Source organism: Helianthus annuus, chromosome 8 (genome assembly GCF_002127325.2).
Source record: "Helianthus annuus cultivar XRQ/B chromosome 8, HanXRQr2.0-SUNRISE, whole genome shotgun sequence".
Classification (NCBI taxonomy): Eukaryota; Viridiplantae; Streptophyta; class Magnoliopsida; order Asterales; family Asteraceae; genus Helianthus; species Helianthus annuus.
In genome coordinates this window covers 63404405-63548583 of record NC_035440.2, presented here as the reverse complement: position 1 = coordinate 63548583, position 144179 = coordinate 63404405, and the positions used below count along the sequence as shown (strand labels likewise).

Below are 144179 nucleotides of genomic sequence, written 5' to 3'. Positions count from 1 at the left end.
GTAAGTCCCTCATCGGGTATTAGTTAGTAGCGCTACTTAGGTTTGGCACCCTCACCCCGTGCCTGTAGAGGACGGAGGTGAACTAATGACCCAGTCTGGCCCAGTACTAGATAGGAGTACGTGGGAAGGGCAGTCCGTGAGCCGTCCGTGTTTGGAAATGAGATATTAACAATATTACTTGCATTGGGTATTAAACTGTTTTACATACACCGGGTAACAAACGTTTTCTAAAACTGTGAACTCGCCAGCTTTGTCTGATACGTGTGTTACATGCTCGCAGGTCCTTAGGTGCTTTGAAAGCAGGAACTTGCTGGCTGGAGGGCGCGAGTGGTCATGGTTGCTCGAGGGATATATTATCAGACTTTTATTTACTATGTTTGTTTGGATAACGTTTATATTACGCTACATTAACGCTTCCGCTAAACGTATGGATTTGAATAACGTATGTTGGGATTTTAGTATCCTTAAATAACGAAGTTTTATTTCAAACTTGTGATTCAATGTAATTGGTGGCTCATTGCTAGTCGTCACACGCCTAACAGGGGCACTCCCTAGGTGGTAATTTTGGGGGTGTGACAGTTTGGTATCAGAGCCACTGGTTATAGTGAATTGGTTTTAAAAATGTTTTATAAAATCAGACTATAACTGAACTGATACGACATACCGATACGACATGGACCATGACACTCAGCTCCAGGCAGCAAGGTTCGTCTCTTGTTTACTATTGTAGGGCATAGTTAGTATATACTCATGATTGGTATCACACTCGAACGCACATATGATGTTACGATATGAATTGCTATGCTACCTGTCTATACTACGTGTTTTAAGAGTAGGACTCTACTTGTGTTTGCATGCGCTATGTTGTGATATCGACGGTCGTACTGTATGAATTAGGGGAAACCTTCTAACATGAGTAGGGAGGAACTGAGATAAGCATGCAAATCAGGTTATTATTATGGGTGCACACATAATAACAACGTGAGGTGCATGTGAGTCCCAGTAAATCTCGACTAGTGTGAAAAAGGAATCCCGCGTTGTTAGTCAATGTTGTATTAGAACCTCGAAAACTGTGAATGCTATAGCAATACTTGACACTCGCCTGCAATGGTCTGTTAATTTGTTACCTCTTTCCATACTTATAGAATCATGAACGGACGTGGTGGGGGTCGTCGTGGTGGACGCGGTGGACGTGGTGGAGGCCGTGGTGACGGACAAGGCGAAATTCATATGACTCAAGCTGAGCTAGAGGCATTACTCAATGCCCAGGTGGCTGCAGCCTTGGCAGCTTATCAGGCTGGTATGACATGTACCAGACATTCTTCCCTTTGAATCGTGAACTTGAGTCTTACTTGTTGGTTTATTTTCTTTCGTTAATAGGTCAGCCGGCGCCACAAAACCAGCCTCACCCACCGGTCTGCACTTTTAAAACTTTCATGGATTGCAAGCCACAGACCTTCAGTGGCACTGAAGGGGCTGTAGGACTTATACGCTGGTTCGAAAAGGCGGAATCAGTGTTTGCGATATGTAACTGCCCAGTTGGGGATAGGGTAAAGTTTGCAGCAGGCACGCTTCAGGATGGTGCCTTGACCTGGTGGAATGCCCAGGTCCAACTGCTAGGTATTGAGGCGGCGAACGCCACTACGTGGGATGACTTCAAGGAACTGATGAGAGAGGAATACTGTCCTCGAGATGAAATAGCGAAGTTAGAGAATGAGTACTATCATCTGACAATGGTGGGATCTGAAATCGAGGCGTATGTGAAGCGGTCGTATGAGTTAGCTGATTTGTGTCCGAACTTGTCCCGACCCATGCCTCGAAGAATCGAGTTGTTTATTAAGGGGTTACCTCCACGGGTGAAGGGTTTAGTTACAGCAGCGAACCTCAATAACCTAACCCAGATTGTTAGATTGGCACATAAAATCGTTGACCAGGAGGTGGAGAGCGACTCATTGCCACCTCGTATTTCTAGCACTACCACAGCTGCCACTACTTCCACTGTATCTGCTGCAGATGGCAAACGTAAGTGGAACGATACGGACAAGGGGTCCAACTCTACACAGCCTCAGAAGAAGACGGATACTGGCAGCACCCGCAGTTTCAGCCAGACAGCATCAGTAAATCAGAACTCGAGTAACAGATCAGGGCAGGGATCATATGCGGGGAAGCTACCCTTGTGCAGCAAGTGTGATCTTCATCACAAGGGGCAGTGTACTCGAGTTTGTTATCGGTGTAATCGACCGGGGCACAAGGCCAGAGATTGTAGGACCACACTTCCAGCTCAGCAGCAGCCAGTGCAGCAGGCGGGTAGGCAACAGCCTCAGCAAACTCAGGGTAATCAGAAAGGGTGTTATCAGTGTGGGGCCGAGGGGCACTTCAAGCGAGACTGCCCTCAGCTGAGACAGAACACAGGGGGTGGTAACGGGAACAACAATACGGGGAACAATGCGGGTAATGTCGCGCGTGGGCGCGGGTTTGTGTTGGGGGCTGGTGAAGCGCGGAACGACGGCAACGTGGTTACTGGTACGTTTTCAGTGAACGGTGTTATTGCTTCTATTTATTTGATTCTGGTGCCGACTGGAGTTACGTGTCTTTGGAATTTAGTTCTCAGTTAGGGCTAAGTCCTACACTTCTTGTAATGAAACACATAGTAGAAATCGCAAATGGTAAAACAATCGAAGCTACACATGTTCTACTTGGGTGTAAAATCGATCTTCTGGGTCAAGTATTCGACATTGACTTAATACCTATTACTCTTGGAAGTTTCGACGTGATCGTTGGAATGGACTGGTTGTCCAAGTATCAAGCGGAGATTCTCTGTAAGGAGAAGATCATACGTGTTCCCCTTCCTAGTGGGGAATTTTTATCAGTTCAGGGTCATCGCAGTGGGACCCCGGTTAGCATTGTCTCAGCAATGAAGGCCCAGAAGTATTTGCGTAAGGGCTATCCTGCTATATTAGCTCTTGTTACCGATTCATCGTCTGATGAAAGGAAGATCGAGGATCTTCCAGTTGTTCGGGAATATCCTGATGTATTTCCTGAGGAACTCCCTGGGTTACCTCCACATCGTCAGGTGGAATTCCAGATTGATCTCGCCCCAGCGGCAGCCCCAGTTGCTCGTGCTCCTTATCGTCTAGCGCCAGGAGAACTGCAGGAACTATCAAACCAACTCCAAGAGCTGTTGGATAGGGGTTTCATCCGACCTAGCTCTTCCCCCTGGGGAGCCCCAGTCTTATTTGTGAAGAAGAAGGATGGGTCTTTCCGAATGTGTATAGATTATCGCGAGCTCAACAAGATGACGATCAAAAACCGATATCCTTTGCCTCGTATTGACGACCTGTTTGATCAGTTACAAGGGTCGAGCTTTTACTCTAAGATCGACTTAAGGTCTGGTTATCATCAAGTGCGAGTCAGAGAGGAAGACGTTCCCAAAACCGCGTTTCGGACGCGATACGGTCACTATGAGTTCTTGGTTATGCCATTCGGGTTAACCAACGCACCAGCAGTCTTCATGGACCTCATGAACCGCGTGTGCAAGCCATACCTTGATGACTTCGTTATCGTTTTTATCGACGACATTCTAATTTATTCCAAGAGCAAGGAGGATCATGAGCGGCATCTGCGCCTCATCTTAGAACTCCTGAGGAGGGAGCAACTGTACGCGAAATTTTCGAAGTGTGATTTTTGGATACGGGAGGTGCATTTTCTGGGGCATATAGTTAATGAGTTGGGCATACATGTGGATCCTGCCAAGATCGACGCCATCAGAAATTGGGCGGCACCAAAGAATCCTTCGGAGGTGCGGCAATTTCTCGGTCTAGCAGGGTACTATCGTCGTTTTATTCAGAATTTCTCGAAGATTGCTCAGCCACTCACCTCATTAACACAGAAGAAGGTAGTTTACTCATGGGGAACGAAACAGGAGGATGCTTTCCAGCTCTTGAAACAAAAGTTATGCAGCGCGCCAATTTTATCTCTACCAGAGGGTACCGAAGATTTTGTGGTTTACTGTGATGCTTCGATTCAGGGTCTCGGTTGCGTGTTGATGCAACGCGAGAAGGTGATAGCTTATGCTTCTCGTCAGTTGAAAGTACACGAGAAAAACTACACGACACACGACTTGGAGCTAGGAGCAGTGGTCTTTGCACTGAAGATTTGGAGACATTATCTCTACGGCACGAAATGCACCATCTATACGGATCACAAAAGCCTTCAGCATATCTTCGACCAGAAAGAATTGAATATGCGTCAGCGTCGCTGGGTAGAGTTGTTCAATGATTATGAATGTGCTATCAAGTATCACCCGGGTAAAGCTAACGTGGTGGCGGATGCTCTTAGCCGCAAAGAACCAAAACCGAAGCGTATTCGTGCCCTACAGCTTACTATTCACTCTGATCTACCTGCTCGGATCCGTTCAGCTCAGATTGAGGCATTAAAGGAAGAAAATATCGAGGCTGAAGGATTACGAGGTCTACACAAGAAGAAGTTCGAGCAACGGTCTGACGGTATCTACTACTTCATGGAACGAATATGGGTTCCTTTATTTGGTGATCTTCGAGAGCTTGTGATGGACGAAGCACACAAGTCACGATATTCCATCCACCCAGGGTCCGATAAGATGTACCAGGACCTCAAGGTTTTGTATTGGTGGCCGAATACGAAAGCTCTCATCGCAACATACGTGAGTAAGTGCTTGACTTGCGCTAGGGTCAAAGCAGAGTACCAGAAACCTTCGGGTCTACTTCAACAGCCGGAGATACCCATGTGGAAATGGGAACAGATTGCTATGGATTTTGTTACGGGGTTACCGAGAACGCAAGCTGGGAACGATACTATATGGGTGATTGTCGACCGTCTCACCAAGTCAGCACACTTCTTAGCGATCAAGGAGACAGATAAGTATTCGCAACTCGCAGCGGTGTACCTTAAAGAGGTGGTTTCTAGGCACGGAGTGCCGACTTCTATTATTTCTGATCGAGATCCTCGTTTTACTTCGGAGTTATGGCAGGCTATGCATAAGTCGTTCGGCTCGCGTCTCGATATGAGCACGGCCTATCACCCACAAACGGATGGTCAGAGTGAACGCACCATTCAGACGCTAGAGGATATGTTACGGGCATGCGCTATTGATTTTGGAAAGGGGTGGGAGAAGCACTTGCCGTTAGTCGAGTTTTCCTACAATAACAGCTACCACACCAGTATCAAGGCGGCACCATTTGAGGCACTGTACGGGAGGAAGTGTCGTTCACCTCTTTGCTGGGCTGAAGTGGGTGATAGTCAGATCACGGGTCCTGAGATAGTACTCGAAACTTCAGATAAGATCGTGAAAATCAGAGAACGTATGGCAGCTGCTCGTGATCGTCAGAAAGCCTATGCAGACAAGCGTGCCAAGGAGGTAGTGTTTGAAGTGAATGACCGAGTTATGTTGAAAGTCTCACCGTGGAAAGGGGTTGTGCGCTTTGGGAAGCGTGGCAAGCTGAATCCACGATATGTTGGGCCGTTTAAGGTTCTGGAGTGTATCGGTAAGGTGGCTTATAGATTGGAGTTACCTACTGAACTGGGTAATGTTCACGATGTATTTCATGTGTCGCAGTTGAAGAAGTGCTATGCTGACGACCCATTAACGGTACCTTTACAAGAGTTAAAGATCGACGACAAGCTGCAGTTTGTAGAAGAACCCATCGAGATTATGGACCGTGAGGTCAAAGTGCGTAAACACAGTCGTATTCCTATTGTGAGGGTTCGTTGGAACTCAAGGCGTGGGCCGGAGTTCACGTGGGAGCGCGAGGACCAGATGAAATTGAAGTACCCTCATCTCTTTCCCAAAGACATGGCAGAATCAAGCAAAACTGGTGAATCTCGGGGCGAGATTCCCTTTCAAGTTGGGGATGATGTCACACCTGAGCAAAATCTGCAACAACCCTGATTATCACGTCGCGCCTTGGGCTTACTTGTCAAATTTCGGGGCGAAATTTCTTTCAAGATGGGGATGATGTGGCAACCCGAACTCCCAAGGTTTGTGCTTTTCAGTTTTGTGATCCTCACTCCTTTTCTCGTTATTATTTTTTGTCACGCTCTTGTATTCTAGTTATTTAGCGTTGTAATAAATAACGAGTAAACCTAGATGTAGGCGAGAATAAAACATTGTTTCTAAACCCTTCGGCCTACACGCGCATGTATCATGGGCCGAAGTATTCGAGCTCAATCAAATCTTAGATGTTGGGCCGGCTTGTGATCTCGGTTCATACACCCGCTCACCCAGTGAGAAATGGGCTATTATGTTGGGCCGTTGGGTGGTCACATACTAGAGGGTTATAAGTAATCGTATAAGTTACATCACAAAGCATGAAGCGAATACAAACCCTACTTTCCTCTCATTAGTTCATACGGCGGCAAGAGGCCCCATCTCCTTTGAAACATCATTCCGATTGGATCGAGTTGCGGTTAGTGGTTTGTTTACGTAATACATCTTTTTATTCATTGACCTTGCTATACCAACTTGCATATGAATTGCTAATGGAATGCGGTCCAATAGTGTTAGGCCTAGGGGTAAAGTTGTCGGCCATAATATGTAGAATATATATGATGATGAGTATGAATCTTGTGAATTAGGGATATGTTGGTAGTATATGGGAATGACATGTCTACGTGAATGTTTAATTATGATTTTGGTTCACATGCATGAGATATTGTTATAGCTTCCATGTGATTGATAAATTAGGAATAATGTTGTCAGATCCACTATAATGGAGGTCCAATGAGCATCAAGTGTATATGTAATCTAGGATTATATTGAATCTATACTTTGTGGGGATAAACTGTTATGCTGGTAAATTGTATGTGACAATTGATATTGAAGTGATTTAATGAATCTGACAACATATGCTCTTATTCTTCATGTGCACAAGTATTGATGTTGAAATGAATTTGATACAACAGTAGACATCCTTTGATTTTGATACCACTTTACGGTGGTAAAGTCGGTTGGCTGCTAACATGGGATTGCCTTTTACTTGTGCATGTGATTTTTAATTCGGTCCAATGATATTAAAGGAAAAGACATGGTGGTCGGCCAACATAGGAGTAAATATTAATAATATTAGGGAATGAACATTATGGGTGGGTGTAATCGGTAGTAGGGTGGGATTGGTGGAATTATTGGCATGATCTAATTGGTGCAAGGGGGCGGCATATTGTTTTTAATGTGTGTGTTGATGTATGAGGGGCTGTATGCTTAAATAGATCATTTGTCTTACAAGCAATTAAATGGGTCACACATGCTTACCCTACTGTTGGGCCGCATCAAGGGTGGGATTGGGCTTGAAGTCCAACCGAGTTGTTATGGCAGAACCTTTATATGAATGTTGCTGTGATGCTTTTGTATGACAACAAATGCTTTTGTAAGACTTAAATTATGTCAACTAACTAATACAATTTGCACTACTTGTTTAATGTGTAAGCACTGTTGTGTGACATGATTAAATGAATGCGAAACTGATCGATTTTGGTAACTGCCTTAGGAGCTAATTGATTGACTGGGAACTAGTGTCTTAAATTTACCGAGCAACCTAAGGTGAGTTCACTACATTCGAGCATGTGTCCCAGTGGTTGGGGACAGTCAGTGGGTATCCCATAGGGGGATAAGTCTTTGGGTAAAAACGGGTATATTGGTTAATATTCTCACCTATCATCTTTTGTAAGTCCCTCATCGGGTATTAGTTAGTAGCGCTACTTAGGTTTGGCACCCTCACCCCGTGCCTGTAGAGGACGGAGGTGAACTAATGACCCAGTCTGGCCCAGTACTAGATAGGAGTACGTGGGAAGGGCAGTCCGTGAGCCGTCCGTGTTTGGAAATGAGATATTAACAATATTACTTGCATTGGGTATTAAACTGTTTTACATACACCGGGTAACAAACGTTTTCTAAAACTGTGAACTCGCCAGCTTTGTCTGATACGTGTGTTACATGCTCGCAGGTCCTTAGGTGCTTTGAAAGCAGGAACTTGCTGGCTGGAGGGCGCGAGTGGTCATGGTTGCTCGAGGGATATATTATCAGACTTTTATTTACTATGTTTGTTTGGATAACGTTTATATTACGCTACATTAACGCTTCCGCTAAACGTATGGATTTGAATAACGTATGTTGGGATTTTAGTATCCTTAAATAACGAAGTTTTATTTCAAACTTGTGATTCAATGTAATTGGTGGCTCATTGCTAGTCGTCACACGCCTAACAGGGGCACTCCCTAGGTGGTAATTTTGGGGGTGTGACACCAAAAAGCAAGTCAACTCAGTGTCACGACCTTCGGAGAGACTTCACATGGACTTATTTGGTCCTGTGAATGTCAAAAGCATTACTGGAGATTACTATTGCTTGGTTGTCACTGATGATTACTCCAGATTTTCTTGGGTATCTTTCTTGAAAACAAAAGATGAGACATTTGATAGTCTGATGGCACTTTTCAGAAAGATAGAGAACTTATACCAGAGGCGCATTCGAAGAATAAGAAGCGACAATGGTACTGAGTTTAAAAATTACAAGATGGAGGAATTCTGTGAAGAAAGGGGTATTCTGCATGAATTTAGTGCTCCTTATACTCCGCAACAGAATGGAGTAGCAGAATGGAAAAATAGAACACTGATCGAGACAGCCAGAACAATACTAGCAGATTCGAAACTTCCAATCAATTTCTGGGCTGAAGCTGTTTCTGCTGCATGTTATACTCTCAACAGAGTTCTTACTTTGAAGAAATTCAACAAGACATGCTTTGAATTGATCAATAATCGCAAGCCTAACCTGAAATATCTAGAACCGTTTGGGTCTCCCTGTACGGTGATAGAACCTTTTGGAAAGTTTGGACCAAAATGCATCGAAGGGATATTTGTTGGATACGCAAGCCCTTTGAGACGTGTCTTCGTGCCAAAAGAAAGGCGAATTATTGAAGCAGCTAATGTTGAATGTCAAGGCCATACAATGTCGCCTCAAAATCCAGGAGACTCATGGCGTTACCACTATGACACTCTGTGGGATTCATTTGATATTATGGAAGAACCCGAAGATAAAGAAGACTTCTTTGACGAGTTGGATATTTTAAGAGATTATGAGTCTTCAGGAGAAAGATTTCCAGACAAGTATTCTAGGCAGTCTAAACAAACTTCAAATGACAATGAAGCAGGTCCTTGTAATATTGGAGATCAAGATGATACTGTATTTTCTCACGACAATCAGACGGAAACCAATAATGATACAACATCTGATGTCGGTCCAACCTTTGATCATGGAGATTCTGAATCTGAGGGGGAGCAAATCCAGAATTTAGATCAAGCAGTTCCAATCAGTGAAGAAGGTGCAAATCAAAATGTCACGAATCTGGAAGGCAATATGGATGTTCCTAGTGAAGTTATGCCCAGAACTCTTTCATATCATCCAGAAGAGTTGATCATAGGAGAGCTTCAATCAGGAGTTCGCACCAGACATCAAATTGACCAGGGGCTTTCAAGTTTTTATTCATCAGTAACACCTTTACAAGATGAATTTTCACTATGTTGTTTTATTTCGCAGATAGAACCTCGAACGTACAAAGAGGCGCTTACTGAAGATTCTTGGGTCAACGCGATGCAAGAAGAGCTGAACCAATTTGAAAAGTTGGGAGTCTGGAAGCTGGTGGATCTACCTAATGGTCATAGGAAAATCAACACCAAATGGGTGTTTAAGTGTAAGAGAGACGACAGAGGAGTAGTAGTTAGAAACAAAGCTCGGCTCGTCGTTCAAGGTTTCAGTCAACAAGAGGGGATTGATTTTACTGAGGTATACGCTCCTGTGGCAAGACTTGAAGTAATCAGGATCTTCCTAGCATTTGCCTCATGGAAGAATTTTAAAGTTTATCAGCTCGATGTAAAGTCGGCCTTTCTCTATGGCAAAGTGAAAGAGGAAGTATATGTGGGACAGCCACCAGGTTTTGTCGATCCACATCATTCAAACAAAGTGTATCTCTTGGATAAAGCATTATATGGCTTGCATCAGGCACCGAGAGCCTGGTATGAGACATTATCTCAGCATTTGTTAGCCAATCACTTCATCCGGGGAACAATTGATGCTACACTCTTCACAAAAATAGTCGACGGTCACTTGCTGATAGTACAAATTTATGTGGATGACATAATTTTCGGGTCTACAAATGAGAACTTGTGCAAAGATTTTGAGCAAGTGATGAAGCAAAAGTTTGAAATGTCATCAATGGGGGAAATGAAATTCTTCTTGGGATTGCAAGTTGATCAGCTTCCTGAAGGGATTTTCATACACCGACGAAGTATGTCCATGATATTCTAGAGAAATTTGGAATGTCAAACTCTTCTCCTGCTGCAACCCCTTTAGCAACAAATCATGGGATTCACCCCGATCTCACCGGAGAAAGGGCAGACGAAAGATTATATCGATCCATGATTGGTTCTTTGATGTATCTAACCGCTTCACGGCCCGACATTATGTATCCAACGTGCCTCGCAGCTAGATTTCAATCTAACCCAAGAGCATCGCACTTGATCATTGTAAAAAGGATATTGCACTACTTGAAAGGAACTCCATCGTTGGGGTTGTGGTATCCAAGGAAAGGCGATTTCACGCTCGAAGGGTATTCCGACTCGGATTTCGGATGCTGCAAAGTTAATGCCAAATCAACAACGGCAGGATCTCAGTTCTTTGGACCCCGCTTGGTCACCTGGCAATGTAAGAAACAAACATCTGTGGCGCTATCCACATGTGAAGCAGAATACGTATCTGCAAGCAGCTGCTGTTCTCAGATCCTGTGGATACAGCAACAGATGCGCGACTACGGTTTGCAGTTTCTTAACACTCCTATTTTGGTTGATAATGAGGCCGCAATAAACATAACTAAAATTCCGGTACATCACGCTAAAACGAAACATATAGAAATTCGTCATCACTTTATTCGCGATTGTTTCGAGAAAAAGTTGATACGAATCGAGAAAATCCACACTGATGAGCAAAAAGCTGATCTTCATACCAAAGCTTTTGACATAACACGTTTTAAATATCTCTTAAAACTAAACGGTATGATGCTCTTTTCAGTGTCGGATGGAATTGTTAGCGTTGATGCAGAAACCACTGTAGATGATGATGATAAACAATCTGCAATGGTTTGTCGATTTTTTACATGTTTTGGTCTTTAGGGGGAGATAGGTATATTTGTATATATATACTTTTAGAAAATCCAAAAACATTAAAAAATCAAAAAGCCAAAAACATGATAAAATCTCAAAAGTTTAAAAACAATAGAAAATGAAAAAGAGCTTGTGTAAAAAGGGAAAATGATAGTACATTAGTTTGACAGTTATCGTATGCTAAAGATTTGTAACGTATAAAGATTTAAATAGCTTACTAATGATATGAGGATAAATTTTCACACATTTAGTAGATTTATTTGGGATATAAACCTAAAAACTTAAACTTGCAAAATCTGTGGGGAACACTACTTGGATATATAGGTAACCCCTGAAATCTCGTTTGAATGATTTCATATTCTAATATACTAGGTGTTTCTACTAAAATAATGTCTGGGGTATTATTCCGGGACTTCTGCTGAACGGAAGTTCTGACCTAGTCCCTGGATAATGCTTTGCATTAAATGCTTGAAACATAGCATTCTAGCCCTCAGTGATTAGACAATAAAATTGATAATCATCTGTTGTAGCTAAAAGATCCTCTAAAGGGGACACTCCTGCAAAGTCGAAACTGATATCTCTCTGCGCATACGGAAGTATCGACCTGAGATCCCTCAGTCTTCGCAATACCTAAATTATATACAGACATCATCTTAGTATATTCATCTATAAATTAGAAATTTGAAATACTAGATACGGGAGTATATTCAAGAGGTGGGACACATGATTGCGCTGAGTTCTTAAAACAACTAAATCATATCCTGAATATCTTGAAAATTGTGTTGAAAATTTAAAATCTATCTAGGTAAGATGTTTAAGTCTGAATATGAATTAAAGCTTAACGGTACTGATAACTTGTCTGATAATCTAATATGATTCCCTGACACGCTCACCAAAATTTGTTTGTAAATAGATTATCTTTCATTTCTTTTAGTATTTCAGTTTACTTTTTAGAGTAACACCTGCATTGAAAATACAAAAATATTTTACATTTCTGCTTTATTTTTAGACAAACCAAAGTAGAAAGTTTATCTTCAGATTCACAGTCTGGTGCAAATGCAGGAAGATGATTCTGAGCTGAAAAGACGGGTTGGGAGCTAATCTTAACACAAACAGAGAGTTTGGAAAGCCAAAATACAAGTTCATTAAGTTGTATCTTGTAAATTTTCAGAAAAATGATAAATCAAATCATCAGTGTGTTTTGCTTCAGGTCAACCAAGGTCATTAAATTGAACTTGGTAGACAAATTAAGCTCCTAGGGTCATTAATTTGGACCTAGATGCTTAAGTGGACTTCTCGATCACTGATAAAGAAAAAGGGTCAAACAATGTGAAAAGGTTCAAAAGTTAATCGGTTGGAAAAGGTCAAGTGCCTTGGATCGAACAGGCCAGCCGGTCGGCTAGCCCAGCCGATCGAATAGGCTGTTCGATCAAGGTCATCCTATAAATAAGAGGTTAAGCTTCTAGAATTTCTTTTCTTCCTCGTTCGAACTGACCTGTCCTATTCGATTCATTTCTTCCACTAAGATCTTTGATTCCCTCTGCGTTTAGATTTGATTTGTTGGTTTGCACATCATCTCAAATGGCAAAGGTATGTATTTCTAACTTCAAATCTTTGAATTTGTTCATGATTCATAGCAGTTTCTTAGTGTTTTTCGTTAGTCGGACCTTAAAATCAAGATTTAGAAAGATTTAGGAAGTGTTAGAAAAATCTGAAAACATGGTTTTGATCGCGATAACAAGATCTATAAGTTTACCGTTTCAATTTGTGAAAAATCTTGTTAAAATTTGATAGATCTGAAGTGTTTAGGATAAGAATGTCGGAACTTTGAACATGAAATTGATGATGTTTTAGGGTGTTTTTGACATAGATGAACATAGGGTTTTAATCGCGACAACATGTAGATTATAGATCTATGTTCAATTTGTTTAAATCTGATAAAAAGTTTTTCATGTTCTTGAATGTTCATGTTCTTGAAGATGATGCTAGCCGTTCGGCTAGCCCAGCCGAGCGAAGAGCATCATGTTTCATAGAAAGTGTTTTTGATTAACTTTGATTATCTGCCTTGAAGTTTGTGCCTATAATATGATAAGAAATATTTGGGTGTTAGTGAATTCTGATGAATGTTTAATGATCAGAAAGCTTTGCCAGCCGATCGGCTAGCCCAGCCGATCGAATAGCAATTGCTAACCTATCGAATAGCACTTCATCATATCATAGTTCTTGATATAGTTTGCTAATCGATCGAACAGCATTTTGCTAGCCGTTCGAACAACATCTTGCTAGCCGTTCGAACAGCATCTTGCTAACCGAACGAACAGCATCTTGCTAACCGAACGAACAACATCCTACTAATCGAACGAACAGCATCCTGCTAACCGATCGAACAGCATCATGCTAGCCGATCGAACAGCAGTTTGTTAACCGATCGAATAGCATTGTCCTAATCGATCGAGTAGCATTATTTGATGATAGAATTATATTCACTACTCACTTAGATTTTTGTGCATAACTTCTTGCTAACCGATCGAAGAGCTTTTGCTAGCCGATCGGACATCATAAGTTGCTAGCCGATCGAACAGACCATTCGATCGAACAGCAAGTTGCTCTCATTACATCATTCCTAACCGATCGAACAGCAAATGTTCCTCGATCGAACAGGCCATTCGATTCCCAGTGTTATCACATTGAGAACTTCCAGTGTTAGAAAATTTTTCAATCTATGTCATCCTTAAGTCTCTATATTTAATGTTATATACTGAATAATCTGCAGGGACGTGGAAAGGACACTGACAAGGGTCACAATGTACCGTGTTCGATTGATGCTGAGTCTATAACAGGGACTGTGGTAGAGAAGATGGCTACATTCTTAAGAGATAGCAGAATTGCAAAAGCAATATCTGATAGAACAGTGGTTTACGAATCACATGTTAGAGCTTTCTGGAATATTGCAAGATATGATGCCACAGATAAATCAATACATGTTGTTGTGAAAAAGAAAGATGAGAATGAAAAAGACATAGATATTGAGGTTGTGTTTGGAGTTGGAGATGTGAGAAGGGTTTTAGAGCTACAAGATTCTGATAATGATCCGACAATCATGTCAGAACGTCTTGCAAAAGGATTGTGGTGTAGAATGGGATTCACAGGACATATCAATGGAAAGATGTACAAAAGGAGTTTTTCAAAAGCGTATATATACCTGATGCATTGTTTGGTGCATTCCTTGTCTCATAGGAGAGGAGCTTATGATGAAGTTTCGGACTATATCATGAATATAGTTGTAAGTCTGGTGCTGAACAGGAGATACAATATATCTCAAGTGATTTTTGAATTCATGAAAGAAAATTGTGAAGCTGGAATAGACAAGTATATCATGTATCCAAGATTCATCATGATGATCTTGAATGACAAAATCAAGGATTTGCCAAAAGACAGCAATGATGTGATGGAGCTAAGTATAGTGAACAAGGCTACAATGCTAAGAATCACCAAAGATAAGGATGCAAAGACAAAGGAGTTAATTTGTGCAATGAAAGACAAAGCTTATGTAGCTCCAGAAGATGACAAATGGAGACATGATAATAGTAACTCGGAAAATGAAGACAATGTGATGAATGAGATGGTTGAGAAAAAGACAAGATGGTGGTGTATTAGAGATGGTAAAAGGAAAAGAACACCGAAGTCGACCCCTGTGGTTGTTACAAAGGAAACATAAAAGGGTATAGTGAAAGGGGGAGCACTATGACACTTAGATCTTTTTCTTAAAAATATTTCTAATCTTGTTTTTCCATGATTGTCTTGCAGGATCTTCTGGAGAGCCACAAAGAAGGTTAATTGATGAAACAGTTGTTGAACCATCAGTGGTGATTGAGCAAGGTGATGAGACGTTAAAGCAAACTTTGGAGAGCTACTTCAAAAAGAATGAAGAAATTGATGCTAAACAAGCTCAGAAGTCAATTGCTAAGGAGGATGAAACTCTAAAGAGTTCCAGTGATGAAGATTCAGAAGCCACACAATCTGAATCTGAACTGGTTGCTGAAACTGTAGGAAAAGGCAAAGTTCAGTTGAAGAAAAAGCCTTCAAAGAAGAGAAAGGATTCGGATGAAGAAGATTCTCCATACGATCCTGATCTATCAAAGAAAAACAGAAAGAAACGTAAAGCTGCTCCTGCGGGTGTTATCCCAAGGAATGTTAGAGCCAGAAAGTTGAGTGCTGAATCTCAAAAGGAGATTGAAGGGAAAAAGAAACAGGATGACGTTGAAAAGAGTCATACTGTTGAAACTCCAAAAGAAATTCCAACTGTTGAATCCAAAAAGCTGAACGAAGATGATGATTATGTGGAGATTACAGGAGTCAAATTTGCAAGTCCAAAACCTGTTCTTCAAGACATTCCTGAATCATCACAACCAAAGGCAGAAGATTTCAATCTAGACTTTGATAGTTTTGGTGGTGCAACTGGTAATTTTTTTGATGACATGCCTGAGGGTGAAAGTGATATATTTAACGATCAGGTAGTTAAATATTTGGTTCAAAGAGTTAAAGCTTTGGAGAAAGAGAAAGCAGAAGCTGAAGCAGAGCGCAATAAACTGAAGAAAAAGATTGATGAGTTGATAGATTCAAACAACAACTTTGTTGATGCATTGGTTGTGAAAGAAAACATAATGAAAAAGATGAAGGAGGATATTGAAGATAATGCTCAAGTAGTTGATACCTTGACAAGTGAGATAGCCTCGTTGAACGCCAAGGTAAAAGATCTGCAAAATATCAACCAAACGCTGAACCAACTTCTTAATGAAATGAATGAAGCATCTGCAAATGAAATGAAAGCGATGAAGTTAGAAATGGAAGCAATGAAAGCAGACAAAGTGATGAAAGATCAACAACTTCAGATGCTGACTGCTGTAGTTGAAACACATTTAAAGCTGAATATTCATGAGGCGTTTGATCAAATTGATATAATAAAGGCTAACGAGAGAAGACAAGAACGTGAGCGTCAAATTGCTGAAGAAGCTAACCTCAGAAACAAAGGAATAGCTGAAGAGGTTGAAGTAGTTGATGCTTCTCAGAATCAACCTGACATGGGTGGATCGTCTTCTCAACCAGATGCCGAAATGGTTGATACACAAGAAATTGTTGAGAATGATGAGGAGATGGTAGAAGTTGAAGATGAAGAAGTTCATGAGCCAGAGTTTTTAATGGTTGGTGAACCCATTGAGTCTATTATTCCTGAAAATGTTCTTAGAGATGTTCAGATAATTCAAAGAAGAAGAAGAGCAAGAGAGATACTACTTCTGGAGTACACCACTGACAAATTTGTGTTAGTTGGTGATGCCTATCCAGTTCCTTACAATGGAAAAGAAGTAGCAAAGCTGACGAGATTTTACGAGTTGAAAAGAAAAGGTAGAATTGCTCGGGGAGAGATTGTTGATGATGAGTCTGATAGTGATCTGTTTGGAGATGAAAAAGAAGAAGAGGAAGATGATGATAAAGATGATAAAGCAGATGATAAGTCTGACAAAGATGATAAACCTGATGATGATGATGATCAAGGCACATCCGGTTTATTAATCAATAAACCTTCAGTACAAGACAAGGTAAATGAATTGATGAACAATGAAGTGAATGAACAAGATGATGATGTAGAGTTTGAAGAGTCATCATCTGGGAATCAATCGGTTGATCAGGTACTTCTTTCTAATCCTACTATTATTTCTTTATCTGGAAATCAACAAGGAGAGGTAGAGGTTAGAAGAACTAGAGCTGAAATGTTAGAAGAATTGGGGTTGGAAGACGGGAAATTCAAGTTTGATATAGAAGATGAAATTCCACAGTCTCCAGCAAAAGATTTTGAACCCCGATTTCCCCATGAAGCTGATCATTATGATAATGTGATAATTGAAACCGATTCTGATTCTGAAGAAGAAAGAGTGGATTTTCACTATGAAGGGGAAGATGTGGCATTCCCAATATTCACTGAAATGTTTCAAGAAATGAATGAAGATGACCTCAGAAGGAAGATTGAAGAAAGAATCGCTACAGCAGATATGCCTGAGCCAGTACCTAGAGAGATATCAGCTGAAGAAAAGAAAAGATGGTTCAAAGTTATGCCAAAAGAAAGAAAAACTCTCAGGGCTCTACAATACTTTACTCATGACAAAGATTTGTCTTGGGGCGATATTCTATCTTGGGGTTATCTGGAGGATCTAAAGGTTTATGCAATTCGAAGAGAACAGGGTGTACAGTATTTTAGATGCTTATCAGATATTGCTACTTTACCGTGGTGGGATGTAGATGAGTTGGTAGTGACCAAGAACATCAAGCAATACTACTACGGTCCTGAAGTCAAAGAAAGAGGTCAGAAATTGTGGAACTACGTCAAGTTTCAAGCGAAAAACAATTACCCAGATTGGAAACCACAATTTCCTAAACAGATTGTGAAGTATACGGAGAAAGGAGAAAAGGATATTACTTTGGATGTGAAGCCTCCAAAATGCTTGAAGAGCATGCCACTAAGAGCTATTGAACAAGACTTCTTCGATCTATTCCAAGCTTGGCTATATAATCCTTCAACAGCTGAAGCCATTATTTCCTTGTATGACAAATCCACAGGAGAAGCAAGAAGAATCAGTATCTTAGATCCAATGTGGTTAGTCAACTTCTCAAAGAAAGATATAGATTGTCTGTTCGTCAACAAGATAATCTATGATAAGAAAGACAAGGTGATAGCTCAGCAATATCAGAGTGTGGTGGATGTGTGCTTTGCAAAAGAAATAAACTCGGGAAAGAATTGGAAGACATCATGGAGAGAGCTTGAAATTGATGAATTTCTGAAGGAATATCAGAGAAGCCTGAGATCAAAAGAGATTGCAAGAAAGGCTGTAGAAAGAGGAAGAAGAAATCTTGGGTTTGTGCCTCCTACTGATCAAACACCGATTGAATCTGAAGAGAACAAGATCCCAAAGTGGGACAGGAAGCGTGATGGTGATCCTGAATATAGAAAATGGTGGATGACAGAAGGAAGACATAAGAGAAAAAGAATGCTAGCAGAACCAGAAGAAAAGAGAAGACAAAAAGCTCGTGAAAGGAGACTTAACAGAAAAAGATAAAGACTTTGATGGAAGGAACTACAGCTACATCCGAGGGGGAGTCTGTTAGTGCACAACGTCTGTAGCTTCCGTCAGCATGAAGTCACTTTTTGTCTAGTTGTATAGTTTATATGTATAGGAGATCAGGATATGGGATTGTATAGTTAAAGTGCTTTGTTACAAGCCGATCGGTAGGATCAACGGATCGGATAGCCCAACCGATCGAACAGGCTGTTCGATCGAATGGCCCAACCGATCGGTTAGCCCAACCGATCGGTCAGCAATCCTGATGCCTATAAATAGCTGCTCATTTAGTTTATTTAGAACCTTTTGCAACTTTGAGAGCTGAGCTAGGAGATTGTCTGTGTTCTTGTGGTTTTGTACATTTTCATATTAATCAAGAGAATATCAGACAGAGTTTAATGGAATTGCTGTGTCTTTGTGTATCATCTACGTGATCATTTGGATTCCGCACTGTGATCACATCTTTCGATTCATCTACAATTACAGGAAGATCCCATTCGCATAGGGACCATCAACCTTTAGGGATGATAGGAAGAATTTGTCTAAAATCACCACCAAATAGAATGACCTTTCCCCCAAACGGCTTCGATTGCATGTTTGGTTGTCTGGAACGTGATATGTCTCTCATTGTTCTATCAGGAGCCTCGAAACAATGCTTGTGAGTCATAGGTGCTTCATCCCAAATAATCAATGTTGCTCTTTTAATTAAATCACCTAACTCAGTATTAGGCTCTATCGAACATATTGAATTCTCATTAATGTTGATTGGAATTACAAACCTTGAATGAGCAGTTCTACCACCATCCAGCAAAAGTGAATCAATTCCACTGGATGCAACATTCAATACAACTTCACCTTTTGATCGTAATGCAGCTGAGAATGTCTTCCAAAGAAACGTCTTTCCAGTTCCACCATAATCATATACAAAAAACACACCTCCATCACCTTTTTCAATCGCTTCCATAACAATTTTATATATCTTTTCCTGTTCGGCAGTTAAACACTTTACATAACGATCATGTTCCATTTGAAGAGCTAGTCTGTCATACGATAATTCATTCATTATCAATCGATTGTTCGATGATGAAACATAATTGTCCGGAAAACTTGGCATATCATCAAAATTTCTCACTGTACTTCCATTGGTAAGTAGCAACTTTTCAATTTCAGATAGACAGATATTTTCAAGTTCTTCTTGTTGAAGATCCAAATCTAAAAAAAAATGATGAAAAAAGTATTAGTTTTTTTCCGAATAACAGAGCTATTGCATAATTTTAATGTAATTGGATATAACTTTAATAAAATAATAACATTACCTGCAATACCAGTTATCTTTCGTTGTTGATACAGAATCTCTTCACATAACAGGGACTTCGTTTCCGACCAAAAAACACCAGGACGAGATATCGAATTTGACAGCAACAACATTAAAAAAAAGGTCCCCAAGAAATCTCCAGTTGACCATGTGCTAGCTTCTTTGACAGCATTAACATATTCTTTATCATCATCCAACTGCCCCCGTGCAAAACATTCATCTTTAAATGTTTGAGGCCCATCAACTGTTTTTATATCTTCAAAAACAGGTTGGTCCCTTAATATGATTCAGTAAAATCCTTAGGTAATAACAATCACCAAGTGATGGTGGGACATAATGTACCCTCCCAATTGATCCATACGGATGCTTTCTTCGATTCCATTTGCGATTTTTAGCATTCCATACATAATATCCCGGAAACTGAACATACCTCAATGTCCTGGCAAATTCATCAACATTATTACAATTCATCCACTCTGTAAACATTGTCATTTTCACAGTTGGATCAGTAACAATATCACACAAATTATCACGATCGTTATACATAATACTCTGACCATCTTCACAATGAAAAGGTAATACTTCAACAGCTGGATATCTATAATGTATATCATACATGAATATTCTCCAAGCAGCTTCACAAGCAGAGATATATCTACAATCAAGGTATGCTTTTATCTCATCTACAGCTACATTCTGTTCCGTATTATTCTTGGTATATTGGCTTGAAAAACAGAAACAGTGACTCTATCAGGCCCCTTATTATTGGTGCATAATGTCTATAGCCTACGTCTAAAGTCTAGGTCATGTCGATAGCTTGTAACAGGGGTCAAAAGTGTCAAAATGTTAATTTATGTTGTTTAGAAGTCATTTCGCACGAAATGACGAAATCAACAATGGTCATTTCGTATGAAATGGCACATGGTCATTTCGTGCGAAATCAAATGCCTATATATAGGCTTGTGTTGTTTCTCATTTGGGATAGAATCAATTGAAGTGCAACGAAGTGCTGCCCAATTTTCACCGTGTAAACAAGTCAATTATCAATGAGAAACTTGTTTTAAGTATCATACTCTGTTTCTACACCTTTCTTTCACTAATTCTAGGTTGTTTGACTGTTTCAGCCTTTCAAACAACTTTTTGTTGACTCTGAACGACTCATTAGGCCGCAAAACGATCCTACAAGTGGTATCAGAGCTCAGGATGAGTCAATACACTTGAATCAGTGCCTTTTTCTACTCATTTTTGGACTTCTAGACAAATTCATGGACAAAATGGACCGATCTTTTGATATAACGTGTAAATACAGTTTTAACAAACCCTTGAAAGAATCTGACCTAATTCAGACTAAAAGTGATAAAAATGTGCCAAAAACTTGATTTCGTTTGAACGAGCCACTATTTCGTTTGAAAAATTGAGTTCATTTCGCACGAAATGACTCATTTCATTTGAAACTGTCTTTCCGTTTGGCTATTTCGTTTGAAAAAGTTGATTTCGCTTGAAATTCTGTTTTCGCTTGAAGTCCATTTCGTTTGTGGTATTTTGTACGAAAGTCCATTTCGTGTGTAGAAATTGATTTCGCTTGAAAGTGTCAGTGTTTCAAAAGTTGAAAAATTTTTCCGTAAACTGTTTTCGTAAAATGGATAACCAAGAGTTTTATAACTTGTTTGCCGGTGGGGGGATGACGGCAGTACAAACCCCAGCTAGTATCGTGCAAAATGTGAACATGGAGAATGAACTCGGTACGATGCAGAAACCGCCGAAGTTGATGAACATTGACAAGTATGCTGGTTGGTCAGGAAGGTTTAAGACATGGGTGCAAGCAAACCATTTCGAATGTTGGATGAAAATCGAATCAAAATATGTTCCTCCAAAGAATGGTTCCAGAATTGAGAAAACAATTGGCAGTTTGTCTCCACTTGAACAAGAAGATTTCAAGGCAGAAAAGAAGATGATGAGTATTCTACAATAAGCTATCAAAGAGGATATCTTAGTGTTACTGCAACATCAAGATACTGGACAATCCGTTTGGAATGCTTTGAAAGTAAAGTTTCTTGGGAGTGTTTCTATGATTAAAAGCAAAACTGCTTTGCTAAAGAAAGAGTTTGATATCTTCATCGGAATTAAGGGAGAGACAACTAAGGAATTGACTGAGAGATATTGCCATCTAGTTGTTGAGATGAAGCGGTTGAGCATTGAGAAAACTGATGAAGAATGAGTCGATAAGCTAGCGGATGCGTTACCGTACGATGAATGGGGTACTTATCTGTTGGTGTTGAAAAACAATTTGGAGTATGCTGGATTCAACCTTAGCACATTCATTGAGAAGATTGAAGCATATGAACTTGAGTTGAAAAAGATCAGAAAGATGAATTCTTCCAGTGTTCAACAAGACATTTCATTATAATACAAAGGAAGTTCTTCGGCAACAACGAATCTAATCCCGAAGATCCAGACAACTTTCAGTGCAGATTCAACATCCGGTGCTTCATCAAGTACATCAAGCAACAACAATCATTCACCGTTTGCAAGTTATGAGCCAAATCCCAAAGTTCCAGAACAAGTGTCTCCACAAAGCTCTTCAAGTTCAAACAATCAGGGTTATGTTTCTCGGATACAGTGTAATATTGCTGTAAACATAAAAAAATGGACAAGAGTTTACAGAAGCTGCTGCAAAGCAATGTATATCACTGTTAGCTTCCGTTCTTGAGTCATATGAAAGTTTAGTAGCTGGAAGGATTGATAATCCAGACATGACAAAGGAGGATTACGATCAGATTGATCCAGAGGAGCTAGAGTTGATCGACATCAAATGGGGAATGACAAGTTTGGTGAGGAGAGCACAAAGATTTATGGAAATAACCGGTCGTAACAGTCTTTCAGGACCAGATAGCAAGCTTGGTTTTGATAAATCAAAAGTCACATGTTTCAAATGTAAAGTGAGGGGACATTTCAAGCGTGAGTGTCCGAATAAATAGGTCAACAACCATCAAAATCTGTTCTCAAACGACTACTACAGACAAGCTATCTATCACAAGACAAGTCAGCAACCATTCACTCAAGGACCTCAGATCGAAAACAAGCCTGAAAAAGCTCTTCTAGTGAATCAGGATGATGAGAAGGTTGCTGAAGGTTTTAGCTGGGATAAATATATCCCTGGCAGTGAGGGTATGTGACGTGCAGTCGCGGTACATGCAAATTTAATCCAAATAACAACTATAGCTAGTGGTAAATGGGTATCAAACTCAAGGAGTATGTGGAAAAGGTGTTGATGTTATAGCTTTGCACTTTAACCGAAATTAACCTAAATTGCAGAAATAAAATCAAGAGTTTAGTTTGTTTGTTTTTAAGAACTAAATTACTAACTATTGGCAAATCAAAATTGGTTGTTTAACAAATTAAGGAAGAATGACCATCTTAGGATTCAGTTTCTTTAAACTCTTGTGCAAAATTCCAACTAGAAAGAGTTACATAGACATAACTCGTGTATAAACAAATGTTGTGATAAAAGGGAACAAAGTACTCGGATTATATAAATGCGAGGCTGTTTCCCGATGATCAATCAATCAATATCCAACCCTAACCCTTCCCATGATATCTCGATTGCCGACGGCACCAAGAACGTACGAATTAGACTAGAATTGCAATACCAATTAAAAAGTTACAATCAATTACTCATACACCATGAGAATCAAAGCAACACAATGTTATCATTCTAGAAATTCAGAAATAAACACACAAAAGTTCAAGAGAAACCTTCACCTAAGATGATCACCGAAAGTTTAGCCGGACATAGCTTGGTGAATCATATAACAACAAGTTTAGTGTTCATACCAATCAAAAACATAAACCGAATGTTAGAAATTGTTTGAACCAAGTACAATCAGCCAAAATCGCCCCCAGAACTCCAGAGAAACGTCCAATGATGAGATAATGTGAAAAGACACCCAAAAACGGTTTTAATGAAGGCAGTTACGCAATTCCTCGCAGCCTCCACCGTAACTTACGGTGCCACCGTAAGTTACGATGGACTTCATGTTGTTACAGTAGAAAGAGACTGAGTTACGGTAGGCATGCAGGATTTTCAGGGCCACCGTAAATTACGGTACCACAGTAAGTTACGGTGGAGCCCTGACTTGTGTGTTTCGTTTCTTCATTCCTCCCACGCACGACCCGTTCATCTCTAAACCTTCCAAAGCTGCATTTTGTCCCTTTTTTAGCTCCCGAATCGCACCTGAATTAATAGCAACCGTTGTCATCTAATTCAAGATAATTACACGATTAAGTGAAAGATTAATTCGTCTTTTAACATGATTAAGGGTTGTCCAAAGGACCACCCGTCACATCCCCACACTTAACCGTTGCTTGTCCCAAGCAACTCATCAAACCGTTTCAAAACAAGTGATCAATGTAAACCAAGCATAAACATGTAGTCCTATTACTAACACTTTTCTAACACCCAAAATAATGCACCCCTCGCTATGTCTCTCCTCTCGGTAACAAGTAAGCACTAGCAATATGAGCTAGACACACAAAGGCTAACGGGCGGTTGCACAACTATAGGCTTGAACCTAAATCAATCCTTCTCCTAAAACGTGTCAAACATGAATGCAAATCAAAGGGACTTTTAAGGTTGTAACGTAGCTAGGTGTACGGGTAGGAAACGAAATACATATGAAGTAGCAAAAATTTGACCCGGTCTTTTATTACACAACGAAGCAAACAAACAACTACCAAACTAACTACTATATACACGATAACTCAACATCAGTTTTTTTCTTTTTCATTGCTTTTTCTATTTTTTCTTTTCTTTCTTTTTTTTTTCTGATTTTGTTTTAACAAAGACAAACATCAATTCATACTAAACAACTACTAACACTATAAGACCGAGTCAAATTGGGTAATTTTTAGGTAACTAGCTAGGGGTAACAAACGATAGGCTTTTAAGCACAAAATTGGGCAACTAAATGTCCAAACCCCCACCCCTCTCACTACCATGCTCATATATATAATTTATGAGGTCCAACCCCCCAAATCCCACACTCACACACATTAATGACAAGGCTACCTAAATGCCCTTATCCTTTTCGCATTCACGCCCAACTAAGGACTCAAACCGTATCAAGGCATAAGATCTAATGCACCCCCACCCGTTGCCACTCTCATCAAAGACAAGCATTATTTATGTACAAGTGTGGCTTCAACTCTCACCAAGAATGAAAGGGGTATCAAGGGTTGCCAGTGCATCAATTGGGGTTAATCTAGGGGGTTCAAATTCTCACATTATTTTGCTTGACTTAAAAATTTTCAAAATCTCCAAAAATTTCCCCCCATCCCCACACTTGGGATACATTAACCCCAATGAATGGTTTTAGGAGGGTTTGATCACTAAACCTCTTTCACATCATCCAAAAGCTCAACACTCAAACCACAAATTTCTTTTTGGTATTTTAATTTTATATTTTTTTTATGTTTTTCTTTTTTTTTTTAAAACATCACACCGCCAACTAGCACCAACCCAAACATAACATCACAAACTAACACCACCCAACCACCCGACCATAAGCAAAACAAGCTAACAAATATTCACAAAATATATACAAGGAAGGAACACAACCTAACTAGTAATAGTGTGGCTGTGGAGGCCCAAAAATGGAAGACATCATGTCATTCCATTCTCCAAATGCAAATGAACCGCTACAACTCCCACCTTGTTGCGGAGCTCCTTCTTGTTGGCGCGGGTCGATCCATTGTGAATGATGAAGCTGCGGGGTCGGATACGACACACTACCATCGTAAGGTGGTAGAGACGCATAATCCACATGTTGTGGATCCACAACCACCGACCGCCCGGCGTGCCCATCTGCATGCAATCTTCTTGCTTGGTCATCATGGTATTGGTTGTTCATTTCCAATTCATGGGAATACGCATGTGTGCAATTCCACGTCTCTTGATGATCAAAGCTATATTTCAAAGACCGCTCTATGCTGGCACTCATCATCATGTTTTGATCAAATAACGTCCACTCCGAACCTGACCATGATTCAAAAACGGAAGCCGGAGGACGTTGACTCTCTATAACCTCTTGCATAGTGCCCTCATAAGCCCACCCGGGCTCATAAGAACGCTCTGTGTAATCATAGAAAGCACCACCATAACCTCCACCCGGGCCCCCTTGCCCTACATTCACATTCACACCACCTTGCGGTTCCTCTACATGATCCTCATCCCCACTCGGGACTTCCGTATCACTTTCGGGTTCTTCCTCTTCACCCGGTAGAAGATCTCTTGCACCCACCTTTAATGCTCTCCATCTCTGCCCCTCCGACTTGAGCTTATGGTACCGTTCCGATTGCGTGTAAGTCCAACGAATCCCCAACTTGTCTAAAGTAAAAGGCTGATGCCTTTTTGTTGCCCCCCTATCCTCTGACGTGATTGTCTTTTGCTGCTTCATCAATCCCGTGATAATTCGGCAATACGGGATAATATCTCTTCCCAACTTATTTCGGCAAATCTAGAGGTGGTTCATGATCAGATATCGGATTGGAAAACGCGGAGACCTAGTGAGTAGCGAATAGAGGACGGGTACTTCAGGGTACCTCACTTGCTCCTTGTCCCCCCTTCGCGGTATGACATTTAAGAGGCAGATCGCCAACAACAACTTTGCTTCGATTCTCAAATTCTTCCGATACAAAACTCCATGATAAGTACCGGGCAAAAACAACATCGCTAACATATCATTCCAACGAGGGTGCCTCTTTGGCTTTATCAAAAGGTTATCAAGGTCAGGAATCATGTAGTCGCGAGCATTTAAACTGTCATACTTCCCCAATTTCTTTAGCGTGTCAAAAGACATCTCCACCGGAATCCCATGCACTTCACCCGTTAACTTCATTTGTGACGGCCTATCATATTTATTACATTTTAGGGTTGCCATCCATTTTTGAATTTCGGTTATGAACAAGTTGTTTTTATCCTTATCATAACAACTAAGTGCCGACTCCCATCATAGAGTGCAAAATTTGGCAAACACACCAAACGGGCCAAATTCAACTTCTCTCACCTCCCTTTCACAGATGAATGCAGCTGCCTTATTTTTCATCGGTTCATACTGTCGTGAAAGAGTGTCGGTTGCCAATGCTCCGGTTGCTCAATGGACCCGACTCCCATTTTGGCTTTTCAGCCGGGTCCAACACCATTTCTTCCTCGCTTTCACTCTCATCAACTCGACCCAAATATTGCCTCTTCTTTGGTTTCACTTGTTGGATCGTTGTTGACCCTGAATGAGTCGATCAGAAGAGTTGTTTATCTAATTCAAAGGCGGAATCAATGAATTAGACGCTCAAACTAAATATAATGCTTTTCTTTATTGATCTGACAACGTTTACATCCTGAAAGCAAACTGGCAGCACTTCGTTACAATTTTCAGAACCGTGCCAAATGAACCAACATGTGCACCTATTTATAGTGGTGATGGTTCGCTCATAGAGACACCTCATGACCGGACCTATGTAATTGATGGTGGTTCGCTTATCTGGTCTACCATATGAGCGGACCTATGTGTTAAACAGGTTCGCTCTTATGGACCATGTCCATATAAGCGGACCTTCATTCTATTCCACCAACTTTCGTTTCTCGAACCTCGTGCACTGGATATTCTATCCTATCCTATTACATTACATAATACAAGACGAAGTCAATAGACGTATTGCACTAACAGACTCCCCCTCGGATATTGACGAAGTCTTCAGTGACCATTCTCTGTTATACCACCTCTTCAGTCTTGATCATCTTGCCATCTCGTTCAGATTGTAACAATGTAAGTATCCTTCAATCTTTCTCTTTGATCATCTTCTCTCTTTGACTTTTTCACCAAGATCTCATCATTAGCTCTATCATCAACTTTTCCTTTGTCAGCTGGCTCCCCCTCTCGTCAAGCTATCGTGCTTTTAGGGATCGACACCTAGCTTTCCGGTTACAAGCTCTTCCTCACTTTCAGCTTGTCCTCAGACTCCCCCTTAGACTCGGCTCTCGGGATCGTAGTCTGGATCTTTCCTGCAATCACTCATACAAATGATAAGTAACAACATTTTGAAACCATTAATCAAATTCTCTAATCTACTCCCCCTATCAACCAACTCAACAGATATGGCAACATTAAAGAATCCAACTCCCTCACAGTTTATCATCCATGTCCAAATTAATGACCTTGGAGATATCAAAAACTGTTTTTTTTTAACTTTTCTAGAAATTTCAAGTTTCAAATTAATGAACTTGTTTTATTTTCAGAAACCCAATCAGCTTACTTAGATTTTGAAACTCAGCAACTCAGACATCGGTTTATCGAAAATAAAGCAGAAATCAAAATCTTTTTGTATTTTCTGAAAATATAAAGCAGTAAGGAAATATGTACAAACATATTTACAGATAATATTTTTGTTTGAGTATGCGTCAGAGAATCATATCAGTTTTTAACAAGTCACAAGTACCATTGAGCTTAATTTCACTTTAAGAATTAAACAATTCACTTAGATTGTCGATATACTGTTCCACTTAAATTTTCATACAAATTTCAACTGATTCTGGATACAGATTAGATGTTTTAAGAACTTAAACTCATTCATGTGTCCCACCTCTTGAATATACTCCCGTATCCAGAATCCCAGTTATTCAGTCTTACAGGTGAGTATACCACAGATGATATCTGTAAGGGGTTAGATGCGAGGGCCGTGAGAGCTCAGGTCGATACTTCTGTATACGCAGAGAGATGACGGCTTCGACTTTCTGGTGTGTCCCCTTTAGAGGATCTTTTTGTTACAACAGCAGCGACTATCAATTTTATTGTTTCATCAGCTTGCTGAGGGCGATGTTGTGTTTAAAGCATTTGCAGAAAGTATTATTCGGGGAGTAGGTCAGTACTTCGATACATCAGAAGTCCCGGAATAATACCCCAGATATCACTGAGTATAAAGACCTAGTATCTCAGAATATGGGACCTTTCAAACGAGATTTCAGGGGTTACCTATATATTCAAGTAGTGTTCCCCACGAAATAAGCAAGTTTGAATTTTAGGTTTATATCCCAAAAAAGTTTACTAAATGTATAAAAACCTATCGACATATCATCAGTGAGACTGTTTAACGCTATTTAATCATTATAATTCTTTAGCATACTGTGACTGTCTACTGATGTACTATCATTTCCTCTTTTTACGCACAACTCAATTTTTTTTGAATTTTATCATGTTTTTGTATTTTTCAAATTTTCTAATGTTTTTGTATTTTCTAACAATTTTTCTCCCCCTAAAATGCAAAATCATTAAAAAATTTGACAACCCGATACTGATAGCTTTGTCCCGCCATCCATTTTCTGCTTAAAGTGCTCTAATTTGCAGAAAATCTATTATCAAGTACCCCCACGATTTACAACCCATTGATTTTGACAGTTAGAAAACCGTTTTTCAATCTGTGACAGTAATCATGTTTGTTCAGTCGTGAGGGTTTCGGCGTATTCAGTCAATACTTATTCAAACAGAAATAACATCAAACATCACACAGTTACACAAAACAACAAACAAACTCCCTGTCTGACCAAAACCAAGGTTCTTCAACCTCTTCCTGTGCCAGGCTGCTCCAACTAACAATCTCACAGTCTTCAGCACCATTGAGCACCTGCACAAACAACAATTTGATCATTTGAACAAAGCAACCCAAGCCTGTTTAGACTCAGGTAATTGAACATGAATTCATCCATGTAAAACCGGATAATTCCTGTCATTTTTCTCAAAAACATCATCAATTATAACCTCAACTTTTTCTTCTTTTATCGAATTGATATGTCTCTTTTGTAAAAATTTGTTCCTTTCTGAACCTTTTGATTTTGAACAACATTTTTAGATTTCCAAAACTCTTGAGGTTTTGTCATATCAACAGATGTTCTCCAACTCTGTGTCGTTCTCAATCTGGGTGTGTGAGAATTCCAGGTCTGTCTTGACTTAAACTTGTTTGGGTTTGATTTCCAATTTTGATTTGAAGCAAACTTGTTTGTATTATACCTCCAAGTTTGTCTCGAATCAAATCTGGTTAACCTTGGTTTCACACTCTCAGATTTCTGTTTTTCAACATCAACAGGTTTTGGATTTCGACACTTTCGTGCAACATGTCCAATTTGATCACACTTAAAACACACTTTCTTTGAAACATCCTTGGCCTGTTGTTGTTTCTTTTTCATAGCCTCAAACTCTGCATTAGACTGTTGTCCAATTTTGAGTTTTTCTTCTTCTGTGAAGCTTTTTCCTTGAACAAAACTCATTTTTGTCTGAAAATTTGGCATTTCAGTTTTGTTTCGATTTTGTTTCGTCTTATAACCCAAACCAGCCTTTATGTTTTTCTTCTTAGAACCAGGTTTGTTATACGAATCTTTGTAACCTTTACCAGCAAACTTCGACATTTCAGATTTCTCAATTTCAACCATCTTGAAAACTTTGTCAATTTTCTCTGAAATCACATTCTGAATCGGGAAAACAACATCTAAGAATAGTTTGTCTGATCCAATCATGGTATAAACCAATCCTTTTGAATCATCATTCAAATTCTTCTCGGATTTTGTGTCTTTCAGATATCCATCATAAAGATTTCCTTCATCTTCATCCTGTGATTCAGACTTACCTTTTGTAGACTCATCTTTCAAAACACTATCAACCACCTTACTTACCACCTCTGAATCATCAGCATCATCAGATTTGGTGTAACTCACATCGATACTTTAAGGTAATTGGTCAACTATGTTCAAACCCTTTGCCACCTTTTCCTCATCATAAAAAGTATAATTGTTTCTCAATGGTGGTGGTACCTGATGAAATTCTAAACCAATACCCTTTTTTGCAATTATCAGTATCTTTATCATCCGGTGTGATATTGAAAATGCGTTCGAGAATGTACGAAGAGTTATGATAACTTTGAAGTTTTGTAACAATCTTTTCTTTTTCAGCCAAGACTTGTTTAAGATTAGCAATTTCATCAACACACTTGTTCAATTCAATTTGCTTTTCTTTAAACTTTCTTTCATACATTTCTTTGGTTGTTAAAGTTTCAGACAGTCTTTGATCAAAACTTTTGACTTGGCTCTTCAAAGTATCATAAGCTTCTTGTACTCTCTGACTCGACCATTTTAAAGAATCATATTGTTTTTGTAACTCAAGAAATTTAGATTCTTTCTCAACACAATCAACACATTTTGCGGCACATTTTTCTTTCAAAATCTTATTTTCTTCTTCAAAATCATGACATTTCTGTGTTAACTTCTCAACTTTTAATTTTAAACTTTCTTATGTTTCAATTCTTTCTTTACATTTCATTTTTAAAACATTTTCAAGTTTGTTCATTTCATTATGTGTTGTTTTTATCAGTTCATCTTTATCAATACAAGCTCTACATGTTTCCATGCATTTCTTGCATTGTTCAATTGATTTTAAGATTTTAGAATCAGAATTTACCTCAGTGATTGACACCTCGGCGTGCTCAGCTGCTTTTGTCTGTTTCATCTCTTGTATCTTCTCGTTATCAGCACCATCATCACGGACAATCTTCACCTTATCATTCTTTTCTTCAATCTCTTTCAGCACCATTCCTTCATTCCTTTTCTATTCTTCCTCAGCTTTTTGATCCTCTTCAACAGCAAGCTTTGCAACAGTCTTTACATCTTCAATCATTTTTTTTTTAATTCTTCTTCTTTTCTCTTCTTCATTTCTACCACCTTCGGTAGACTTGCTTCAAAAACCTCCTTTAACTTGTTCATCAAATCTGGCAGATAACCTTTATCAGAAAGCCTTCTTGTGTTGAAAGTTCCCTCACTTGGAAACAAATTGGTTACAGCATCAAAATCCACTTTTGACGGATCAACTACTGGATTACCCTGTGGATCCATGTAACACTCCAACTCTTCATTCCATCTCTTGGCTCTTTGTGCTTCTCGAAATGGTTCATTCAATTTTCTAATCTCCCATCTCGCACTGTCTATTCGCCACCAGGCATCATGATCATCATTTGCAAAAAATCCATATCCAACTGCATCTTTTTCTGGTAGAACCTCTTTGCTCCAATCATAACCTTCATCATCATATATAACTGCAAGAGCCCTTGATTTTTCTTCCGGCTGTTTCAATCTTGGTGGCTCAGACTTGTTCTGATGGTAAATCGCTTTCTTGTAATAATCTTCGTTGAACGGGTTCTCAGAATCATCAGCAGCATATGCATTTCTACACTCGCGCTTGAAGTGACCTTTTTGTTTGCATTTGAAACATGTCACTTTGGTTTTATCAAATCCCAGCTTGGTAGATAGTCCACCAATTGACTTCCTCCCCGTGATCTCCATGAACCGTTGTGCTCTACGAACCGCACTGGCCATGCACCATCTTATATCCATTAGTTCCATCTCCTCGGGGTCTATTTGATCATATTCTTCTTTCGTCAAATTGGTATTGCCAATCTTCCCTGCAACGAGGCTTTCATACGATTCCAGTACAGATGCCAAGAAAACCATCTGTTGTTTCGCCGATTCTTCGCTGAAGTTCTGCCCATTCTTCAAATCAACTGCGATATTACACTGAAATAGATTATTTGAAGCAGATTGGTCTGAGGTGTTTGAAGAAGATCCACTGTGAAGACTTTCATTGTTCACTGAGTTTGAACTTTCTACAGAAAATGTTGTTTTTGGAGATCCAGCCTGTGGTGCATTTCCTCTGTAGTAAAGTTCCACATTCTGCTGATAAGCTGGACTGTTGACTTTGGATCTTTTTATCTCCAACTCATGGCTTTCAAGCCTTTCAATCAGCAAATCCACTTTTAAATCATCTGGCTTGATTGTATTTTTCAGCATAAGAGCAAAATATTGCCACTCTTGATCATTGGGCAATGAATCAAACAATTTATCCACCATCATCTCATCAGAATATTTGATTTCATATCTGGCCAACTCCATTTTCAGATGTCCAAATCTCTCGATCATTTTACATACAACTGAATAAATCAAACTCTCTACGCAACAATTTCTTTTTGTTTTTGACAATTTCGTTACTACCAATACACTTTTTCTCTAATGCTTCCCACAATCTCTTTGAAGTTTTTTCTTGTTTAAGTAACGAGATAATATCCTCTCTCACTGACTGTTTGATCAACGTTATCATTCTATATTCAGCCATAATCTCTTTTACATCTTTTTCAGTAAAATCTTTCTCATCTATTAACTCTCCTCCTTCTTTCACTGGTGCTTTATATTCACTCACTAATTTTAACCAGCTTTCAGGAGCGAAAGCTTTTACCCAAACTTCAAACCTGTTTTTCCACCAGTTATAGTCTTCAAATTTCATTAGCTTTGGTGGCTTCTGCTGACTACCGTACATGTTCTCAAACTTTAAATTCTCTGAAATCTCTTTTGAATATTCTTTCAATTCAGATCTTCTATCTGTTGATTCGGAAGTGAAAGCATTGTAGAATGTGTTGTAGAACTCTTCACCGTTGTTCGACATCTTTAATCACCTGAAAGCAACCAAACAAACTTAATCAGTTTAAACAATATCAAGAAATTTGAAATACACTGACACTCGATTGTTGTGAAATGATCTTGACACTTGGACGAAATCAGATTAAACGTATGAGCGAAACCTGATTGGACAAATAAGCGAGACTCCTTTGAATAAATGAGCGGACCAACCAAAATGACCGAATAAGAGAACCCTTGTTGGACAGTACAAATAAGCGAATCTAAAATGTATGTTCGAGCGGATCTACTTAATGTCCGTTCAAGCGAATCTTCTTGATGTCCTTGAAGCGAACCTTTGACAAATTTAACACACGAGCGAATCTAACTATGTTCAGATAAGCGGACCAGGTTTGTCCTGATGAGCGAACCTGATAAGTAAGTTCGAGCGAACCTACACTTTTTGAGCGTATCTACTCAGACTGTGACACTAAAGGCGGACATCTGAAGCGGATCCAGGTATTTTGGAGCGAATCTAGTATCATAAAACGAACCTTACGAGCGAACCTATCTCTTGTCTGAAAAAACGAATCTACATTCGAAGGTTATTTGGTCCATTTTGTCCATTTTTTAGTTCGAATTTCAGTCTGAAAGTTTCAAGGGTTTGTTATTATCCACTAATACTCATTCTGTGAAAAATTTATTCAATTTTAACCGTAGAAACTTGTTCAAATTGAAAAAGAAGGTGTAGAAGACAGAAAACGGATCCAATTTGAGCTAAACTCTTCCTCCTGTGCACTAATACCACTTGTTGGATCGTTGTTGACCCTGAATGAGTCGATCAGAAGAGTTTTTTTATCTAATTCAAAGGCGGAATCAATGAATCAGACGTTCAAACTAAATATAATGCTTTTCTTTATTGATCTGACAATGTTTACAACCTGAAAGCAAACTGGCAGCACTTCGTTACAATTTTCAGAACCGTGCCAAATGAACCAACATGTGCACCTATTTATAGTGGTGATGGTTCGCTCATAGAGACACCTCATGAGCGGACCTATGTAATTGATGGTGGTTCGCTTATCTGGTCTACCATATGAGCGGACCTATGTGTTAAACAGGTTCGCTCTTATGGACCATGTCCATATAAGCGGACCTTCATTCTATTCCACCAACTTTCGTTTCTCGAACCTCGTGCAGTGGATATTCTATCCTATCCTATTACATTACATGATACAAGACGAAGTCAATAGACGTATTGCACTAACAGCACTTCCGGCTGTTTGCCCTTTCCTTTCAACGGAGAGGATGAACTAGCTCCCGCTCTCTCTTTCGTTTTGACCATTTTCCTACACACATAGAGCAAACAACACAACCAATACACAAATAAAAAAAAAGAAATTAGTCCTTTCTCCCCAAAACATCCCCACACTTGCTTCTTACTTGTCACACCCCGACCACGTTAAAACAATAAAATGTGGCGGAAACGTCGGGGAGTGTTGTAACAGAATCATTGTTTCAAAACACACGGAAATTTGAAGTTTTGTTTTATTAAACATTAAACGTTTACATCGTCTTGAAATCTAACAAACAAGTTAAACATAGTCTATCATTGTTATTAAGTCACTAAGGCCTTGTCCAGTCCTATGTGAGCATACATCCTAGCAATCAACATCGCCTGAAACATATGTGAAAACAAAGTCAGCAAAGAAATGCTGGCGAGTATATAGGTTTATGAGAGTATCGGATTCATGGCTAGTTTACATGTTGCAGTACCTCGTTAGACTACAAGAGTCAAAATACAAACCTCGTTTTGAAAAGTGTATTGCAACATAGATAACCAACTCAAATCAAGTTGATTACAATTTATAAAATCTCATAGCCATGATTCTTAACCCAAAACATTTAGTTAAATCAATTTTGTGAAAATCTCGTAAAAACTTGTTAACAAAACTCGTATGGTTTATATCATTTCAAAAACCTCGTTTGTGTGACATCGTCTCAAAATCGTTTACCCAAGTGAACTAAATAACGCCACGGTATGTAATATGTTGAAAACACTTATATATAGGAAGTACCAGCGGCGTATCCACCATGCTTTCAACATATTACACCTGTCTCGTTATCTAAACACTAACCAAAAACCAATCGTTTACCCAAATCGTTTAACTCGTTAAGATCGTTTCAAAATCGTTAACTCGTTTAAAATCGTTTAAATCATCCTGGTTTTAATTTGTGAAAACTACTTTTGGTCGCCTCGCTAATAATATCCAAACCTTCGTGACTCGCCTATCGCCAATCTCGCATTAACTAACCACCAAAGGGTAAGTTAACAATCATTTCGCATTAACTAACCACCAAAGGGTAAGTTAAAAATCATCAGATTCGGTCATTACCCACCTAACCCACACATAACCATGGGTGCAGTCTGATAATGGGATTTGTCAGATCCTATGGTACCATAACCTAATACTGGTCGGTTGGGCCAAAATTAATGGATATTATTCGTTATGTAATTACAACCAACAAGCTTGTTCATAATATCAAAATCGTTATTAGTTTTAATATAAACCATCTTAATCGTTTTTGGAAAACATCGTTTAAACGTTGAAATCATTTAACACATATGGATCACCCCAAAACAATCGAAAACAGTAAAATAGGGGAACTATGTACTCGCCTGAGAATGCTTAGCGGTCTTTGAACAACAACCAAGCAAAGCTAGAGGGAGCACGGAATCAATTGGCAACCTAATAACTATATAAATAAACCGGACCTAAGTCGGAGGATCGGATAGGATGAGGTCTTGTAAACCAAATGAGTTATTGGAACTCATATGACATGATTTAACAATGCCTACATACTAAATTGAAACCTAACCTAAGTGCTTTCGACCCGTTACGACCCATTAAGGTAGCTTACACTACTTTAAGGCGTCGTGCGCGCAAACGCGCGTTCGAGAAGTCTAACTAGTCCTATGACAAGTACTATATGCCCATACTTGTTTAATTATGTTACATAATTAGTTATGTGTCAAAAGTTTAGGTTACATATGCTTAATTACCAATTATGTATGAAAAGGGTATTTTGGTAATTTACTAAAGGCATATAACTACCTATCATGCGACTAGTTAACCCTAAGTGACCATAAGGTATAAACTCGAAAGGTTATTCCCTACCCTACTATGGTCACAAAACATGTTTGGTCGGATCCTAATGATCGACCAAACGGGTCGTGTTCGAAAGTCTAAGCGGGTGTTTAGTCCGCTTGACTTACGACTCTACACAAGCACAAAACTAAAAAGTGACGAGCTAAACATGTCAAAATATTTTTAGTCAGGTTAGAAAACAGGTTTGGTATCAAAACAAATGGTTTTGATACCTAAAAGTAGCTTGGTTACAAAATACGCGAGAAAACGCATTTTGGTCGAAGCTACGACTCGTCACTGAGCCTAGATAACGTGGTAATCAGTAGGTATAGTCACTAGGGACTATAACCATCGTGATTACGCTCACGTTATGAAGTTCAAACGAACTTCGCATTGACCATAAACTGGTCATTGCAGAAAGTCAAACGCAGTTTGACTTTAACAATAAAAACGAATGAAAAACGCGAAAGAATACTTACAGAAGGTCCCCGCAAGATTTGAACCCGATTCTCTCTCAGGTAGGAAGTATATACTTCCACTTAGAGAGCTTGAAACAAATTCAAATGTGAGGAATGAATGAAAACATGGTGGGTATTTATAGGAAATCTAGAACCGTTAAGATCGTTCGTCGAAAAACGTGCTTTGATCTAGACCTTACATGTGGGCACATGGTTTTAAAAACCATGGGAATACTTAAAACCATCAAATGGTATTGCAAAACAAGGATCAAAACCATCCATGTGTGGCACATTGTTTTGAAAAACCTTGGATGCCTAAAAAAAATGGACCAAGTTCAATGTATCTACAAGAATTTTCAAAAATGGTCCATGCACTTGTAAAACTTGATATTTTTGGCACTTTTAAACCCCGTTAACCACATTTTAAAATGTGCTAAAAAATATCATGGATGTCGGCTCGTTTGGTCGTACGATTGCGTTGTTCGGTTAATTACAACGGGAGTCGTAACGAACGCAAAAACGATCCAAATTGCGCGACGAATGGATTTTTATTATGCCAAACACTAAAACATAATATTTTAATACTTACATAAATTTTTGGATGTCCGGATGTAATCAGAACGTAAGATATACGCAAAAATGCAAACTTATGCACTTTTGACGCTTTTAGTCTCTATTGATCAATAAAGTTTATTTTAGCATACCGAGCCCTTCAAAGCCTATTTCTAAGCTATGTAAAGGTTATTTAGGGTATGTTTAACTTATGATCAAGTTCCGGAGTGTTCGTTACTATACAAATCGGCATAGTTTCGCAATTTGACACAAATAGTCCCTGCGATCGAACAGGGTTGATTTTAACACACCGAACCATCCAAAACTTATTTCTAAGTTATGTGGAGGTTATTTAAGGTATGTTAAGCCTATTTCTCTATTCCGGAGTGTTTGTTGCATTAAACGGGTTATATTTACGCATTAGTGCGCGTATAACCTTCCAGAAAGCGATTTAGAGCTTGAAATCGAACGAGAATTGATATGTGCAAATGATACACGTATTTATACAAATCCCAAGTATGAAACACAATATTTCATTGATTTGGTATTTGTTTGATGGCGGTGGAGGCACAGATGTCACACTCTCCCCTACTTCAGGAAATTTCGTCCCGAAATTTTAACTAGAGGAAATTTGTGAGAACGATTGAGCATCACGATTAGATATGATGTCCAAAGGAACACCATGTCGAGATACAATCTTATCAACATAAATCTTTGCAAGATTATCTGCAGATAGATCTTCGCGATTCGGAATAAAATGAGCTGTATTCGTTAATCGATCGATAACAACTCATATAGCATCATGACCTTTAGATGTACGCGGTAATCTAGTGATGAGATTCATAGCAATGTTCTCCCACTTCCAAACCGGTATCTCTGGTTGGACAAACAAACCAGAAGGTCGTTGATGTTCAGCCTTGACTTTAAGACAAGTTAGGCATTTTGAAACATAAAGTCGAAAAGATAAGATAGCACTGGTCAGGGTTCTGAACTTCTATTAACTTTAATAACATTTTGCTTACAATATAAGAGGGACACTTATATACAAGTATATGAAGTGTCATTGGTGCGTCCACCGTACCTCCATTACATTGTTCACGTTCCGTTATTGTTGCCACTATCGGTTCTTACACATGAAAAATCTTACTGTGGTTTCTGTGCACTGAATTCCATAATTATGTATGCATCCATAATTACGCAATTCCTTGCATAGTCCACACAGTACACTTTATAATGTGTAGGGGAAGACCCAATAAACAAACCTGTGATGAGTGTGACTAGACCACCTTAAAGTCCTTTAGATCAATAAATGATCTTTTAAAACAGACCACCTAGGAGTCTTTCCAACTATATCATCACATGTCATTCTTAACCAGATTTGAATCAGTCTTTTTACTAGACCACCCAAAGGGTCTCTTTTTCAAATTAAGGAATGGTACTACAAAATCCAAGGGTCTTAACTACCACGTAGAAGCCCATTAAGGATTTAAGGTAGTACCTTTGGATATCCTACTATGAATCCCTCATATGAAGATATGGAAGGTTCTACGAATAACTCGGATTACACAAAAACATAAAAGAAACACATAGTCACATAATCGTTTAACTTGACCTTTAATTTGTTATCTTTGGACACGGGTATTTAAAGCATATAAGGAATCCAATCCATGGATTTCATTTGACACTTTAAACATCTTCAAAAATCTAACTATGAAGATAGAGAGATCTTGATAGGAATTCGGTTTGTTCTCATTGAATTGTAATGTACGTATTAAGACGTATAAAGAATTCAATCAAGGGTTCCGATTTGAGCGATAATCATCCACATGGATCTAATTGCAAAGATAATAAGATCCTACATGGATTTCGAAATTCGAATAGCAGGAGATGCTTCGAAACCTTGCACTAGACGTGCTTAAGTTAACGCACGAGGTAGAATCCTCATGAATACCCTGCTCGTTGACTATATGACCCAAGAATTGAACTTCTTTAAGCAAGAATTCACACTTGGAGAATTTAGCGAAAAGTTGTTCCTTCTTCAGGTGTTCCATTGATAAGCGAAGGTGTTGCTCGTGCTCGGCTCGAGACTTCGAATAGACAAAAATATCGTCGATGAACACAATGATGAACTTGTCTAAATAAGGTTTATAGACCCTATTCATTAAGTCCATAAAGATGGTTGGAGCATTTGTCAAACCAAAGGGCATGACAGTGAACTCATAATGCCCATATCTTGAGCGGAGAGCAGTTTTGGGAATATCTTCTTCGAGAATACGAAGTTGATGATACCCAGAACGCAGATCGATTTTCGAAAAGCATGAAGCACCTTGCAGCTGGTCGAAGAGATCATCTATTCGAGATAGGGGATAACGATTCTTGATGGTGAGCTTATTCAGCTCACGATAATCGATACACATTCGAAAAGGTCCATCTTTCTTTTTCCCGAAGAGGACAAAAGCTCCCCGAGGCGAAAAGCTCGGACGGATGAACCCTTTATCAGATAACTCTTGAAGCTGTTTCGATAACTCTTGCATCTCTGGCGGTGCAAGACGATAAGGTGCTTTCGCAATCGGGTTGGCATTGGGTTCAAGGTTGAAATGAAACAGGACTTGACGAACTGGAGGCAAACCAGGCAATTCATCAGGAAACGCCTCTGGATAATCCCGAACAGTCGGAACATCCTGAATACTCTTGGTCTTGACTTTCTCCTCGGTGACATGTGCTAGGAAAGCAACATATCTTTTTCGTAGATAGCTTTGGGCTCTTGTTTCTCAAAAGAAACGGGCGTTTAAGGTTCAAGGGGAGATCACAAGTGATCATAAATAAAAAAAGAAACAAAATCACACGAGTGGTTTATTTTTGTATTGTCATCATAAGGTTGCATCAAACATTCGTACAATTGCATTGGTTCACATAAATAAAAACCACAAATTTTTATTTATATAACAACTGCATTGCCTTTAAATGTTAAAAGATAGCAACCAGAGGAAATACAAAATACTAATCGTTCACTGCTGCATCGTTGATTGCCTCATTGATGTTATACACTCGTCCACGTGCTGGATTCATATTGACGTTGACGTTCGCATTCGGGTTTGCATTAGCATTTGCGTCTGCATTCACCAGTCTTGGACAGTTGTTGCGGTAGTGCCCAAACTCTCCGCAATTGAAACAGGAACCCGGTGGGAATATTGCAGCATTCCCCTGAACCGGAGCTTGAACCTGAGCAGCCTGATTTTGTCCCAGACGACAAATATTGGCCAAATGACCAAGCTTACCACACGTTGTGCATTGCTTGCAAGCTTGCTGTGCAACGTGGTGACCGTTGCAGCGCGTACAATGAGGTGCGGTACCTGCATACGCCTTCTTTGCAGGAGGCTGAGCCGGTGGGTTCTGTGTCGTAACAGCGAAATTCTGAGCATCCTTCCGCTTCCTCGAATTCTTTGTCGTCTCATCTTCCTTATCCTTACCCTTACCCTTTTTCTTGTCTTTTCCAGAATCAGTCGCCTTCTTTTTATCACCCTTGCGGGTGAGTTTACCCTTCCTGACTTGAGATTCAGTCAGGGTAGCAGACAACTCGATTGCTTGACGAAGGGTAGTAGGATTAACACCGATCGCAATATCCTGAATGGAATCGGGCAAACCATCGATATATCTCTCGATTGCCTTCTCCAGAGGGGTAACCATGGTGGGACACAACAGACTGAGTTCCTCAAAACGATCCGTGTATGCACGGTGTTCAGCCCCATCTTGCTTTAAATCATCAAACTCTCGTTCTAAAGCCCGAATCTCGTGACGGGGACAAAACTCTTTCATCATGAGAGCCCGAAGCTAATCCCACGTTTGTGCCAATGCCACTTCGGCACTCCTATCGCGCATAATACCATTCCACCAGGTAAGCACTCGCTTCTCAAACACACTAGAAGCAAATTCAACCTTCCGCGCATTCGGACACTGGACGTGTCTGAATGTGCTCTCGATACTCTCAAACCACTGCAAGAGCGCAGTTGTTCCTTGCGACCCAGAAAACTTTAGAGGTTTAGCAGAATTGAAACTTTTGAAGTTGCACGGCGCATTGTTGTTGTTGTTGTTGTTGTATACCTCGTGGACTTGGGTCACAACGCCTGGAAGTACAGCAGCCACTTGCTGAGAAACCAAGGCTGCGATTTCTTCAATAGTGAAAGATTGTGCTTCACGTCGAGGAGGCATTGTCTAATAAGGACATAAGAGAAACGAGTGAGGTTGAAAAGAAAAGGAGGTATTGAAAATACCATCAAAATAGCGGAAAGGCGATCATTTGTCCGTTACCTCGAACAAACAAACGACACGGAGTGACTAATCAAAGTAAATAGATCAAAAATAATATATTGCCGAAGACATGCTCGCCTATAAGTGGACACTCACCCCAAGAGTTCCCAGGTAAGAGTGACTGGTCCGATACTGCGGATTTGTACGAACACTCTAGCCTTAGACAGAAAACTCAGAGTACAGGCACCCACTCTTCCAGTTTGCACGTGTTCACACTATTTAGACCCAAACTCTGACGAGATTTCGAAAACTTAAAGGGTTCAAAACCTTATAACAAAAGGTTCAAAACCTAGTAATAAATCATCCTAGAACAGATGATTAATTTTCAAAGCGGATTCAAAAGTTTATGTTCTTATTGTGGTTGTTACCTAAGGATAGGTGACGGTATTGTTTTATGATCTAAACATGTCAAAATATTTTTAGTCAGGTTAGAAAACAGGTTTGGTATCAAAACAAACGGTTTTGATACCTAAAAGTAGCTTGGTTACAAAATACGCGAGAAAACGCATTCTGGTCGAAGCTACGACTCGTCACTGAGCCTAGATAACGTGGTAATCAGTAGGTATAGTCACTAGGGACTATAACCATCGTGATTACGCTCACGTTATGAAGTTCAAACGAACTTCGCATTGACCATAAACTGGTCATTGCAGAAAGTCAAACGCAGTTTGACTTTAATAATAAAAACGAATGAAAAACGCGAAAGAATACTTACAGAAGGTCCCCGCAAGATTTGAACCCGATTCTCTCTCAGGTAGGAAGTATATACTTCCACTTAGAGAGCTTGAATCAAATTCAAATGTGAGGAATGAATGAAAACATGGTGGGTATTTATAGGATATCAAGAACCGTTAAGATTGTTCATCGAAAAACGTGCTTTCATCTAGACCTTACATGTGGGCACATGGTTTTAAAAACCATGGGAATACTTAAAACCATCAAATGGTATTGCAAAACAAGGATTAAAACCATCCATGTGTGGCACATTGTTTTGAAATACCATGGATGCCCAAAAAAAATGGACCAAGTTCAATGTATCTACAAGAATTTTCAAAAATGGTCCATGCACTTGTAAAACTTGATATTTTTGGCACTTTTAAACCCCGTTAACCCCATTTTAAGGCTCTAAAATAAAGTTAAAGTATAGGGAACTTAAAATGTGCTCAAAAATATCATGGATGTCGGCTCGTTTGGTCGTACGATTGCGTTGTTCGGTTAATTACAACGGGAGTCGTAACGAACGCAAAAACGATCCAAATTGCGCGACGAATGTTTTTTTATTATGCCAAATAGTAAAACATAATATTTTAATGCTTACATAAATTTTTTGATGTCCGGATGTATTCAGAACGTAAGATATGCGCAAAAATGCAAACTTATGCACTTTTGACGCTTTTAGTCTCTATTGATCAATAAAGTTTATTTTAGCATACCGAACCCTTCAAAGCCTATTTCTAAGCTATGTAAAGGTTATTTAGGGTATGTTTAACTTATGATCAAGTTCCGGAGTGTTCGTTACTATACAAATCGGTATAGTTTCGCAATTTGACACAAATAGTCCCTGCGATCGAACAGGGATGATTTTAACACACCGAACCATCCAAAACTTATTTCTAAGTTATGTGGAGGTTATTTAAGGTATGTTAAGCCTATTTCACTATTCTGGAGTGTTTGTTGCATTAAACTGGTTATATTTACGCATTAGTGCGCGTATAACCTTCCAGAAAGCGATTTAGAGCTTGAAATCGAACGAGAATTGATATGTGCAAATGATACACGTATTTATACAAATCCCAAGTATGAAACACAATATTTCATTGATTTGATATTTGTTTGATGGCCGTGGAGGCACAGATGTCACATTACTATGGTTGTAGATGTTAGTGAACCCACAATTTTATAAATCCTTTTCAAAAAATTTGGGCATTGTATCTCTACAATGTAGAGATTCCCAAAAGTTCACTACTTTGCATCAAACCTATATCTACAACCATAACAATGTTCAAATAACCATATTCATAACAACATCTAAGAACAAGCAAGTGGGTATGAACAAGTAACAAAAATAACCTTCTTTCTCACAATGCATCAACAAAACATAGTAAATAAACTTCATACCTTTGTTTGAAGATGCAAGAAACACATGTAAAGCAAGAACTTCAAAAACCCCCAAAATTTTCGGACCTAGGGTTTATGATTCAGACCCAAAAGCTTCGTTTTTTCGCAAATTTCTTAGCAAAATCAGAGAGTACGTGAAAAATTAGTCAAGTTAGACCTCAATTTCACTTGAATTGGCTAAGGATTGAAGGAGATATGAGAGTTGGAAGCTTGAAGAAGGTTATGGAGTTTGTGGGTCTTGTGAAAATGATAGGCAAGAATGTTTGGTGGAGAAGGATGAAGGAAAAGGAGTGGCTGGGGTTAAGTCCCGTGAGTGATTATTGTTATTATATTTTTTTTATATGAAAACCGCTGCCCAGGTCAACCCTTTCGTGTTCCAGGTCTATCGTAAATTACGGTACCACCGTAACTTACGGTGGATCCTGGATCAAAATCCTTACCGTAACTCAGTAGGGTTACACCGTAAAGCACAAAACCTTACACTGGCCACCGTAAATTACGGTACCACCGTATATTACGGTGGTACCTGGGCATCCCTGGTTTGCTGAAAAATGTGATTCTAAGTGTCTTTTTATATTTTTTTAGTTTTTTTTTCGATTTTTTTTTGTGTTTTTAAAATTTTTCAAAAACATGTAAAAATCACCCTACCCCCTTGAAAGTCCCGTGTTGTCCTCAACACAACGTTAGAGTAATTCGTGACCCGAATATCCCCACACTTGTTTCACACGGATTTTGAGGAAATACGGTAATTGTGCAAACTATACAAAACAAACAAAATGAAATGCTACTATTTACAGTACCAAACCTGGGACTCTCATGGTTGTTCCTCATCGACCGGGCGTAGAATATAGCCCACTTTATCAAGCTCCAAGTTGTTTATGTCGTTCCCCTCCAAGTACGGCTTCAACCGATGATCGTTCACCGTTTGTTGTTTGTTTGTTTGCTCGTCTTGGATGTCTACATCACCAAACCTTCCAACTCGCCGAACGACATACGCGCCAATCCATTTACTTTTGAGCTTGCCCGCAAACATCTTGAGTCTTGAGTTGTACAACCAAACTTTTTGACCCACTTCAAACGTTTTCTTCCTCAATTTCGCATCATGTATCTTCTTGAGTTTGTCTTTATACGCCGATGCACATTCATACGCCTCGTCTCTAAGCTCTTCAATTTCGCACAATTGTAACTTCCTCATCTTTCCCGCTTCATTGTAGTCCGCATTGACCGTAGTGATCGCCCAATATGCCCGATGCGCTAACTCCATTGGCAAATGACAACCCTTCCCATAAACCATCCGGTAAGGTGTTGTGCCCATAGGAGTCTTGTAGGCCGTTCGGTATGCCCACAACGCATCATCTAATTTACTCGACCAATCCTTCCTATCCGTTCTCACCGCCTTCATAAGAATTTCGTTTATTTGACGGTTGGACACCTCGACTTGTCCACTCGTTTGCGGATGGTAAGGTGTGGCAATCCGGTGATTCACGCTATACCTCTTCAACAATTTCCCAAAATTAAAGTTCTTCAAGTGCGAACTACCATCACTTATGATAACCCTAGGAATGCCGAAACGGGCAAAGATATTGGATTGAACAAACTTACAAACAACCGAGTGGTCATTTGTTCTTGTTGCAATAGCTTCAATCCACTTTGAGACGTAATCCACTTCTACCAAAATATATAGGAAGCCATTCGAATTTGGGAAAGGACCCATAAAGTCAATACCCCATACATCAAATATCTCTACTACCAAGATCGGTTGTAATGGCATCTCATCCCTTTTCGAGATGCTTCCCATCTTTTGGCAATTTATACAATTTCTTGCAAACTCGCACGCGTCTTTGAAAATTATTGGCCAATAAAACCCACATGAGAGAACCCAATAGCCCGTTTTGTGCCCACTAAAATGACCTCAACATGCGGATGAATGAGCATGGGTCAAAATTTCCAACAATTCTGTCTCGGGTACACACCTCTGAATAACTTGATCCGGTCCAATCTTAAAGAGATCCGGTTCATCCCAAATGTATTCTTCACTTGGACCATAAATTGTTGTCGTCGCTTCTTGGTCCAATGATTCGGCATGGCACCCGTGGCTAAATAGTTGACATAGTGAGCATACCACGATGCAACAAAGGTGGAAACGGATAAAAGTTGCTCGTCGGGAAAGCTTTCATTTATTTCACTCACATCATCAATTCCTTCCACCGGGATCCGAGACAAGTGATCCGCTACAACGTTCTCACTTCCCTTTTTATCTCGAATTTCCAAATCAAACTCTAGCAATAACAATACCCACCGAATCAAACGAGGCTTCGCGTCCTTTTTCTCCATCAAATATCGGACCGCACTATGATCCGAATATACCACAACTTTACTCCCCCAAATATACGAGTGAAACTTATCCAAAGCATACACCACCGCTAATAATTCTTTCTCGGTTGTGGTGTAATTCAGTTGCGCTTCTGATAAAGTCTTGCTCGCATAATAAATTACCACCGGTTTCCTATCAACCCGTTGACCCAAAACTGCACCAATAGTAGTGTCGCTTGCGTCACACATAATCTCGAATGGCTTTGACCAATTCGGCTGTTGCAAGATGGGAGCTTTGACCAAATGTTCCTTCAAAACAGTAAAAGCTTGCATACACTCATTAGTAAACTCAAAGCGGACATCTTTTAATAACAAGTTGCATAAAGATTTGGTGATAACACTAAAACCTTTTATGAAACGTCTATAAAACCCCGCGTGTCCCAAAAATGATCTTACACCCTTAAAATTTTTCGGAGGTAGCAAAGATGATATTACCCGTATTTTTTCCTTGTCCACCTCCATGCCCCTTTCCGATATCACATTACCAAGCACAATGCCCTCTTGCACCATGAAGTGACTTTTTTCCCAACTTAACACTAAATTTTTCTTAACACACCTTTTTAAAACTTTTTGTAATTCGTTGAGACATGATTCAAAACTAGTGCCAAAGATTGAAAAGTCATCCATGAACACCTCAAGCGACTCTCCAACCATATCCGAGAAGATACTCATCATACATTGTTGGAAAGTTGCCGGTGCGTTGCATAAGCCAAATGGCATTCGCCGAAAAGCGAAAGTGCCATATGGACTGTAGGTCCCCTTTATGTGTATGGATCTTCACAGAATCGTCTTTCCAATCAAGAGTGCGGAATCCTCTTGATCAGAATTAGCAGAAAACGTGTAGAAACAGAAAACAGCAAATCACTTTCAAACCGGATCTTTATTGATTATCTATCAAACTGATTACAATCAATCAAGATCCCTAACACACTCAAATTCGTCCAAACCCTAGTTCTCACGAATTTCAATGTCTCTCAAACTCTGTTTTAGCTAATTAACTGATTAACCTAAACCCTAATGTCTAACCTTGTTTATATACCACAAGGTTTACAACTGGGCTAGGTCAAACATCATGGGTTGCGAATTGGACAGCCCCAATTCGCCCCCATCACCCAATTCTTTGGGTTTAGTTAGCCCAAACATTACAACTAACTATTACAACGCTAAACCCGCTAACTGTTTATCGTTAAACTAATTACAAGATATCCAAAGACCAAATCTAAGCTGTTGTCACAAACATGCACCAACAAACTCCCCCTTGACAATAGCTTCATAAAAACTTTGTCTTGAGTCAAAACTTTGTCTTCAGTCTTCTTGCAATCTTCAAGTAATCTTGCACTGTCTTTGGTCTTTGGATAGCTTCAGCTTCAACAACTTCTGTCAGGAACAGACTGTCAGCAACAGACTCCCCCTAAGCTGATGCATCCAATCACCAAATCTTCAACACGTTAGCGTTCGAGTAAACTCTAGTTTAGCATTTCCACAGCAATCTTCACTCTTCAACTTTGTCTGCAATATAGAAAGGAGGTTCTACCATGCAGCCAATCAAACTCTCATCTTCACCCTTCACAGCAACTTCTCAGCAACAAACCGCTTCAATCTGTATACTATAAAACAAACATCTCGAGAAACCATAAGAATTTTTCAACATAAGTTAAATAAATTATTATATTTCAAGAGATTAGTTAAACTGTATAACAGATTAAGCATTTTCAACTTATCACCAACACGCAAAAACATTTTGTTCAACACACAAGAACCTGCAGAAGTTAAAATTTGAACTCACTTACTAACACCGTCTCCCCCTATCAGTAACAATTCCTCCAAGAATAACAGTTTTCCGTACATTAAGAATTTTAAACAGAAAAAGACACTATTTTTGGATTTTTTATATTTTTCTGAAAGCAAGTAAATACAAAAGCAATAAACACTCTATTTTTGTGAGAATCACTGGTAAGAAGATCATAACAGCACAATCAAACTGTTCCACACAATTAGATAATTCTTTATTTAATGTTCAGTGAAAAACAGTTCAAGACGATTACCAGTATGTTTGTCCACTTAAACAAAATGCATGAACATTTCAAGTACCATTACCATATGATACGTTAAGGTAATTTTAATTACTGATATACTAGTGTGTCCCACTTCAGGATATACCCCCGCGATTAAGGTATGCACAAAGATTCATCGTAGTAGGTGAGTATACTGATGTCAATCTTTAAGATATCATGACGGTGTTTAGATCTGCATATAATATGTGTTATCATATTTTGATTTCTTAACAATGAACACTCAAATAAATACTAATCAAATCCTGGAAATATAAACAGCACACTCTATCATGCAAGTATCTTCCCTATCACATATTTCACAAGTCCAATCCAGATTTCTGAAATCTTAACTGGGAATAGGTTGAGAAGAGAACAGAATATATCTTTAGCAGAGATGGTATAATATACAGATCAAATGAGATTTTCTCAGTTTGATATAGGTTTCTTGGGTTTCTTTTGGGCACTAGAGGGCCTCTTTCGGGTGTATTAGATCTATAGCGCGACAACGTACAGCTAGGTCAGCATGTATCTGGATGCAGCAGAAGCTGTCGTTGCCTAGCACCTCCAGGTCAGCATATATCTGGATGCAGCAGAGGAGGTACACGACTTTTTTTAGAGAAGATTTCAGAATCAGATCAAAATTATGTGTATCGGGAAAACATACAGACATTCAAATAGAAATGAGCTAATTTCAAGTGACTTTCTTTCCTGAGGTCATGTACAATTTTAGTTCTGAACAGACAGACAGCCAAGATATCCCTAGATGAAATAACAGTATAAAGACCCAAAACTTCAGATTTTGGCAATCTATCAACGCAAGAATTAAGGTTATTACACCATACACCACTGATGCATTCCCCACTCATATTCAGTTCATTTATGTTTATATCACATTGGTAAGTTGATTATTTCATGCTTTTGCCTAATGGTACATCGTATGATGAAGCTGCTATCACACTTAAGCAATTTTGGTTCAAGTTCAGTGTGACAGTCTAACTTGCTGATGTACTATCATTTCTTCTTTTTACACAGTGATAACTCATTTTTGATTTTCTATTTTTTTATGTTTTTGATTTTTTTCAATTTTTTTCTGTGTTTTTGATTTTTAAGAAAAGCAGTAAACTATTTACAAAAATTCTTATGAAAAACCAGTTATTCAGGATTCCTCATCCTGTTGAGTTCGACTAAGTGTTCAAAGCGAGCCCTGTCAAATGCTTTAGTATAAAGATCTGCCAGGTTATCTTCTGTGTCGACTCAGCACATTGAACTTTAATTTAAATCATTTAAAAAAAATATATATCAACAATCTCACATCCCCCGTCCTGTGCCTGAAGCAGCCAATATCAACAAAAGTTGATACTCCTCCTTAGCAGCTCCTGCACACACTAACTTAAGAAATTAGTTAGATTGGGGGACCCAAGCCTTAATGGTCTAGGGTCGTCCAAATTCACCAACCACTGGAACATCCATCCAATATCCATTACTCCTAACTGGAGTCTTGGATCTAAAACCTGTTGATGGAATTTGATTTTGATTTCCACTAGGCCTTTGGTCCTGAGGGTTCCTATATACATTTGGACAGTTTGACCTTTGGAAATTTTGATTTTCAAACCTTGAATTTTGATTCCAAGAAGCATTATTGTTGTAATTTCTAAAGCCATTGTTATAAAAAGTTCGACCACCATCATTCTGGTATCGATTTTGATATTGACCTTGACTTCTGAAATTATTTGTATTTCCATTAAAATTGTTCATTCTAGGTGAACTGCTTCTAGGTCTCTGATATCTGCCTGGTGGAGATCTAGGCTGAAATCTTTGTTGATTTCTTTGAAAACGAGGAACTTGTGGAGTTCCTTTTTCAGCCTTATCCACACCAACAGCAACATTCTGTGGTTGCTTAGGAGCAGATTTCTTTGGAGAATTTGAACCTTTCTCCTCACTATCAACACTCTTCTCTGGCAGTTTCCCTCTCTGTTTGTCACTCAATTGTGCTTCACTATTTTTGTTAGGACAGCAGCTAGCTACATGTCCCTTTATGTGACACCTGAAGCACGATCTCCTTTTCAAAGACTTCTTTGCAGGAGTCTCTGAGGTAGATCCCTTATCTGATGGTGATGATGCCTTGGAAGAATTTTGTTCAGTTTGCTTAATTTCATATTTTTCTATGTTCTTATTTTTTGCAAACTCTACATTTGATTCTTTTTCAATAACAGCAGTTTCATCTTTTATATCACTACCTTGAACAAAATTAATCTTTTTAACAAAAGTTTGATTTTTGCTCTTAGGAGGTGAATTTTTCTTTTTCAAAGGTTCCCTGTTATTATTCTTCCTAGCATCACCACTCTCAGACCCTTCACCTTGACTTGATGTCGATCCGAAACTACTTGGTGCGGTTGACATATAGTTTGCTAGCTCATCTTCATCAGGGAGGAAAGAATAGTCATGACTAAGAGGAGGTGGGACTTCATTAAAGCCCAGGAATCCCACAGTGGTCTTGTCATTACTTTTCTTTAATCCACCCATCATGTGTTTCATAACAAAAGACGAATCTCTGAATTGACTTAATTTCTATTCAAGTTCAATAATTTTGAGTTGTGCATCTGACAACTCTTTGCATTTTTCAGAATTCTCTTTTGTATTCTCAGCCATCATGTCGTGAGCTAAGTCTATTACTTGAAGTTTTTCGTTTAATTTGCATGTTAAAGCTTCGATTTCACTTTCATAACCTTTTATCTTCTTCAAGTATAGAGATTCATTTCTTTTAGCAAAAAAGTTTGACTCTTTTATGCTAGACATCTAGCTCACCAGACTTTGATTTTGAGTTGACAACCTGTCAACCTCACCCTGTAGTTCACAACACCTCAAACATACAGAATTAGATTTTACCTCTTCCTCATGAACTTCTTGAGTTTCATCAGCAACAACCTGTTCAACTTCACTCTTTTTCTCTACGTCAGCATCATCCACTTTTACTTCAGCATTCTCCACTTGAGATTCAGCATTACTCACAGTAGTTTCAGCCTCATCAACTGGCACTATCTCTGCCATGAATGCCTGAGTAGCACTCTCATTTCCCTGATATCGCCTGTGTAATGCATCCCACATATCCTTTGAATTTGTGTACTTTGTGAAGGTATGCTTGATGCTATCAGGTAAGGATTTCTTTATTGCACCCAAAGCTCTCTTTTCAGCATCATACATCTTTTTATCATCAGCTTTCATGTTGACATAGCTTGTTACTCGTGGTCTGCCCTCAAAATCATGTACTGGGTTTACGTACCCATCTTCAATACATACCCACATGCGTGCATCCTGAGATTTAATAAAGGATTTGAAGCTGTTCTTCCAAATAAGATAGTTCTCCACCTTCATCATCTTAGGAGCATTCAAGTTGGCCATGTTCGACATTTTAAACGTTGTAGACTGAGAAAACCGTACAAAATATATCCGAAAACAGTGGTTACCAAATTACACCTTTAGAATCGTCTCGAAAAGACGAGTCCAATGATATATAATGTCGACTCAGCACTTTGAACTTTAATTTAAATCATTTAAAAAAAATATATATCAACAATCTCACATCCCCCGTCCTGTGCCTGAAGCAGCCAATATCAACAAAAGTTGATACTCCTCCTTAGCAGCTCCTGCACACACTAACTTAAGAAATTAGTTAGATTGGGGGACCCAAGCCTTAATGGTCTTGGGTCGTCCAAATTCACCAACCACTGGAACATCCATCCAATATCCATTACTCCTAACTGGAGTCTTGGATCTAAAACCTGTTGATGGAATTTGATTTTGATTTCCACTAGGCCTTTGGTCCTGAGGGTTCCTATATACATTTGGACAATTTGACCTTTGTAAATTTTGATTTTCAAACCTTGAATTTTGATTACAAGAAGCATTATTGTTGTAATTTCTAAAGCCATTGTTATAAAAAGTTCGACCACCATCATTCTGGTATCGATTTTGATATTGACCTTGACTTCTGAAATTATTTGTATTTCCATTAAAATTGTTCATTCTAGGTGAACTGCTTCTAGGTCTCTGATATCTGCCTGGTGGAGATCTAGGCTGAAATCTTTGTTGATTTCTTTGAAAACGAGGAACTTGTGGAGTTCCTTTTTCAGCCTTATCCACACCAACAGCAACATTCTGTGGTCGCTTAGGAGCAGATTTCTTTGTAGAATTTGAACCTTTCTCCTCACTATCAACACTCTTCTCTGGCAGTTTCCCTCTCTGTTTGTCACTCAATTGTGCTTCACTATTTTTGTTAGGACAGCAGCTAGCTACATGTCCCTTTATGTGACACCTGAAGCACGATCTCCTTTTCAAAGACTTCTTTGCAGGAGTCTCTTAGGTAGATCCCTTATCTGATGGTGATGATGCCTTGGAAGAATTTTGTTCAGTTTGCTTAATTTCATATTTTTCTATGTTCTTATTTTTTGCAAACTCTACATTTGATTCTTTTTCAATAACAGCAGTTTCATCTTTCATATCACTACCTTGAACAAAATTAATCTTTTTAACAAAAGTTTGATTTTTGCTCTTAGGAGGTGAATTTTTCTTTTTCAAAGGTTCCCTGTTATTATTCTTCCTAGCATCACCACTCTCAGACCCTTCACCTTGACTTGATGTCGATCCGAAACTACTTGGTGCGGTTGACATATAGTTTGCTAGCTCATCTTCATCAGGGAGGAAAGAATAGTCATGACTAAGAGGAGGTGGGACTTCATTAAAGCCCTGGAATCCCACAGTGGTCTTGTCATTACTTTTCTTTAATCCACCCATCATGTGTTTCATAACAAAATTTTGAGTTGTGCATCTGACAACTCTTTACATTTTTCAGAATTCTCTTTTGTATTCTCAGCCATCATGTCGTGAGCTAAGTCTATTACTTGAAGTTTTTCGTTTAATTTGCATGTTAAAGCTTCGATTTCACTTTCATAACCTTTTATCTTCTTCAAGTATAGAGATTCATTTCTTTTAGCAAAAAAGTTTGACTCTTTTATGCTAGACATCTCGCTCACCAGACTTTGATTTTGAGTTGACAACCTGTCAACCTCACCCTGTAGTTCACAACACCTCAAACATACAGAATTAGATTTTACCTCTTCCTCATGAACTTCTTGAGTTTCATCAGCAACAACCTGTTCGACTTCACTCTTTTTCTCTACGTCAGCATCATCCACTTTTACTTCAGCATTCTCCACTTGAGATTCAGCATTACTCACAGTAGTTTCAGCCTCATCAACTGGCACTATCTCTGCCATGAATGCCTGAGTAGCACTCTCATTTCCCTGATATCGCCTGTGTAATGCATCCCACATATCCTTTGAATTTGTGTACTTTGTGAAGGTATGCTTGATGCTATCAGGTAAGGATTTCTTTATTGCACCCAAAGCTCTCTTTTCAGCATCATACATCTTTTTATCATCAGCTTTCATGTTGACATAGCTTGTTACTCGTGGTCTGCCCTCAAAATCATGTACTGGGTTTACGTACCCATCTTCAATACATACCCACATGCGTGCATCCTGAGATTTAATAAAGGATTTGAAGCTGTTCTTCCAAGTAAGATAGTTCTCCACCTTCATCATCTTAGGAGCATTCAAGTTGGCCATGTTCGACATTTTAAACGTTGTAGACTGAGAAAACCGTACAAAATATATCCGAAAACAGTGGTTACCAAATTACACCTTTAGAATCGTCTCGAAAAGACGAGTCCAATGATATATAATGTCGACTCAGCACTTTGAACTTTAATTTAAATCATTTAAAAAAATATATATCAACAATCTCACATCCCCCGTCATGTGCCTGAAGCAGCCAATATCAACAAAAGTTGATACTCCTCCTTAGCAGCTCCTGCACACACTAACTTAAGAAATTAGTTAGATTGGGGGACCCAAGCCTTAATGGTCTTGGGTCGTCCAAATTCACCAACCACTGGAACATCCATCCAATATCCATTACTCCTAACTGGAGTCTTGGATCTAAAACCTGTTGATGGAATTTGATTTTGATTTCCACTAGGCCTTTGGTCCTGAGGGTTCCTATATACATTTGGACAATTTGACCTTTGTAAATTTTGATTTTCAAACCTTGAATTTTGATTACAAGAAGCATTATTGTTGTAATTTCTAAAGCCATTGTTATAAAAAGTTCGACCACCATCATTCTGGTATCGATTTTGATATTGACCTTGACTTCTGAAATTATTTGTATTTCCATTAAAATTGTTCATTCTAGGTGAACTGCTTCTAGGTCTCTGATATCTGCCTGGTGGAGATCTAGGCTGAAATCTTTGTTGATTTCTTTGAAAACGAGGAACTTGTGGAGTTCCTTTTTCAGCCTTATCCACACCAACAGCAACATTCTGTGGTCGCTTAGGAGCAGATTTCTTTGTAGAATTTGAACCTTTCTCCTCACTATCAACACTCTTCTCTGGCAGTTTCCCTCTCTGTTTGTCACTCAATTGTGCTTCACTATTTTTGTTAGGACAGCAGCTAGCTACATGTCCCTTTATGTGACACCTGAAGCACGATCTCCTTTTCAAAGACTTCTTTGCAGGAGTCTCTTAGGTAGATCCCTTATCTGATGGTGATGATGCCTTGGAAGAATTTTGTTCAGTTTGCTTAATTTCATATTTTTCTATGTTCTTATTTTTTGCAAACTCTACATTTGATTCTTTTTCAATAACAGCAGTTTCATCTTTCATATCACTACCTTGAACAAAATTAATCTTTTTAACAAAAGTTTGATTTTTGCTCTTAGGAGGTGAATTTTTCTTTTTCAAAGGTTCCCTGTTATTATTCTTCCTAGCATCACCACTCTCAGACCCTTCACCTTGACTTGATGTCGATCCGAAACTACTTGGTGCGGTTGACATATAGTTTGCTAGCTCATCTTCATCAGGGAGGAAAGAATAGTCATGACTAAGAGGAGGTGGGACTTCATTAAAGCCCTGGAATCCCACAGTGGTCTTGTCATTACTTTTCTTTAATCCACCCATCATGTGTTTCATAACAAAATTTTGAGTTGTGCATCTGACAACTCTTTACATTTTTCAGAATTCTCTTTTGTATTCTCAGCCATCATGTCGTGAGCTAAGTCTATTACTTGAAGTTTTTCGTTTAATTTGCATGTTAAAGCTTCGATTTCACTTTCATAACCTTTTATCTTCTTCAAGTATAGAGATTCATTTCTTTTAGCAAAAAAGTTTGACTCTTTTATGCTAGACATCTCGCTCACCAGACTTTGATTTTGAGTTGACAACCTGTCAACCTCACCCTGTAGTTCACAACACCTCAAACATACAGAATTAGATTTTACCTCTTCCTCATGAACTTCTTGAGTTTCATCAGCAACAACCTGTTCGACTTCACTCTTTTTCTCTACGTCAGCATCATCCACTTTTACTTCAGCATTCTCCACTTGAGATTCAGCATTACTCACAGTAGTTTCAGCCTCATCAACTGGCACTATCTCTGCCATGAATGCCTGAGTAGCACTCTCATTTCCCTGATATCGCCTGTGTAATGCATCCCACATATCCTTTGAATTTGTGTACTTTGTGAAGGTATGCTTGATGCTATCAGGTAAGGATTTCTTTATTGCACCCAAAGCTCTCTTTTCAGCATCATACATCTTTTTATCATCAGCTTTCATGTTGACATAGCTTGTTACTCGTGGTCTGCCCTCAAAATCATGTACTGGGTTTACGTACCCATCTTCAATACATACCCACATGCGTGCATCCTGAGATTTAATAAAGGATTTGAAGCTGTTCTTCCAAGTAAGATAGTTCTCCACCTTCATCATCTTAGGAGCATTCAAGTTGGCCATGTTCGACATTTTAAACGTTGTAGACTGAGAAAACCGTACAAAATATATCCGAAAACAGTGGTTACCAAATTACACCTTTAGAATCGTCTCGAAAAGACGAGTCCAATGATATATAATGTCGACTCAGCACTTTGAACTTTAATTTAAATCATTTAAAAAAATATATATCAACAATCTCACATCCCCCGTCATGTGCCTGAAGCAGCCAATATCAACAAAAGTTGATACTCCTCCTTAGCAGCTCCTGCACACACTAACTTAAGAAATTAGTTAGATTGGGGGACCCAAGCCTTAATGGTCTTGGGTCGTCCAAATTCACCAACCACTGGAACATCCATCCAATATCCATTACTCCTAACTGGAGTCTTGGATCTAAAACCTGTTGATGGAATTTGATTTTGATTTCCACTAGGCCTTTGGTCCTGAGGGTTCCTATATACATTTGGACAATTTGACCTTTGTAAATTTTGATTTTCAAACCTTGAATTTTGATTACAAGAAGCATTATTGTTGTAATTTCTAAAGCCATTGTTATAAAAAGTTCGACCACCATCATTCTGGTATCGATTTTGATATTGACCTTGACTTCTGAAATTATTTGTATTTCCATTAAAATTGTTCATTCTAGGTGAACTGCTTCTAGGTCTCTGATATCTGCCTGGTGGAGATCTAGGCTGAAATCTTTGTTGATTTCTTTGAAAACGAGGAACTTGTGGAGTTCCTTTTTCAGCCTTATCCACACCAACAGCAACATTCTGTGGTCGCTTAGGAGCAGATTTCTTTGTAGAATTTGAACCTTTCTCCTCACTATCAACACTCTTCTCTGGCAGTTTCCCTCTCTGTTTGTCACTCAATTGTGCTTCACTATTTTTGTTAGGACAGCAGCTAGCTACATGTCCCTTTATGTGACACCTGAAGCACGATCTCCTTTTCAAAGACTTCTTTGCAGGAGTCTCTTAGGTAGATCCCTTATCTGATGGTGATGATGCCTTGGAAGAATTTTGTTCAGTTTGCTTAATTTCATATTTTTCTATGTTCTTATTTTTTGCAAACTCTACATTTGATTCTTTTTCAATAACAGCAGTTTCATCTTTCATATCACTACCTTGAACAAAATTAATCTTTTTAACAAAAGTTTGATTTTTGCTCTTAGGAGGTGAATTTTTCTTTTTCAAAGGTTCCCTGTTATTGTTCTTCCTAGCATCACCACTCTCAGACCCTTCACCTTGACTTGATGTCGATCCGAAACTACTTGGTGCGGTTGACATATAGTTTACTAGCTCATCTTCATCAGGGAGGAAAGAATAGTCATGACTAAGAGGAGGTGGGACTTCATTAAAGCCCTGGAATCCCACAGTGGTCTTGTCATTACTTTTCTTTAATCCACCCATCATGTGTTTCATAACAAAATTTTGAGTTGTGCATCTGACAACTCTTTGCATTTTTCAGAATTCTCTTTTGTTTTCTCAGCCATCATGACGTGAGCTAAGTCTGTTACTTGAAGTTTTTCGTTTAATTTGCATGTTAACGCTTCGATTTCACTTTCATAACCTTTTATCTTCTTCAAGTATAGAGATTCATTTCTTTTAGCAAAAAAGTTTGACTCTTTTATGCTAGACATCTCGCTCACCAGACTTTGATTTTGAGTTGACAACCTGTGACAACCCGAACTTTCAAGGTTAGTGACGTTAATCTTGTGATTTCAACGTTCCATTATCCCTTTTCAATGTGAAACGTGCGACGTTGTTATAACTCCGTTAACTTTAGTTATGTTAAGCCTGTTTCGTAATCTTAGTAAACTTACTAAATGTAAGTTATGATCGTATATGTTACGCGCTTGCGGGTGTAGTGGGCCGCACTCATAAGTGGGTTACACTTTCACACCTCGGCTACCTTTGAGTTGAATTACCTCGGCCCACTTGTGTCCGGCCCAAACTGCTCATTTGAGCCCACCCCCTTAAGTGCTAGGTATATTTTTACCCACATGTGATACGTAATTAGGAGTTGTCGAGTAGAAACCCTAGAGCCTTTGGAACCTGGCGACAACAACTCTTGTTCGCGAAGCTTTCCTCCTTCTTTCTCTATTTTCGGTTAGTATAAATCTCCTCTGTTTGCAGATTTTATTTCCTTGTCATGATTCATGATTGTTGTCATGGTTTATGTTATGTGTGATTTTATGTGTGATAATGTTTTGCATGAGCATGTAATACAAACTGAATAGTTAGAATAGGTTAGTGTGTATTAATTGATGGCCTAATTATATGGATATGACGAGTGGATGTTATTGAATCGATAATGCAAATCAAATATTAGAACTATTATATAAAAGTGTTTGATGGGTTAAGGAGATGATGAATCGGTTAATCTAGGTTGAGTAGTTGGAAGTATTCTGTTATTTGATTTTGAAGGTTGTTGCAAAATACCAACCTACTATTAATAATACAAAGGCTTGTATAATAATCACATGCAACCTTGATTAAACCAATTAGAACATGGCCGACAACTTTGATAAGTGCTACACATGCAACTGACAACTTTGAACAATTATAAAATCACATGGGCTGTCAATTATTTGTGATAGTATAACTCTGATTGGACCAAAATGCAGCCCAATCCCAATGTCTTGAGTGTAAGCCCAGTTCGGCCTAATAAGGCCTAATCACCCTAACTTTTTTTGAGGTGATTGTTAATTGATGTTTTTGTGTATGTATAATCTTGATTGACAAAGTGTTTGGGTGTTTTATAAATGTGGGAAGCATGGGGCCGAACTCCAGTAGATATATCACAAATGACATGATCGAATAACAAGGGTTTCGATAATTGATTCATATTCATATTAATTGTTCATGATAAATTTGACTAGGTGGGAGTTCGTGAAATTGTTTGAATCCATGTGAATGGCATGCTGTTGTGTTTTGTTTGTTGAATTCATATGGAACATCTTTAGAGCCTGTCATGTATGACAATTATAGTGAGCATGTGGATTGATGGAACTAGAACCAATAAGTGTATGTAACCCGTGATCTAATGTTTTGTATATGGATCAAGTGGTGATGAAATACTGATTTATGTAATGAATGGTGATTAAGCATTAGGAGAGTGATTAGCAATGACAGGTGAATTAGGGCCGTGTAGCTGGAACTTGTTGTGAGCCGATCCAAATGAACATTGAGTTAGGGTGTTGAACTTGAATGATGATTGTATTATGAATTCATGTTATGATGATCATTACTGTTGGATGATTTGAGCCATGTTAGGCTAAGAAATAGATTGTACAGAAGTGTTTGATTGTATACTTGATGGGCCAGTCATGTTGGGCCTTGCACAACCTGGTCACGCGTGATCATAGTGGGCCGCACAAATAGGGATTTGTCGCACACTTGTATGGACTCTAAACTTAACTGGGCTAAACATGTACACTCTTGTAACCATCAGGTCTGCTGGGCCGTACACTTGTATCAGGCCACACACTCCTAAAGTGGGCCAATAACCTGATTGAATTACACACACTCATGTGGGTGTTGAACTAGCTACTAGATGTTAACGTGAAACGTGAACTTATGATGTGAATTGGTATGTGATTCGAATGCTTGTTATGTGACTGTGATAACTTGTACACTATATGCAACATGTTACACGCGTGATTGAAAAGAACAGGAAACTAACTGTTATTGGTAACCACAATAGGGACTAAGTGACCAACTGGAAACGTACTTTAATTTACCGAGCAAAACAAAGGTGAGTTCACTGCACTTTTCTAAGCATGCGTCCCGGTGGTTTGGGACATCTGGTAAACGTTTCTAAAGGGAATACTGGGTAAACTGATTATTTGGGATGTTGGTTATTGAACACAGTATAAATCATGTAAGACCCCATACATCTACCGTGTTGCTGAAGAAGCAACGAGGTATTTAGTTGATAGCGCTATTAGGTTTGGCACCCTCACACCGGGCCGAAAGGACGGGCGTGAACTAATTACCTGGACCTCATGACCAATGCCTAGTTAGAGGCATTGGGGTTGGGCATTCACATCGTGCAAATATAAGACCCCTTACATCTATTCAAGGTTGTTTGATACCTTGGCATCATGACCAATGCCTAATTGGAGGCATTGGGGTTGGGCATTCACATCTAGTCGCCACATACGGTAATCGAGTGATAACAACATCAAAACAAAACGTTAAACTGTCTTAAACACACATCTGGTAACTAAACACGTTAACAAAACTTTGAACTCACCAGCGTCGTCTGACACACTTGTCTGCATGCTTGCAGGTCTGTAGGGTTATATCATGGAACTTGCTATCTGGAAGGCTGGAGTGGTCATGGGTCGAGATACGTGGAATCGCAACATAAGACTAATGGTTTTTACATGTGGTTTATACACACTTAACAAATGAATTATGCTTCCGCTGTCTAATGTGAATTATTTGTAACGTTGTAACTCTTAATGCTAATAAATGAAAGTTTTTATTTAAATACATACTATAGTTCAATGTGATTGGTGGCTTGGATCCTGGTACGTCACACGTTCCGTGGTGTTTCCGCTTGTGGTATTTTGGGGGTGTGACAGTTTGGTATCAGAGCCACTGGTTATAGTGAACTTAGTTTTAAAACGTTTTTATAAAACCAGACTATAACCGAACAGTTCTGAATACGTGAATACGACCATGACACTCAGCTCCAGATTGCAAGGTTCGTCTCTCTCACTTGTTGCATACATTACATGACTAGTACACATTTGTTTATGACGTAACATACAAACACACACTCGTCGGTATAGCATGATTACCAGAACTACTTGCTTACATTATGATTCATTGACAGTTTGTCATAGTCCTTGGATTCCTATGGTTTTATCGTTTTGATAACCTCTGATTGGCATTCGAGTTGGAGGAACCATTTGCCATGAGTTAAGAGGAACTGAGATGAGCATGCAAATCGCAATATTATTATGGGTGCACACACAATAATAATGTGGGGTGCATGTGAGTCCCAGTGAGGCTTAACAAGTGGAAAAGGGGTTCCGTTCCGTTATTTGATCGATAAGAAACATAACAGTCTATAGGAGTCATAGCAGTGATTGTCTCTTACTCGAATATCATCTTTTCACTCCTCTCTGAACCCTTACGAATCTCGATGCTATCGAGTTGTACTTGAACACACATCTGAACGCCTAACGAAACGTGTAGAATGTTAGGTGCTTGCACGAACGTCCTTGAGTTGGTTTATACCTTTCTCGCTTCTCTTCGTTTGATGGAACTCTATGTATTGACGTCTTAGACTCCGAAGTGTGATCACTTCTGCAACACTCCCGCAGCATACCACGCATTACTCAATCGACCTGCTAGATCGATGGGCAAAAGGGTGAGCGTAGTATTTTACCGACCTCAGTAATTGGAGAACCCTGATTATCGACAACGAACACCAGCAAAGTGACTACAACCGAATCTCCAACCCTAGTCAGCGACTGATGTGAGACAACCATTACGAACCAATCAGGACATAAGCGATGACAACTGACTGTAGAATGGAATGTGAAACTCCCCACACAGAGAGTAGTGCCTTAGCACGTACCATGGAATGTGAAGAGGTGGACCCTGTCGGTGAAAGATCGTAGAGCTCCGTTTCAAACAACAGCATTAGAGGCAATAGTCACGACAACATCAAGGTATTTGTAATGGTAACCAACAGTATGGAAAATGAAGGTGCCTACGACATAGAGTGGCCGTTGTTAAATCAAACGACAACAACCAAGGGAACGACGGGCGTACTGGAAATCCTCGCAACGAGTACAACAACCCGGGAAATGATGCTCATGGAGGGACATTTAGGATTGGCGTGGGCGACGCCAAGATTATAACAACATGGTGGCCTACATGTTCTTGGTAACTAATCACTTCGTCACTATTCTGCTTAACCCTGATGCTTCTTGAAACCAAACCTGTTGTGGAATCAACTAAGGGCAAGTCAAATGAAACCTTATATGTCCGTTGGGATGTAAACTCGACCTTGTGGGACAAGTGTTTGACGTCGACCTTCTTTCTACTATCCCTAATAGTTACAATGCAGTAGTTAGTGTGGATTGGTTATGCAGAAATCACGCAGACATACCCGGTGAGGAGAAAATTTTTTGTGGAAAATCGTTATTTGTTCTAAAGCATCGGAGTGGTACAAAGGTTAGCGCCATTTAAGCCATGAAGACCCAGAAGTATCTACAGGGAGATTACCTCGCTACGTTAGCAACCGGTTACTGATGTTAGGGTTAAGGAAGAGAGGATCGAGGATCCACCAGTTGTTCATGATTTCTCTCGATATTCTGCCCGTAGAATTTACCGGTTAATTTCCACAATTGTAGAGAAGAATCTCAGTTGATCTCGCGCTAGATGCAACCCTGATTACTCATATTTCATACCGTTTAGCACCAGGAGGGTTGCAAGAACTGTTTAATCAACTACAGGAACTATTGGACAGAAGTTTTGTCGGACCTAGTTTTTCGAAGGTCGTACAGCTTAACTCCCTTAAGGACAGCAGGGTGCTGTGTTCGTGAGAGACAAAACAGGAGAACGCCTTCTCAGCTTTCGAATCCCAACTCTGCAATGCACTAAGCATCGTCTTCGCCTGAGGGTGCGAGGGATCTGCTGGTATACCTTGAGGGTTTGAATCAGAGTCCCAGCTGCACATCGATGCAACACGAGAAAGTGATGGCTTACGTGGTGGATTTACAAGAAGAGTTACACGAGACCCAACCTGCGGTGGAACCCATGATCTTTGGATTTGAGTTGGAGGCATTACTTGGACGGTACCAAATGCATTACCTAGACCGATCACAAGGGCCTCCCGCGTATCGTTATTTCGAAAGAGCTAAAGCATGCAATGGCATCGCTGGAAGGAACTTACGAATGGTTACGACTGTGAAACCTGAACGTGCACAAGCTTTGCGACTCACTATCGACTTTAACCTACCTGATTAAACTCGTTCTGTTCAAACTGGAGAACCGAAGGAAGAGAATTTTCAAATTGAATCCATGCGGGGCATGGAGAAGCAACCTTTGGCAGGGCGGACAATATTCGCTACCTCATGGAACGAATGTGGATCTCATTATACGGCAACTGTAGGGAATTTGCGTTGGGCAACGCACACCAGCCTCGAAATTCCAGTCATCTGGGTTTTGGATGAAAGTTGTTAATCTATAAATCTTGTATTGGTGATCGGGCATGAAGGCCCACCTAGCAATGTATGTGAATAATGGATGACTTGCGGGAACATCAAGATGGAGTAACAGCTACCAGCAACACCCATATGGAGTTGAGCACAGACTGCTATGGATTGTTTTCGCTAGACTACCTACGACTCAAAACAGAAATAATATCACCTGGGTGAGTGTTGATTGTCTCACGTAACCAGCACACTCTCTTGCAATCAAGGAAACTGATGAGTCTTCAAGAGCTTTTGAATATTCCTCTGAGAGAGGCGGCTTTTAGGCACGAGGTGCCAACTCCAGTTACCTTTGATTTTGATCTATGTTTGATTTATGACAGACAATGCACAACACCCTTGACTCACGTCTAGACATGAGCATTGGACAAACGGTCAAAGTAAACGAACCATCCAGACACTCGAAGACATGCTGCGAGCATGTGTGTGACTGGCTTTGGCGCAAATTGGAAGGACTCTTACCTATGGTTGAGTGCTACTGCGGCAGTTATCATCTTGGTAACCAGACAGCTCTGTTGAGGCATTACATAGACAATCATGCCAACCTTTTTGTTAGACTGAGATGGTTGACAACTTAATTACTGATCCAGGACTAGCCCTCGAAACTCTTGGGAAGGTTGTTTGGATTGGGAGTCGAGCGGCGGCAATGCGTGACCGTCAGGAAAGCTAATAAACTTGGGAAACGCTGGAAGATCACTATAGGTGATCGCATCATGTTGAAAGTCTCATCCTGGGAGGGTGTGGAACGCTTAGGAAGTGTGGCGAGCCTAACTGACGTCACGAGGGACCGTTCAACAGTCTGGGAAGAATTGGTAACGTGACCTACAAACTTGAGTTATCTGCTGAGCTGGGGAACACTCAGGATTTCTTTCATGCTTCGCAATTAAAGAAGTGTTTGTATGATGAAACACCGATTGTGCCGTTTCAAGAGCTCAAGATTGACGACAAGTTGCAGTTCGTCAAAGAACCTTTAGAGATCATGGACAGGGAGGTCAAGGTGTGTAAACATAGTCGTATTCCAATTGTGAGAGTTCGTTGGAACTCAAGACGTGGACCGGAGTTCACGTGGGAGCGCGAGGATCAGATGAAGCTTAAGTATCCTCAACTTTTTCCTGATGACAAGTTTAATTCTGGTAAAACTGGTGCATTTCGGGACGAGATTCCTCTTCAAGTTGGGGATGATGTGGCACCTGGGGAAAATCCGCAACAATCTTGATTTATCACTTCATTTCTCTGTGCTTACTTGTCAAATTTCGGGACGAAATTTCTTTCAAGTTGGGGATGATGTGACAACCCGAACTTTCAAGGTTAGTGACGTTAATCTTGTGATTTCAACTTTCCATTATCCCTTTTCAATGTGAAACGTGCGACGTTGTTATAACTCCGTTAACTTTAGTTATGTTAAGCCTGTTTCGTAATCTTAGTAAACTTACTAAATGTAAGTTATGATCGTATATGTTACGCGCTTGCGGGTGTAGTGGGCCGCACTCATAAGTGGGTTACACTTTCACACCTCGGCTACCTTTGAGTTGAATTACCTCGGCCCACTTGTGTCCGGCCCAAACTGCTCGTTTGAGCCCACCCCCTTAAGTGCTAGGTATATTTTTACCCACATGTGATACGTAATTAGGAGTTGTCGAGTAGAAACCCTAGAGCCTTTGGAACCTGGCGACAACAACTCTTGTTCGCGAAGCTTTCCTCCTTCTTTCTCTATTTTCGGTTAGTATAAATCACCTCTGTTTGCAGATTTTATTTCCTTGTCATGATTCATGATTGTTGTCATGGTTTATGTTATGTGTGATTTTATGTGTGATAATGTTTTGCATGAGCATGTAATACAAACTGAATAGTTAGAATAGGTTAGTGTGTATTAATTGATGGCCTAATTATATGGATATGACGAGTGGATGTTATTGAATCGATAATGCAAATCAAATATTAGAACTATTATATAAAAGTGTTTGATGGGTTAAGGAGATGATGAATCGGTTAATCTAGGTTGAGTAGTTGGAAGTATTCTGTTATTTGATTTTGAAGGTTGTTGCAAAATACCAACCTACTGTTAATAATACAAAGGCTTGTATAATAATCACATGCAACCTTGATTAAACCAATTAGAACATGGCCGACAACTTTGATAAGTGCTACACATGCAACTGACAACTTTGAACAATTATAAAATCACATGGGCTGTCAATTATTTGTGATAGTATAACTCTGATTGGACCAAAATGCAGCCCAATCCCAATGTCTTGAGTGTAAGCCCAGTTCGGCCTAATAAGGCCTAATCACCCTAACTTTTTTTGAGGTGATTGTTAATTGATGTTTTTGTGTATGTATAATCTTGATTGACAAAGTGTTTGGGTGTTTTATAAATGTGGGAAGCATGGGGCCGAACTCCAGTAGATATATCACAAATGACATGATCGAATAACAAGGGTTTCGATAATTGATTCATATTCATATTAATTGTTCATGATAAATTTGACTAGGTGGGAGTTCGTGAAATTGTTTGAATCCATGTGAATGGCATGCTGTTGTGTTTTGTTTGTTGAATTCATATGGAACATCTTTAGAGCCTGTCATGTATGACAATTATAGTGAGCATGTGGATTGATGGAACTAGAACCAATAAGTGTATGTAACCCGTGATCTAATGTTTTGTATATGGATCAAGTGGTGATGAAATACTGATTTATGTAATGAATGGTGATTAAGCATTAGGAGAGTGATTAGCAATGACAGGTGAATTAGGGCCGTGTAGCTGGAACTTGTTGTGAGCCGATCCAAATGAACATTGAGTTAGGGTGTTGAACTTGAATGATGATTGTATTATGAATTCATGTTATGATGATCATTACTGTTGGATGATTTGAGCCATGTTAGGCTAAGAAATAGATTGTACAGAAGTGTTTGATTGTATACTTGATGGGCCAGTCATGTTGGGCCTTGCACAACCTGGTCACGCGTGATCATAGTGGGCCGCACAAATAGGGATTTGTCGCACACTTGTATGGACTCTAAACTTAACTGGGCTAAACATGTACACTCTTGTAACCATCAGGTCTGCTGGGCCGTACACTTGTATCAGGCCACACACTCCTAAAGTGGGCCAATAACCTGATTGAATTACACACACTCATGTGGGTGTTGAACTAGCTACTAGATGTTAACGTGAAACGTGAACTTATGATGTGAATTGGTATGTGATTCGAATGCTTGTTATGTGACTGTGATAACTTGTACACTATATGCAACATGTTACACGCGTGATTGAAAAGAACAGGAAACTAACTGTTATTGGTAACCACAATAGGGACTAAGTGACCAACTGGAAACGTACTTTAATTTACCGAGCAAAACAAAGGTGAGTTCACTGCACTTTTCTAAGCATGCGTCCCGGTGGTTTGGGACATCTGGTAAACGTTTCTAAAGGGAATACTGGGTAAACTGATTATTTGGGATGTTGGTTATTGAACACAGTATAAATCATGTAAGACCCCATACATCTACCGTGTTGCTGAAGAAGCAACGAGGTATTTAGTTGATAGCGCTATTAGGTTTGGCACCCTCACACCGGGCCGAAAGGACGGGCGTGAACTAATTACCTGGACCTCATGACCAATGCCTAGTTAGAGGCATTGGGGTTGGGCATTCACATCGTGCAAATATAAGACCCCTTACATCTATTCAAGGTTGTTTGATACCTTGGCATCATGACCAATGCCTAATTGGAGGCATTGGGGTTGGGCATTCACATCTAGTCGCCACATACGGTAATCGAGTGATAACAACATCAAAACAAAACGTTAAACTGTCTTAAACACACATCTGGTAACTAAACACGTTAACAAAACTTTGAACTCACCAGCGTCGTCTGACACACTTGTCTGCATGCTTGCAGGTCTGTAGGGTTATATCATGGAACTTGCTATCTGGAAGGCTGGAGTGGTCATGGGTCGAGATACGTGGAATCGCAACATAAGACTAATGGTTTTTACATGTGGTTTATACACACTTAACAAATGAATTATGCTTCCGCTGTCTAATGTGAATTATTTGTAACGTTGTAACTCTTAATGCTAATAAATGAAAGTTTTTATTTAAATACATACTATAGTTCAATGTGATTGGTGGCTTGGATCCTGGTACGTCACACGTTCCGTGGTGTTTCCGCTTGTGGTATTTTGGGGGTGTGACAGTTTGGTATCAGAGCCACTGGTTATAGTGAACTTAGTTTTAAAACGTTTTTATAAAACCAGACTATAACCGAACAGTTCTGAATACGTGAATACGACCATGACACTCAGCTCCAGATTGCAAGGTTCGTCTCTCTCACTTGTTGCATACATTACATGACTAGTACACATTTGTTTATGACGTAACATACAAACACACACTCGTCGGTATAGCATGATTACCAGAACTACTTGCTTACATTATGATTCATTGACAGTTTGTCATAGTCCTTGGATTCCTATGGTTTTATCGTTTTGATAACCTCTGATTGGCATTCGAGTTGGAGGAACCATTTGCCATGAGTTAAGAGGAACTGAGATGAGCATGCAAATCGCAATATTATTATGGGTGCACACACAATAATAATGTGGGTTGCATGTGAGTCCCAGTGAGGCTTAACAAGTGGAAAAGGGGTTCCGTTCCGTTATTTGATCGATAAGAAACATAACAGTCTATAGGAGTCATAGCAGTGATTGTCTCTTACTCGAATATCATCTTTTCACTCCTCTCTGAACCCTTACGAATCTCGATGCTATCGAGTTGTACTTGAACACACATCTGAACGCCTAACGAAACGTGTAGAATGTTAGGTGCTTGCACGAACGTCCTTGAGTTGGTTTATACCTTTCTCGCTTCTCTTCGTTTGATGGAACTCTATGTATTGACGTCTTAGACTCCGAAGTGTGATCACTTCTGCAACACTCCCGCAGCATACCACGCATTACTCAATCGACCTGCTAGATCGATGGGCAAAAGGGTGAGCGTAGTATTTTACCGACCTCAGTAATTGGAGAACCCTGATTATCGACAACGAACACCAGCAAAGTGACTACAACCGAATCTCCAACCCTAGTCAGCGACTGATGTGAGACAACCATTACGAACCAATCAGGACATAAGCGATGACAACTGACTGTAGAATGGAATGTGAAACTCCCCACACAGAGAGTAGTGCCTTAGCACGTACCATGGAATGTGAAGAGGTGGACCCTGTCGGTGAAAGATCGTAGAGCTCCGTTTCAAACAACAGCATTAGAGGCAATAGTCACGACAACATCAAGGTATTTGTAATGGTAACCAACAGTATGGAAAATGAAGGTGCCTACGACATAGAGTGGCCGTTGTTAAATCAAACGACAACAACCAAGGGAACGACGGGCGTACTGGAAATCCTCGCAACGAGTACAACAACCCGGGAAATGATGCTCATGGAGGGACATTTAGGATTGGCGTGGGCGACGCCAAGATTATAACAACATGGTGGCCTACATGTTCTTGGTAACTAATCACTTCGTCACTATTCTGCTTAACCCTGATGCTTCTTGAAACCAAACCTGTTGTGGAATCAACTAAGGGCAAGTCAAATGAAACCTTATATGTCCGTTGGGATGTAAACTCGACCTTGTGGGACAAGTGTTTGACGTCGACCTTCTTTCTACTATCCCTAATAGTTACAATGCAGTAGTTAGTGTGGATTGGTTATGCAGAAATCACGCAGACATACCCGGTGAGGAGAAAATTTTTTGTGGAAAATCGTTATTTGTTCTAAAGCATCGGAGTGGTACAAAGGTTAGCGCCATTTAAGCCATGAAGACCCAGAAGTATCTACAGGGAGATTACCTCGCTACGTTAGCAACCGGTTACTGATGTTAGGGTTAAGGAAGAGAGGATCGAGGATCCACCAGTTGTTCATGATTTCTCTCGATATTCTGCCCGTAGAATTTACCGGTTAATTTCCACAATTGTAGAGAAGAATCTCAGTTGATCTCGCGCTAGATGCAACCCTGATTACTCATATTTCATACCGTTTAGCACCAGGAGGGTTGCAAGAACTGTTTAATCAACTACAGGAACTATTGGACAGAAGTTTTGTCGGACCTAGTTTTTCGAAGGTCGTACAGCTTAACTCCCTTAAGGACAGCAGGGTGCTGTGTTCGTGAGAGACAAAACAGGAGAACGCCTTCTCAGCTTTCGAATCCCAACTCTGCAATGCACTAAGCATCGTCTTCGCCTGAGGGTGCGAGGGATCTGCTGGTATACCTTGAGGGTTTGAATCAGAGTCCCAGCTGCACATCGATGCAACACGAGAAAGTGATGGCTTACGTGGTGGATTTACAAGAAGAGTTACACGAGACCCAACCTGCGGTGGAACCCATGATCTTTGGATTTGAGTTGGAGGCATTACTTGGACGGTACCAAATGCATTACCTAGACCGATCACAAGGGCCTCCCGCGTATCGTTATTTCGAAAGAGCTAAAGCATGCAATGGCATCGCTGGAAGGAACTTACGAATGGTTACGACTGTGAAACCTGAACGTGCACAAGCTTTGCGACTCACTATCGACTTTAACCTACCTGATTAAACTCGTTCTGTTCAAACTGGAGAACCGAAGGAAGAGAATTTTCAAATTGAATCCATGCGGGGCATGGAGAAGCAACCTTTGGCAGGGCGGACAATATTCGCTACCTCATGGAACGAATGTGGATCTCATTATACGGCAACTGTAGGGAATTTGCGTTGGGCAACGCACACCAGCCTCGAAATTCCAGTCATCTGGGTTTTGGATGAAAGTTGTTAATCTATAAATCTTGTATTGGTGATCGGGCATGAAGGCCCACCTAGCAATGTATGTGAATAATGGATGACTTGCGGGAACATCAAGATGGAGTAACAGCTACCAGCAACACCCATATGGAGTTGAGCACAGACTGCTATGGATTGTTTTCGCTAGACTACCTACGACTCAAAACAGAAATAATATCACCTGGGTGAGTGTTGATTGTCTCACGTAACCAGCACACTCTCTTGCAATCAAGGAAACTGATGAGTCTTCAAGAGCTTTTGAATATTCCTCTGAGAGAGGCGGCTTTTAGGCACGAGGTGCCAACTCCAGTTACCTTTGATTTTGATCTATGTTTGATTTATGACAGACAATGCACAACACCCTTGACTCACGTCTAGACATGAGCATTGGACAAACGGTCAAAGTAAACGAACCATCCAGACACTCGAAGACATGCTGCGAGCATGTGTGTGACTGGCTTTGGCGCAAATTGGAAGGACTCTTACCTATGGTTGAGTGCTACTGCGGCAGTTATCATCTTGGTAACCAGACAGCTCTGTTGAGGCATTACATAGACAATCATGCCAACCTTTTTGTTAGACTGAGATGGTTGACAACTTAATTACTGATCCAGGACTAGCCCTCGAAACTCTTGGGAAGGTTGTTTGGATTGGGAGTCGAGCGGCGGCAATGCGTGACCGTCAGGAAAGCTAATAAACTTGGGAAACGCTGGAAGATCACTATAGGTGATCGCATCATGTTGAAAGTCTCATCCTGGGAGGGTGTGGAACGCTTAGGAAGTGTGGCGAGCCTAACTGACGTCACGAGGGACCGTTCAACAGTCTGGGAAGAATTGGTAACGTGACCTACAAACTTGAGTTATCTGCTGAGCTGGGGAACACTCAGGATTTCTTTCATGCTTCGCAATTAAAGAAGTGTTTGTATGATGAAACACCGATTGTGCCGTTTCAAGAGCTCAAGATTGACGACAAGTTGCAGTTCGTCAAAGAACCTTTAGAGATCATGGACAGGGAGGTCAAGGTGTGTAAACATAGTCGTATTCCAATTGTGAGAGTTCGTTGGAACTCAAGACGTGGACCGGAGTTCACGTGGGAGCGCGAGGATCAGATGAAGCTTAAGTATCCTCAACTTTTTCCTGATGACAAGTTTAATTCTGGTAAAACTGGTGCATTTCGGGACGAGATTCCTCTTCAAGTTGGGGATGATGTGGCACCTGGGGAAAATCCGCAACAATCTTGATTTATCACTTCATTTCTCTGTGCTTACTTGTCAAATTTCGGGACGAAATTTCTTTCAAGTTGGGGATGATGTGACAACCCGAACTTTCAAGGTTAGTGACGTTAATCTTGTGATTTCAACTTTCCATTATCCCTTTTCAATGTGAAACGTGCGACGTTGTTATAACTCCGTTAACTTTAGTTATGTTAAGCCTGTTTCGTAATCTTAGTAAACTTACTAAATGTAAGTTATGATCGTATATGTTACGCGCTTGCGGGTGTAGTGGGCCGCACTCATAAGTGGGTTACACTTTCACACCTCGGCTACCTTTGAGTTGAATTACCTCGGCCCACTTGTGTCCGGCCCAAACTGCTCGTTTGAGCCCACCCCCTTAAGTGCTAGGTATATTTTTACCCACATGTGATACGTAATTAGGAGTTGTCGAGTAGAAACCCTAGAGCCTTTGGAACCTGGCGACAACAACTCTTGTTCGCGAAGCTTTCCTCCTTCTTTCTCTATTTTCGGTTAGTATAAATCACCTCTGTTTGCAGATTTTATTTCCTTGTCATGATTCATGATTGTTGTCATGGTTTATGTTATGTGTGATTTTATGTGTGATAATGTTTTGCATGAGCATGTAATACAAACTGAATAGTTAGAATAGGTTAGTGTGTATTAATTGATGGCCTAATTATATGGATATGACGAGTGGATGTTATTGAATCGATAATGCAAATCAAATATTAGAACTATTATATAAAAGTGTTTGATGGGTTAAGGAGATGATGAATCGGTTAATCTAGGTTGAGTAGTTGGAAGTATTCTGTTATTTGATTTTGAAGGTTGTTGCAAAATACCAACCTACTGTTAATAATACAAAGGCTTGTATAATAATCACATGCAACCTTGATTAAACCAATTAGAACATGGCCGACAACTTTGATAAGTGCTACACATGCAACTGACAACTTTGAACAATTATAAAATCACATGGGCTGTCAATTATTTGTGATAGTATAACTCTGATTGGACCAAAATGCAGCCCAATCCCAATGTCTTGAGTGTAAGCCCAGTTCGGCCTAATAAGGCCTAATCACCCTAACTTTTTTTGAGGTGATTGTTAATTGATGTTTTTGTGTATGTATAATCTTGATTGACAAAGTGTTTGGGTGTTTTATAAATGTGGGAAGCATGGGGCCGAACTCCAGTAGATATATCACAAATGACATGATCGAATAACAAGGGTTTCGATAATTGATTCATATTCATATTAATTGTTCATGATAAATTTGACTAGGTGGGAGTTCGTGAAATTGTTTGAATCCATGTGAATGGCATGCTGTTGTGTTTTGTTTGTTGAATTCATATGGAACATCTTTAGAGCCTGTCATGTATGACAATTATAGTGAGCATGTGGATTGATGGAACTAGAACCAATAAGTGTATGTAACCCGTGATCTAATGTTTTGTATATGGATCAAGTGGTGATGAAATACTGATTTATGTAATGAATGGTGATTAAGCATTAGGAGAGTGATTAGCAATGACAGGTGAATTAGGGCCGTGTAGCTGGAACTTGTTGTGAGCCGATCCAAATGAACATTGAGTTAGGGTGTTGAACTTGAATGATGATTGTATTATGAATTCATGTTATGATGATCATTACTGTTGGATGATTTGAGCCATGTTAGGCTAAGAAATAGATTGTACAGAAGTGTTTGATTGTATACTTGATGGGCCAGTCATGTTGGGCCTTGCACAACCTGGTCACGCGTGATCATAGTGGGCCGCACAAATAGGGATTTGTCGCACACTTGTATGGACTCTAAACTTAACTGGGCTAAACATGTACACTCTTGTAACCATCAGGTCTGCTGGGCCGTACACTTGTATCAGGCCACACACTCCTAAAGTGGGCCAATAACCTGATTGAATTACACACACTCATGTGGGTGTTGAACTAGCTACTAGATGTTAACGTGAAACGTGAACTTATGATGTGAATTGGTATGTGATTCGAATGCTTGTTATGTGACTGTGATAACTTGTACACTATATGCAACATGTTACACGCGTGATTGAAAAGAACAGGAAACTAACTGTTATTGGTAACCACAATAGGGACTAAGTGACCAACTGGGAACACGTACTTTAATTTACCAAGCAAAACAAAGGTGAGTTCACTGCACTTTTCTAAGCATGCGTCCCGGTGGTTTGGGACATCTGGTAAACGTTTCTAAAGGGAATACTGGGTAAACTGATTATTTGGGATGTTGGTTATTGAACACAGTATAAATCATGTAAGACCCCATACATCTACCGTGTTGCTGAAGAAGCAACGAGGTATTTAGTTGATAGCGCTATTAGGTTTGGCACCCTCACACCGGGCCGAAAGGACGGGCGTGAACTAATTACCTGGACCTCATGACCAATGCCTAGTTAGAGGCATTGGGGTTGGGCATTCACATCGTGCAAATATAAGACCCCTTACATCTATTCAAGATTGTTTGATACCTTGGCATCATGACCAATGCCTAATTGGAGGCATTGGGGTTGGGCATTCACATCTAGTCGCCACATACGGTAATCGAGTGATAACAACATCAAAACAAAACGTTAAACTGTCTTAAACACACATCTGGTAACTAAACACGTTAACAAAACTTTGAACTCACCAGCGTCGTCTGACACACTTGTCTGCATGCTTGCAGGTCTGTAGGGTTATATCATGGAACTTGCTATCTGGAAGGCTGGAGTGGTCATGGGTCGAGATACGTGGAATCGCAACATAAGACTAATGGTTTTTACATGTGGTTTATACACACTTAACAAATGAATTATGCTTCCGCTGTATAATGTGAATTATTTGTAACGTTGTAACTCTTAATGCTAATAAATGAAAGTTTTTATTTAAATACATACTATAGTTCAATGTGATTGGTGGCTTGGATCCTGGTACGTCACACGTTCCGTGGTGTTTCCGCTTGTGGTATTTTGGGGGTGTGACACAACCTGTCAACCTCACCCTGTAGTTCACAACACCTCAAACATACAGAATTAGATTTTACCTCTTCCTCATGAACTTCTTGAGTTTCATCAGCAACAACCTGCTCAACTTCACTCTTTTTCTCTACGTCAGCATCATCCACTTTTACTTCAGCATTCTCCACTTGAGATTCAGCATTACTCACAGTAGTTTCAGCCTCATCAACTGGCACTATATCTGCCATGAATGCCTGAGTAGCACTCTCATTTCCCTGATATCGCCTGTGTAATGCATCCCACATATCCTTTGAATTTGTGTACTTTGTGAAGGTATGCTTGATGCTATCAGGTAAGGATTTCTTTATTGCACCCAAAGCTCTCTTTTCAACATCATACATCTTTTTATCATCAGCTTTCATGTTGAAATAGGCTGTTACTCGTGGTCTGCCCTCAAAATCATGTACTGGGTTTACGTACCCATTTTCAATACATACCCACATGCGTGCATCCTGAGATTTAATAAAGGATTTGAAGCTGTTCTTCCATGTAAGATAGTTCTCCACCTTCATCATCTTAGGAGCATTCAAGTTGGCCATGTTCGACATTTTAAACGTTGCAGACTGAGAAAACCGTACAAAATATATCCGAAAACAGTGGTTACCAAATTACACCTTTAGAATCATCTCGAAAAGACGAGTCCAATGATATATGGATCACTTTCTATTCACGAAAACGTTAATTCCTCTATGCGTATCTAGTTCCTCCACTCCACCTTTTAATTTTGCTGGCAAACCAAGTTAATTTCACCGTGTCACGCTAATTATGCTAGCAAACCAAGTTAATTTCACCGTGTCACGCTAATTTTGCTGGCAAACCAAGTTAATTTCGCTGGTAGAGGAATTATAATTATGCTAGATTTTTAAATTCGCTGGAATAAATATGCTAGCTGATCAAATTAATTTTGCTGGTTAATTTCTCTAGATAACTGCGCTGACAAGTCAATTTCGCTGGCACGACGGTTAATTTCACCGATCACCGTAATAATTTCGCTGAGGAAAATTATACGGTTACCAAAGTCGCCTTTGGATTTAATTTCGCCGGTCACCGAAGTTAAATTCGCTGGATCAGATGATTGGGAAATTTAATTTCACCGGTCACCGAGGTTAAATTTGCTGGTCTGTCATAGTATTTATCCGAATTCAGCAAATTTGCTAGAAAATTTTGGAAACTCAATCTGTTCGAAATTTCTAAAGATTTTCCAGATTCTTCTAACAGTTTCCTGCAAAATTAAACACCAAATCAGCCGAATTTTTTGAAGAAAATACGAAGAACACGAAGAACAATCTTCTAATCTTCAAGACTTTCTTGCCAAAATCCTTCAAAAGTCAACCAAACCTGCAACCAAAAACACTTAAACAGCAAAATTAAATACCAAATAAGATCAAAATACCCTAAAATTTTCGAAAATATCAAAAACAAAATTCAAAATTTTCGAAAATTTTCAAAACAAACTAAAAATCCACCCTTTTCTGCAGCAACAAATTCTGAACTGAGCCTTCAAGAGCCTAATGCTCTGATACCAATTCTAGGTCCCCTTTATGTGTATGGAACTTCACAGAATCGTCTTTCCAATCAAGAGTGCGGAATCCTCTTGATCAGAATTAGCAGAAAACGTGTAGAAACAGAAAACAGCAAATCACTTTCAAGCCGGATCTTTATTGATTATCTATCAAACTGATTACAATCAATCAAGATCCCTAACACACTCAAATTCGTCCAAACCCTAGTTCTCACGAATTTCAATGTCTCTCAAACTCTGTTTTAGCTAATTAACTGATTAACCTAAACCCTAATGTCTAACCTTGTTTATATACCACAAGGTTTACAACTGGGCTAGGTCAAACATCATGGGCTGCGAATTGGACAGGCCCAATTCGCCCCCATCACCCAATTCTTTGGGTTTAGTTAGCCCAAACATTACAACTAACTATTACAACACTAAACCCGCTAACTGTTTATCGTTAAACTAATTACAAGATATCCAAAGACCAAATCTAAGTTGTTGTCACAAACATGCACCAACATGGACAAGTGAAGGTGGTCTTGTGTTGGTCATCCGGGTGTATTGCTATTTGATTGTAACCCGAATACCCGTCCAAAAATTAATAAAATTTTTTACCCGATAATTTTTCAATAATTTGGTCAATGAAAGGAAGCGGGAAGTGGTCCTTAGAAGTGGCGGCATTCAACTTCCGGTAGTCAATGCATACACGCCACCCGGAAACCGGTCGGGTGGCAATTTGTTCACCATGGTTGTAGATGTTAGTGAACCCACAATTTTATAAATCCTTTTCAAAAAATTTGGGCATTGTATCTCTACAATGTAGAGATTCCCAAAAGTTCACTACTTTGCATCAAACCTATATCTACAACCATAACAATGTTCAAATAACCATATTCATAACAACATCTAAGAACAAGCAAGTGGGTATGAACAAGTAACAAAAATAACCTTCTTTCTCACAATGCATCAACAAAACATAGTAAATAAACTTCATACCTTTGTTTGAAGATGCAAGAAACACATATAAAGCAAGAACTTCAAAAACCCCCAAAATTTTCGGACCTAGGGTTTATGATTCAGACCCAAAAGCTTTGTTTTTTTCGCAAATTTCTTAGCAAAATCAGAGAGTACGTGAAAAATTAGTCAAGTTAGACCTCAATTTCACTTGAATTGGCTAAGGATTGAAGGAGATATGAGAGTTGGAAGCTTGAAGAAGGTTATGGAGTTTGTGGGTCTTGTGAAAATGATAGGCAAGAATGTTTGGTGGAGAAGGATGAAGGAAAAGGAGTGGCTGGGGTTAAGTCTCGTGAGTGATTATTGTTATTATATTTTTTTTTATATGAAAACAGCTGCCCAGGTCAACCCTTCCGTGTTCCAGGTCTATCGTAAATTACGGTACCACCGTAACTCAGTAGGGTTACACGGTAAAGCACAAAACCTTACACTGGCCACCGTAAATTACGGTACCACCGTAAATTACGGTACCACCGTAAATTACGGTGGTACCTGGGCATCCCTGGTTTGCTGAAAAATGTGATTCTAAGTGTCTTTTTATATTTTTTTCAGTTTTTTTTTTCGATTTTTTTTGTGTTTTTAAATTTTTTCAAAAACATGTAAAAATCACCCTACCCACTCGAAAGTCCCGTGTTGTCCTCAACACAACGTTAGAGTAATTCGTGACCCGAATATCCCCACACTTGTTTCAAACACGGATTTTGAGGAAATACGGTAATTGTGCAAACTACACAAAACAAACAAAATGAAATGCTACTATTTACAGTACCAAACCTGGGCCTCTCATGGTTGTTCCTCATCGACCGGGCGTAGAATATAGCCCACTTTATCAAGCTCCAAGTTGTTTATGTCGTTCCCCTCCAAGTACGGCTTCAACCAATGATCGTTCACCGTTTGTTGTTTGATTGTTTGCTCGTCTTGGATGTCTACATCACCAAACCATCCAACTCGCCGAACGACATACGCGCCAATCCACTTACTTTTGAGCTTGCCCGCAAACATCTTGAGTGTTGAGTTGTACAACCAAACTTTTTGACCCACTTCAAACGTTTTCTTCCTCAATTTTGCATCATGTATCTTCTTGAGTTTGTCTTTATACGCCGATGCACATTCATATGCCTCGTCTCTAAGCTCTTCAATTTCGCACGATTGTAACTTCCTCGTCTTTCCCGCTTCATTGTAGTCCGCATTGACCGTAGTGATCGCCCAATATTCCCGATGCGCTAACTCCATTGGCAAATGACAACCCTTCCCATAAACCATCCGGTAAGGTGTTGTGCCAATAGGAGTCTTGTAGGCCGTTCGGTATGCCCACAACGCATCATCCAATTTACTCGACCAATCCTTCCTATCCGTTCTCACCGTCTTCATAAGAATTTCCTTTATTTGACGGTTGGACACCTCGACTTGTCCACTCGTTTGCGGATGGTAAGGTGTGGCAATCCGGTGATTCACGCTATACCTCTTCAACAATTTCCCAAAATTAAAGTTCTTGAAGTGCGAACTACCATCATTAATGATAACCCTCGGAATGCCGAAACAGGCAAAGATATTGGATTGAACAAACTTACAAACAACCGAGTGGTCATTTGTTCTTGTTGCAATAGCTTCAATCCACTTTGAGACGTAATCCACTGCTACCAAAATATATAGGAAGCCATTCGAATTTGGGAAAGGACCCATAAAGTTAATACCCCATAAATCAAATATCTCTACTACCAAGATCGGTTGTAATGGCATCTCATCCTTTTTCGAGATGTTTCCCATCTTTTGGCAATTTATACAATTTCTTGCAAACTCGCACGCGTCTTTGAAAATTATTGGCCAATAAAACCCACATGAGAGAACCCAATAGCCCGTTTTGTGCCCACTAAAATGACCTCCACATGCGGATGAATGAGCATGGGTCAAAATTTCCAACAATTCTGTGTCGGGCACACACCTCCGAATAACTTGATCCGGTCCAATCTTCAAGAGATCCGGTTTATCCCAAATGTATTGCTTCACTTGGACCATAAATTGTTGTCGTCGCTTCTTGGTCCAATGATTCGGTATGGCACCCCTGGCTAAATAGTTGACATAGTAAGCATACCACGATGCAACAAAGGTGGAAACGGATAAAAGTTGCTTGTCAGGAAAGCTTTCATTTATTTCACTCACATCATCAATTCCTTCCACCAGGATCCGAGACAAGTGATCCGCTACAACGTTCTCACTTCCCTTTTTATCTCGAATTTCCAAATCAAACTCTTGCAATAACAATACCCACCGAATCAAATGAGGCTTCGCGTCCTTTTTCTCCATCAAATATCGGACAGCACTATGATCCGAATATACCACAACTTTACTCCCCCAAATATACGAATGAAACTTATCCAAAGCATACACCACCGCTAATAATTCTTTCTCGGTTGTGGTGTAATTCAGTTGCGCTTCTGATAATGTCTTGCTCGCATAATAAATTACCACCGGTTTCCTATCAACCCGTTGACCCAAAACTGCACCAATAGTAGTGTCGCTTGCGTCACACATAATCTCGAATGGCTTTGACCAATCCGGCAGTTGCAAGATAGGAGCTTTGACCAAATGTTCCTTCAAAACAGTAAAAGCTTGCATACACTCATTAGTAAACTCAAAGGGGACATCTTTTAATAACAAGTTGCATAAAGATTTGGTGATAACACAAAAACCTTTGATGAAACGTCTATAAAACCCCGCGTGTCCCAAAAATGATCTTACACCCTTAACATTTTTCGGAGGTAGCAAAGATGATATTACCCGTATTTTTGCCTTGTCCACCTCCATGCCCCTTTCCGATATCACATGACCAAGCACAATGCCCTCTTGCACCATGAAGTGACTTTTTTCCCAACTTAGCACTAAATTTTTCTCAACACACCTTTTTAAAACTTTTTGTAATTCGTTGAGACATGATTCAAAACTAGTGCCAAGGATTGAAAAGTCATCCATGAACACCTCAACCGACTCTCCAACCATGTCAGAGAAGATACTCATCATACATTGTTGGAAAGTTGCCGGTGCATTGCATAAGCCAAATGGCATTAGCCGAAAAGCGAAAGTGCCATATGGACAAGTGAAGGTGGTCTTGTGTTGGTCATCCGGGTGTATTGCTATTTGATTGTAACCCGAATACCAGTCCAAAAGTTAATAAAATTATTTACCCGATAATTTTTCAATAATTTGGTCAATGAAAGGAAGCGGGAAGTGGTCCTTAGAAGTGGCGGCATTCAACTTCCGGTAGTCAATGCATACACGCCACCCGGTAACTGGTCGGGTGGCAATTTGTTCACCATGTTCGTCTTTGACTACTTGAATACCGGCCTTCTTAGGCACAACTTGGGTGGGACTCACCCAAGCGCTATCCGAAATCGGATAGATAATTCCCGCATCCAACCATTTTACTACCTCTTTTTTTACTACATCCCTTAGGTTCGGATTCAATCTCCTTTGAGCTTCTCGTGTTGGCTTTGCATCTTCGGTGGTAATAATTTTATGCATGACAATTGATGGACTAATACCTTTGAGATCGGCAATCGTCCATCCAATAGCTCCCTTGTTTTCTATCAAAACTTCCAACAACGCTTGCTCTTGCACCAACTCTAAATTAGAGGCAATAATGACCGGCAATGTGTCATTATCCCCTAAAAACGCATACTTCAAGTGGCTTGGCAAGTCTTTTATCGAATTGATATGTTTCTTAACACTCCACACTTAACCTCCTGGAGTACCTCTTTTGTAAAAATTTGTTCCTTTCTGAACCTTTTGATTTTGAACAACATTTTTAGATTTCCAAAACTCTTGAGGTTTTGTCATATCAACAGATGTTCTCCAACTCTGTGTCGTTCTCAATCTGGGTGTGTGAGAATTCCAGGTCTGTCTTGACTTAAACTTGTTTGGGTTTGATTTCCAATTTTGATTTGAAGCAAACTTGTTTGTATTATACCTCCAAGTTTGTCTCGAATCAAATCTGGTTAACCTTGGTTTCACACTCTCAGATTTCTGTTTTTCAACATTAACAGGTTTTGGATTTCGACACTTTCGTGCAACATGTCCAATTTTATCACACTTAAAACACACTTTCTTTGAAACATCCTTGGCCTGTTGTTGTTTCTTTTTCATAGCCTCAAACTCTGCATTAGACTGTTGTCCAATTTTGAGTTTTTCTTCTTCTGTGAAGCTTTTTCCTTGAATAAAACTCATTTTTGTCTGAAAATTTGGCATTTCAGTTTTGTTTCGATTTTGTTTCTTCTTATAACCCAAACCAGCCTTCATGTTTTTCTTCTTAGAACCAGGTTTGTTATACGAATCTTTGTAACCTTTACCAGCAAACTTCGACATTTCAGATTTCTCAATTTCAACCATCTTGGAAACTTTGTCAATTTTCTCTGAAAATCACATTCTGAATCGGGAAAACAACATCTAAGAATAGTTTGTCCGATCCAATCATGGTATAAACCAATCCTTTTGAATCATCATTCAAATTCTTCTCGGATTTTGTGTCTTTCAGAAATCCATCATAAAGATTTCCTTCATCTTCATCCTGTGATTCAGACTTACCTTTTGTAGACTCATCTTTCAAAACACTATCAACCACCTTACTTACCACCTCTGAATCATCATCATCATCATCAGATTTGGTGTAAGTCACATCGATACTTTTAGGTAATTGGTCAACTATGTTCAAACCCTTTGCCACCTTTTCCTCATCATAAAAAGTATAATTGTTTCTCAATGGTGGTGGTACCTGATGAAATTCTGAACCAATACCCTTTTTGCAATTATCAGTATCTTTACCATCCGGTGTGATATTGAAAATGCGTTCGAGAATGTACGAAGAGTTATGATAACTTTGAAGTTTTGTAACAATCTTTTCTTTTTCAGCCAAGACTTGTTTAAGATTAGCAATTTCATCAACAAACTTGTTCAATTCAATTTGCTTTTCTTTAAACTTTCTTTCATACATTTCTTTGGTTGTTAAAGTTTCAGACAGTCTTTGATCAAAACTTTTGACTTGGCTCTTCAAAGTATCATAAGCTTCTTGTACTCTCTGACTCGACCATTTTAAAGAATCGTATTGTTTTTGTAACTCAAGAAATTTAGATTCTTTCTCAACACAATCAACACATTTTGCGGCACATTTTTCTTTCAAAATCATATTTTCTTCTTCAAAATCATGACATTTCTGTGTTAACTTCTCAACTTTTAATTTTAAACTTTCTTCTGTTTCAATTCTTTCTTTACATTTCATTTTTAAAACATTTTCAAGTTTGTTCATTTCATTGTCTTTTGTTTTTATCAGTTCATCTTTATCAATACAAGCTCTACATGTTTCCATGCATTTCTTGCATTGTTCAATTGATTTTAAGATTTTAGAATCAGAATTTACCTCAGTGATTGACACCTCGGCGTGCTCAGCTGCTTTTGTCTGTTTCATCTCTTGTATCTTCTCGTTATCAGCACCATCATCACGGACAATCTTCACCTTCTCATTCTTTTCTTCAATCTCTTTCAGCACCATTCCTTCATTCTTTTTCTGTTCTTCCTCAGCTTTTTGATCCTCTTCAACAGCAAGCTTTGCAACAGTCTTTACTTCTTCAATCATTTTTTTCAATTCTTCTTCTTTTCTCTTCTTCATTTCTACCACCTTCGGTAGACTTGCTTCAAAAACCTCCTTTAACTTGTTCATCAAATCTGGCAGATAACCTTTATCAGAAAGCCTTCTTGTGTTGAAAGTTCCCTCACTTGGAAACAAATTGGTTACAGCATCAAAATCCACTTTTGACGGATCAACTACTGGATAACCCTGTGGATCCATGTAACACTCCAACTCTTCATTCCATCTCTTGGCTCTTTGTGCTTCTTGAAATGGTTTATTCAATTTTCTAATCTCCCATCTCGCACTGTCTATTCGCCACCAGGCATCATGATCATCATTTGCAACAAATGCATATCCAACTGCATCTTTTTCTGGTAGAACCTCTTTGCTCCAATCATAACCTTCATCATCATATATAACTGCAAGAGCCCTTGATTTTTCTTCCGGCTGTTTCAATCTTGGTGGCTCAGACTTATTCTGATGGTAAATCGCTTTCTTGTAATACTCTTCGTTGAACGGATTCTCAGAATCATCAGCAGCATACGCATTTCTTCACTCGCGCTTGAAGTGACCTTTCTGTTTGCATTTGAAACATGTCACTTTGGTTTTATCAAATCCTAGCTTGGTAGATGATGTGTGTAAAATACAACATATAAATCACATCAATTAAGGCATAAAACTAACCCTTTTTAAGTACTAATGTTGGAAAAAGAGTGTTTTTGTCTTTCTTTTGTATTTTCAGGATGAAATGAGCTCAAATTCACAAAAGAAGCAAAAAGACAACTAATTCTAGCATAAATACAAGAAAAGGAATAAAAGTAGACTGCCCGGACCCTCAACGGCATCCTCCAAGGCAAAGAAGAGAAAGCAGAAGACTGAACACGCCCCGTGTCCAGCGGACACGGGGCCGTTCCCAAGAAGCAGCAGAAAAGACAAACTTGTAGAAGCTTCCATTGCCCACCACGGAGCCGTGTCCAGCGGGCACGGGGGCGTGGTGAAAGTACAGCAGGCGCATTAATTGTAATTGCAAATTACAATTAATGAAGAGAGAGAGTGTCAGACGGGCACGGGGGCGTGTCCAGCGGACACGGGGCCGTGCCCAGCCTTCTGTTCAGCCTATAAATAGGGGTGCTTGGTTTCATTCCATCTCATCCCTTGGCACACCACCTCTCTCACACTTCATCCACCACCCACCACCACCATAACACCATCATCCACCACCATCATCCATTGTCCATCGTAGAGTGTGTGAGTCGTCTCGGGATCCAAGATTGATAGTAAGAGTTCTTGACAATCAAGGCCATGTTTGCCTAAGTCTCTTACATCACTTGGTGAAGACAAGTGTTTAGTATAATACTTTTTATTTTTAATCTTTTGCACTTTTTATTTGCTTATGTTAAAGGTGATCTTTCCTTATCGTTTGTCCGTGGTGTCTTGGCATTATTTTATTGTCTATATAAAATAAAAGATTTTCACCATTCATATCTCCACGGTCTATATGGAGGTATGTTGGCTACCTGGTCGGGGGTTAAGGGAACGGTTTGGTAAGGGTCTTGCCCTTGTTCAGCATTTAGAGGTCCTGCTTGGGACCTGGGTCAATTTTAGTAGGATCTCCTTCAATGCCCATAGGTATTGGATGGCAGGGATCCAAACTCTTTAACCCCTTCATAAGTTAACTACTATTAATACTATAACCCGACTATTTAGGACTGTATCCCTGCTGACTCAGACTACTTAGCCGACGGTAACGTCACCGCCGAAAGCGGGGCCTACCACAATTTGCATTAATAACTTAATTCATTATCTTTCAATAATCCGACCCTTTAGGATTGTATCCTTGCTGACTCAAACTACTGGGTTGAGGGTAACGTCGCCTTCAAAAGAGGGGCCTACTACAATAACTAAGATAATCTCTTAAACAAGTGCAAAAGTGCGAAAATAATCAAACGTTATACTAACACACGTGTCGGATCCAAGTGATTCATCTTGTCTATCTGTTTTTATTTTATTTTATTTTTTAGCATTTAGTTAGTTTTTATTTTTCTTAGTTTAAAACATTTTTCTCAATTTTTGATTTGATTAGACGTTGAGGATAAACCGGTATTAAAAGCTCTTGTGTCCTTGGACGACCTCGGTATCTTACCAACACTATACTACGTCCACGATGGGTGCACTTGCCCATATGTGTGTTTAGTGTTAGTAAATATCGTGTTTTATAAATTTAAACTTGGCTAAAAGTGTAAAAAAGGGCTTAAATATACATCTAAAATATAACACACTTCACGCACATCAAGTTTTTGGCGCCGTTGCCGGGGACACAAGGATTTTAAGAAAGTTAGGAATCAACGGCCTAATCATATTTTTATTTTTCTTTTTAATTTTTAGGATTTTTCTTAGTTTTTCAGCTTCTGCAGAGCTCAGCACGGGGCCGTGCCTGCTGAACACGCTCCCGTGCTCAATCATTGGAACTGGCAATCCTGTTTTAAGTCAGACAGTAAGCTGAACACGGGGCCGTGTCCACTCAACACGCCCCCGTGCCCAAGATTCTCTTACTGAAAACAGAACCGTTAGATCCCGGCGGTTGGTAATTTCTGACACAAACATGAGTGATAGTAATTCTTTTTACTTTCGGCAATCTTATGGTGTGTGGTGTCAATTATGTGGAGGCGAACATGAGGAATTAAAATGTTATTTTCTCAATTATAGGCCCCACTATATAGACCCACCGATTCCTTATAACCTTAAGAGGGGCGAAGGTAAAAATAAGCACTATCTCTCCCTCGAATGCGCCCAGCCAGATATTCTAGGAGAAATGCTCCTCGACGAGTTATTTCAACTAGAAGAACTAATTCTCAATTGGTCAAAAGAACTTAGGAAGGATTTTATTGATCCGCCCCAAGATGATGACCATGAGGAAACGTTGGAACCGCATTCCGACAACCTCGTTGCTCCCGAAAATACCTTCATACCTAGAAAGACTTGGACGATAGTCGTCCCTGTGTCGATTGTGCCGTGAAGGACTCCCCATCGACTTCGTTCGATGCATACATAGACCTGAGCGATTCGGCATACACCTTCTTTAACGAGAGCCCAGAAAAGGGTTGGACTTGTCCACCTAGAATGAAAATAGGAATTACCCTCACCGATAAACTCTTGCGTTCTCGCCTTAGTATAGGACAATTAAGGTATCTTAGGCACTTTGGGGTTGTCCCAACAAATCAAGAACCACCCGATATAAATAAGCTCCTTATGAGCAACAAACTTCATAAAACAGCTTCCCGACACGGGGCCGTGCCGGCCAACACGCCCCCGTGTTCACCAAAAGATTCCCTTCTGATCAGAACGTCAGAATACGGACAAACTGTGTCAGAATTTCATCTGCACACGGGGCCGTGTCCAGCAAACACGGGGCCGTGCCCAGAAGGCTGTCGTTTTCTATAAATGCAGCCAAAAATCCTGCACATTTGGACCAACTTGGGACAGAGATTTGAAGGAATCTTCTCTCAAACAATCCTAGGTAAGTCTAAAAGAAGGTTCCAACAACCCATCGTGTCCTTTCCTCTTCTAGACATTTCCTTCTTTTTTCATCTTTCTCCAAGAACTACCATCAAAAGTTTGAATTCTTCAACCTTTGTGGTAGGAAACAATGAGTTTTGATCATGGAATCTTGGTAAAAACATGTTGTGTAACATTGTTTAAAGTTATTTATGACCAAAAAGCCTACATAAACTCAGAAAATAACTTAAAAACCCAAGATTCCTTGCTTCAAAATTCTGCAGAAAGATGAACACAGGGTCGTGCTCAGTGAGCACGGGGCCGTGTCCAGAAACTGTTTCGTCATATAAACTGTTTTTGGTTTATTTTTCTTAGAATGGCGAGTGAAAACAGCGAAACATCATCCGTTCATTCCTCAAACAGCCGAAGGGGAAGAAGGCCCCCCGTTGAAGCTACGCTTGTGCACTATGTAATAGCATTGAGGGAAACTCTCGACGAAATGACGTCAGTAGAGGAGGTCCTAATTGACCGTATTAACGATCTTACGGTGGGACTTGAAAGTAGCTTCCAAGAAATTAACCTTTTGCACCAAAGGTTAAACATTCTTGTAGCACCTCCTATGGAACCAGTCCTTCCACAACAGGACTGGAACTTGGCACTCGGGGTTAACAACCCTACCGGGTGGGAAGACTTTCCCGCGGAACCTCCCGTGGAACACCCACAAGAAATTCCAGCGGAAGTCGAAACTCCTCAAACTAATGCAAATGAGCCCTCTTTTCTCCTTCCAAGGGAGGTGGAGGAGTGGCTCGCCGACATATGAGGAGGACCAGGCCCGGAAGAAGGAGTTCTAAAAGCCTTATCTAACCAAGATTAGTAGCTTCTTGGAAATTTTGCTAATTAGAATAAAACATAGGGCTGGAACTCCATGGTTTAATATTTATGTACTTTCATCATTAGTTTTATGTAATGTCTCTCTATATTTGCAATGATATGATGGTTTCTAAGATTGATGGTTGTTTAATGAATAAAACACACTCATGGTGGTAATGGATGAAAAAGGGATCGAGAAAAATGGCCCCATGCACAAAGAACAGAGCAACCCGACACAAATCTCCATCACAGAAGGCTCAACACGGGCCGTGCCCAACCAACACGACCCCGTGCTGAGCCACCTGCAGAAAAACAACCAGTTTAGGTAACTGGACACAGGCCGTGTTCAGCGGACACACCCCCGTGTCCAGGCTTCTGTCTTAGATCTTTAATTTTTGTTACTGGCACCTGACCACGGGGCCGTGCCCGGTCACCACGGGGCCGTGTCCAGGATGCCAGTAACATAAATCTTTGCTTTTTAACCCACTTTTACACATTCTAATCAACCGAAAATCTTATTTTTGGGACACATTGAGGACAATGTGTAATTTAAGTGTGGGGGGGATGCTAAAACCTTGAATTTTGCAAATCCTAAATACAAGCCTTACACAAAACTCTATTGGAACCGCTAAACACCCCAAATTTTTTCAAAAAACTTTTTCGTTTTTTTTACTATTTGCTTGTCTTGGTTTAATTTGGGAATAACAAGTTCTAAAAAAGGTTATATTTTTACAAATTTACAACCGATAGCGTCGTGATAACAAAGAACCAACATAAGAAAATTACGAAACGGCATAACAAGTCTAGTTAAAAATTCGATTGTATATACTTAATCACATTAAAAACCCATTCCCACAAAAGTGAGTTTTGAGCCTTTATTGAGCATACAAATATACATCTTTAGACTAAATGCTCATTTTTCGTTTCTTGTGTGAATAGCTGCTTGGTTCTTACAACTCTAGAACTTGCCACGACGACACATTCCCGGTCCTCACCAACTTAAACCCAAGTAAGTAAGTGATGGAGGCATTAGAACTAACCATATTTTTCTTTCTAAACCATTATTTTTCATTTTTTTACCACCTACCCAAAATCCCCCTAGTTAGCCCCTTTGAGCCTAAACCTTTCATTTCATTACCCTAAAACCCTTTTTACCCACCAAAAACCCTTTTTATTTTTCACCCTTTATTTTAGTAACAAGCTCGGTTTCTCGTAATCTCGCTATTTTATGTGACTAAAAAAAGAAAAAAAAGAAAAAATTAATTATGATGAAGTCAAAAACAAACAAAAGCTATAAAAGCTTGTTTTTAGAAATACTTCAAAATAAAAAGTCACTAAAAAACAAGGTATGTCACGAAAACCGACGCTTTTTACGATTTTCGCCCTTTTACTAACCACTAACCCAACCACCCACCTTTAACCCAAGCCTAACCCGTCACCCAAAAAGTCCTCTTGATATTTACAAAGGTAAAAAGTTAAAAAGGAGGAGGATTGATTGCTTGGCAAGCCTATGGAAGGCGTAAGTTCCATGCCGCTCTCGAGTGATTCACTAAAAATTACACCTTCGGCCGAGTGTTGAGTGATCTCCCGCGAGGTATGTGAACTTGTATATAAATGGAATTTTAATATGGCATGCTATGCCCGAATAAGTAATTTATCTTATGAAACGTTCCAAATAAATCATAACGAATAGGATTGTAAATAAATAAAAATAAAACTAACAAAGATCTTGGATTCCCGACACTCTAGGACAAGACAAAATCTTTCTCTTCTACCTATTCCATTTGGGAGTGTAAGCCACATTTAAAGAGTTTTGCTTGAGGACAAGCAAAAGTTCAAGTGTGGGGGTATTTGATGTGTGTAAAATACAACATATAAATCACATCAATTAAGGCATAAAACTAACCCTTTTTAAGTACTGATGTTGGAAAAAGAGTGTTTTTGTCTTTCTTTTGTATTTTCAGGATGAAATGAGCTCAAATTCATAAAAGAAGCAAAAAGACAACTAATTCTAGCATAAATACAAGAAAAGGAATAAAAGTAGACTGCCCGGACCCTCAACGGCATCCTCCAAGGCAAAGAAGAGAAAGCAGAAGACTGAACACGCCCCGTGTCCAGCGGACACGGGGCCGTTCCCAAGAAGCAGCAGAAAAGACAAACTTGTAGAAGCTTCCATTGCCCACCACGGGGCCGTGTCCAGCGGGCACGGGGGCGTGGTGAAAGTACAGCAGGCGCATTAATTGTAATTGCGAATTACAATTTATGAAGAGAGAGAGTGTCAGACGGGCACGGGGGCGTGTCCAGCGGACACGGGGCCGTGCCCAGCCTTCTGTTCAGCCTATAAATAGGGGTGCTTGGTTTCATTCCATCTCATCCCTTGGCACACCACCTCTCTCACACTTCATCCACCACCCACCACCACCATAACACCATCATCCACCACCATCATCCATTGTCCATCGTAGAGTGTGTGAGTCGTCTCGGGATCCAAGATTGATAGTAAGAGTTCTTGACAATCAAGGCCATGTTTGCCTAAGTCTCTTACATCACTTGGTGAAGACAAGTGTTTAGTATAATACTTTTTATTTTTAATCTTTTGCACTTTTTATTTGGTTTTGTATTAATGACTTTAATAACTAGTTGCTTATGTTGAAGGTGATCTTTCCTTATCGTTTGTCCGTGGTGTCTTGGCATTATTTTACTGTCTATATAAAATAAAAGATTTTCACCATTCATATCTCCACGGTCTATATGGAGGTATGTTGGCTACCTGGTCGGGCGTTAAGGGAACGGTTTGGTAAGGGTCTTGCCCTTGTTCAGCGTTTAGAGGTCCTGCTTGGGACCTGGGTCAATTTTAGTAGGATCTCCTTCAATGCCCATAGGTATTGGATGGTGGGGATCCAAACTCTTTGACCCCCTCATAAGTTAACTACTATTACTACTATAACCCGGCTATTTAGGACTGTATCCCTGCTGACTCAGACTACTTAGCCGAGGGTAACGTCACCGCCGAAAGCGGGGCCTACCACAATTTGCATTAATAACTTAATTCATTATCTTTCAATAATCCGACCCTTTAGGATTGTATCCTTGCTGACTCAAACTACTAGGTTGAGGGTAACGTCGCCTTCAAAAGAGGGGCCTACTACAATAACTAAGATAATCTCTTAAACAAGTGCAAAAGTGCGAAAATAATCAAAGGTTATACTAACACACGTGTCGGATCCAAGTGATTCATCTTGTCTATCTGTTTTTATTTTATTTTATTTTTCAGCATTTAGTTAGTTTTTATTTTTCTTAGTTTAAAACATTTTTCTCACTTTTTGATTTGATTAGACGTTGAGGATAAACCGGTATTAAAAGCTCTTGTGTCCTTGGACGGCCTCGGTATCTTACCAACACTATACTACGTCCACGATGGGTGCACTTGCCCATATGTGTGTTTAGTGTTAGTAAATATCGTGTTTTATAAATTTAAAACTTGGCTAAAAGTGTAAAAAAGGGCTTAAATATACATCTAAAATATAACACACTTCACGCACATCAGTAGATGGTCCACCAATTGACTTCCTCCCCGTGATCTCCATGAACCGTTGTGCTCTACGAACCGCACTGGCCATGCACCATCTTATATCCATTAGTTCCATCTCCTCGGGGTCTATTTGATCATATTCTTCTTTCGTCAAATTGGTATTGCCAATCTTCCCTGCAACGAGGCTTTCATACGATTCCAGTACAAATGCCAAGAAAACCATCTGTTGTTTCGCCGATTCTTCGCTGAAGTTCTGCCCATTCTTCAAATCAACTGCGATATTACACTGAAATAGATTCTTTGAAGCATATTGGTCTGAGGTGTTTGAAGAAGATCCACTGTGAAGACTTTCATTGTTCACTGAGTTTGAACTTTCTGCAGAAAATGTTGTTTTTGGAGATCCAGCCTGTGGTGCATTTCCTCTGTAGTAAAGTTCCACATTCTGCTGATAAGCTGGACTGTTGACTTTGGATCTTTTTATCTCCAACTCATGGCTTTCAAGCCTTTCAATCAGCAAATCCACTTTTAAATCATCTGGCTTGATTGTATTTTTCAGCATAAGAGCAAAATATTGCCACTCTTGATCATTGGGCAATGAATCAAACAATTTATCCACCATCATCTCATCAGAATATTTGATTTCATATCTGGCCAACTCCATTTTCAGATGTCCAAATCTCTCGATCATTTTACATACAGATTCATTTTTCATACAACTGAATAAATCAAACTCTCTACGCAACAATTTCTTTTTGTTTTTGACAATTTCATTACTACCAACACACTTTTTCTCTAATGCTTCCCACGATCTCTTTGAAGTTTTTTCTTGTTCAAGTAACGAGATAATATCCTCTCTCACTGACTGTTTGATCAACGTTATCATTCTATATTCAGCCACAACCTCTTTTATATCTTTTTTCAGTAAAATCTTTCTCATCTATTAACTCTCCTCCTTCTTTCACTGGTGCTTTATATTCACTCACTAATTTTAACCAGCTTTCAGGAGCGAAAGCTTTTACCCAACCTTCAAACCTGTTTTTCCACCAGTTATAGTCTTCAACTTTCATTAGCTTTGGTGGCTTCTGCTGACTACCGTACATGTTCTCAAACTTTAAATTCTCTGAAATCTCTTTTGAATATTCTTTCAATTCAGATCTTCTATCTGTTGATTTGGAAGTGAAAGCATTGTAGAATGTGTTGTAGAACTCTTCACTGTTGTTCGACATCTTAAATCACCTGAAAGCAACCAAACAAACTTAATCAGTTTAAACAATATCAAGAAATTTGAAATACACTGACACTCGATTGTTGTGAAATGATCTTGACACTTGGACGAAATCAGATTGAACGTATGAGCGAAACCAGATTAGACAAATAAGCGAGACTCCTTTGAACAAATGAGCGGACCAACCAAAATGACCGAATAAGCGAACCCTTGTTGGACAGTACAAATAAGTGAATCTAAAATGTATGTTCGAGCGGATCTACTTAATGTCCGTTCAAGCGAATCTTCTTGATGTCCTTGAAGAGAACCTTTGACAAATTTAACACACGAGCAAATCTAACTATGTTCAGATAAGCGGACCAGGTTTGTCCTGATGAGCGAACCTGATAAGTAAGTTCGAGCAAACCTACACTTTTTGAGCGTATCTACTCAGACTGTGACACTAAAGGCGGACCTCTGAATTGGATCCAGGTATTTTGGAGCGAATCTAGTATCACAAAACGAACCTTACGAGCGAACCTATCTCTTGTCTGAAAAAGTGAATCTACATTCGAAGGTTATTTGGTCCATTTTGTCCATTTTTTAGTTCGAATTTCAGTCTGAAAGTTTCAAGGGTTTGTTATTATCCCCTAATACACATTCTGTGAAAAATTTATTCGATTTTAACCGTAGAAACTTGTTCAAATTGAAAAAGAAGGTGTAGAAGACAGAAAACGGATCCAATTTGAGCTAAACTCTTCCTCCTGTGCTCTGATACCACTTGTTGGATTGTTGTTGACCCTGAATGAGTCGATCAGAAGAGTTGTTTATCTAATTCAAAGGCGGAATCAATGAATCAGATGTTCAAACTAAATATAATGCTTTTCTATATTGATCTGACAACGTTTACAACCTGAAAGCAAACTGGCAGCACTTCGTTACAATTTTCAGAACCGTGCCAAATGAACCAACATGTGCACCTATTTATAGTGGTGATGGTTCGCTCATAGAGACACCTCATGAGCGGACCTATGTAATTGATGGTGGTTCGCTTATCTGGTCTCCCATATGAGCGGACCTATGTGTTAAACAGGTTTGCTCTTATGGACCATGTCCATATAAGCGGACCTTCATTCTATTCCACCAACTTTCTTTTCTCGAACCTCGTGCAGTGGATATTCTATCCTATCCTATTACATTACATGATACAAGACGAAGTCAATAGACGTATTGCACTAACAGCACTTCCGGCTGTTTGCCCTTTCCTTTCAACGAAGAGGATGAACTAGCTCCCGCTCTCTCTTTCATTTTGACCATTTTCCTACACACATAGAGCAAACAACACAACCAATACACAAACAAAAAAAAAAGAAATTAGTCCTTTCTCCCCAAAACATACCCACACTTGCTTCTTACTATGGTTGTAGATGCTAGTGAACCCACAATTTTATAAATCCTTTTCAAAAAATTTGGGTATTGTATCTCTACAATGTAGAGATTCCCAAAAGTTCACTACTTTGCATCAAACCTATATCTACAACCATAACAATGTTCAAATAACCATATTCATAACAACATCTAAGAACAAGCAAGTGGGTATGAACAAGTAACAAAAATAACCTTCTTTCTCACAATGCATCAACAAAACATAGTAAATAAACTTCATACCTTTGTTTGAAGATGCAAGAAACACATGTAAAGCAAGAACTTCAAAAACCCCCAAAATTTTCGGACCTAGGGTTTATGATTCAGACCCAAAAGCTTCGTTTTTTCACAAATTTCTTAGCAAAATCAGAGAGTACATGAAAAATTAGTGAAGTTAGACCTCAATTTCACTTGAATTGGCTAAGGATTGAAGGAGATATGAGAGTTGGAAGCTTGAAGAAGGTTATGGAGTTTGTGGGTCTTGTGAAAATGATAGGCAAGAATGTTTGGTGGAGAAGGATGAAGGAAAAGGAGTGGCTGGGGTTAAGTCTCGTGAGTGATTATTGTTATTATATTTTTTTTATTTGAAAACAGCTGCCCAGGTCAACCCTTCCGTGTTCCAGGTCTATCGTAAATTATGGTACCACCGTAACTTACGATGGATCTTGGATCAAAATCCTTACCGTAACTCAGTAGGGTTACACCGTAAAGCACAAAACCTTACACTGGCCACCGTAAATTACGGTACCACCGTAAATTACGGTGGTACCTGGGCATCCCTGGTTTGCTGAAAAATGTGATTCTAAGTGTCTTTTTATATTTTTTCAGTATTTTTTTCGATTTTTTTTTTTGTGTTTATAAAATTTTTCAAAAAGATGTAAAAATCACCCTACCCACTCGAAAGTCCCGTGTTGTCCTCAACACAACGTTAGAGTAATTCGTGACCCGAATATCCCCACACTTGTTTCAAACACGGATTTTGAGGAAATACGGTAATTGTGCAAACTATACAAAACAAACAAAATGAAATGCTACTATTTACAGTACCAAACCTGGGCCTCTCATGGTTGTTCCTCATCGACCGGGCGTAGAATATAGCCCACTTTATCAAGCTCCAAGTTGTTTATGTCGTTCCCCTCCAAGTACGGCTTCAACCGATGACCGTTCACCGTTTGTTGTTTGTTTGTTTGCTCGTCTTGGATGTCTACATCACTAAACCTTCCAACTCGCCGAATGACATACGGGCCAATTCATTTACTTTTGAGCTTGCCCGCAAACATCGTGAGTCTTGAGTTGTACAACCAAACTTTTTGACCCACTTCAAACGTTTTCTTCCTCAATTTTGCATCATGTATCTTTTTGAGTTTGTCTTTATACGCCGATGCACATTCATACGCCTCGTCTCTAAGCTCTTCAATTTCGCACAATTGTAACTTCCTCATCTTTCCCGCTTCATTGTAGTCCGCATTGACCGTAGTGATCGCCCAATATGCCCGATGCGCTAACTCCATTGGCAAATGACAACCCTTCCCATAAACCATCCGGTAAGGTGTTGTGCCCATAGGAGTCTTGTAGGCCGTTCGGTATGCCCACAACGCATCATCTAATTTACTCGACCAATCCTTCCTATCCGTTCTCACCGCCTTCATAAGAATTTCGTTTATTTGACGGTTGGACACCTCGACTTGTCCACTCGTTTGCGGATGGTAAGGTGTGGCAATCCGGTGATTCACGCTATACCTCTTCAACAATTTCCCAAAATTAAAGTTCTTGAAGTGTGAACTACCATCACTTATGATAACCCTCGGAATGCCGAAACGGGTAAAGATATTGGATTGAACAAACTTCAAACAAACAACCGAGTGGTCATTTGTTCTTGTTGCAATAGCTTCAATCCACTTTGAGACGTAATCCACTGCTACCAAAATATATAGGAAGCCATTCGAATTTGGGAAAGGACCCATAAAGTCAATACCCCATACATCAAATATCTCTACTACCAAGATCGGTTGTAATGGCATCTCATCCCTTTTCGAGATGCTTCCCATCTTTTGGCAATTTATACAATTTCTTGCAAACTCGCACGCGTCTTTGAAAATTATTGGCCAATAAAACCCACATGAGAGAACCCAATAGCCCGTTTTGTGCCCACTAAAATGACCTCCACATGCGGATGAATGAGCATGGGTCAAAATTTCCAACAATTCTGTCTCGGGCACACACCTCCGAATAACTTGATCCGGTCCAATCTTAAAGAGATCCGGTTCATCCCAAATGTATTGCTTCACTTGGACCATAAATTGTTGTCGTCGCTTCTTGGTCCAATGATTCGGTATGGCACCCGTGGCTAAATAGTTTACATAGTGAGCATATCACGATGCAACAAAGGTGGAAACGGATAAAAGTTGCTCGTCGGGAAAGCTTTCATTTATTTCACTCACATCATCAATTCCTTCCACCGGGATCCGAGACAAGTAATCCGCTACAACGTAATCACTTCCCTTTTTATCTCGAATTTCCAAATCAAACTCTTGCAATAACAATACCCACCGAATCAAATGAGGCTTCGTGTCCTTTTTCTCCATCAAATATCGGACCGCACTATGATCCGAATATACCACAACTTTACTCCCCCAAATATACGAGTGAAACTTATCCAAAGCATACACCACCGCTAATAATTCTTTCTTGGTTGTGGTGTAATTCAGTTGCCCTTCTGATAAAGTGTTGCTCGCATAATAAATTACCACCGGTTTCCTATCAACCCGTTGACCCAAAACTGCACCAATAGTAGTGTCGCTTGCGTCACACATAATCTCGAATGTCTTTGACCAATCCGGCAGTTGCAAGATGGGAGCTTTGATCAAATGTTCCTTCAAAACAGTAAAAGCTTGCATACACTCATTAGTAAACTCAAAGGGGACATCTTTTAATAACAAGTTGCATAAAGATTTGGTGATAACACTAAAACCTTTGATGAAACGTCTATAAAACCGCGCGTGTCCCAAAAATGATCTTACACCCTTAACATTTTTCGGAGGTAGCAAAGATGATATTACCCGTATTTTTTCCTTGTCCACCTCCATGCCCCTTTCCGATATCACATGACCAAGCACAATGCCCTCTTGCACCATGAAGTGACTTTTTTCCCAACTTAGCACTAAATTTTTCTCAACACACCTTTTTAAAACTTTTTGTAATTCATTGAGACATGATTCAAAACTAGTGCCAAAGATTGAAAAGTCATCCATGAACACCTCAAGCGACTCTCCAACCATGTTCGAGAAGATACTCATCATACATTGTTGGAAAGTTGCCGGTGCACTACATAAGCCAAATGGCATTCGCCGAAAAGTGAAAGTGCCATATGGACAAGTGAAGGTGGTCTTGTGTTGGTCATCCGGGTGTATTGCTATTTGATTGTAACCCGAATACCCGTCCAAAAATTAATAAAATTTTTTACCCGATAGTTTTTCAATAATTTGGTCAATGAAAGGAAGCGGGAAGTGGTCCTTAGAAGTGGCGGCATTCAACTTCCGGTAGTCAATGCATACACGCCACCTGGTAACCGGTCGGGTGGCAATTTGTTCACCATGTTCGTCTTTGACTACTTGAATACCGGCCTTCTTAGGCACAACTTGGGTGGGACTCACCCAAGCGCTATCCGAAATCGGATAGATAATTCCCGCATCCAACCATTTTACTACCTCCTTTTTTACTACCTCCCTTAGGTTCGGATTCAATCTCCTTTGAGCTTCTCGTGTTGGCTTTGCATCTTCGGTGGTAATAATTTTGTGCATGACGATTGATGGACTAATACCTTTGAGATCGGCAATCGTCCATCCAATAGCTCCCTTGTGTTCTATCAAAACTTCCAACAACGCTTGCTCTTGCACCAACTCTAAATTAGAGGCAATAATGACTGGCAATGTTTCATTGTCCCCTAAAAACGCATACTTCAAGTGGCTTGGCAAGTCTTTGAGCTCCAACCTTGGCGGCTCTTCCAATGACGGTTTAGTACCCGAATTTATTTCCACCGGCAAGCTTTTTAAATTGGTGAGTCCATGGCGGTTGACCTTCCTTCAAAGCCATGGCATCCTGTTTTTCCTCTTCAACCCGTAGTGCATAAGCATGTACCTGTTCAGAAAAATCACTCAAATAAACTTCCGTACCATCCTACTCATACTCATGCGGGTTGCATCCATCAACTAAATCTGCCATGAAACACTCATCAACACCATTAGCATTAGAATTTTTAGTAAAAACATTCAAGCGCATTTTTCAATTTTCAAAAGTCATATCGACTGTACCAAATCTACAATTGATCACGGCATGCGTGGTGCTAAAAAATGGCCGACCCAAAATTACGTTTTGTTGTTGCTTTGGGTCCGCGGACGAGTAGTCCAAAACTAGAAAGTCAACCGGGTAATAAAACTCATCAATTTTAACAATTACATTTTGAACCATCTCCCGGGGTAACTTTTGAGACAAATCGGCCAAAACAATTGTTGTCTCCACCCTTGCTAACGGACCAAAATCGTATTGGTCATATAAGCCCCCCGGTAAAATGCTTACCCCGGCTCCAAGATCAAGTAACGCCTTTGCCATTTGAAAATTACCAACTTGTATATTTATCAATGGCGTACCCGGATCTTTGAGCTTAAGGGGAAGCTCCCCGTTCAAGACCACACTCACTTGCCCAGTCAAGTCTACCCGCTTAGGCATTTTCTTCTTTTGTTGCCTTTTTTGTGTACATAATTCCTTAAGGAATTTAGCATAAGCGGGTACTTGTTTTATTGCATCAAGTAATGGAAGATTAATTTTTACTTGTTTGAACATGTCCCACAATTCTTCTTTTTAGAGACCTCTTGATGCAATAAAATTTTTCCTACCCGGGTCAAGTAAGGCCGATGGAAATGGAACTTGACTCGGTTCACCCTCAACTTTTCACTTTTCTCATTTTCACCCAACCCCGGTTTATTAACATTTGATTCTTTAGGTGTAACCGATGCAACATCATCGTCACTTTCATTGCCCGTGACATCCTCAACTACCCCCCAACTAAACCCGGTGACAAATTGGCCTTAAACACTTTGCCACTTCTCAAAACACTAACATGACTTATATTAACATTACCTCGTGACGAACCATGTGAAGGATTTACCTTAGTATCAGTTGACCCTTGCTTTTCTTCAACTCCGCCACATCGGTTGCCAATTGACCCATTTGGGTTGTTAGTGATTGAATGCTCTTGTCACGAACTTTATCCTTTTGCATTCGAACTTCAACAAGTTGATTTCGCTTTTGCATATCTTGTTGCATAGCCCGAAGCATATCCATAACTTCATTCCCGCTTGATGAAGGTTGACCCGAACCACTTTGACCCGCTTGTTGAAATTGCCCTTGGTACCCATAATTGTTTCCACCTCTATAGTTTCCTTGAGTGTATTGTTGGCGAGGTGCAAAGTTACCTTGAGCTCCTTGAAAATTTGGGTTAGCTTGGTTCGCCGGGTTCCCATAGCAAAAATTCTGATGATTTCGTAACCCGGGGTGGTATGTGTTGGAGTTCATGTTGAAATTTCGACCACCCCCTCCTTGAATTGCATTAACCACTTCTACTTGCTCATCAACCACTCCCACTACACAAACTTCCGCCGTATGGCCTATTTCATTGCAATTAGTGCAGATGTTGTACACTTGGGTTGTGGTTTGAACATTGCCACTCTCTACTCCATGCACTTATGGCCTTTGTGTCACATGCCTTGCCCGCCTTGACGATTGAGCTTTTCTCTTTGAATTCACCGCCATTTGTTCTAAAAATGCCCAATCAACATGTTCATAATTGGTACCGAATGTACCATTGGTGATTGACATTAGATCCCTTGCATCCTCCGAACTCAACCCTTCATGAAACGCATTCAACAATTCCCAAAGTTGGATCCTGTGATGAGGACAACTCCGTAACATCATATTAAACCTTCCGAACGCTTCATGAAACATCTCCCTCGATTGTTGTTGAAAACTTCTCAAACCTCTTCTAACATCTTGTTATTCCGCACCTGAAACGAAGTTGAAAACCTCTGAACGACTCAATCGGGTCAGAACACGATCCTACAAGTGGTATCAGAGCTCAGGAGGAGGAGTTCTGCAGAGATTAGCTGGATTTCATCATCATTTCTTACTTCTACATCTTCTTTTATTATTTCAGGAAGTTTTACCGGTCAAAATTGGATCAAAATTTCATAGATTGTGTGTAATTGGACAAAGATAAATCCCTGAGAGTTTGAGATCTAAATTCAAAGTAAAATTGGACAAAATTGACCTCAGACTAGGTTTCGCTTTTATGGACACTTGGTGATTTCGGTTTTTGGACCATCTAATTTCGCTCATTTGAACACTTGATTTCGCTTTTGTGAACAATCAAGAACCCTAATTTCGCTCTTGTGTCACAATATCAGAGGCTTCGCTCCTGGGTAACAACTGATTTCGCTCCAAAGGACATTAAGGTTTCGCTCTTGTGTGCAACAAGTGATTTAGCTTTTGAGGACTATCTGGGATTTCGCTCATAGTGACAAGTATCTGATTTCGCTTATTTGTCACTGATTTTGAAAAAAAGTGCTAATTCATCATGGATACCGAGTTCTAAAACACATTTGCAACACCGTCTGGTCCAGCTGCTATTGCTCAAGCTTTGAGTTTAGAAAACGAGACAGGAACCACCCAAAAGCCCCCGAAATTGATGAGTATCGAAGAATACTACAGGTGGAAAGACAGATTCGAGAACTGGGTTCAGGCAAACCATCTTAGGTTGTGGGAATGTATCTTAAAGAAATTCGTCTTGCCTCGAACAGATTTACAGGTTCTTAAAGAGTTATCAGAATTCACAGATCAAGAACGGGTTATGTACAAAGCCGAGAAGATGATGATCAGACTGCTTCAACAAGCAATCAAAGAAGATATCTTTATTCTGCTACAGCATGACAAAACTCCAAAATCAATCTGGGATGCACTTAAGGTAAAATTTGAGGGTAGTGAGAATATGATAAAGAGTAAGAAAGCGTTACTTAAGAAAGAGTTTGATTTGTTTAGAAGTCTATCGGGTGAAGACACGAAGAAACTGATAGAACGTTACTCCCACCTAGTGCGATCAATGTCGATGTTAAGTATTACCAAAGATCATGAAGAGTGGGTAGACAAGCTTGCCGATGCGTTACCTCAGAAAGAGTGGGGAACATATTTGATGATTCTAAAGAATACCGGTGTTTATGTGGGTTGACTATATCTCAGTTTATCGAAAAGATTGAGAGTCAGGATTTGAAACAGCAAAAGATCGCGAGGATGAACAGTCCGAGTGGTCAACAAGATGTAAAGATGTACTACAAAGGTAGTATTCCGGTTCCTGAATCTGAGAGAAGACCGAAAATCCCAACAACATTCAGTGCTGGGAATTCAACAGAAAAAGCTGATCATGGATCAAACAAAAGCAGCAGTGGATTCTCATCATTTCCAAGTGTCAATCCTAAAGAGTCAAATACAAGCTTTCAGTCTCAAGGCACAAAGACAGGAAATGGTGACGTGATTTAGTGCAACATCGCTTTAAATCTTCCAGAAGGTCAAAATTTTTCTGAGGAAACTGCGAAAGACCACATGGCTTTACTTGGTTCTGTGTTACTCTCATATGAAGGGCTTGTTGCTGGGAGGATCGGAAATCCTATGCTTACAAAGGAGGATTACGATCAGATAGACGCCGAACAGATGGAATTAATGGATATTAAATGGTGTCTAGCTAGTGTTCTTAGGCGTGCTGAGAAGTTCAAAACGATTACCGGGAGAAATGACTTTCTTGATGCTCATGTATCTACTTTAGGTTTTGATAAATCTAAAGTTACTTGTTTTCAATGCAGGGAGAAAGGCCATTTCAAACGGGAGTGCAAGAACAGGGAAGCTAGTGGAGCTCAGAATCCTTTCGGAAAAGATGATTATTACCGGAAAGCCATTTATCAGCAGCTTGGTCAATCACAAGACTCACAGGCGGCTCATGGTAGGAAGATTGAGGATTCAAAAAGAGCATGTTTGGTGGATTTCAATTGGAGCAACTACATATCTCTTGATAGCAAAGCCTGTTTAGTGAATCAAGATGATGAACAACTACCTGAAGGCTTCAGCTGGGATATGTTTGTTGATGAAAAGGGTGATTTCAAAGCTTTCATTGCAAAGATTGTCAGAGAGCCAGATATGTTTGCCACCTGGATGAAGTCTATTGGTGAGACTGTAAAGAGTGTGGATGAAGAGTCTGTTGTATCTGATGAAAGTTCAGAAAGTGCTGATAAAAATTCTCAAAGTTCAGAAGAGAGTGTACAGAATGATGTTAGTTCAGAAAGGGAAGTTGTATTTGACCAAACACCATCAGATTCTGATGCATCAGATGCTAGTTCTGAAAAATCTGCACAGTTTGATCAGTCACCTCCAGATGATAGCAGTAGTGATGATGAGGAGGAAAAGCATATTAATATTGCAAAATCTCATCTCTCTCCTGAAAGTTTTCATTTCTATTTTGCAGATCGCATGGAGAAACTGAAAGAGAAAAGAGATGCTAAAGAACAACAACAAATGAAAACTGAAGATGTTATTCAAGATGAGAAAGTTGAAAGTGTGGCTGAGGAGATTGCTAAAGATGAGAAAGTGATTAAAGAAGAAAAAGTGGTTGAAGTAGTGAAAACAATTGAAGTTGAGAAGATTGTTAAAGTTGTCAAGCCTTGCACGAAGTGTTTGGAAGCATGCAAGGAATGTGTAGCAAAGAATGAGATAATTGCTGAATATGAGAAGAAGAAGGAGCAGTTACTGTTCAATCTCAACTATGTAAAAGAATCTTATGATGTCTTGAACAAAACAGTAACTGGTCTCCAAAAGACAAATTCAGAAAGGGAACAAGCACTTACGATGATGAATGCTGTGATGATGACAAAGCAGAAAGCCATCAATTTTTATATTGAAGAGAGTGCTAAATGGAAGCAAGAGTTTGAGACAGAGAAGATTGAGAATGAGAGAATCAGACGTTTATTACAAAGTTATTCTAGTTCTGATTATCTCATTGATCGTATTTACCCAACTGTTGCAGGTATGGAAGTTTTTCAAGAAGAGAAGCCAAAGAAGAAGAAAGATTGTGGTAAGAAACCAACTGTTAGCTATAACAAGTGTCCGCCTCCGATTTGGGAAGGGTATTCTCCTAGAAAACCAAACGAGTAGCAACTTGCAAAGGTAGTCAATATAAAGTTAAAAACCGATACAACTGATGAATTACCGGAAAACATTGATGTCACGTTCACCTCGTCTGACACTGATCATGAGTCTGAGTTAATCAAAAGGGTGGTCGATCAGGTGTTGGATACTGATGAGGATGAGTCAAAGTATGAGTCTGGAGGGTCAAATTCGTCAGTCAACAGTCAAAAATCGTCAGTTAAACGGTCTTATATTAAAGAATTTTTATTATCAAAAGCAAATTTGGATGATGAAACATTTGAAGTCGCATACACTTTAAATGATTCGGACAAATTATACTCTGACAAAGAGTTTCCAATAAGAAGTGTTCGTTTTGACATGATCATTAAGGTTTTCAAAATGACAGAAATTAATATTTCTGAAATAAAAGATTTAAATCTTAATGGAAAATCTAAAAAATATACTTCAAGAGTTCAACAACGTTTAAACAAGAAAAAGGGATACAATTCTGGTTCTGGTTTTCAAAAGAAACCTAACCAAAATGGTAGCTACAAAAAGAAAGGATTAGGTTTTATTCCACCAGAAAACCATAAAAATGATAAAAATTCTAAAACAAAAACAGAATTTGTGTCTGGTGGAAGCTCAGAAGAGGAATGGAAGAAACCGTTCTGGAGACAGTCAAACCAGGAGTTTCTTGCTGAAAAGAAGAGAAATGGAACTGAAGTGTTGTATCCAAAAGAAACTCGAACCTGTTACAGATGCAATGAAGCTGGTCACATTGCATGGAATTGTCAGAAAAAACGCCAAAACAAAACAGGGAGTTTCTCAGAAATTGAAAGAAAAGATTGTTGATGTTGAACCACCAACCAATAGACTTAAAATTTTAAAAAATTCAACTTATGAGGTTGGTACGTGTTCGAAAAAGAATTTTTATAAAAAAGAAAGAGAATGACAACCAAGTGTGGGTTGTTAAGAAAGTTGATGTGAATGTCGGCGATGAATCTGGTTTCACAAAGCCAGAGGAGCCACAGGTTGATGTGAAAATTTCAGTGAATGATGAAGAATTTCCATCACTGAAATTTGAAGAGGTTAAAAAGAAAGTTGGAAAGGCTGACATCTCGAACCAATTTTACAATGAGAAAACAAAGTTTGATGTCGAGAAAACTTTTAATGGAAGTGTAAAGAAAATTTTTGGGAAAATGTTGAATGGGAAAGCAAAGGGGGTTAAAGATTTTTATGCAACTAAAAAGGCAACATACAACCCCACTGCGCAAGAATTCAAAACCATCAAATCTGAAAAGACATGGATGAAAGTTTGTTTCCCTTGAAGTCTTAGGACTACGCCGGAGATCCCAAGTTTATATCGTGGATCAGGAATCGGCATTATTCTAGTGTTTGGAAAGTTTTGTTTGAAAAAGTTTGAAAGTTGTTAAAATTTTACAGGTGAAAGGACTACGCCGGAGCATCCAGATTGGTAAGTGTGAAGCAGGAATCGGCATCCTGATTGGTAAAATGATGCATGTAGACGTAACATTCCTACAGTTGGTATTGGTTAGTCATACCTACAAGTGGTATTGTTTGTGATCTTACAAGTGAATATTCTTACAATTGGATCAGAGGTTACTTGACTGCAAACGGTAAAACAAGGACATTAAGTTGTACTTGATTTACTACATATCTAATTGATAAACAAGATGATGAACCATAACCCCAAATCGGTTATTGATGATCCTACAATTGGTAAAAACAAACTCATTTTCCGAAAAAATCATTTTGATTAAAAAAAACTTAAGTGTTTTGAGATGTAAATGAGAAAATGGTCTGTGAAAGGGGGAGTTCTAATTGTTTATGCCTAGTGAATGGCGATTTGATGCGATTCGATGTCAAATTGTCAAGTTTCTGTATAGTTTTGTTTTTCAATTGGGTCAATAGCTTAGTTTATTTTCAAATTTCCTTTAATGTGTTTGCATTTTAGGGGGGGTAGAAAATTTTCAGAAAATACAAAAACATTAGAAAATTTGAAAAAGACAAAAACATGGTAAAATCAAAAATGAGTTTTGTTGTGAAAAGAGGAAATGATAGTACATCAGTGGGCCGTCACAACATGCTAAAGAATTGAAATGTAAAAATGTGATAAACAATCTTACTGGAGATGTGTTAGTAGATTTTTACACATTTAGTAAATTGTGACAAGATATAAACTAAATTTCAAACTTGCTTGTTCTGTGGGTTAACAACTTCTTGGATATATAGGTAACCCCTGAAATCTTGTTTGAAAGGCCCCTTATTCTGAGATACTAGGTCTTTATGCTCAGTGATATCTGGGGTATTATCCCGGGACATCTGCTGAATGGAAGTTCTGACCTAGTCCCCAGATAATGCTTTCTGCATAAGCTTGAAACATAGCTTCGCCCTCAGTATGCTGATGAAACAATTAAATTGATAATCGCTGCTGTTGTAAACAAAAAGATCCTCTAAAGGGGGCACACCAAAAGTCAAAGCCGTCATCTCTTCGCGTATACGGAAGTATCGACCTGAGCTCTCACGGCCCTCGCATTTAACCCCTGAACAGATATCATATGTGGTATACTCACCTGTAAGACTGAATATTGGGATCTGGATACGGGAGTATATTCAAGTAGTAGGACACACGAATAAGTTCAAGAGCTTAAAATGTCACACCCCCAAAATCCACCCGCGGAGTACCACCGCTTGGAAGCGTGACTGACCAGGATCAAGCCATCAATCATATCAAACATAGCATTTAATAATAAAAGTAATCGATGTAAATCATCACGACATGATTGATGTTCCAAAACCAAACATCGTTTAAATAGCGGAAGCATAGTATGTAATCCCAAAATAATTATACGAGTTATAAGTTCAAATAAAGTTCATGATCCAAATCCCACAACGACCTGCTCCTCCCTGTGCAAGCTCCATAATGTACCTAAGGTCCTGCAAGGCATGCAGCAAATAATCAACAAACTAGTTGAGCGAGTTCACAGAAAGTAAGTTCATAACATGCATAAGTATAGCTAGTGGGGGCTTCCCATACTAGTGTGTACTAAAGGTGGGGACTTCCCATGTTTATCCTGGCTAATGAGGGCTTCTCATTAACGGTACTTACTAGACTAACTTCCGACCATGTGTTCTTCTTTACCGAGAACAGGAAAACGTACAGGGTCACGTAGGCTTTACGTGACGTGCCCTTCCCCGAGGACAGTGGTACGCGTGGGGGCTACGTAGGCTTTACGCAGCGTGGCCTTCCGACCTGGAAGCCAGTGAATGGTATTGGGTTACGTAGGCTTTACGTAACGTGTCCTTCCCGACCCGGGAGACATATGGCAAATATACTGGGTTACGTAGGCTTTACGTAACGTGTCCTGACTAACCTGAGGACGATGGTCTATAGTCTGGTATATGCGTAAGTACGAGTAATCATTCCACATTCATCATATCCAACCCAATTCCCAACCCGGGAATCCCATGCCTTGGCTGTGTGAACTCACCTTGGTTTGCTCGGCAGATACACAAGAGAGCAGGTAGCAGTAATTGTTCAATCACGTCCTAACACGTTTATCATACAAGTCAGGTTCGATTCATGTTGAGCACGTATGGTTACACAGAGTTAACAAGCAAGCACACAGAGCATGGTCCAAACAAAACCAATTAAATCATGCGAGTGACCTTTCGTGCGGATGGCAAATCGTGCGAGTGACAATTGGTCCGTCCGGATGGAAATCCGTGCGAGTGACACTCATCCGGGTGACAGTTCGTGCGGACAGCCTTGTTCGTGCGGACTGTTTGGGTAGTTCGTGCGATTGGACAATCCGTGCGGGTAGTCAGTCCGTCCGGATTGACAGTTCGTGCGGACTGTCAATTCGTGCTGACTGTTGGTTCGTGCGGATGTCAGTCCGGGTGACAGTTCAGTTCGTGCGATCGGTTTACTTATCAGGCAATTGGTTACAACTAATTAGTGGTTTCCAAACTTAGCACTTATCAATTAACATAATTCCACAAATCAATTAACCAGAATATCGATCAAACAGGCAATTGCATCATAAATTCGTATGAACCCTAATCTGAATAACAAGACCATTCAAGCTATCCGATTTATTAACCCTATCATCTAAGCATATCATTGATCAAACTAGGGTTTCTACAAACAATTCACATAACCATAATATCATACACGATTTCCGATTTCATATACATGTGGCCAATCAACTCAGACATCATCATTAAACATTATCAACAACAAATCCGATTACATAGCATGATGACCGATTAACAAACATATCCGGCCGATCCACAAACATGTTCGACCGGTTACCTCACGAATTGATTAACCTATTACCATGTCCGATTAATCATTCCATCATGTAGTCCGATTCACAACAACATCATCATATAACAATTCCGAACATATAACATGTTAATCGATTATCAGACATCGATTCCTATCCATCAAACATATCCGGTCGATTAGTTCTAACATGTCCGACCGATTCAACAACACATTCAGCCGATTAACACACAAATCAAGTAAAGCAATCCAATTAAAACACTAACCGATCGGTCGAGGGTAATCCAAATCGGAATCGATTTCCGGTTGCTTGTGCCGTCCGGTTATGCGTGAGAAAGAGAGAGAGAGATGTTTTTGCTAGGGTTTTGTGTGTGTTGTGAGTTTTGGTAACAAATGAGAACAAGCAAGTCCCTAAGGTGTTTAATTTTGTGCGCATAAGGGAGTGGGCCGGCCCATCCGCTTGGGCTGCCCTTGGGCCGAGTGTGTTGTGCGATCCAATTTTTTTATTAACAACAACCACATTTAATACACAATACACGTAGCACATAATGACATATCATTTATTTTAATCAAATCTCTTAATCATAACATGTACGAAGTAGGTCTAAAGTCCGAGTTGTCACATTATCCCCAACTAATTGGAAATTTCGTCCCGAAATTTGGTATGCACTCACTGAGGAAGCTAGGTAAACTGTACTGCTCACTGGTTTTCCTGGGGTGTCACATAAAACATTAATATCGTATCTCAGATAAATTGAAATTTGTGTGAAAATTTAAGTGGACAAATATACTGACAATCTAGGTAAATTGTTTAAAACTGAAAATGTTATCAGCTTAACGATGTTAGTGACATGTCTCATAAACTGATATGATCCTCTTACGAAAACTCACAAAAATATTGTTTGTAAATATTTTATTTCTGCATTTTCTTGTTTCTTCAAGAGGTGTTAGTTACTTTCTTTCAGAAAATCCAAAAAGATTTTGTGTGTGTTTTAGCATAAATTTTTGAAAAAGTAAAAAAGATTTTCGACAACTGATGTTGGAAAGCTGATTTTCAAAAATTCCGAGCGCTAAACATGATGACTTTGTTGTGAGGGGGAGTGTGTTTTGAGCATCAAAATATAATTTTTAAATCAACAAAGTGGTTCATCATGTGTGTGTGATCTAAGAGAGAGTGATTGTTGGTGCATATGTTTATAAGAGAGAGTTGTTTGATTATTTCAGAGTGTTGGTGCATACAAATTCTTAAATTGTTAAAATCTTACTTCTGGGTTAAGAATGTGCAGGAATAGCCAGGTTTCGATCTTGGACCTAAAGACAAAGAGCCAGGTTACAATACCTAAGGAGTTTGATTGAAGAAAGCCAAGTTTCGATCCTGAAAATTGAAGACTGTGTAGTTTGAGCCAGATATTGCTGAAGAACAAAGAAATGCCAGCAAATCGAGAGCCTGAAGATATTCAAGCAAATACAGTTAAAGGAGAGTCTGTTGATGAAGATAGAGAGAGAGAGAAAATCCCAGAGACTGATCAAGACTGAAGATATGAAGACACAGCATTTTCGTGACTCGATAGTCGACTCGTCAACATCTGAGGGGGAGTCTGTTGGTGCACTACATCTGTCGACTTCGTCTTGTATCGAGTCTTACATTGCATTAGAATAGGGCACGATTTACGAGAAAATAGGTAGAGTATTGTGTTTAGTGAGCTGATTTCGCTCATAGGGCATTTAGCATGAGGTTTCGCTTATGTGGTCTTGTAGGGTTTCGCTCATATGTCATGTACATAAGAGCGAAATCATCAGCACTATATATATGTGTGTGCACATGAGCGAAATCATAGAACTCTGCCTTGTATTCTATACCGAAGTGCTGCCGGTGTAAAGATCGAGCTGTAATCATTGTCAAATCAATACAAACAGTAGATTAAGTGAAGAATTAGCTATTTCTACCTCCGTTTCTTGTTATTCCGCACCTGAAACGAAGTTGAACACCTCTGAACGACTCAATCGGGTCAGAACACGATCCTACAGTTGTTGTTGTTGAATCGGCCTTTGAAATTGGGGTTGCATGTTTTGAGGCCGCACTTGGTGTAACGATGTAGGGCGTTGCAATTGTGGCCCTTGCGGTCTAATGTGTTGCACTCCAACCGGTAGTCTACCCATATTTTGAAATTGTTGAATTGATTGACTTTGTTGACCCGCATCCCCTTGTATTCCCAAATATCCTCCATCACCTCCATAGTAAAAATTTTCCTCTTCATACCCTCTAAATTCCTCTTCATACCCATCGTCGTATCCATCCCCTTGAATTCCCGAAGTTTGCCCAAAGGGGAGGGTTGAAAATTGTTAGTGCACTACGTCTATTGACTTCGTCTTGTATCGTGTATTAGAATAGGATAGGTTAGAATAACCAGTGCACGAGGTTCGAGAGATGAAAGTTCATGAAATAGCAAGTAGGTCCGCTTATATAGACATTATCCATAAAAGCGAACCATCTAGCAACTAGGTTCGCTCATATGAACATTCACATAAGCGAACCTACTACACCTATAAATAGTGCACATGTTGGTTCATTTGGCACGGTTCTGAAAATTGTAACAAAGTGTTGCCAGTTTGCTTTCAGGTTGTAAACGTTGTCAGATCAATAAAGAAAAGCATTATATTTAGTTTGAGCATCTGATTCATTGATTCCGCATTTGAATTAGATAAACAACTCTTCTGATAGACTCATTCAGGGTCAACAACGATCCAACAAGTGGTATCAGAGCTCAGGAGGAAGAGTTTAGCTCAAATTGGATCAGTTTTCTGTCTTCTACACCTTCTTTTTCGATTTGGACAAGTTTCCACGGTTAAAATTGGACAAATTTTTCACAGAATGTGTATTAGTGGATAATAATAAACCCCTGAAAGTTTCAGGTTAAAATTCGGACTAAAACATGGTGAAAACTGGTTAAAACATAGATCCGCTTTTTCGGACAACGAGAGGTTCGCTCGTGTGTAAATAGGTTCGCTCAAAAATACCTAGGTCCGTTTGTGAGATCCGTTTTTGTGACACCAGCATCGCTCCAAACTAAATAGATCCGCTCCAAATCACCTTGATAGATTCGCTTTTGTGTCATATTTTATCAAAGGTTCGCTTCAAAGACACCTTATAGGATCAGTTTTGACCTCTAGAACGAGTCAATCAGAGCTAGTGCGTGCCGGAAATGTCGCGGAAATACATTTCAGACATGATACAAAGCAAACAGTGATAGAAAGGAGTAGAAACATAGGAATTATACTTTAAACACACTTCTTCACTTGTATTGCACTTGACGTACAGACAGCACTTCGACTTGAGTTCACATACAAGGTTACAATTGAAACACTAAACAGGGGTATTTATAGGAATGTAGGTTCGCTCATATGACAGGCCACATAAGCGAACCTTCTTCATTGTAGGTTCGCTTATGTGTCACTTGACCATATAAGCGAACCTATGACATGAAATCATAAAATTACAAGCTTAACCCCTAAACTATACAAAAACAACCTATCTGGACCCTATACATGAAACTAGTACAACAAAGACGCAGGCTTTAGACATTGTGTACCAACAAACTCCCCCTTGGATGAAGCCGCAGTCTTTGTCTAGAATGTAGGTCTTCAGATAGCTTTGTATTTCTCTTCCTTCGGTTTCGGCTTTCTACTCAGCGCAACTCTGATCTTTTCATTCTTTTGCTTCCTCGCCTTTTCTTCTTCAAGTTGTTGTTTCATAAACATACCTCTCCTTTCTTCCATCCTTTGATTCTCACGTTCACGCTCATGCTTCGCTTTCTTCTTCATCTTTTCATCTAATGACCACCATGAAGATTTCCACTTGCTTTTGGAGTTTATACGTTTCTGAAAGCACATCGAAACTGCACGTTGAAATTGTAGTGCTTGCTCTATGTCTGCTGCTTTATAACGGATCTTGTGAATGAACAAGCATTCTACGTCTTTTGCGGAGCAGTTCACCAACCACATAGGATCAAAGACGTGAATATCTCTAAGTTCACCCCCAGCTCTGTAAGTTATGATCGCTTCAGTTGTGATGCAGCTGTAAACCCTATCAATAAAACCTTTATAGAAATCCTGCTCCATTTCAGGCATAGGAATCGTCTTCATAGTTCTTGGAGACTTTACATTCAGAATTGTTTCAGTAACACCAGTCACTGGATCTACCCTTTGAACACGTCTAGGACGATGAGGCTTCCACTTTTGAAAACCTTTTAGAGCTTCATACTTAATGTATCCCCACATCGCCTTGTCATTTTGCCTCACTGGGTAATCCAAGCTTCTTACTTTAGATAATTCATCGACGTCCCACCATGGTAATGACATAATGTCATATAAATGTTTGAAATATTGGACGTCGTACTCTCTACGAATAGCGTACGCGTTCACTTGTGGCAGAAATCCCCAACTGATAATGTCGCCAAGAGAAACAGTTCTATCACGTTGGAAATACTTCAAAGGCCTCTTGAACTTTCTCTCATGACTGTCTTTGAACCACTTCGAACGATCTTCTTTTTCAACATTTGATTGACTTTCTTTCTCAGCATCTTTCTTCAGATTTCCAAACACATTCTCATTTACAGCTTCAGTCACTTTTTGTCGCAACTCTTCTCTATTCTCTGCTGCGAAGAACTCCATTAGAGTTGGAACTTTTGATGTATCTTCAGCGACCTTTTCACTATCAGAACACTCCTCTACTTCAACTCGATCATATTTATCAGCATCTTCAACATAATCGTACTTGTAATCTTGTTGTTTATTTATATCAAACGATTCCAAATCCTCTTCAAAATCGAAGGGAATCTCAGGATTTACATCTTTTAGCATCTCCCTATACACATCTAAACGCAATCTGCGTCTTACCTGACTCCCCCTTTCCCGAAGCTTCACCACTTTCTTCATTCACTGTGTCGTTCATCAAATCATCAACGACTTTTTCATTAGCAGCTTCTGTAACATTAACACCAGAACCTCCTGTAGCATCATCATCATCATTACCTTTTGAATTATGACTGCTAGCAGAGAATACAAATTCATCATCATCATCATCTTCATCATCCTCTTCATCTTCATCACCTTCCTCATCACTACTATCACCTATCAATTCTTGCATCGGAGTCTCTTCTTCAAATAAACCAGAGACTGCAGAGATAGGCTCAGGATTCTCTGTAACCATTGAAGGTACTAGAGCCATTTCAGGCACAGCTGAGCTTCCTTCAACTCCTTTACCCTTATCCTTCATCTGCCTTTCAATCTCTGCTTGATGTTCAGCACGAACCTCTTCAACTTGTAACTCTTCAAACTTTTCTTCTACAGAAGATCCCAGCATACTTTCAACAACTTTGTTTAGCATATAAAACTCATGATCTCTTGCTCTTTTAGCTTCATTTAGCTCTTTATGTTTTAACTTGAAGTATTCATTCTGTGCACCACGTCGATTCTTTTCTTCTTCAAGTTCAGACACACGAACCTTTAAAATATCAATCTCGGTTTGATCAGCTTCAACTTTCTTTTCTAACTCCTGTACACGATTCACAAGCAGTTTTTCTCTATCAGTTTCCTTCTTGTTCTCAGCTGCCAACCTTTTGTTCTCTGCTATCCCATTCTCCATTTTCTTTTCCAATTTCAACACTTGCGACGTATTTGCAAAGTCGAAATCACCAACTTCTAGCAGATTATCTTGTGGTGTATGCAGACCTTTACTTGAAGAACCAGGTTGTAATTGTGAAAGTGGAGGTGTTCCGAAAATATCTTGTGAAGAGATAAATGGATGTTGTGGTGGAGGTGTTGATTGTGGAATATGTAATGGTTGATTTGGGGGTGTAGGAAGTCTGGGTGGTGATGAATGTAGTGGAGGTGTAGGCTGTCTTGGTGGAGATTGGTGAATAGGTGATTGTGGAGGTGTTGATTCATGTGGAGGTGTTGGAGGCTTTTGTCTTTCTATTTCAGGTTGCTTCTTCTGCACAATCTTCTGAGGTCTTTTTGAGATTCTAACTTTTGGCATTGCTTTCTTTCGTCCAACAGCTTTCTTTCTACCCCTTGGAGTTGATTGCGATTCAGAAACATGTTCTGGTGAAGGAACATAAGGAGCATCCTCCTGTTCTTGCCTCTTTCTCTTCCTGATCAACTTTTCTTTTTCTGCCTCTTCTCTCATTCTTTTTTCACGTTCAACCTCATCTACCACTTCGTCATCTGATGAACTTGAAGAACTAGTTGTTTCTTTATCAACGTCATCACCTTCAATATCATCGTTCACCTTCTCTTTCTCTTTCTGAATGTCAGAAGTATAGTCTGCACAACATTTTCAACAAAATCTGTATCTGTCGTAAACAAATCTGCATTAATTTATATATCTTCACCACCAGCCACCTCTTGTTCCTTTTCAACATTCGTAGCAGGAACATCTTCATTAGGCTCATCAATTAACATCGTTTGAACTTTTTTCTTTTGCTTCTTCTTCGGTTTAGAAGAAGATCCTTCACCTTGTTCTGCTGTAGGAGTCGCAAATCTGCGTCTCCTTCCTGATTCTTTCACAAACCATTCATTCTTTCTTGTCATGAAACTTTCAAGAATCTTCAACTCATCAGCGTATGATACCTCATTCATTTCTTCCTGATTCCTCCAATTCTGATGATTCTCAGGATCAGGATCAACAAAATTCCCATCTTTGATAAAGCCAAAGTTTTCAACGATAAGATCTGGCTCTGGATGATTTGGATGATATTTCGCCAATTGCTTCAAAGTGTTATTCGACATATGATCTTGCTCCAATAAATCATCCTTAATGTTCCTATCAATTTGTGGATATGCGTGATCGATTAACATCTACACAAACCGCGGATACTTCCATGTTCTAACATTTGTAGTAATATTTTCCGCCATATACTGAAACACTATATGCGAGAAGTTATACTTCTTGTTCAACACTAAAGCCGTTAACATATTCATTTGATAATCTCTCATCTGATCATAGCTACCCTTTGTGTGACTTACCGAAATCAGAATACAATGAATTAGAAACTTGAAGGACTTCTGAAATTTCGACTTCAAATAATTTCCTCTGTTCAATGCACCTCTGTATCCCAACCTTAGCATGCAACCTTTCACCATCCTCTCAGGAAACCTCGTAGGATAGTTAGCTTCATCCGGAAAGTTCATGTGACATCTGTGCTTGTAATCATTGTAAACAGTTCAGTTATTAATGAAATAAAGTTATTTGATCCCAATATTTGTTTATTTATGTTCAATGTTTTTCATGTTTTGGCTTTTATTCTATTTCAAACCCTATGTCGCTTTCTAGAGAATTATACGCAAACTGGTGCGTAAACGTAATCAGTTAAATGCAACAAATACTCCGGAACATCAATTCATGCTTAACATACCTTAAATAACCTTTACATAACTTAGAAATAAGTTTTGAAGGCTTCGGTATGGCAAGATCTAGTTTATTCGCTTACAGGGACTAAAATTGACAAACTGCGAAAGTATGTCGATTTGAACTGTAACGAACATAACGGAACATGATCATAAGTTAAACACACCCTAAATATCGTTTACATAGCTTAGAAATAGGCTTTGAGGGGTTAGGTGTGCTAAAATAAACTTTTGGGTCATTCAGGGACTAAAAGCGTCAAAAAGTGCATAAGTTTGCATTTTCGCGCATAACTTACGTTCTGAATACTTCCGGACATCCAAAAATTTATGTAAGCATTAAAATATTATGTTTTAGTGTTTGGCTTGTCAAAAATCCATTCGTCGCGCAATTTGGACCGTTTTTGCGTCCGTTACGACTTCCGTCGTAATTAACCGAACAACGCAATCATACGGCCAAACGAACTGACATCCGGCATATTTTTGAGCATGTTTTATGTTCCCTATACTTTAACATCCTTGTAGAGCTCAAAAATGGGTTTGACGGGTGTTAGAAGTGCCAAAACACGACTATACGCGCTCAGGGACCAAAACTGCCAAAATGAAAATATTGCTGGTCTGCAGGTCCCTTACGGACCGTATGGGGTTGCTTACGGTCCGTAAGCCCCTCCCAGAACAGCAGAAATGCTTTCCAGCTATTCCCAGCTATGGGCTGGTTTTGGGTGCCAATGGTTTTGTAAATCAGTGGGTACGAGGTGTAAGGCTCAGATCGAAGCTCGGTTTCCAAGAAACGATCCTAACGGTTGTGCATCACCTATAAATACCCAACCCCCACTTCACCCATTTTCCCACACTTGAATTCTGAGTTTGTTCTCTAAGTTGGGGTGTTTTAACACTTCATACCTGAGAATACTCGGAAGTTCAATCTTGCGGGGACCCTTTGTAAGTATTCCTTCGTTCTTTTATTGCTTTTCGAGTCCGAAAGTCAAACTTTGTTTGACTTTCTGCATTGACCAGTTCATGGTCAACGCGAAGTTCGTTTGAACTTCATAACGTGAGCGTAATCACGATGGTTATAGTCCCTAGTGACTATACCTACTGATTACCACGTTATCTAGGCTCAGTGACGAGTCGTAGTTTCGGCCAAAATGCGTTTTCTCACGTATTTTGTAACCAAACTACTCTAGGGTATTAAAACCGTTTTTTTTAATACTAAACCTGTTTTCTAACTTCACTAAACATTTTCTAGCATGTTTAGCTCGTCGCTTTTAGATTTGTGCTTGTTTAGGGTCGTAAAGGTAAGCGATCTAATCAATCGCTTATACTTTCGAACCCGACCCATTTGGTCGATCTTTAGGATCCGATCAAACGCTTTAGGTGACCATTGTGTATAGGGAATAACCTTCCGAGGTTATACCTAATGGTCATGACGTTTAAGTAGTTGTATGATAAGTAATTTTTATGCCTTAGGTAAATTACCAAAATACCCTTTTTACGCCAAAATTCATTTTTAAGCCTATGTAACATAATTTTTGGTATCTAAACAGATTTAACAACAATATTGAACATGTTAAGGCATATCTTGTTTATCATAGGGCTAGTTAGGTATTTCAAACGCGTTTTACGCAAACGACGCGTTAAAATAACATAAGCTACCTAAACGGGTCATAGTGGGTCAAAAGCACTTAGGATAGGTTTCGTTTTAGTACGTAGGCTTTGTTAAACCATGTTACATAAGTTCCCCTACTTATTTGGTTTTCGAACCCTCGTACTACCCGATCCTCCGATAGGTCCGTTTATTAATATAGATGCCTATATAGGTGTCGTTTGATTCTGTGATCTTCTAGCATTGCTTGGTGGTTATCCTAGGACTCTAAGCAACCTCAAGTGAGTACATAGTAACCCTCTTTTACTGTTTTCCAAACGTTTTGGGGTGAAACACATGTGCCTACTTGTTACTTTCATGCTTTCATGTTTTCGCATTATATACTTGCTATGTTTATTAGTACATTGATTTACATGACATTTTCATGCTAGGTATGTTCATCATACTTAGTACATTTGTTTTACATGATATTTCACGCTATGTGTGTACATTTGATTACATACTTAGTGCATTGTTTTCACATGTTTATATTTTGGGTATGACATTTGGTTTGTTTAAGTGGGACAATATACATTCATTAACTTTGATCACGCCGCTCGTTAGTAGATAATGGTACCATAGGAATTGACAACTCCCGTTCCTGACATCCTGGGTATGTTTGGATGGAAAGAATGACCGAATTCGATTAAAACATTTAGACAGATAGACCTTTAATTTGTTTAAAGGTTTATCACCACAGTCGCAAGGCTTGAATGTATGCATTTCCACAATACCGCATAAATGTTTGTATTCAGTATAGCATGCATCTCCACAAAACATAACGTTGATTTAAACTGAGTTTTACTTCAATACTTTGTTTTTGTGCATTTTCACCTATGGTTTAGTTGATACATATTTCACTTACCATACATGACATTTTGTTTACACATGACATGATTGACATTGGCATAGACATTTTTACATTCTTACACACATTTCATGATTTTACACTTGACATTAGACGTGGTTTTTGCATAAACATTTTGACATTGGTTAGATATAAACATGTTTACATCGGTGGTTTGTTTGGGTAAGTGATTTAAGTAACGAGGCGTGTGTAATATGATACAAACATGGTGGATACGCCGATGGTACTTCCTATATATAAGTGTTTGTATGGTGTTACGCATCACAGCGTTGTTTAAATCATTTCAGTTTAGCTATATAACACATTTTTCACAACACATTGTTTTACAAACAACTTGTTATATACAACTTAATTTACTTGGTTATTTATTTAACCATATATTATTCTTTCAAAAATACATATCTACCATCGTTTTTCAAATAATTTATAAACAATACAATCAACATGGTTCATGACTACATTTCATTAAACATTTTTCTAAAAACCTAAGTCATGGATCCTATTTTCACAAAACCTATGTATCTCACAGGCATTTTTATGCTGACGTACCTATTTTCGCATGTGTTTCAGGAGCAAATGCATAGGATGATCGTGATACACTAGGGTGGACTTGGGCCTTAGTGACGATAAAATGGATCTAGACTAGTTAAAACTTGTTATGTACTTTGTTTCTTTTTATTTTAAGACAATGTAACTTGTTGGTTCTTGTTTGAAACAATGTATTCCACCCCTGGGTGATGAATAAAATAATATTTTAATTACCTTGGTTGTGGAACAATAATTCTGTTACAACACTCCCCGATGTTTCCGCCACGATTTGATGTTTTACGTGGTCGGGGTGTGACAGAAGAGTTGGTATCAGAGCCAATGGTTATAGGGAATTAGGTTATTAGTAATGCTTTGACCTAGACTATAACCTTTCTAGGACCCCAACACAAGTTGTCTTGTGTTTAGATTTTAAAACATGCACTTCACCTATCCTTAGGTGATCACCAAAACAAGAACCTAGTTTTCTAAAAACGATTTTTGAAAAACAATCTTCTGTTCTCAAATGATATATTGTATGGTTTTGACCCCTTTTTGTTTTTTTTCATTTGATTTTGAAACTTTATCATTTGATTTTAAATGATTCTTTTGGCATTGTGCCTTCCAAGTTTTCAAAATCTCGTCAAGGTTTTGGGTTCTAAATAGTGTGAATACGTGCAAATTGGAAGGGTGAATGTCTGTACCCTGGGTTTTCTGTCAAAGGCTAGAGTGTTCGTACAAATCCACATAATCGGACCAGTCACTCTTACCTGGGAACTCCTGGGGTGAGTGTTCACTTATAGGCGAGCATGTCTTCACTAAACATTATTTATGAGCCCATTTACTTTGATTAGTCACTGTATGTCGTTTGTTTACTTTGTGATACGGACAAATGACCACCATCCTTGCTTTGTTGATTTTGATTCGTCTCGTTCTTTTCATCTAATCATCTCACTCGTTTCCTCTCATGCCTCCTCGACGCGAGAATCAGCTACCCAATGCTGAACTGGCAGAAATCATCGCACAGCATATGGCTGCTGCGTTCCCGAATCTCATTGCTCAGTTTAACCAAGCCAACATCAATCAGAACGCTCCTTGTAACTTCAAGAGTTTCAATTCGGCTAAACCACTCAAGTTCAGTGATACCGAAGGAGCAACTGGGCTTCTTCAATGGTTCGAGAGCATTGAGAATACTTTCCGCCATGTTCAGTGTCCTGATAATCGCAAAGTTGAGTTTGCTTCAAGTGTTTTTCAGAAGAGGGCGTTAACATGGTGGAACGGGGTATGAGAGATCGAGGTGCTGAAGTCGCTTTAGCGAAAACATGGGCTGAATTGAGGACTCTCATGATGAATGAGTTTTGTCCTCGTCGTGAGCTACGAAAGTTGGAAAGGGAGTTTGACGATCTGAAACAGGTTAGTGGTGAGCACCGGGCGTATACTGATAGATATGAGGAGTTGATTTTGTTATGCCCAACAATGGTCACCCCACTTGACAAGGCTATCGAAAGATACATCGATGGTCTACCTGATTCTGTGCAAGACATCGTTACTAGTAGTAAACCTACCACTGTCCGTCAGGCAATCGAGTTAGCTGCGACGTTGACAGAATCACAGGTCAGAAAGGGTAAATTGCATAGGAAGGGTGACAAGGGCAAGAATCAGGCGTCTGACAAAGGGGTTAGCAAGAAAGGTAAGAAGGGGAAGGATTCTGGCTCATCAAAGGGTTCTAGGAAGCGAAAGGCTTCCCAAAATTTTGCCATCACTGCCCAACAGAACCAGGCAGCTCCCAATCAGCCAGCGCAGCCTCCCGCAAAGAAGCGGTATGAAGGGAATGCACCTTTGTGCAATAGGTGCAATAGTCACCATCAACAGCAACTCCCGTGTCGTTTCTGTACCAACTGTGGAAAATCGGGTCATCTTGCGGAGGTTTGTCGTTCTGCTAGAAATCCAGCCCAACAGGGAGCTCAACTACCTATTCAACAGCAAGCACAAGCTGCACGACCTCACTATCCTCCTGGCTCATGCTTTAATTGCGGAGACTTGACCCATTATCGAAACCAGTGTCCAAGGCTGGTTAATGCAAATCCAGTTCAGGCTCAGGCTCGTGGACGAGCTTTTAATATGAATGCTGTTGAGGCACAAGCAGACAACGAGGTGGTGAATGGTACGCTCTTAGTTAATAATCAACCTGCATCTGTTCTTTTTGACTCGGGGGCCGATAAGAGTTTTGTGTCGTTATCTTTCGAACCATTGCTTCGCGTGTCTAGAACAAAACTAGGTAAGCCTTTGACAGTCGAAGTTGCGAATGGTGAACCCATTGTTCTTGATTCTGTTCTTCGCAACTGCCAGTTGAACCTTAACGACCATCTTTTTCCTATTGACCTCACGCCTATGCAACTTGGAAGCTTCGACATTATTGTGGGTATGGATTGGTTAGCCAAGCATCGCGCAGAGGTAGTTTGTTTTGAGAAGATCGTTCGTGTGCCACTTTTGTCAGGTGAGATACTGCAGGTTTGTGGTGAAAAACCTGCTAGTAGCCTCAAGCTTATGTCTTGTTTTCAAGCTCGGAAGTATCAGCGAAAGAACTATGTGGCCTTCCTGGCACATGTTACAGCAGATAAAGGCAAAGGTAAGTCTATTCAAGATATCCCTGTTGTTCGGGATTATCCGGAGCTGTTTCCTGAATAGTTACATGGTCTACCTCCAGCACGCCAAGTCGAGTTCCGTATTGATCTTGTACCTGGTGCAAATCCTATTGCCAGAGCTCCATATCGTCTTGCACCGTCCGAGATGCAAGAACTGTCTAAGCAGCTTCTAGAGCTTTCTGACAAAGGTTTTATTCGTCCTAGCTTTTCACCTTGGGGTGCTCCTGTTCTTTTTGTCAAGAAGAAGTATGGATCCTTCAGAATGTGTATCGATTACCGTGAGCTGAACAAACTTACCATCAAGAATCGATATCCCCTACCTCGCATTAATGATCTCTTTGACCAGTTACAGGGTGCTACTTGCTTTTCGAAGATTGATCTTCGTTCTGGGTATCATCAACTTCGTGTGTATGAAGAGGATATTCCCAAGACAGCATTCCGCACTCGATATGGGCATTATGAGTTCACAGTCATGCCATTTGGTTTGACCAATGCTCCTGCTGTTTTCATGGACTTAATGAATATGGTTTGTAAGCCTTATTTGGATAAGTTCATCATCGTTTTTATTGATGACATCTTGATTTACTCTAAGACGCAAGCTGATCACGAGCAACATCTTCGTCTTACTCTGGAACTCCTAAAGAAAGAGCAACTTTTTGCCAAGTTCTCCAAGTGCGAATTTTGGCTTAAGGAAGTTCAATTTTTAGGACATATTGTCAACGAACAAGGTATTCATGTAGATCCCTCCAAGATCAGTGCGATTAAGGATTGGGATACGCCAACTACTCCTACTGAGGTTCGTTCTTTTCTTGGTCTTGCGGGTTATTACCGCCGCTTCATCAAGAACTTCTCAAAGATTGCAGTTCCTCTAACTACTCTAACTCAGAAGAACAAACCCTTTGAATGGGGTTGTAAGTAAGAAGAAGCATTTCAGACCTTGAAGCAGAAGCTTTGTGATGCACCTATTCTAACTTTGCCTGAGGGTAATGATGATTTTGTTGTCTACTGTGATGCATCGAAATTGGGTCTTGGCTGCGTTCTGATGCAAAGGAACAAAGTCATAGCCTACGCATCTAGACAATTGAAGGTACATGAGAGAAACTACACCACTCATGATCTTGAGTTGGGCGCAGTCGTCTTCGCTCTCAAAATCTGGAGACACTATTTGTATGGCACAAAATGCGTGGTTTTTACTGACCACAAAATTCTTCAGCATATCTTTAATCAGAAAGAACTCAACATGAGGCAAAGACGTTGGGTCGAACTCCTAAACGACTATGATTGCGAAATTCGCTACCATCCTGGTAAAGCGAATATTGTGGCTGACGCATTAAGTCGTAAGGAACGTACTATGCTTCATTGTGTTCGTGTTCAATCTGCTATTCAAGCACGATCCGATATTCAAGCCCGCATTTCTCAGGCTCAACAGGCTTGTGTTTCACAAGAATTGATGGGTAAGGAATTACCCTATCACATTAAGCCTGACCTTGTGCTGAAAGAAGATGGATCGTATTATTTCATGGACAGTTTGTGGATCCCAAGCCAAGATGATCTTCGCACTTTGCTTATGGATGAAGCCCATAAGTCTCGTTATTCTGTTCATCCCGGCTCAGACAAAATGTATAAGGATCTTCGTACTCAGTATTGGTCGCCTGGTATGAAGAAAGACATTGCCTTGTACGTTTCAAAATGCCTTACTTGTCTCAAGGTTAAGGCTGAACACCAGCATCCTTATGGTCTTTTGGAGCAACCTGAGATCCCAGTTTGGAAATGGGAAAACATTGCTATGGATCTCATTACCAAACTTCCGCGCACTAAGAAAGGTCATGATGCCATCTGAGTAATTGTTGATCGTCTTACTAAATCAGCGCATTTCTTGCCAATCCGTGAGGATTTTTCTGCTGAAAAGTTGGCTAAAATCTATGTGGATGAAATTGTATCTCGACATGGTGTTCCCTTGAACATTATTTCTGATAGAGATGCTCGTTTCTCTTCTCGCTTTTGGAGAACCCTGCAATCTGCTTTGGGGACCCAACTCAATCTGAGCACAGCTTATCATCCACAAACTGATGGCCAAACTGAAAGAACAATCCAGACTTTGGAGGATATGCTTAGAGCTTGTGTGATCGACTTTGGTGGTAGTTGGGATTCACATCTTCCCTTGAATGAATTCTCCTACAACAACAGTTATCACTCCAGCATCAACATGGCTCCTTTCGAGGGTCTCTATGGTCGAAAATGTCGTTCACCAGTCTGCTGGAATGAGATAGGTGAGGCTCAGCTTACTGGACCTGACCTCATTCTGGAGACAACTGACAAGGTTAAGAAAGTTTGTGATAACGTATAGATAGCTAGAAGCCGTCAAAAGAGTTACGCGGACCTAAAACGCAAGCCCTTGGGTTTTCAAGTCGGTGATCGTGTATTACTTAAGGTCTCACCTTGGAAAGGTGTGATCAGATTTGGAAAGAAAGGAAAACTTGCACCTAGATACGTTGGACCATTCCAGATCGTCGAAAGAATCGGTAAGGTAGCCTACAGACTTGAATTGCCTCCCGAACTTGGAAATGTTCATCCTACCTTCCACGTATCCAACCTCAAAAAGTGTTTAGCTGATGAGAACCTCCACATACCACTTGACGAAATTCGTGTTGATAAAACACTACATTTTGTTGAGAAACCTGTGGAAATTATGGATAGTGAAGTCAAATGGCTTAAACGCAAGCGCATTCCGTTGGTCAGAGTTCGCTGGGAATCTAAACGTGGACCTGAGTTTACTTGGGAACGTGAAGATCAAATGAAGGCGAAATATCCACATCTATTCTCATAAGTTTCCTCTAAACAAATTTCGGGACGAAATTTCCACAAGTAGGGGAGACTGTGACATCTGTGCTTGTAATCATTGTAAACAGTTCAGTTATTAATGAAATAAAGTTATTTGATCCCAATATTTGTTTATTTATGTTCAATGTTTTTCATGTTTTCGCTTTTATTCGATTTCAAACCCTATGTCGCTTTCTGGAGAATTATACGCAAATTGGTGCATAAACGTAATCAGTTAAATGCAACAAATACTACTGAACATCAATTCATGCATAACATACCTTAAATAACCTTTACATAACTTAGAAATAAGTTTTGAAGGCTTCGGTATGGCAAGATCTAGTTTATTCGCTTACAAGGACTAAAATTGACAAACTGCGAAAGTATGCCGATTTGAACTGTAAGGAACATTCCGGAACATGATCATAAGTTAAACACACCCTAAATATCCTTTACATAGCTTAGAAATAGGCTTTGAGGGGTTAGGTGTGCTAAAATAAACTTTTGGGTCATTCAGGGACTAAAAGCGTCAAAAAGTGCATAAGTTTGCATTTTCGCGCATAACTTACGTTCTGAATACTTCCGGACATCCAAAAATTTATGTAAGCATTAAAATATTATGTTTTAGTGTTTGGCTTGTCAAAAATCCATTCGTCGCTCAATTTGGACCGTTTTTGCGTCCGTTACGACTTCCGTCGTAATTAACCGAACAACGCAACGGCCAAATGAACCGACATCCGGCATATTTTTGAGCATGTTTTATGTTCCCTATACTTTAACATCCTTGTAGAGCTCAAAAATGGGTTTGACGGGTGTTAGAAGTGCCAAAACACGACTATACGCGCTCAGGGACCAAAACTGCCAAAATGAAAATATAGCTGGTCTGCAGGTCCCTTACGGACCGTATGGGGTTGCTTACAGTCCGTAAGCCCCTCCCAGAACAGCAGAAAAGCTTTCCAGCTATTCCCAGCTGTTACACACTTATGCACATGGTTTCTCCTAAACTATGGGCTGGTTTTAGGTACCAATGGTTTTGTAAATCAGTGGGTACGTGGTGTAAGGCTCAGATCGAAGCTCGGTTTCCAAGAAACGATCCTAACGGTTGAGCATCACCTATAAATACCCAACCCCCACTTCACCCATTTTCCCACACTTGAATTCTGAGTTTATTCTCTAAGTTGGGGTGTTTTAACACTTCATACCTGAGAATACTCGGAAGTTCAATCTTGCGGGGACCCTTTGTAAGTATTCCTTCGTTCTTTTATTGCTTTTCGAGTCCGAAAGTCAAACTTTGTTTGACTTTCTGCATTGACCAGTTCATGGTCAACGCGAAGTTCGTTTGAACTTCATAACGTGAGCGTAATCACGATGGTTATAGTCCCTAGTGACTATACCTACTGATTACCACGTTATCTAGGCTCAGTGACGAGTCGTAGTTTCGGCCAAAATGCGTTTTCTCACGTATTTTGTAACCAAACTACTCTAGGGTATTAAAACCGTTTGTTTTAATACCAAACCTGTTTTCTAACTTCACTAAACATGTTCTAGCATGTTTAGCTCGTCGCTTTTAGATTTGTGCTTGTTTAGGGTCGTAAAGGTAAGCGATCTAATCAATCGCTTATACTTTCGAACCCGACCCATTTGGTCGATCTTTAGGATCCGATCAAACGCTTTAGGTGACCATTGTGTATAGGGAATAACCTTCCGAGGTTATACCTAATGGTCATGACGTTTAAGTAGTTGTATGATAAGTAATTTTTATGCCTTAGGTAAATTACCAAAATACCCTTTTTACGCCAAAATTCATTTTTAAGCCTATGTAACATAATTTTTGGTATCTAAACTGATTTAACAACAATATTGAACATGTTAAGGCATATCTTGTTTATCATAGGGCTAGTTAGGTATTTCAAACGCGTTTTACGCAAACGACGCGTTAAAGTAGCATAAGCTACCTAAACGGGTCATAGCGGGTCAAAAGCACTTAGGATAGGTTTCGTTTTAGTACGTAGGCTTTGTTAAACCATGTTACATAAGTTCCCCTACTTATTTGGTTTTCGAACCCTCGTACTACCCGATCCTCCGATAGGTCCGTTTATTAATATAGATGCCTATATAGGTGCCGTTTGATTCTGTGATCTTCTAGCATTGCTTGGTGGTTATCCTAGGACTCTAAGCAACCTCAAGTGAGTACATAGTACCCCTCTTTTACTGTTTTCCAAACGTTTTGGGGTGAAACACATGTGCCTACTTGTTACTTTCATGCTTTCATGTTTTCGCATTATATACTTGCTATGTTTATTAGTACATTGTTTTACATGACATTTTCATGCTAGGTATGTTCATCATACTTAGTACATTTGTTTTACATGATATTTCACGCTATGTGTGTACATTTGATTACATACTTAGTGCATTGTTTTCACATGTTTATATTTTGGGTATGAAATTTGGTTTGTTTAAGTGGGACAATATACATTCATTAACTTTGATCACGCCGCTCGTTAGTAGGTAATAGTACCATAGGAATTGACATCTCCCGTTCCTGACATCCTGGGTATGTTTGGATGGAAGGAATGACCGAATTCGATTAAAACATTTAGACACATAGACCTTTAATTTGTTTAAAGGTTTATCACCACAGTCGCAAGGCTTGAATGTATGCATTTTCACAATACCGCATAAATGTTTGTATTCAGTATAGCATGCATCTCCACAAAACATAACGTTGATTTAAACTGAGTTTTACTTCAATACTTTGTTTTTGTGCATTTTCACCTATGGTTTAGTTGATACATATTTCACTTACCATACATGACATTTTGTTTACACATGACATGATTGACATTGGCATAGACATTTTTACATTCTTACACACATTTCATGATTTTACACTTGACATTAGACGTGGTTTTTGCATAAACATTTTGACATTGGTTAGATATAAACATGTTTACATCGGTGGTTTGTTTGGGTAAGTGATTTAAGTAACGAGGCGTGTGTAATATGATACAAACATGGTGGATACGCCGCTGGTACTTCCTATATATAAGTGTTTGTATGGTGTTACGTATCGCAGCGTTGTTTAAATCATTTCAGTTTAGCTATATAACACTTTTTTCACAACACATTGTTTTACAAACAACTTGTTATATACAACTTAATTTACTTGGTTATTTATTTAACCATATATTATTCTTTCAAAAATACATATCTACCATCGTTTTTCAAATAATTTATAAACAATACAATCAACATGGTTCATGACTACATTTCATTAAACATTTTTCTAAAAACCTAAGTCATGGATCCTATTTTCACAAAACCTATGTATCTCACAGGCATTTTTATGCTGACGTACCTATTTTCGCATGTGTTTCAGGAGCAAATGCATTGGATGATCGTGATACACTAGGGTGGACTTGGGCCTTAGTGACGATAAAATGGATCTAGACTAGTTAAAACTTGTTATGTACTTTGTTTCTTTTTATTTTAAGACAATGTAACTTGTTGGTTCTTGTTTGAAACAATGTATTCCACCCCTGGGTGATGAATAAAATAATATTTTAATTACCTTGGTTGTGGAACAATAATTCTGTTACAACACTCCCCGATGTTTCCGCCACGATTTGATGTTTTACGTGGTCGGGGTGTGACAGTTCACAACTTCACGTACAAGAGCTTCTGTCACCAAGATTGTCTCTAACTTCCCATTAACTTCCACTACAGATGAAATGACTTTGCTTTGTTCGTCATATGTAGCATTTTTCCAGAAACGACCAATGTGCGATCTATAGATAGGTCGTTGATCTGTCAGTGTCGTTTTGATGGGAATCCGGTCCATAAAATCCAATATGCTACTGAAATTCGCCAGTTCGGGATTTTTCTCAATGTCCAGATCACAACAACTGTTGTGTACAGGGTCAAATAACACATTCGATGACGACTGCACAACAAACATAGAAATCAAGAATCAGAACACTTAGAAAAATTTTAAACTTCAACATTTTAATCAGCACATAAAAGCAGACCAAATATGTATATATGGGCAAACCACATAAAGGACTTATGAGCAGACCACATAGTTAGTTCACACAAGAGCGAACCAATCATGGTATGTATAGGCGAACCACACAAAGTACACATAAGCAAATCATATAAAAACATTCACTAAAAGCGAACCAGATTCACTAGTGTACATAAAAGCGAACCTAAAATGAAAAATACACAAAAAGCGAACCATACCTAGTATGCATAAGCGAAACACTATAAAAATGCTCTAAAAGCGGACCCTACAAGGTTCACGAAAGCGAACCTCATAGTGTAAACATAAGCGAACCTATATAATACCTATATGAGCGGACCTAGGTATGTCTACATAAGCGGACCTAAGAGTGTACCTAAGGGCGGATCTATGCAAATGACTAATGAGCGGATCTATCAAGTCTAAATAAGCGACTCTATCATTAATCATGCAAAAAACCATTTAAGTCCTAAAATTGAACTTGAATTCAGATTCTACATGCAATTCCGAGACCTAGAGTGATTTTTAATTTCATCAAAAATACCTAAATAACCCTAGATCTGAACCTGAATATACCCATTAACGATATACACATGTTATCAGTAAAATTGAAGACATTAAAGCACACTACAATGACCTACAACATCAATCAACATCAACCATATGTTCAATTTGAAAGATTATGACAATTAAAAGCATACAACAAAGGTTTGTTCATAACAGATAGTCGACAGGACATTTTAAGCATGAAAACATCAAAATTAAACAGATACATACCTTGCCCATGATGGAATAAGTGGTAATCTAACAGGAATTGATGAACTAAGGGCAAAACACTAAGTGAAATTGATGAACCAAACAGAATCGCTTGAATCGCCTCAGAAAAATGACGTATAAGCGGACCGGTTTCAGTGAGTGTAATGACACAATAAGCGGACCCATGTAGTATATATATGGGGACAGGTCCGCTTATGTGACACTACCATATAAGCGAACCACCATGGCTTTTGATGAAAAAGCGAACCATGTGTGACATAAAAGCGAATCTGTTTTCAATTTTTTCAAAAATTCATTTTTTATTCAATTTTTTATTTTTCCGATTAAGCACAGTGACACCCAGCTGACCAAGTCTAAGTCAATGACCTTGGACAACTGTTTGACCCTCCAAGTCCAAATTAATGGCCTTGAATGATCAGATTTACGAAGTACCCTGACGTTTCATTTCAAAAACAGTTCAACTTAATGAACTTTCGAACATTTCAAACAATCACATGTTTTAACTTTCAAACTCAATACCAATCTCAGTTTGCAATCACCAGCTTAACCAACCCTCATCAATCTCTGACATGATCTGCACAAAGGTTTTGATCTTTCAATCCCCAATGTCAGTTGTCGAAAATAAAATGAGAAATGAAAATATTTTTGAATTTTAACTAGACAAACTGAAATATGTACACACACTATTTTTGCGAGCGTGTTTGTGACATCTGTGCTTGTAATCATTGTAAACAATTCAGTTATCAATGAAATAAAGTTATTTGATCCCTATGTTTGTTTATTTGTGTTTGATGTTTTTAATGTTTTGACTTTTATTCGATTTCAAACTCTAAATCACTTTCTGGAAGGTTATACGCAAATTGGTGCTTAAACGCAATCAGTTTAACGCGACGTACATTCCGGAACTGTGACGTAAGACAAACATACCCTAAATATCCCTTACCTAACTTAGAAATAAGTTTCGAAGGATTCGGTATGGCGAAAACATGTTTATTTGAACTAAAGAACTAATTACGACAAAACTGCGAAGCGAACGTTGGTGACCGCCCGGATAATATTTAAATCCCAAAAATATTATGTTATGACTAAAAATTTATTTTTAATCAGGTCTGTGTTGAAAAATAAATTGAAACGCCTAAAAACGTTATTTTTCAAGTTTAAGCTCGTACCGCGTGTTTCTGCGTGACACAGTGCTTATACTGCAAAACGCAGACAATGCAGCCAGTCTTGGCAACTGAAATTTATTTCAGTAATATTTTGGCGAGTTTATTTTTAAAGAAAAATAAAAATAATTTAGAACGCCATAAACCGGGATTTAAACGCTAGATAAAATACCCGGTACCAAGTTAAACACCTGTTTTTAACTAATATACCAAACAAAATTTACATTTAACCCCCCCCCCCATATGAATTTCGGTCACAAGGACCCACCAAGATCCCCAAAATATTTTGCCAAGATTTCTCAAAGATTTGATTTGATGTCCTTGATTTCTTTTGATTCTCTTTAGATCTTATAAGATTTTATCTAGATTTTTTTCCTATAAGTTCACCCCTTATCTTCACAACTTCATTTCATCACTCCATCTTCCACTCTCTCTCCCTCTCCCAACCATAAACACTACCATCACCTCCATTTCCATTTTTGCAACTTTGTTCTTAAAGATTAAACCCCATTCCAAGCTAGTTTCAAGTTGGTGTGAAAATCCAAAGGAGTTTCCAAGGTGATTTCAAGTGATTTCAAGCTCCATCTCATCAAAAACTCACTTGAATCTTGAAGGTATAAAGTTTATGTTTAAATCATATACTTTGTTCTTGATGGTTGGAAGTTTCTCTTGAATCTTGGAATTTTTCACTAAACTTGAAATCTAAAAGAAATGGGTCTTGAAACAAATAAAAATGGTGGTGATATATATATGTATGTATAACCGTACATATATATATGTGTGTGTGTATGTGTGTGTGTGTGTATGTGTCTTGAAGTTCGATTTCTTGTTAAATACTTGTTTATGTTGTTACATGTTCTTGAATAATAAGTTTAAATGCAAGTGATTGTTGATCTATGTATGATATGTGAAATGCTTAAATACATCAGCAAATAAACCTGAATATATCATATATTTGATGCATTTAGATTAACATAAAATGTTGATGTTATGATAGTATGCTTTAGATACTTGTACATGTGAATATATGTTGATTTAAAGCTCAAGAAGTGATAAAAAATGGCTATATGACAAAAATGTTTTAGATCAGGTTACAAGCACTAAAAATGACCTTATTTGGTATATTATAAGGGCATGAAACTTTGACGTAGGTTTGGTAGCATTGCGTGTTGTACATATAGCTTAAAAAAGTGGTAAAATATGCGAAAGTTGCATGATTTATATGCTCTATTTAAGACCTGCACTATTGTGAGTATAACCATTATTTTATTCAGTAAATAACATGGGTTGTGTCAAAATTTCAAGTCGTTTCGAATTGGGATGGTTCGGGTAACGTTGGATGCAAAACTATGTGGTAAAACGGTTAAAAATCGCCTTTTCGGAGGATTTTTATTAAACTGTTTTTGATCAGTAACCAAACTGATATTTTTGATATAAAAACAAGTATTTTAACTTATACTAAGTTTACTTGGTGTTCGGTTATTCATACGTGACTTCCGACGCTCAAAAATGTTACCGAAACGCTAAAATAAGTGTTTTTCGACATAACTATAATGGGTTATTCATGAGTAAATTTTATGTGTTACAATGTGCTATGTGTTTTATAATATGTGTATGATGACATGATAATACTTGACAAGATTATTTGTTTTACGCTAGAGTACATATACGCGAATATACCAAAATAATCAAAAATAATAACTTTTCGATGAATCTCAAAGTTATGTGAAAATTCTAAGTATCGGAGAAACTTCGTCATTTTTATGAGTTTTGTTTATTAAATCATTCTTATTTAATTTAGGACAAATAAATAATTTGAGGGATTGTGTTAGCATATAGAAACGCACCCAAAGGTGAGTACATAGTACCCCTCTCTTTTACTGTTTTCCAAACATTTTGGGGTGAAACACATGTGCCTACTTGCTACTTTCATACTTTTCTTGTTTTCGCATCATATACTTGCTATGTTCATTAGTACATCGATTTACATGACATTTTATGCTACGTATGTTCGTTTAGCGCATACTTAGTACATTGTTTTACATGACATCTTCATGCTATGTATGTTCATCATACTTAGTACATTTGTTTTTCATCACATGTTTATATTTTGGGTATGACATTTGGTTTGTTCAAGTGGGACAATATACATTCATTAACTTTGATCACGCCACTCGTTAGTAGGTAATGGTACCAATGGAGGAGTCCCACTGCTCCTTCTGTGTCACTGAATGTGCTTGGACGACAGTCCATGAAGTTCTTGAATGTGCAGACAGGTTGTGGGGCGTGTTGACCTATTATGTACGAATAGGACAAAATTAAACACAAGAGTTAATGTAGGAGATAAAGATCTTAGTGTAAATCACATCCTCAGGGTATACTACCTGCTTGTGCAGCTGCAAGTGCCGCAGCTACTTGTTCGTTGATGAGAGCCGTCAACTGGGCTTGAGTCATGTTAATACGTCCGGCCATTGATCTTCACATCAAAGGCAACATCAGTGACAAAGGTTCGCGAATAGTGCGATGACAGAAGAGTGTAAGCACACAAGTGTTCTCAAGCAATAATAAATAGTGAGCAATGTAATCTAAGCATATCACGAGCAAAGTTCTATGTATTTCTAGCATGTAGGCAATAAACATAAACCTTATTACCTAGGATGTTGAGTCTTGCACGTGGAGCGAAGCGTCGTTGTGGATCGTTGAGCACTGTACTGGTTATAGTCTGGTTTTAATAAAAACGTTTTCCCTATATTAAAACCAAGTTCTCTATAACCAATGGCTCTGATACCAATCTGTCACACCCCCAAAATCCACACGCGGAGTATCACCGATTGGGAGCGTGACTGACCAGGATCAAGCCACCAATCATATTGAACATAGCATATAATAATTAAAGTAGTTCATAAGAATCCAACTCAATACAATTGATGTTCAAACCAAACGTAGTTTTAGTAGCGGAAGCATAATATGAAAACCCAATGTATGTAATAAGTTCAAGTGTTACAAAGTTTAACATGGCATCCACGATCCATGCTTCCCAACGACCTGCTCCTCCCTGTGCAAGCTCCATATGTACCTAAGGTCCTGCAAGGCATGCAGTAGAGAGTCAACAACTAGTTGAGCGAGTTCACAGAAAGTAAGTTCGTAGCAGCAATTCGTATGTTCATTTAGTGGGGGCTTCCCATGTATGTATGTACTACTAGTGGGGGTTTCCCATGATTATATTTATTACTAGCGGGGGCTTCCCATGTTTATCCTTACTAGACTATTGTAACCATGTGTGTTCTTCTTAACCCGAGAACAGGAATACGTACAAGGTCACGTAGGTTTTACGTGAGTGCCCTTCCCCGAGGACAGTGGTACGCGTGGGGTTTACGTAGGTTTTACGTAAGTGTCCTTCCGACCCGGAAGACAGTAGTAGGTATGAGTTTACGTAGGTTTTACGTAAGTGTCCTCCCGACCCGGGAGACAGTGGTAGATACTAGTTTACGTAGGTTTTACGTAAGTGTCCTGACTAACCTGAGGACGATGGTATATATTCTAGCAATAGCGTAAGTACGAGTAATTATCCAATTCAAATCTTCCAACCCAATTCCCAACCCGGGAATCCCATGCCTTGGCTGTATGAACTCACCTTGGTTTGCTCGGTATGCTAAATATGTGCTCGTAACAAATCAATCAATCAATCAATCAAGGCCTAAGGTAATGCATTTACTCACAGTCAGTTCATGTTCGTAATGATTCGCATGCAAGTAACATCACAGTATAACACAGAGTGTGCTTAGCAGTTAGCATCTTATATTCATGTAAACCGTAAATCAAATTCATGCAACTTCTTGTTTCACATAAGAGTTTTCTCAGTTAATTCCAACATAGTTATCCATTGACATACCCTACCAAGTTAACAGGTTTATTAGAGTAGCATAACTTAACAGAATTAATACAGTTAACAGAGTTAATAAACTTGACTCAGTTAACAGACTAAGCATAGTTGGTAGTTAACAGTATCAACAAACTAGCAGATTTAACCAATCAATAGAGTTAACACTTGGGCCGAATCATACATAAAGTTCGGACAAGAATCAACCACCAAAATTCGGATAAACACATCAACAAAACTCGGACCCATGTGTCTTGTGAAAAGTTCGGACCTATCCCTCAATCAAAGGTCGGACAGGGGCTATCCCCCCACAAAACTCGGACTGAGGGGGCTCCCTTACAAAACTCGGACAAGGGGGGCTTCCCCTTCACAAATTCGGACAAGGGCATCATGGCCCAAAACTCGGACCATTGTCCTTTGAAATGCTCGGACCAGGCAACACAATTAAAGATCGGACCCTAAGTGAATCATGAAACTCGGACTACATATACATGTATAATATTCGGACATAACATCACTTATAAGAACTCGGACTCAAGCATTACACACAAATATAATCCGGACCTTGTTTCTTGTGTAAAGTTCGGACCATAAGGTTTAATGAAAGTCGGAATTTATGCTTTATAAACAATAGTCGGACAACATGAATCACAAATAGAAGTCGGACTAGGGTAAAACTCAGAGTTATCAATCAAGCTATCATAAACTCAATGTAACAGTTACGTATCGTTTATACGATCGTGAAACCCTAATTTCACATATTCACAGTGCAGTAATCTAATCAAATCAACGATTTTAACATATCATGTATCTTAATCATCAGGCAAATGATTACACAACAATCATATTCATTTCTCAATAACCAGAATAAATCAATAAGCACAGAACTATCATATGAAGAACTAGGGTTTTAGCATGAATCAATCAATGAACGATTAACAACAAACAATCGTTAAACATCTACCTTGGGTTGAATCTAGACAAAAAGAGGAATCAAGAGTGATGAAGAGCTTGTGCCAATGGTGAAGATGATGATTGCAGAGAGGATTGTTGAGAAAATCTTAGGTACGTCTGATGATTGTGTGGTGGTTAGTGAAGAGGATTAGGGTTAAGAATGATTAGAATTTCACTAGTTACTCTATACATCCCTAAGTATCATCTTTTACATAAAACACCCATCACAATATAATTTTACAGTTTCATCACCAAGTTCATGCATTTGTCAAACCTTTCATAAGTAACACATAACCATGCACAATTACAATACACTTTACCAAACCAAAACATATACAGTTACAAAGTAACAAATTGTGCAAGTAAACAACTAAACAAACAGTGAACGTGCAATAAATGCGAAAGTGGAATCTCGGAAACTCGAGTTGTCACATTATCCCCAACTTGAAAGAAATTTCGTCCCGAAATTTAGCATGCGGTTACTGAGGAAGCTAGGTAAGTTGTATCGTTTACTGGTTTTCCTGGGGTGTCACATCATCCCCCCGTTGATTTGGAATTTCGTCCCGAAATTCTGCAGTAGTAGCTTCAGCCTCAGTAGTGGTTGCATTGGTTCCGAATAGCTGGGGATACTTGAGTTTCATTTGATCTTTACGCTCCCAGGTGAACTCTGGGCCGTGACGGGAGTTCCAACGAACTCGAACAAGAGGGATTCTCGTGTTCTTGAGGACCTTAACGTCCTGATCCGTGATTTCAACAGGTTCCTCGACGAACTGCAACCGCTCGTCGATATTGAGTTCTTTCAAAGGAACTATGAGGGTCTCATCTGACAGGCACTTCTTCAGATTCGACACGTGAAAAACATTGTGAACTGCACCGAGTTCAGCTGGTAAGTTTAGTCTGTAGGCCACTTTGCCTATTCTTTCTGCGATTTCGAACAGGCCGACATACCGCGGATTGAGTTTACCTCCCTTGCCAAAACAAACCACACCCTTCTAGGGTGAGACTTTGAGTAAAACCCAGTCCCCGACCTGAAATTCCAATGGCTTCCTACGCTTATCCGTGTAGCTTTTCTGACAATCGTGTGCTGCCGCCATGCGTTGTCTTATCTGTGCAATCTTTTCCGTGGTGTCCACTATAAGTTCTGGACCCGTGAACTGACTATCCCCCACCTCTGCCCAACAGAGAGGTGACCGGCATTTACGCCCGTACAATGCCTCAAATGGAGCGGCTTGTATGCTGGTGTGATAGCTGTTATTGTATGAAAACTCCACTAAAGGGAGGTGCTTTTCCCAGCTGTTGCCAAAATCGATAACACATGCCCGAAGCATGTCTTCTAAGGTTTGAATCGTGCGCTCAGACTGCCCATCCGTCTGAGGGTGATAAGCCGTGCTAAGGTTTGAATAGGATGGATGAACATGAACAACAACGATTCTGAACCTGAAGCAAGGGAACTTACTTATGTTGAGTTTCCAGGAAAATATGTCTGGAAGTTAAAGGATCGGTGTTGGCAGCCACGTAAAACTCATGTTTCGGTTGGGAGAATTTATTCTGTGTCTCCTTCTCTTGGTGAGGCTTATTTCCTAAGAATTCTTCTAACAAAGGTTAGAGGACCACGATCCTTTGAAGAAATCCAAACCTATGATGGTGTTGTGTATCCTACCTTTAGAGATGCGTGTTATGCACGTGGGCCGTTAGACGATGACAATGAATATATTGAGTGTATTAAAGAAGCCAATTTCACAGGAAATGGTAATTATCTGCGTTGTTTATTTGGTACACTACTATTGTCTAATACGCTATCAAGACCTGAAGTTGTTTGGGATAAGACGTGGGAGTTTTTGTCCGAAGACATTTTATACAATATGCGGAAGGATACTGACATTAGAGGTACTTTTTAATCTGCTGATATTTTTTGTGACATAAAATTTATTTCATCGTTAATGATTTATACTTATATCAACAAAGTTTTACATTATATTAAATATATTTTATTTTGTTTGTAGGATTGGTTGTTTCAGACGAACGTATAAAGAATATAACGTTGTCTAAAATTGAAAAATATCTTCTTCGTAATGGTTCAAGTTTGCGCAGATTCTCACCAATGCCTGTTCCTGACGATGAGTCTGTAATACACGAGAGCAACCGTCTAATAAACGAGGAGCTTTCTTGGGACACTGATCAACTTAGTGCTGAGTTCAATAATCTTCACAATTCTTTAAATGATGATCAAAGAGCAGTGTTCAACGAGATTATGGATGCTGTTCGAAGTGGGAATGGTGGTGTTTTTTTTTGTGTACGGTTACGGTGGTACAAGTAAGACCTTTCTGTGGAAAACATTAGCTGCTTGCATTAGATGCAATGGACAGATTGTTATTAATGTTGCTTCAAGTGGTATTGCATCATTGTTGTTGTCACGAGGTCGTACAGCTCATTCACAATTTCATATTCCAATTAATCTTAATGAAGATTCGGTTTGCCATATTAAACCTAATACTGAAATCGCTAATCTTCTAAACGAAGCCAAGTTGATTATTTGGGATGAAGCGCCAATGGTACACAAACATGCTTTTGAGGCTCTTGACCGTACATTGAAGGATGTTTTGAGTGTTGGTGATTCACGAAATTCTGAAATTCCATTTGGTGGAAAGGCTATTGTCTTTGGTGGTGACTTTAGACAAATCCTACCGGTTGTTCAAAATGGAAGCAGGCAAGACATCGTACACGCCTCTTTATGTTCATCATACATTTGGTCGAGTTGCAAGGTGTTAAAAATTGACAAGGAACATGCGTTTATCTGTTGGAGCTAGTAGCTCAAACATACAGGAGATACACGAGTTTGCTAAATGGCTTCTTGAAGTTGGCGAAGGCAATGTTGGTGATGGTAACGATGGCGAGGCAACTATAGAAATACCAAACGATCTTTTAATAACTGATTCAACTGATCCAATTCAAAGTTTGATCGACTTTGTATATCCTTCAGTTCTTGACCGTTTTAAAGATCGAGACTACTTTTCTCAGAGAGCCATACTCGCGCCTAAGAATGAAGTTGTTCATGGTATCAATGAACGTTTGCTTGCATTGTTTCCCGGTGAAGAAGTAGAGTATCTTAGCTCGGATAGTATATGCCCGACTGAGGAAATCAATGATCCATTACACCAAGATTTATATAATCCTGAGGTTTTAAACAGTGTGAAGGTTTCAGGATTACCAAATCATAGATTGGTATTAAAGTTGGGTGTTCCAGTGATGCTTTTGAGGAATATTGATCAGCAAAACGGTTTATGTAATGGTACGCGTCTTCAAATTACACGTCTTGGTAAACGTGTTATCGAGGCTGAGATATTATCGGGAGGTAATGTTGGTTTAAGAACTTACATTCCAAGAATTAACATGATACAGTCTGACAAGAAAATAGCCTTCAAGTTTCAACGGAGGCAGTTTCCAATAACCGTATGCTTTGCGATAACTATTAACAAAAGTCAAGGACAATCTCTATCAAGAGTCGGTCTTTACTTGAGAGACCATGTATTTTCACATGGCCAATTGTATGTTGCGTTGTCGAGAGTGAAGACTAAAGATGGCGTCAAGCTTTTAATATTTAACAAGGGTGGGAGGCCGACAAATAAAACGACGAACGTAGTTTACAAAGAGATCTTTGGGAATTTGTAGGTTAACATTTTGAGTTATTTTAGAACTTCAAAGTATTTTTTTATATTATTAATCAATCTTCATTATTCATCATTCAATTTTCATTTCTTAATATATGTATATTTATTTTTGTTACATAAAAAGATTTCCAACCCGTGAGTATTCACGGGTGATAACCTAGTAATTATATATACCAATCTTGATTCAAGTCGCATCTCTGGTGGGTCCTTCACGCGCACTTGATAGCATCCTAGACTCGAGTATTTATCATCTTGAGTCTTGAAAAATACTCCTTGACTGCAACAAAGAGCACACTAAAACGTTGACGATTTTGGTTGAGGCACGTGTTCAACACGCTTCCCTTAAAACAGATTTCGCGTTTCTACTAAAGACAACGCGTCTGTCTCCTAGGGTATAACAGTCGAAGCAGTCTGTACTTTACATCCGGTAATTATAGTGTTTGAACTCATGTGGTGGAAAACAAATAGAGATTATTCATCTCTCTAGTTGGTCTTCAAGTGTTCATCCTCCTTCTAGTATTCTTCATGTATCAAGCAATAACATATTCTTGTTGTCACAAAAGAAAGCATATAGCCTACTATTTGTACAAGACTTAAGGATTAGTGAAAGGTTTCACTTAATTAGTCACTTAATTACTCACTTAATTAGAGACTTAAAAACTCTAATAAAACTAATTAAATGTCATTAAGAACCTCTACTCAAGAGTTTCTCTTTTATTTACTACATGAAGATTCTAATTAATATTTATAATTTCATTAAATTATAAATATATTAAATATCATTCATAAAATTTCCAACATTGATATGTATTTTGTACTAACACATTATACCTTAACATGTATGCACATTAGGTTTTTCAAATGAACTGGTACTTAACGTTCTTGTTAAATAATGTTGTTTTGAAACCATCTTTCTTTACACACTTACACCCTATGTTTCCGCTTTAGCAGGGTGTGACCAATGACCATTATTTAACCAACAATTTGAAATCATTTTCACGATCACAAATGCAACTCGATTGAAATGTATGATGGAGTTGGTACAAACAATATAAATCTTCATTAGTTCAACATCAATTGAAATGCATATTGCTTTGTATACTCGGTTTTATTTTTAAATGACTAACCATTTTTACATTTACCTAAAACGCCTCAAATTTTGGGGTCTCGTTTGTTGGATTTACTCTGTATCATATAATTCTTAAATTGATAATTTAAAACATACGCAAAAAAAGTTCATTCAAGTCAAATATTCGAGTAAAATACAACCATAGTCTAAATGTCCCAAACAAAAATATAACAAAATTATATGGGATGTTAGTTACTCATTAGGTAGACTTCGCAAGTGCTACTACCATCACCAAAAGCTCTCTTATGCAAACTTTAACCTAATGTGTGCATGTCAGGAGGAAATAAACAACAGCCGCAGTTAGATGCGTGGAAACTCTCAATGTAGAGGGGATGAGGAGTAGAGGCAGGCCAAAGCTAACGTGGGAGGAGCGGATTAGGCAGGATTTGCTAGAATTGCACCTCTCTGAGGACATGGTCCAGGATAGGAGCTCGTTGAAACGTAGGATTAATGTTAAGGGCTTTTAGGAGAATAGTATGGTTTAGCATTAAACTCATTATTTCGGAGCTTAGAATGTTGGTATTTCCTTAGGAGCTTAGCGTGTCAATATGTTTTGGTAGCCTTTGCGTGTTATTGCTTGTTTGTGTGTTTTTATTTGTTTTTTTGTCTCTATTAATTGTTTTCACTGATTGCCTGCTTGGTAGCTTGCTAAGAATATCTTTAATGCACTGTGTATTATGTTGTTTTGTTTGAGTAGTTGTGTGCCTATGTTTGTTTTTGTGTGACTTTGATATCTGGATATGATTTTGGAGTTGGGAGTCTCACTGGAAGTAGTTTCTTTATCCATTGGGATAGAAGTAAGGCTTGCCTACATCTCACCCTCCTCATACCCTAACGATAGCTTTGATATGTGTGGGATTAACTAGGTACGGTTGTTATTGTTGTATGTAGTTACTGTAAGTACGTATATTTCTTTGATCATTACAATGGATACAAGATGCCTATATATAATACAGAAAAGAGAGTTATCTACGGAAACCATGCAAGGTTGTCAATTAGGGATATCACAAATATTATGTCATAATATATACCAATAATATCTGATGATATTATTGGCTAAGAGTCCCCCGCAGTTTGAGCTGTAGGCGACCGAAGGCATAAACTGGATCTAATACGTTGAAATAAGTTCTTTGGTAACCCTTTGGTGAAGATGTCCGCGTACTGATAGTCTGCTGGAACATGAAGGACCTTTATTATTCCAAGGCGAACTTTTTCCCAAACGAAATGTATATCCAATTCAATGTGTTTGATTCGTTGGTGTTGCACAGGGTTATCGGCTAGGTATACTGCGGAGATGTTGTCACAATAAATGATGGATGCATTGTGGACCGGAAGATGCAGTTCTAATAATAAGTTGAGAATCCAACTAAGTTCGGCAACGCTATTTGCAGCGCACCGCTATTCGGCCTCAGTACTGGACTGGGATATAGTAGGTTGTCGACCAAGAGATAAGATTGTTGCCCATGTACACACAATATCCAGAGGTGGACCTGCGTGAGTCAGGGCACCCGACCCAATCAGCGTATATGTATGCTGTCAGGTTCATGGACCTGGACGACATGAGAAGAAGGCCTTGGGATAGCGTGCCTTTAATGTATCTTAGTATACGTTTGAGAAGCTGAAAGTGTGGCTCTTAAGGGGCATGCATGAAGAGACATACCTGTTGAATCGCATACGCAATATCTGGTTGGGTGATGGTAAGGTACTGTAATGTACCGACCAGGCTTCGATATAATGATCCATCGGCAAATGGGATGCCATCAGTTGCACTTAGGTTTGAACCAACTTCAACTGGAGTGCTAACAAGGTTACAGTTCGACATGTTTGCACGAGCCAAAATATCTTTTGCATAAGTGGACTGAGAGACGAGCAAGCCATTCTTTTGTTTGTGTACCGCGATACCAAGAAAATGGTGTAAATGGCCAAGGTCAGTCATGTTAAACTCTGTTGACAACGAGTTAATAATACTCCTTAACAAAGAGTCACCGGAGGCGGTCGGGATGATTTCGTCTACATATAAAAGCAAATATGCAACTTGGTCACCTTTATGGTATACAAATAATGAATTGTCGCAGATACTACTCGTGAAGCCACATTTGGAGAGGTAACCCGCAAACCGTTGGTACCAAGCTCGTGGGGCTTGTTTCAAACCATATAGAGACCTGTTCAACTTGCAAACATGTTTAGGGTGAGAAGATGATATGAATCCTGGTGGCTGAAACATGTACACAGTTTCTTTTAAATGATCGTGAAGGATTGCATTCTTGACATCCAATTGATGGATGGGTCAGGCCCTCGATGTAGCAAGGCTCAAAACCGTGCGAATGGTGGTAGGTTTTGTGACAACCCTCACCAAACCAGGAATCCGTACGAATTAATTAATATTTAATTACTGCTTAATTACTGTGCTTGCTTACAATTGTGGATAAACTGCTACTTGAATACTGATACATACACATACTTGCATCATACTTTATTAACTGTCACTACATTATTCACACAAGAACTTTAGTGACAAACTTGATGCACAAAAGCACATTAGCACAATGAACAGATAACCCATTAAACATGCTGATATAGCCAGCATCAGGCAGACACTGCCTCTAAGGCTTGTATGAGCCAGGAATAGTTTATTACACTAGTAGAGAGTGTAGGAAATGAGGGTTGTAGAACTGCGTCACTAGGTGATAGTTATAGTGACCGGATGTGCCAAAAACATGATTTAAAAACAAAATTCTGCACTTTAACCCAAAATTCAGCATTTAAGCTAACTAGTAAAGTGCAAAAATATGGGGAAAATTACTACATATTGTATGATGGATAAATGAGATGAAATGGGTTATAAATATGTTTAAGGGATAATCATATTCATTCACATCACCACACAACAAAAATTCATCTCTCCCTCTCCTCTCATCATTCTCGGCCGAAACCCCCTAGCACCACCTCACCATTTTCAAGTTTTAATCAAGGCAATCTACTAACATACAAAGGTGAAGGATCACGTATAAGGAAGCTCGGTGCTTACGGATTGCCAAGGACCTCACCACAACGCTATTAACCACCCATTTTTCGTCTAGTTTCTTTCCTAGCCTGGAGCTAGTAGTAAGTGCTTCTAATCACCTTCTTGGTCTTGTATAAAGTGGTTAATAAGAGATTTGTCAGATAAAAATCATAAACACTAGAGAACAAAACTTAAAGTCTAGTAAAAGTGATGGACATGGTGGTTAATGAGTAAATATTAGTGTAAAACTCTTGAAACTTGTTTTATTATGATTATTTTATGTTGGTTGATGCTAGTAGTAGTTCGGATCGTCATCTAACCCAGCTAGGTCATGTTCATGGAACATGAACTAGTGTATGTTAAAGTATGAAAGTGATTGGATGATGAACACTACCACTTATGAACATGAACTTGTGTAAAAGTGATTTTTCTTGTAAATTGAAGTTCTAAACTAGTAGATCTAAGGATCTACAAGTGGTATTTTCGAAGAACCAAGTGTAAAATGAAATCATGTTTTAGAAGCCGGATCTTTCTTGAAACAAAGGTGTTTTTGTGAACAAACTAGTGTGTAGACACTTATGTAACAAAAAGTTTTACCAAAGAAATATGTTCGTAACTTTTGACCAAGAAGTTGTAAACTTACACTTTCTTTAAAAATAAGATTTTCAAGAAACTGATTTCATTTATAAAGATAGAAAGATCTACTAAAAATATTGGAAGGTTACTACACACTTTTACATAACCCACAAGTTCATGTGTTTGCGATCTATGTATATTCTTGACTGGTTTGGTGTTGAAATATTGTTTGTTGATGTTGAGAAATTGTTGATTGAGTTTTGAAAAGAAAATGATACGCTTGTAAGCGTGGCCACCTCCAATTACAGAGGAAACTCTAGCGAATTTTTTCCAGAAATATAACACTTGGAAAATATTTTTACAACAAGTGTTATGAATATATTTTCAACTTGTTTTCCAAATAAATTTCGCCATGATTTTGTTACAAGATTACCAAGTGTTGGAGGTGGGTTTTTGTAAATAAAACTTGCTAAAATATGTATTTAGAATATATATTTTTCATAATAGCACTTGTGTAAATTTTTATGATTATTTTGCGAACTATACAAATATTATTTTTAGAGTAAAAATAATATAACTCGTATACACTGAAAAGTAACGACTCCAAAATAATACGAACGCCTTCATAATATTTAAGTTACACCGGTATTATTATTATCAACCGAACTTTAAATGTAACTTACGTAATTTCAGAAAATACTCTTAAGTGCGTATTTTGACAAAAGTATTATTTTGGGAAAATTATATGTAATAAAATATAATATTTTTGGGAAAAATATTTATATTTTGGAAGTAGAGTATTTTAGACAAATGAAATAAAATATATTTTATTAAGTGAGACTTAATAATATATTTCGAAGTTATACGAACGCACATGTATTAAAGCCCCCATCCTTGGGAAGGAATATATTTACCAAATAATTACGAATTGTAATTACGAAATAGTTGCCTAACTATTTTCCAAAAACTTAAACCTTAAACTAAGGCACGGCCGTCCGTCTAATAGAAGTTAGTACGTGTAGGTCGTCGCACAGCAGGTTGACTGGGAGATTTCTAGTTAGAGACGCACTACGGTGAGTTCATGTCCCCCTTTTTCTCTTAACAGTTTTCAGTTTTTAAACTGCGGGGGTGAAATACATGTTACTATGATTATGAGTACTTTTACACATGGTATGATTAGCGTAAGGAGGGTTACTACTTAGATCATGTGAATGGGTAGGTGGGAACTGAAGGCCATTAATCCTCAGTGTAGGACCGAGGGACAATAGCGGTAGATCTATCTGGGTGTAGCGAGCCCAGCCCCAAGCCCATCAGAACGGACCTCGGGGTGACTTGGTATCCAACGCAAAAATCTGCTAGGTTTGAGTCTTCCTACTGCATATCTCACATATCAATGGCCTTGCAAACCATTGGTGATCTCTTTTTCCTTATTTGCTACATACCAGGGGTTTTTATACTTACAACGGTTTTACATTCTCACTTTACATGAAGTCGCTCAACATTTTTGTTGATTTTTACAACTTACATGTATTTCAGGGAATTAAAGGATCTGGCAAGGTATGCTACGTTTTCACGCTGCGTAAGAGAAATGAGGTCATCCAAGTTTAGGGGTCGTGGCTCTTTCCTGGATGAGTCACAATTCTTAAACTGTGTCTGTTTTATGTTTGCAGTTATGTCTTCTAAACAATGTTTTTAACTTGTTATTTCGTTGCATGTGTCGACATTTTAAAACTATGTTGTGGTATTTTGTTTTTAAGACTTTAATCAATGGATGATCTGCATGGTTTTACTTTCATATAGCTTGTTGTGATTAAGCTATGGTATTAAGAAGTCACACCAAATAAACCCACACTTCCGCAAAGCTAGGGTGTGACAGCTTGGTATCAGAGCTCTGATCATAGCGAACTAGGATTCCTTCTCGAGTCTAGACTATGATCACTAGGGCTCTCACGAAAACATTTTTACATTACATACCACTTAAGTCCAGATCTAAAACATTTTTACACATAAAAGTTGAGCACATTTTATTTATTAGTTATAGCTCAGTCTGGGAGGCTGAGGCTCGGTCTGGGAGGCTGAGGAAGTTGTCTAGTGGGACTAGGGAGTCGGTCTGGGAGGCTGGGAGAGTTGTCTAGTGGGACTAGGGAGTCAGTCTGGGAGGCTGGGAAAAATTGTCTAGTGGGACTAGGGAGTCAGTCTGGGAGGCTAGGAGAGTTGACTAGTGGGACTAGGGAGTCAGTCTGGGAGGCTGGGGGGCTAGTGGGACTAGGAGAACTATTTGATTTCTTATTGGACTAATGTGCTTATTTGACTATATGATTGATTATTTGTGCATATGTGTGTTGTGTTACAGACGCTATGGCTTCATCCGGAACAGGAGAGTCGGACACCATTGACCCTATACCCATTGTATCAGACGACCGGGAGTCATCAGAGCGAGAGGTGTACACTTCGGACACCACCAGTACAGACGACGACGATTTCCAGCCGTTTGCACTACCCGATGCCGTGATTGAGCCCGCTGATGGCCCCATCGCTGGGGATTTGCCGCTTGTGGCGATCCCTGCTCCCATACCCCTTGCCTTGTATCCTGTTATCGATACTCCACTTGACGTAGTCGCCGATGACGACGTCGATTTGTTTGACGACGAGCCA

General features: G+C 39.3%; 2 protein-coding genes and 1 pseudogene across 2 annotated transcripts; 1 reads left to right on the top strand and 2 right to left on the bottom strand.

The window, feature by feature from the left end:
* Window positions 1-44485: 44485 nt before the first annotated feature.
* Window positions 44486-98914, bottom strand: LOC110876182 (annotated as a pseudogene).
* Window positions 98915-111306: 12392 nt separating this feature from the next.
* Window positions 111307-113300, bottom strand: LOC110876878 (glutamic acid-rich protein-like). The gene is made up of 2 exons (XM_022125309.1): window positions 112835-113300; window positions 111307-112766 (listed from the first exon to the last, which is right to left on the bottom strand). The coding sequence occupies exons 1-2, from the start codon at window positions 113298-113300 to the stop codon at window positions 111307-111309; spliced, it is 1926 nt and encodes a 641-aa protein (XP_021981001.1).
* Window positions 113301-134562: 21262 nt separating this feature from the next.
* LOC110877697 (ATP-dependent DNA helicase pif1-like) lies at window positions 134563-136816 on the top strand. Its single transcript, XM_022126188.1, has 4 exons — window positions 134563-135034; window positions 135151-135440; window positions 135514-135864; window positions 135971-136816. Exons 1-4 carry the CDS (start codon window positions 134563-134565, stop codon window positions 136814-136816), a joined length of 1959 nt encoding a protein of 652 aa, XP_021981880.1.
* The last annotated feature ends 7363 nt before the right edge of the window (window positions 136817-144179 follow it).

Excerpts from the sequence above, each read along its gene's own strand:
- LOC110877697 (XM_022126188.1), top strand. The coding sequence starts at position 134,563 with ATGAACAACAACGATTCTGAACCTGAAGCAAGGGAACTTACTTATGTT. Across the intron at positions 135,441-135,513 it reads ATGGTGGTGTTTTTTTTTGT|ATTGTTATTAATGTTGCTTC; the intron begins GTACGGTTACGG and ends TGCAATGGACAG. Across the intron at positions 135,865-135,970 it reads ATGGAAGCAGGCAAGACATC|GAGATACACGAGTTTGCTAA; the intron begins GTACACGCCTCT and ends TCAAACATACAG.
- LOC110876878 (XM_022125309.1), bottom strand. The coding sequence starts at position 113,300 with ATGTTAATCGATCACGCATATCCACAAATTGATAGGAACATTAAGGAT. Across the intron at positions 112,767-112,834 it reads GGAACAAGAGGTGGCTGGTG|ACTATACTTCTGACATTCAG; the intron begins GTGAAGATATAT and ends AATGTTGTGCAG.